The sequence below is a fragment of the Ixodes scapularis genome, unplaced genomic scaffold, assembly GCF_016920785.2.
Source record: "Ixodes scapularis isolate PalLabHiFi unplaced genomic scaffold, ASM1692078v2 PGA_scaffold11__112_contigs__length_91849675, whole genome shotgun sequence".
In the NCBI taxonomy this organism is placed as follows: Eukaryota; Metazoa; Arthropoda; class Arachnida; order Ixodida; family Ixodidae; genus Ixodes; species Ixodes scapularis.
The window spans coordinates 69,180,305-69,324,483 of NW_024609837.1; the positions used below are offsets into that span (position 1 = coordinate 69,180,305).

The 144,179-nt window shown below is 45.1% G+C and overlaps 1 protein-coding gene across 1 annotated transcript; it reads left to right on the forward strand.

The window, feature by feature from the left end:
- Positions 1-14,420: 14,420 nt before the first annotated feature.
- Positions 14,421-84,982, forward strand: LOC115332220 (A disintegrin and metalloproteinase with thrombospondin motifs 7-like). The gene is made up of 14 exons (XM_040208886.1): positions 14,421-14,472; positions 16,548-16,723; positions 16,842-16,934; positions 27,816-27,936; positions 28,009-28,050; positions 31,998-32,116; positions 32,600-32,671; positions 32,759-32,898; positions 33,957-33,997; positions 54,692-54,800; positions 58,320-58,490; positions 62,134-62,281; positions 78,134-78,244; positions 84,917-84,982. Exons 1-14 carry the CDS (start codon positions 14,421-14,423, stop codon positions 84,980-84,982), a joined length of 1,461 nt encoding a protein of 486 aa, XP_040064820.1.
- Positions 84,983-144,179: the final 59,197 nt, after the last annotated feature.

Genomic DNA, 144,179 nt, shown 5'->3' on the forward strand with positions numbered 1-144,179 from the left:
TTCTGTCAAAATAAATCCTCTCCTTCGGGGTCTGGCGGCTGCCGTGGACGAGCTGAACTGAAATCGATGTGGGACCACTTTTCTGGTAAGAAGCCGCTACAGACTGCCGTCGCAAAGCGGCGTGAACGGGTGGACTGGGTAGGTGACACGCGCGATGAAATGTCCATACAGCTTGCAATTCGCGTAACGAGTGTTGATGAAACTTTCGTGTCGACGAAACGTGCGACAGACCAGCGGAATCAATACCAACTGCAACACCTGTGCTCCGTGAAAGTGCACGTTTACGCCGGAACCATTTGGGAAGCAGCACAGCATCACCTAAAGCATGGCATAGGAACTACCAGCTTGAAGGCAGCTCTTCGGTACGTCGCACACCTGTGCTCCTTGAAAGTGCACGTCTACGCCGGAACAGTTAGGGAAGCAGCACAGTATCATTTAGCACGGCACGGGAACTACAAGCGGCAAGGCAGCTTTCCGGTGCACCGCACAACCAAAGTGAGCCTTCGGTCATTTGAACGAAGCGGCACCACGATTGCACACTGCCAAGCACGACTCACGCAATTTCCGTCGCTAAACTGTGTATCCAAATATATTGCACACGCTTCACTGCAGATCTTGAAGGTTCCGATGGTCAACGAGAGCACAGAAACTTCGCCTTAAAATTTACCCTAGCGGTGTCTGAATCAATCCGAGGTCCGAACAACGTAAGGCCGATTGTCTCCTTCGTGGCAATATCCCCGTCGGTCACTAGCGAAATGCACACCGTTCCTCCGTATTTTCACGTTATACCTACGTCAGGCACCACGCTGAACTCTGAAGTCGCTTTCGATCGGCCTCATATGACGGCTTTCGTGTCTGAAATCAGCTCACCGAGACGAACGACAACCAACAAAGCATCCGACAAGCTCCGGCCCAGCTGGGGCCAGCCGCTGCATGGGCGCTGCCATCTTTCCTGTGACGTCACGTCTTTGGTTTGGTCATGTGACGAGTGGTCAAATTTGCGTACAATGGCAGCCGCCTTATGGGGGTCACTTAGTGCAGAGGGGAACCCCACTGATCTCTATGACAATTGCTGGATCGCGTTTGCCCGCTCCGCGAATGCGGTGACTGGCGGCCATCTTTAGGTAGAGTTATATCACCTCTAGCCAATGTAAGCTGCTGCAGCCGCTATCATCCATCCATGGCAGATAGCGTTTTGGCAGGTGGGTTGGCAGGGTGCGGTCAAAATAGCGTGGGTGATATTGCGTGCTTGATTAAAATTATTTGACGAAACATGTTTTTGAAACCCGGCGTGAACAGTAGTCTGGTTTTTGAGGACCTGGTAAACGTTTCACGAAATCGCAGCACCGGGAGAAAAGCAGCACAGCACGTATCGAAAGTCGCATCGAAAGAAGCATCGAAAGCAGACGACGGTACGGAGTCTGCTTTTGATGCGAGCTGCGCTGCTTTCCCCTAGAGCACTATATAGCTCCTACGGAGCAGAGTAGCGCAATCCTTTGAACCCCGTGTTTTGCCGACAACATGGCCGACAGATCGGCTCGGCGTGAGTCACGTGGTACTCAGGGTTCCAAGAGGCGGCCCGCCCTATGGGAGAATACATGGAGATCGATACAACACGGCTGATTAAAAAATGAACGGCGAGTTCACACTTTTCAAAACTAGTCTGCCGTGAAGTTAGTAAAGCACTAAACACTTTATCAAAGTTTTAATAATATCGGATGCGTGTGCAAATTTTGAGAAGGGAAATTTCCAAGGCAATGGCGTTTGAAGCAGACGATTTTTGTTCGCGGCGGAGATGGGCTTTTTGGGTTGGCCGGAGCGGGTCACGTGAATGATGTGACGTCGCCGTGTCATCTGCTGCATGATGCCGTTCAAGCAATTTTTTAAAAAAAGTCAGGTCCTTGCGGGGCACAAAACTTAGCGCAAATTATTCTAAAGTGTTCCATTATTATGTCAAAAATGATTGCGATTCCGTACATTTCCACAATACTGGAGAAACAACGATTTTCTCACGTTCTCCATGCATTTCTGACCGCAGTTGGAACCTCCGGGCGTTCGCCGCTAGTCGCCGAGAGGCGGCGTTCTAGATTGCGCTACTCTGCTCCGAAGGAGCTATATAGTGCTCTACTTTCCCCCGGTGCTGCGCTTTCGTAGAACTTTTGCCGGGTCCTCAAAGATGGGGCTACCGTTCACGCCGGGTTTCAAGAATCTGCTTCGTCGAACAACTTCAATCAAGCACGAAATGTCACCCACGGTACAGTGTACTAGATCTACGGCTATTTTTATGGCAGCCTGCCGCCATTGCGCTGTCCGCCATATTACTATGATGGCTAGAGATGATATAACTCTACCTAAAGATGGCCGCCAGTGACCGCATTCCGGTCCATAGGAGGAGCTGGTCAAACGCGATCCAGCAAATAGACATAGAGATCAGTGGGGAACCCCGGTTTATCGCTCTAAGCCCCTCTACCTCGTTGACAAGGTGCGTCGAACTTTCCATTAAAAGTTCGAAAAAGTCGAACCTGGTCGAACTCGAACCGCGGCCGGTTCGCGACACCCCTAATCATGACAGGAATAAGGTGTTCACATTGATATTGCAAACAAAATGGTGTTCCACGATTTTTTTCTCTCTGTAAGTTTTTGTTAATTTATAACTCAATATTTTCCGTGGAAATGTTTTTATTACTTTTCTGCCCCAATCTGGAAAAATGCGATGAATGAAGTTTTTTTTTTCAGGCTTTACAATTTAAACTTTCTTTTTTTTTTCGTTTTAACACCTCCCCTCATTGCTCACTCCGGGAGTGAATTAAATGGAAGTAAATTGAATTAAATTATTGCTTTATTCACAGTATATATTTTCACTGGAAAACTTTTCCAAGACGGGGAGAACTTTTCATGCAAGGCGAGGATGGGGCAACAAAAGACAAAAGAGCGTTGGAGTACGAGGTTTTGGCGCCATCTGCGAATCGTGTTTGCAACTATATGTTTTGCGCCATCTCTGATTCGTTTCATCTACTAACCCCACTGTTCTATTTTGATCACAAACTCGATACGTTGGTTTCATGAACTTTATTTCTTTTGTGGGACACTGAAACATTTTTCAAATAAATTATTAAACATATTTTGCTGACGAATTCAACATTGGCATTTTAACAGAAACTCAGACTGAAAATAAAAGCGGTTCGGTTACGGTTACCGCTCTGTCTATTAAATAAGTTTCGTTTTGGGTTTCCGGGGTTTTTGGCAATTGCCCTCCGGGAAACCGTGTTTTTTTTATTTCCATATTATAGCTTGAGAGAGATAGATATTGAAATGTTTGCTGTGTGCCAAAATTTATGTTCCTTTCTAACAGTGAACGCTCTTTCTTTTTATTTAGGGCTAGAAACTTCATTTTTAATAAATGACAGTGGTCTTATACAATGATCCGGGGATTAGAGTTAAATTGGAGCGACTCGCAATTACAAAAATCCTAGAAGGTTTTTTTTTACTTCTCCTGAATGGTGAGATCTCTTTCGAACAAAGGCAAGAGGCTGCAGAAGATACAAAATTCTAGAAGCCCCGTCTTTCATGGGAAAATGATTATCTCGGTGCTGCTGCGGTCCTTCTAAATAATCCCGTAACCAGATTGCTGTTTCTAGACTCTCTTTTCTTTTTTATTTGCTATCATTAGTCTAGAAGTAGCATAACTAAAACTTTCTGTGGCAAAAAAGAGAAAAAAAGGAAAAAAAAACTAAAGTTGAGGCTTGGGCGAGTTGGTACATACTTCGGAAATTAAAAACAGCGCGGAAAGACGAGGACCAGACAAAGAAGTGACACGGACGTAGCGCTGACTTACAACTGAGTTTATTGAACGCAAACTCGCAATATTTATTTGCGGTGTCACGAACAAAAGAACATAAAAAATTCAGCCCATGACCAACAAAAAAAAACGTTACGTACCATAAGACAATGTGAGCGATTATTGGCAAAGCAGAATTTCCGGCTTGGTGTTCATGCCACCGCCAACAACGTGAGCCGGCTTTGTTCCTCACCTCTAAAATTATTGTTCCACTAAAATAACCAAAATGAACCCTCTGCAGTCTCCAGTCGTTCCGGCCACTCCGTCTAATTTTGTTTAAGATCTTTGTTAGTCTGACATCAAAGCGGCCTCGACGGCGACTATTTTTGCATGAATTCAAATGTGGGACTTAATTTGGAATTGTTTACGGTTGAGCCTCGAAGTCGTCGAAGCCGACTTGAAATTTCTCCAACTACACGTCCTTGGCAGGTTCAGAAACGAAAGGCGTGGCCCTATGATGATGGCACTTTTTTGCTCGGTCGTGATTGGTAATTCGGCGATCTTATCCACCGATGCCGCCCCCTCATTGGCTGTGGGGCGAAGACGATAGTCTTGCCACACGTCACGGCTCGGGTTTGTTAAACGCCCATCGACGTTTTGGTCACCCTTCCGAGAGTGACCAAAGGGTGACCAGAGCAGCTGTTCGGTGGTTCGAGGCAAAGTGAAGGTAGCGCCCGGTGTGAGTAGAATTCCGGTTCACTGTGAACTGTAGTCCTTCCCCTTGCCCTACCGCGAGCACGCCGAGAAACGGCAAGGTGTTATCTCTCTCGTACTATACTGTGTACTTTTTGGTCGGCTCGATAGGGTTGAAATGCGCAAGGAAATCGCTCACATCAGCTTTCTTGTAGCGCATAAAAACTGTGGGTCTGCTGATAATAGATCGTAGCGCTAGCTGTTCTATTGTTTCCATTGTTATGTTTTGTCGTGGTGACCGATATAGAAGCACGCATCGCCGTTCCGCTGACCTGCTTCAAAAGCTCACTTTTGAAGCTACGTGTGTGCTGCTGAGGCAAAACGCAGAGGCGGCACCACTTGTCTACAGTGAGGTTGGTCCTAAAGCTCAAGTTTTCGTCTTTCTCAAGGGCGTCTTTGTGACACCACATGAAAAGACAAAATGCTTTTACCTCACCGAGTGTTACTGGCAAGGCGAGCTCTACAAAGTGGCTGGCGTTTTGTACATGCGGCGACCTGTTACCAACGAGGGGCGCCAGCGTACCGTGCAGGTAGCTCGAATGTTCCCGGAGTGGCGAGGTCGTAACGTCAACGATAGGTCCTAGGACGACTTTAGGCTTGTGGATCTTGGGGAGCTCGTAGATGCTTGAAGCAGAGCCGTTTCTGCAGATAAGCCTCAGGTTAAGGTTTCTTGATTCCGGGTATACATTAAAATTTTCTGCCAGCATCTTGTTCAAGTTCCTCTGAAGTTGTGCCGTAGGGTTTTTCCTGAGTTTTTCGTACGCGGGACTGTCAAGAAAGCCCCCGTACATTGCAATCGTACGCCTCCGGCTTAGTACGACGGTCAATTTTACTTTGTGGGCCGGTAGGATCACGATCGCTGCATTCTCGCGAAGTCTACCAAACGTGCAGTCTCATCTCTTGATAGATTGTGTCGCTGAGGTTGCGGGAGCTTTGAAAGCAGGCCGAACGCTAGGATCCAGGTGGGCGATGATTTCTTCCACAGCCACGACCATTCTTGGCAGTGGTGGGCGCGAAGTAGTCATGAAAAACTGTGTATTTTTCTTTTTTTTTTCTTTCGCCGAGACCCCAATCTTGCACAGAAATAGCTGCTTCGAGGAGAGGTTCTGGACGAAACCGGCGGTGTCTGTGCCTCGCGGTGCTTCTCTTTTCCGCAGCCTCAAAAGCTTCCCTTCCTGAGATGCCCGTCGTTTGTTCATGTTAGTGAAGGAGTCGCTTGCGGTGAAAGGCTCCAAAGACGGGAACACGTTTGGGACCAGGTGTTCAAGCTGTCGACGTGCGAAGAAGAAGTTGAGTTCCTTTCTCCTGAGGGTGGTCTGTCAGTCGTGAATGCGGACACTTTACATATGGTGCTCCGCATGCGCTAGGACCCTGTGTCCTTGCGATTTGGACTAGGCACTTGAGACGGAGGCTTACGAGTGCCCTGCAGGCCCTCGTAAACTCGACGTAAGACTCGTACATAGAATTATCCGAGTGATGCTTAGATACCGTTTCGCCAACTGCTCTCTCCTGTCCAAAGTCATTGGGGAAGCCTGGAACGTAAACATATTTGGCAAGCATTTGTCTGATTGGGAAACGCTATATAGTTAAAACGAATGAACTCCAACCAAAGCCCCCAAAAAGTACGGCCTAACGTTTCGAAACGCATTCCGTTTCTTTTTCAGGGGTGACGACTAGCACGGGGACGCGACAGCTTTTTTTCTCCTTTTTGCCCATCAATATACCTTTTTTGTCTTCGTTTCCCGGTGTAATAATTTGGCAGATTTGCTCGCCAGGTGATCTAGAAGAAGAAAGTTGTTGCGTCCCTGTGCTATTAGGTCACCCCTGATAAAAAAGGGAATGCGTTTCGAAACGTTAGGCTGTACTTTTTCTGGACTTTGGTTAGAGTTTATTCCTTTTAACTACTCAGTAGCTTGACTGGAAATGATAGCAGTGCAAAGAAACAACGTGCATGTAGAAGATACAAACAAGCCGACCAAGCGCAATATGTGCTGTGCTGTAAGCGGTACCGGAAAAAAATGACCGAAATATTGTCACGGGTGGTGAGTCGTGACCAATAAACAAGAAATAAACAGAAATACAAATGAACGTTTAATGTGGCGAACTTGTGCCAAAAATAAAGAAGGAAACAGAAGAAAGCAGAGCGTCGCGGGCGTCGAAGTCGGCGTGTCAGCAGAATCGAGCGCTAGGGCGAGACTGACTCGACAAGGTCGCGGGCGGCCTCTTATCTAGAGTGCGTCGCTATCTCGAAGATTCGGCGAAAGCGGCTCGAGCGTCGAGTGATCGGGCGAGAATGAACACGCACTTTCTAGAAAACAAAAGCAGGAATAAATGATAGAAGTTACATGCGGTACATGAATAAACGAGAACTTTCTGGAGGTCCGTGACCGAGCGTTGCTTTCTCAGCCCTGGGCGCGGCATTATCCCCCCCTTTAAAAGTGCATCGTCCCGATGCAGCACAAAAACGGAAAACAAAAAACAAAAGGACAGCAGAATTGCTAGCCGGAGTTCACAGTCCACAGTTCACTCGTCGACGAGAGTGGAGAGTCCTATCGTTCGTAATACGGCTTCAGCCGGACGACATGCACCACCTCGGGTCGCGGCTGACGTCTTGCAGATGGGCGGGTTCCGTCGGGTAGAACTTCGTAGTTCAGATCGCCGAGGCGTCGGATGATCTTGTAGGGCCCAAAGTAGCGCTTCAGGAGTTTTTCGCTGAGACCGCGACGACGAATCGGCGTTAACACCCAAACTCTGTCTCCGGGCTGGAAGTGGACGTCGCGGCGGCGAAGATTATACCGGCGAGCGTCGACATGTTGCTGGTCTTGAATTCGTAGTCTGACTAGCTGGCGGACCTCTTCTGCCCGTTGAGCAACCACCTGGGCGTCATCGCTCCCGTCGTTGACTGACTCGTGCGGCAACATAGAGTCTAGCATAGTCGTCACCGCCCGGCCATACACCAGCTGGAAGGGCGTCACTCCTGTGGTCTCTTGCACTGCTGTGTTGTAGGCGAACGTGACGTAGGGCAGCACTTCGTCCCAGGTCTTGTGCTCCACGTCGACGTACATAGAGACCATGTCGGCGATTGTTTTGTTGAGCCGCTCCGTCAACCCGTTTGTCTGCGGATGGTATGCCGTTGTTCGACGGTGTTCCGTGTGGCTTAGACGCAGGATCTCTTGGGTCAACTGAGCCATAAACGATGACCCTCGGTCTGTGATCAGTACTTCGGGGGCGTCATGGCGGAGGACGATGGACTTGATGAAGAACTTGGCGACTTCAACAGCAGTCCCCGAAGGAAGGGCTTTCGTCTCGGCGTAACGAGTAAGATAATCGGTGGCGACGATTATCCAGCGGTTCCCCATCGTCGACGGTGGAAAAGGACCCAGCAAATCCATTCCAATTTGCTGGAAGGGCTTGGTTGGCGGGGTAATCGGCTGAAGGAGACCTGCTGGCTTTGACGGTGGTTTCTTGCGTCGCTGGCACTCATGGCACGATCGTGTGTAGAGATGGACGGTCTTCGGAAGCTTTGGCCAGTAGTACTTGTCACGAATCCGGGCAAGGGTCCTGCTGTAGCCGAGATGTCCGGCCGTTGGGTCGTCGTGGCACGCTTGAAAAATTTCTTCTCGGAGGCTGGCGGGGACAACCAGTAGCCAGGGGGTTTCGCTGGTTCCGAAATTCTTTCTGAAGAGCACGCCTCGCCGCAGGACAAAGCTCGGTAGGTCCCGAGAAAAGACCCGTGGGACAGAGCCTCCTCGACCTTCGAGGCTGTCGATCACGGAGCTAAGTTCCGCGTCGTCGCGTTGCAGTGCCCTCATGTCGGTAGCGTCAACTGCGCCTAGAAAACGGGCGTCGTCATCGTCGTCCGCGCCGGAGATTGGAGGTTCGACTGGAGCCCTAGACAAACAGTGAGCGTCATTATGCTTGCGGCCGGACTTATGCACAATGGTTACGTCGAATTCCTGCAGTCGAAGGCTCCAGCGGGCGAGGCGTCCGGACGGATCCTTGAGGTTTGCGAGCCAGCAGAGGGCGTGGTGGTCTGTGACGACGCGAAGCGGGATCCCGTACAAGTACGGGCAGAACTTGGTTATCGCCCAGACCACAGCAAGACATTCTTTGTCGGTCGTTGAATAATTTTGTTCTGCCTTAGACAGCGCCCGGCTTGCGTAAGCGATTACTCTCTCTGCCCCTTCTTGTCGCTGAACGAGTACCGCACCGAGACCGGTATTGCTGGCGTCCGTGTGGATTTCAGTCTCCGCCGACTGGTCAAAATGTCCGAGGATAGGGGGGGGGGGGGGGGGGCCGGAGCCTTCGCTTGAGTTCGTCGAACGCTTGCTCTTGCTCCTCTCCCCACTGGAACTGCACGTCGTCTTTCGTCAGATGCGTCAGCGGTGCAGAAATTTGCGCAAAATCACGAACGAAACGTCTGTAATAGGCGCACAGCCCAAGGAATCTTCGAACGGTCTTCTTGTCCGATGGCTTCGGGAACTCGGCGACAGCGGACGTCTTGGCGGGATCAGGGCTTACACCCTGAGCACTCACGACGTGGCCCAAGAATTTGAGCTCACCATAGGCGAACCGACACTTGGAAGGCTTGAGGGTCAGCCCAGCAGCTTTGAAGGCCTGTAGAACGGCTCGCAGTCGTCTCAGGTGCTCGTCGAATTCGCTTGCGAAGACCACAACATCGTCGAGGTAGACGAGACAGCTTTGCCATTTCAAGCCGGCAAGGACGGTGTCCATAACGCGCTGGAAGGTTGCCGGCGCTGTGCACAGCCCGAATGGCATTACTTTAAACTCATACAGTCCGTCCGGCGTGACGAAGGCCGTCTTCTCACGATCTCGTTCGTCGACCTCAATCTGCCAGTACCCGCTCTTTAAGTCCATCGACGAAAAGTATCCGGCGTGGCGTAGTCGGTCCAGGGTGTCGTCGATGCGTGGCAGTGGGTAGACGTCCTTTTTTGTTACGGCGTTCAGTCGGCGATAGTCCACGCAGAACCGAAGAGTCCCGTCTTTCTTTTTCACCAGGACTACCGGTGAAGCCCACGGACTGCTTGAGGGCTTGATAATGTCGTCGTCAAGCATTTCTTGTACCTGCTGCTGGATGGCTTCCCTTTCTTTCACGGAGACCCTGTACGGCGGCCGATGCACAGGGAGTGCGTCGTCATCAGTAATTATCCGATGTTTCGCAACCGTCGTTTGGCGCACTTTCGACGACGTGGAGAAGCACTCACTGAACTCGGCGAGAAGGTCACGAAGTTGTCGTCGTTGTGGGGCTGGGAGGGATGGGTCGATGTCGAGCTCTGAGGACGTGATGGTCTTGTTCTGCGTCGGAGAGGCGTCTTCTGAGATCACGGCGATCGCGGCTGAGTCTTCAATTTCCTCGACGTAGCCCACAGTTGTACCCTTTGTAAGGTGCTGCGACTCTTGCCGGAAATTGGTGACAAGGGCTACTGTACGCCCGTCCTGGAGCTCGGTTACGGCTCTTGCAATGCCAATCCCTCGTCCGAGGAGAAGTTGGACGCTTCCTTCCAGCAGTGCTACACCGCAGGTGGCTCCTTCGGTCCCGACGGGCACAAAGACACTCGACAGCGGCGGCAGGTTTACGTGGCTGGCGAGGACTCGCACTGCAGCTAACGTCGGTTTGGTATTTTCCACTGATGGGGCAGGCTTCCGAAGCGTCAGCTTGTTCTCCGCAAGGTCGATGATGGCGCCGTATTCACACAGGAAGTACATTCCGAGAATGACGTCCCTCGAACAGTCTTGCAGAACGACGAACTTCACAGGGCATGTTTCGCCGTGAATCTCGACGCGAGCGGTGCATCTCCCGACTGGTGTAATGAGGTGTCCTCCGGCGGTTCGTATTTGGGGTCCATCCCACGGCGTCATGACTTTTCGCAGGCGGCGAGAGAGCCTCCCACTCAAGACCGAGTAGTCTGCTCCGGTGTCCACGAGTGCCGATGAGTCGAGGCCGTCGATAACAACGTTTAAGTTGTTGGACACCGAAGCAGGAGCGTCGTTCTGATGCGTAGCGTCGGGAGAGTGGGAGCGCTCCGCCGTTCGTGGAGGCTCTTTACGTCGGTCGTCTTCGGCAACTCCACCTCCAGGGGTTGCCGCGCCTAGTTTCCCCGGTGTGGAGCGAGGGGCGACAGGCTTTCACGTCGGGGTCGGTGCATCGGCGAGGCTGGACGTCGTGGCGAGGGCGATCGGAACTCTCGGCGGGACGCAGGCTCGGGAGACTGAGGTCGTCGCAGGTACTCGTCGATCTCCCGAGGGCGTTCACCATACCGGGGGCGCGGGTCGTTTGGGTGGAACCCGCGTAGACCGAGTCGACGGTATGGGCATCGGCGGTAGGTGTGGTCGGCTTCCCCGCAGTGGAAGCACAGAGGGCGTCGGTCGGGCGTTCGCCACACGTCGGTCTTCCGGGGTGCACGGGGCTCCTGGCTGGCGTACTGGAGCTGGTCGTCGCGGCGTCGGTCGTGCTGCGGCGCAGGAGACTGACGTCGGGGCGGCGTGACATCGGTGCGGCGAGGAGGCGGTGGCCGTCGGGCCACTGCGGCGTAGGTCAGGGCGGGCTCTTCGGGTGGTGCTACGCAGGCAGGAGCCTCCGGTTGAATTGCCCGCTGGACTTCTTCGCGCACCACTTCGGCGATCGACAGCTCAGCCGGCTGGTTGGCAGCAGGCAGCAGCTTGCGGAGCTCCTCCCGGACGATGTCCCGGACGATTTCCCGAAGGCCGAGGACACCGGTGGCGTTCAGGTCTAGTCGGCAAGATGCGGCGGTTCGAGGAGCAGGCACGCCGGCGAGTCGATGGTAATGGCTTGCTCGGGCCGACAGCGCTCGCTCGATGTTAGTGGCTTCAGCCACAAAACCGTCGACGGTTGTCGGGGGATGGCGGACAAGGCCCCCAAAAATTTCAGCCTTCACGCCACGCATGAGGACGCGGAGCTTCTTCTCATCGGCTGCCTCCGGATCGGCTCGGGCACATAGGCGCATGACATCCTCTACGAAGCTGGTCACGCTTTCGTTGGGGCCCTGCACCCTTGTTTTGAGAAGGTCCTCCGCTCGCTGCCGGCGGTGGTGGTTGTATAACGTTCGCTTCAACTCCGCGGCGCAGGACTCCCACGTAGTGAAGGACGCTTCGTGGTTTTCAAACCAATGCCTCGCAGTTCCTTCAAGCGCGAAGTAGAGATTGTGGAGGTATTGTTCAGTCGTCCATCCGTTGTGGCGGGCTACACGTTCGTAGTGTTGCAGCCAGTCTTCAACGTCCTCGTGGACGTCTCCGTGGAAAGGCGTTGGAGTCCTGGGTGCGATCGGCAGGTACACAACGGCAGAAGCGGCCGGGGTCTGCGCCTGGTTGGCCATCGTCGTCTTCGGCTTGGTCGTGGGTGGCAGAAGTCCGTGTTCCGGGGGTAGACCTCGGATGCGGCGACTTGACCGGGTCTCGATCTGGTCTTCGTCGGGTCCTCCGGAGCTGGGGTTTGGACTTGTACTGCGGGAACTAGGAGGGCTGCGCTGCACGGACATGCGGTACCCAGCACCTCCACCAGAATGTCACGGGTGGTGAGTCGTGACCAATAAACAAGAAATAAACAGAAATAAATGAACGTTTAATGTGGCGAACTTGTGCCAAAAATAAAGAAGGAAACAGAAGAAAGCAGAGCGTCGCGGGCGTCGAAGTCGGCGTGTCAGCAGAATCGAGCGCTAGGGCGAGACTGACTCGACAAGGTCGCGGGCGGCCTCTTATCTAGAGTGCGTCGCTATCTCGAAGATTCGGCGAAAGCGGCTCGAGTGTCGCGTGATCGGGCGAGAATGAACACGCACTTTCTAGAAAACAAAAGCAGGAATAAATGATAGAAGTTACATGCGGTACATGAATAAATGAGAACTTTCTGGAGGTCCGTGACCGAGCGTTGCTTTCTCAGCCCTGGGCGCGGCAATATGTTACTCGTTAGTGGCAAATAAATGGAACGGTTTATAGACCTACGTTATTCAAAATAAAAGAAACGCGTTACCGTTGCCAGTAACGATAAAATGCAGAACACATTACGTTTGCTTTACTTTTTTAATAAATTAACTATTCTACTGTTTTTACGACACAAATATGCGTAAGTGCAATATAAAATATATATATATATATATATATATATATATATCTGCATTCGAAGTTTTAATGTTTATAAGCTTAGCATTTGTAAGGTTTCAGCCAGATTTTGTTAATCTTGGTTCCACTCAAAGTGGAAAAATTTGATGGTATCTAAGATGAATACAAAAACCAAATGACTTGGCGCACGAAAAAAATAAAGTGTAACTTTTGAAGTCTTGCGAACAAGTAGTAATGCGTATCATATCTACGTTCCCAATTACTCGAAATAAGTAACATAAGTACCGAGTACGTTACTTCGTTGTGGGAAAAAGTAGTAACGCCGGTACTTGTAACGTGTTGCCGCCAACACCGGTTGCTTCTGCTGTTTGTGGCGTGTCGGTAATCTAATTTCGTTAAGTTATCCTCGTCACGCCAATTATAGTACGTTGCAGTATAAGGAAAGCGGAACACGCGAAACGTTCTTCGCCACTGTTACCAGCGAAAGTACGCAATACTTGCGCCATAATTTGTTGCTGGTAACGAAACCAGTACCAGCGTCTCTCACAACTTCCTCCGCTCTTTCCACTTCAGCAGTGCGAACGGTGGAGGGGAGGAGGAAAGTGGAAAGATGGAAACCAGCATATCCTGGCGAGTGGACAACTTTCTGGGAGGTATACGCCTAACGGTTTTCAACAATGATAAAACGTGCTTATGGTATATTGTCAAGAGCGCCCTCAAACTTTAATAACATTGCACCGATAACTTTTGTGTTTTTTAATCTTATTGTAAGGTGTAAATTTTCGTCATCGAATGCCAGATTTTAATGTTCGCAAGAACCCCAAGAATGTAAGTTTACTTCGATTTTTTACACTTCGCGTCGATAACAGTGGTAATTGAGAGTTCAAGGTTGGCTTATCATCTCTGTGTTATAACTTGCAATTCATACCCTGAAAAATAATGCAAACTAAACAGGTATGGAACACAATTAGCAAACAAAGACCTACTGTGTCTATTGCAAGCCCACCAAATGTGAATGTTAAATTTAGCTGGCCGTTAAAATCTACATTTTTCTTGAATTTACAAAAAGAAGTTTCACTCGCCGATGCCATGTGCAAATTGCGTCAATGGCCGTTGAAAATCCCACCTCGAGACTACAATTTCTTTTTGGTAATATTTTTGCCGAACCAATATAAAATATCGGGTACCGGTTATCTTCATAGGTTTAGAGATACGGTTTCGAAGAGTGTTTTTTCTGCGCAATGGTTAGGTTCTAGGATGTTTCTTAGAAGACAAAGAGGTTTTGAAGCAACTATTTAGATCGTAACGTGCCTCCCGGAGCGTGCTGCTGGGCTCCAGAGGCGAATTATAGCTTCTCTGATATCCCTTGCTACTACCCGCCTCGGAGAAGGACACAATGAAGTAATTTAACAACACGTAGTCGTGTATTGACATTTAACGTCACGCGCCGCGATCCCAAAAAAACCCTTGCGGACTTGCTGCGCCGGCCTTTTATCAGCGGTGGAAGGCCGCTTGCATGGCCGATTGCATTTCGCCCCCTCGCGGTGGAAGTGACCACAGGCGATTTAACATGCGTTCGACCTGCACTGTCGAACGCTTTGGATAACCAGGTGGCCCACAAGCTGCAGTGAGTTTGGAAGCCCATGTTGGAATAAGCACTATTGTGTAGGAAAACTCATGTTATGTGACCTTTCCAATCGCATTTCACGGCAACCACACATTGGCCTTTGACTGCGCGATGTGTTGTGTCCTTCATATTTTAGCTCTTTCTTTAGGAGCGATATCCACGAGATCTATGAGAAGCCTGACTCTTCTTATCTGTTCGGTGGTGGAATGGACACAGTGCGGTAAGTTAACGGAAAGATTCCACGGCTTTTTATCATTCGGGTAGTTTTACAACTACCGAATTGTTTTCACGTAAGCCTCAGACTTCTAACCAACGCATTTCAAGAGAATCTGTTACATCACATTTTGTACTTTTTTGGTAACCAGGCAACTGCTGCGATATTTTTGCTTTTAACACGGTACCGCGTAACGTGCTTTGATTACTTGCGTTATAAAATGCACCTTGCGTTAGATAATGACGGTATGACAGCGTTATCTGCCAGATTCCTACCGCTTATGATCACCCTCTAGAATATTTGTCAAGGTTGCTGTTATCATTTACCTATTACTGCTAGATGAAGAACGTGCTTTTGTAAACACATTGTTTGATATCAATCGTCGTTTAGTGCGAGTCAGCCTATATATGCCATCTTTATGTAAGATTTCGTTTCACAAAACATTTTTATATATCCAACATTTTACATGCTGGTTAAATTGTTTGCTATATAACTTTCTACCTGGCACCAGGTGCCTTTGAACGTCTGTCTAAAATTAGGATAAATAAATTACCAATAAAACCAGTACTTAAGGAAATCAAAAACATGTTTTTCAAACACTCAATTGAACTTGTTAGGCTTCGAAGCAGGGTAGTAACTGTGAAGGTATTCACACCAACCTAAATGTACCTGATTTGTAGAGCCAGCGCCTTCACGGCCTTCTGCAGTCTACCAAATACCACGATTGTACTTAACTAGTTACAAATAACTCATTACTTGTAATCCATTACCTTTTATTGACAATTTTTAACGCTTCAATTACTTTTTTGTGCAGTGACTTTCGCTGCGATATAATTAGTACTTACTGTAACTCTTTAAAAAATTTCCGAAAATTGAAAAATTATTGAGTTAAGTTTTTTTTTGCGTACAAAATCGCTCTGTCTGCCCGTTCGTCACTCGTCTATGCTCCAGCCACGCTGGAAATTTTTCTTAACAGTAAACATCTACAAAAAATACCAACATACCACAAGGATCTGAATGTCAACGCGCTCGGCGAGGTTTTGAATGTCGAGCTCGGCAGTCAAAATGTTGTTTGTTTTGCGTCGAGACGTGGGGGAACTTTTAACGACAACTGCGTTGTGTTTGGGATGCCTGATAATGGAATCTTTATGTTTGAAATGCCCGAAAACCTAACATGATGGACGTGAGCAAACAAAAACTCACCAAAGTAAGGGTGAAGGCGCAGGTGAGTTGTTGGACAATTATAATTAAAAACCTTGAGAAAAGGTAACAAAAAGGGCATACGCACTAGCGACTTATAACCAACACAGCATTAATACAGTTGTTGCTTACTTATTTCTTTCTTTCTTTATTTACTTACTTACAAAGAAGACTGTTGCGGAAGTAAATGACAGCTGTATGCTATGCGCGTTTTAAGACGGTGGTGTCTATGTACTTTGTTTTATTTCTCAAGTACCTTAATAATAATGGACCTTTTCCGAGAAGCATTCTGCGCACGCGCGAGCGCCCGATGCCAAGCGGCGGAAGTCGGAACGAAAAATCGAGGAAATTTGGAAAGTGGCTGTATATCAGCGAGTAGAACACGTAAATGCAGCAAATATATAATTGTGTTACACAAAAAAAGAACGTCGACGGAAAGGAAAAGACGACGTTTGGGTGGACGCCACGGATACCCCTCTTTAAAGTCGCGTTGGGCAGGCGCCGCTGCTCAGAGAGCGAAGAAACTGGTAGCGTAGCTCCCATTATCCATAAGTAGCGCAGGTAAGTCACTTCCTTGATTTTGTAGTTCGTGCAGCCACCGCCTGGTGCCGTCGGTATGTGGGAAAGGTTCATTATAGAAACCTCAATCTTTGAAAGTGGCACATCACATCTATTTGTTAACTATTCTGCTTTCAATTAGTTTAACATCTGAAAACAAACATGTGAAAATGTTTGTTCTATTAGTTCGACGTGTGAGAATGTTAAAAATAGTTCAATATATAACGACGAAATTTGAATATAATCAATGAGCTATTTCTCACGGGTGTCCAACTACAATCAATGTATAGCTGTTTTGTATTTCCTTTGTTTTGTACCTGCAGTATGGGCTAGAGAACAAATTGTTTACCCTCAGTTCTTAGAAGCCAGGGGGCTCGGAACCCAAGAAAAATTGATACAAATTTCTTCGACACATACCTTACCTTTGGAGAAGAGCTCAATTTTTGGAGACGAAGTTATAGTGGACGTGATGGACGGTACCCAAAGAATAAGAAAGGCTGTAAGCAATCTTAGTTTTCTTTTCTGTCATTTCGTTCTTTCTGCACCAAAACATGGAGTGCGTAGTGATGCAGAACAAAATTGCGTATTCAAGACGGTAAAAAAAATTGCATCTTCAGGTTGACAGTGGATTCATCCGGGACAGACTGTACCAAAACCATCAGCACAAGGCTACTCTTCTTATTCATGAAACAACGCACGGTGTTGTTATGGTAAGCGCGCCGAACTCCAACGTACAGTACGTAAACCAACACTTTTAAGGCATCTAATACCCGTGTCAGACGGCGTTCTAAAGTTCCTTTTCACTAAATGGCCTTTTCACTAAAGGACCCTCTATTAAAGGGGAAGTAGCTACACGACCAGTAAAAGGAATGCACGAGTGATGTTTATTGCTTTGGTGCTGACAACCGATAGGTGGAACCGAAACTAAAAAAAATATTACGGTGTTTTTTTTTTCTTTTTATGTCGTTCTCAGTTGATTATATTAATAGTAGTAACAAGTTTTAAAGTGTATATAAAGGCAAACCAGATATTTTATACCAGTATTCTATGTGTTAACAGATTTACGTCTGCATTTGGTAGAAATCTTTATGTCCGTCTGGCAACCGCGTTTCCACTGCTGCTTGTTTTTTCTCTTGCTCCTCCGCTGATTTCTTCCTCGTTTCGCCTACCCGTTTCGCCTCCTTCCGTGCTTTCGCGTGAGTTTTAATTTATTTACGTGTATATTGGACGAAAAAACAAAACAAAAACACCGCGCAGAATTCAGGATGGAGTTTGATTGTGCCGAGGCCATGCGCCTCGTGCAGGCACGTTTGAGCCAGTATCTGGCACTAGAAATAGAGCTTGACTCTACGAGAAGCGAGAGGGAAGTTGTAGAGATGGCACTCTTCGCCAACTCTTTTACGATTGCCGCTTTTGCCGTGCAAAGCGCAGAGCGGATTGAACGCAGGCTCTGGTCCTACCAGAGGGGCGAGAGCTGGTTTGAGACGACCTTGCCGCACCTTGGCGTCCAGAACTTCAAGGCGTGCTTCCGAGTTATGCCCTGTACATTTCGCTATCTCGTCGACGTGTGCCGCCCGACCATGGAAAGAGAAACGACGAACATGCGGACCCCGATCAGTGTCGAGAAGCGCGTGGCGATTGCATTGTATAAACTATGCTCAACAGCCGAGGACAGAACGATAGGCCATCTTTTTGGCGTAGGTCGCGCAACAGTGAATATCGTGTACCGCGAGCTCTGCGGTACGATCGTGGCCAAGCTAGAGGAGTCGACAGTGGCGATGGTGCGGCAAACCGAACTCTACAACCACATGTTGGAGTTCGAGGCCGTCTGCGGCTCCCCAACCGCCATCGGAGCCTTGGACGGCTGCCACCTTGCAGTGTCACCGCCGAAACATCAGGATTGCGACTACCGGAACTACAAGGTATGGTAAGTTACCAGTCAGCCCATTTATTTATTCAATATTTTGTCACCTAGGATGCGTACAAGTTAATTCCATTCAACTCTTCAAAACAAGCATGTTTAATGCCCAACCGCGAGGGTTGCTCATTAAACTTTTCTTTTTTTGTTTGAGGTGGAAGGCAGGCAGGTGCAGTGAAGTTGACCCTGGAGTTTTGGGTCTCTTTGCTGTAATGGTGCTGCTGTTTTATGTTGCACAATTTCTTCGTTGACGTCGAAACTTGAGGACGGGCACTAAAAGCGTGCTGTGCAATTATGTAGGCGAGCAGTGGTAAAGACATTTCTCCGCTGAAGAATTTTGTTAGTAATCAGCCCAAAATCACCCCAAATATCAGCCCAACAAGGGGTTTAAGGTCAGCCAGAATCCATGCAGGGCTCTGTGCCACGGGCACGGGTCGCAGTGGGCAGCAACATTAACAATGATAACGCCACGAGCAGGAAATCGAGGGTACAAAAATGAAGACCAGGTAAACGCACCAGTCGATTATGCGTTCCAGGCACCAGTACATCGCCTCCATCACAATCGTCACTGTTGAACCCCATGCTCTCACTTGCATCCACTCCCTTCACATCCCGTGAAGCAAGTGATCACGCATAACAAAGAAAGATGTTCTCCGCATGCACTTTCCTACCAAGCAACTAAACATGTGCCACAATCCACCATGCAACTCAAAGCTTAACTCACTATGCATGGTTTTCCACAAACTACTCACCACATACAACTCAATAACCCCACAATGCAAGATTATTCATGCCAGCCATTTTTTTTTTATTTACGAAATACTGGAAATGGTTTTCCACCATCCAAGCGGGAAAGGGTTACATAAGGTTTCACACAGAACAGTCAATTTCACTGTAAGCTACCCACCGTAAGCAACTCACCACCCGCTACTATACTCCGTTTCACCTTCAGTCCGAGCGCGGCAGACACTAGGAGCTATGCCAGCCAATCCAGCGTTGAGAGAGTGTCTTGTGACCTTGAGCTCCCTGCGTCGGTCTGGCCAACCGAAAGGTCACGCGATTTTCTCCCGACGCTGGATCGGCTGGGATAGCTCGTGGGCGCCCAGTGCGCTCGGACTGAAGGTGGAACGGAGTATATATAAGAGTGTCTCCATGCACTTATGCTATTGCTGGCAACTCCTTGTAGCATCCCTGACTGACCTGGCTCACAGAAACATCTAAGTATCCAACAAACCTTGTCGTGTGCAACTCCTACCTTGTCCTTACCTAAACAAACGTAAACACTGTCGCCATGTTAACCTTTCCTAGGTTAACATTGTAGCTCGTCTTTCGTGAAGTACTCTAGGGCAGACCCCACCTTGTGGTGTAGCATAAGCAACCAATGCCGTTCATCCCACCACAAGTGGAAACCCGACAAGCGACCCACCCCGGCCAATCACCACAATTGTCTTGCTACCTATTCACTGCGAGTACCTCCACGCAGCTGACCGAAGGTGGAGTTTAAATACAAACTCACTACTGCACTCCATTGTTTGTTTCTTCATTGAGTGCTAGCATTGTGTATCCTCACACTGATTATTTCTTGTTTTTTCCTTTAAGGTACAGCATCATCCTTCTGGCCATTGTGGACCATCGGTACACATTTCGGTACGTTAACGTCGGTTCACCTGGAAAGTGCCACGACGCCCACGTGTACCGCAATTCAAGGCTGCCAGCGCTGCTCAGCAGTCTTCGGGCAGAGACACCCCTGGTGGTCAATGGGACTGCCGTACCACCCATCGTGCTCTGCGACCAGGCATTTCCATTGACACCAAACCTCATGAAGCCATTCCCGCATGGCACACAGTTATCAGTGCCCCAAGGAGACTACAACTACTGCCTTTCAAAGTCCAGACGGATCGTAGAAAATGCCTTTGGCCGGTTGAAGGCGAGATTTAGGATCATCATGAAGAGGACTGAGACAAGAATAGAAAATGTGAACTCTGTCGTTCGTGCATGCTGCATTTTGCACAATGTCTGCGAGCGATTTAATGACCCTGTGGACCCCCAAAGGCTGAAGGACACAATGAAGGACATTGAAGAAATGCGTGCTAACCAGCCAGTCTGCACCACAGAAGCTGAGGACAGTGGCCCAAGCGTGCGTGCAGCTCTGGTCAACTACTTCGCAGCACATCCGGAGCTTGGATTGCGTGACGATTAGCTGGTAGCCATCTATCATGGTAAGCTACTAAGTTCCAGCAAAACAAATCATGTATATGGTTTAACTCCCTAACTGAGGGGTTTCAATGTTAGTACTCGTGTTTCCTTAAGAACTGTTATGATAAGTTCATAAAACTCCTGCATGTGCAGCAAAAACGAGGACGAAAGAAGGCCAGGACACAAACTGAACGTCCTGTCCGCCCTTGTCTTTGCTGCGCACGCTCAATCAAATGACCAACCAACTAGCCCTAACAGTCACCCCTCTTGTAATGAGAAGGTTTATCTCCTTGGTGGAGCATCACTTTTTCCAGCTACTTTATCAATAGTGCATGTTTCAAACAAAAGTATGTTTTGAAGACAATGTTATTAAACAAGTGAGCTGGTTGACATATAATGTCTTACAAAATCTGGGGACAATGGACGATTAAACGGGGCACACACAAACCCCTTTGCCTGAGGTCCTTGTCCTAACTACTTCCCATCATCCGTCTGTTTCAAATAGGTAAAAAAGTTTATTGCTTTCAGGTTTTGGTAAGTTTATACATTTTGGTATCCCTTTACTTTTCCATCCTGCGGCGCATGCTTGCAAAATCTTGCTGCATGTTCTCAAGGAGGTTCAGCTGTCTCTCTCTGAGGGCGAGTTCCGAGCTCCTGGAGTTCTCCCAGCAGAGCCGGAGGGCACGTTGCTCGTCCAGCAGTCCTTTCATGAACTCTAACTGCTTTTCAGCCACTTTTTTTCTTTTTGCAGGCTGCTGAGGACCTGCATTTTTGGAGCCTGTCTTGTTCTTGGCTCCAACGCTCATGAGCTTTGCGCTGGTGCCGGGCAGGTCAAGGTCCTGGTTTTGAGTGTCTTCGTCGGGGTCTGCAGCGACAGCATCCTCCTTGGTCGTAACCTCTATGATGTTTTCCTATGGTGATAACTTGTGTTAAGCAAGGTCACGAAAGTGTGAAAATGATTGCTGCTTCAAATATTTTACATACCTCTGCTACGTCTGAAAAGTCGATGCATTCCTCAACCAGGCTGGAGTCATTTATGGGCAGAGCACCTAAAAACCGATGCAGCTCGCAGAAGTATATCCACGAAATTCCTTCTGATCCGGTCGTACACCCCTTGAGCAGCGTCCTGAAGAAACATAGAAATTGTAATTAGCGTCCCGGAGAAATATATAAATTGAAAGGTTTTGTAGTTGCTAAGTAAACAAATTTGGAATGGACAACTTAGCGCAACATTTTCAGCGGTGTTAAAATGATAATTCCTCTTGTTGTTGAAGGTGTGCTATCTCCAAAAAAATGTAGCACTACAACAAAAAGACATTTATTTTGTTTTTTAATTTTTTCTTGAAGCTGCAAAACTTTTTTGATGTTGCTTGTGAGCATATCCTCGAAAAACTTCTTAACAGTATTTGTTCTCCCCAAACATGTTACCTTACCAACAATAAAAGCAGTGTGCAAATTTTAAATATTCTTTCTGATGCCTTTGTTCCTTCATCTGGTGTCCTTCAGGGGTCCAACCTTGACCCACCATTGTTCCTTATTTTTATTAGTGACATCGAATTGTGCGTAAAAGGTTTTGGGTTGTTGCTTTTCGCCAATGATTTAAAGCTATTGTTTAATATTCAGTCACTCAATGACTGGACTTGATTTCTCGTTTGATCAAGGAATGTTCAAGTTATCTGTGTATTATTCGCTTATTTTGCAGTCTAATTTGTTCTCGCCGAGTTTGCAAGTGTTGTGTGGCACCCCACAGCAACCGATGCTTTGCCAATTGAAAAAAAAAGTATAGCAGAAGTAGATTTGAGTAGTGTATGATCGCTATTTTCAACGAAGGTGTTTTTATGACCACGAGTACATAGTCGAGGCTCTCGGCTTACAACTGCTATCAAGCCAAAGAGTTGCGCGTGACGTACTACTGTTGCGCAGAATGTGATCGACTGATGCCCTAAGGCTGTGCTTGAGTTTTGATCATGCTGCTCAACATCTCGGCCGCCGACAGTTCACGAGACTACACCGTTTCCCACATAGGCTTGACATCGCACATTTTCACGCGTTCTCGTGCATAACATGCCCTAAGATCGCGCTCGCACCTCTAACTTTTGTTCACTCGTGTATGAAGCAGAGTACAGTGATTTCAAGCAGCGCACTCGCACAACAGGTGAGTTAACAAAGTAGATGCTGAGGTAAAATTGGCGTCCCTCAATGTTTGATATTGGTATATTATTTATTGCACTTGGGAGGTAGAAATGTACAGGCGTGCTGGAGTTAAAACAGCGCTATGCCTGCCATCCCGAGGGCCGACACGTCTTTACGTTAAAGATGAATTTAGCCTCTGCAGTAAGAATGCTACACTGAAGGGCACAATGCTTATCCAATTCGAAAACTGGCAGGGGCGGCCTGGGTTTAGCAGAGCCAGCTTGCGCTCCACGCACTCCGAGCTGGTGTGCGCAAGCATAAAGATCCTTTACAACTTAATATAAATAGCGTAAGGTCGGTCGATGCACGAGGCAGGTGCCTCGTGTTGTTCTGGGGAAAAGCAGTAGCACAGCGCAGCACTGAGTTGAGCTATATGAAGACGGCATTTTCTTCCCGGAAGTAGCGCGTTTCACGTGCTCGAGTATTTCTACAATGAATAGCAGCCCTTTTTCACTTATCAAGGGGCTTTACGCTAGCCCACTTGGCCACTAATTTCCCCTCCTGCCTGAGAAAAGAGGTTGAAGGGAAGGGAAACTTGCCTATACATATGCGTCAGGTTGTCGATCTTGGCAACCACCTGCTTTCGGGTCCTGTGTATCTCCAGGCGTCCAAGATGAAGGACCATTGTGTCATAGACGCCGGCATTCCTTTTTTGACGGCGGAGGTCTTGCAGGTTATCCTCCCACACTTGAATGAGGGCTCGGGTCTCGGACTCGGTCCAATGCACCCGACTACCTTTGGCTAGCGAGCTCCGCTTCACCCCCACTACACTTGCGTCCGCCATCTTGGGAAATGAAAACCGACCGCATGTGCTGCGAGAGTATACCGAATTACCACTCGCTCGCAGTCACCGCAAACACAGAAAAATTGTGCTTTCTCGTAATCGCACTTCGCATACTATTTATATTAAAGTTTTAATGGCTCTAAGCCAGAGATTCAATTACTATGTTACGGGTGCCTACTGCCGAGAGTACTCCTTTTCGTGCTAAAGTCCATTACGGAGCTCCTTTCCCGAAAATGCCATTTTCGGGAAAGGGCGTTTACTGCGCCGTCTAGCACGATCTCCTTCTCCTTTTGAGAGAAGGTCCTTTCTACTAAAGGAGCTTAACGCGTCCGTCTGACAGGGGTATTAGATGGCACGCGAAAATCGGTTTTCAGCGTATCGCGTTGCAATTTACTACACAGGTGCGAGCAAGTGCTGGAAGTTTACAGTTAAAGAATCAAGGAATAAATTTAACTTGTCCAAAAAAAGAAAACAAAATCTCTGCTGCGGCTACTGTGGCCATCGAAGAAATCCGTTAGCATTTCGCGCAGCGGTTATATGTAACAAACCATGCTGAATGGGGCCTCTGATCAGCATTTTCTTGCGGGGTGAACATTCCCGAAATTTCTCTTTTGCTCAACGGATTTGCAGATTCCAAGTGTGTGGCAGAAAACTTCTAGTTGATAGCGGGTAAAAGATTCGCACCAGCCGCATCAGCAGCAGCAACACGGCGGCCTAGGAGCGTTTTTTTTTTTTTTTAATATGTATACAGGGACTCCAGTGCACCCCAGAGCCATATATAAAGGAGAGCTTGGTCGGCTGGCGTTGCCTCGTTGACAGCTCGTCAACCACGTCACTGACACGCCACGCGAACGCCAAGGCCGCGGCCATTTCGCCATTTCAGACGTCAGGGACCCGAGCCCGAAGGTTTTTCTTTCGGTTTCCTCCTACGTATGAATATTTTACTGTGTTTTAAGTGATCTGCTAGCAGTATTTAGGACGTGTTGTGTTTATTTAAGAGCCATGTAAGTTAGTTTCCGGTCTGTCCTCCCTCTAGACGCGCCGCGTGAACAGTCCGTTCATGCGCTTCGCTGACGTTCGGCGAGTAGCGCAAAATACGCTCGTGTGAATTTCGCAATCTTCAATTCTAGTTGATGCCTCTTGGTATTTTAGCGGTGTGCAAAGATAAGAACTTCTAATTGGCAAGTGAGGGACTTTCCGTAAAGTGCTAGCGTATACGAAGATGACATTGTTGCCCATGTTTTCGAAGCAAATATCTGTTAGATTGTAATGCGAGCTGAAGCACTTTGTTCGAAAGTTCCCCAGAGTTTTGTTTCTTTCTAGTTGCATATTCTCTTGACTATGCGTCAGCGTGCCAAACGACATAATTTGATCGAAACGGTCGCTATCTCTGATTTGGGATTTCTACGCCGTGCATGCTTATCGCGTGACTCCCTCTAACTGCCTCTGCAATGAAACAGCGATCTAGTTCTCCGAACATCTAGGAAGCCCCCCAAAAGGTTCCATAAAAATAAATAAAATATATGAAGGCTGTGAAAGTTTGCTGGCATTTGGAACGGCGCCGGCACTAACCTTTTTCGTAACGTGAGAGCCGCCTATTTTATAACGAAAGGTTACGAAATAAACATCGAGCGACTCAGCGCCAGGCGGCTCTTTGCGAACGTTAAGCTTGCTCGTTTTCATAGATTGATTCAACGTAATTCAATAGAATGACCTTTGATAAAGGTTCTGAGATCACAGCATCCATGGTCATGTCATTAGATAGAAATAAATAGAAGAAAGAAATACAACAAAATTAGCCTTTTCTACAAAAATAACATTTCGTGGAAGGCATAAAATAAAACAAATTCATTCTCTTCGAGGTTTGAGAAAGTAGACCGGAAAAAAACGCGACACATATGGAACGTCTCCGTCCCGTGCTGCAACAGTTCATATTACGCATTAGATGCGAGCTTTCTGTAGCAACGAGTTCGCTAGTTTTCGTCGCTACTGGGATGAAAACTCCATTTTATAAAACGTTTTAGGTTAAAACAAGCATTCTTAATTTACGAAGAAGCGAAACTTCCGTGGGCGTCCACAATTATTGCTCTTCATTTTACTCAACCACATTTTGCGACAGTGTTTTTTTATTCTTTTAAAATTATGATATATAAAACGAAAACCATGACAGCTGTAAGTGAAATATCCAACCGCACAACAACCGACCATTTTCTCACAAAAAAACCTAAAAATGAGGGTCTGTACGCCGGATACCATGCGGCCCTGTATGCACGCGGGTTACGCGGGTTGACCTGGGATTGGTAATGGTGGACAGGCCCGCGCTGTTCTCCGCCGTTTTCCGTTGCTAGGTGGTTGCTAGGTGTGACGTCAGTTTTATGGGAGGAGTCTGGGAGTAGCGAAGGTACGGCGAGGGGTCAGCAATGGCCCAATTGATGTCCAGACTCTTCTATACATAGCTCTCCCGCACCCGCACTATGCCCTCTATCAGTCGGCGCTTTCAGAAGGTGTTCCCGAGGCACACTTCATAGCCAGTGCGTCTGTTCCGCCATCCCGTGGCCGCGTTGAGAACATTGGTTTGACAAAAGGGTATAAACCAGTCCAAGGTCAGCACGTGTACCAGGGCACTAATGCTAACACATTAGATACAGAAACCTCTTCTGGGCAAGCTACGCCGTTACTTGGCAGACGATACACACTTGGTGAGACGTGCTTCCAACAGGTGGCGTACGCCGCGTCGAGGGAGCATCGGCCGATTCGGGTTCTTTTAGCGGGGTCGTCTGCTGTCACAACCCGAAACGGCTGGCGGTCTCAAGAAGCGGCATGCGCCATCTGTCGGGATGCACTTTTCACTGCGCGTGCATCATCCGCGAAGTTGTGGCGTAGATTGGCCAGAACAGGTTTCTGATCCTTTTAACGTGAAACTTTTTTCTTCGGCTAGTTGCTCCGGGATTCTTGGAAACGGATTAAGTGAAGCCAGATTCAGAGAAGCCGGATTAAGCGAAGGATCGTTTCGTGAAGCCGGATTTTGTTAAGCTGGAGCCTGAGACTTCACATGACTTCATTTTACGTGGCGTCAATTTTTCTGCTAAATTTAGCTAGAAAAGTGAATTTGTTTATAGGCCACGTGACATGAAGTCTTGCCATAGTGATGTGACCTGTACAGAAATTCAGTTTCCCCGCTAGATTAGCCGGAAAATTGACTTCATGTAACGTCAACGTCAATTCAACTTCCCCGCTAGATCAAGCGGGAAAATCGACGTCACGTGACCTCAACATCAACTTAGTTTCTCCGCTAAATTTGCAGAAAAAATGAGGTGACATTACTCCGTGTCACGTGACTTATAAACAAATTCAGATAGCCCGCTAGATTTTGCGGAAAAATTGACTACACGTAACGTCGACGCCAATTCAGTTTTAGCGCTAAATTTAGAGAAAAAGTGATGTCACGTGACCTGCTGTCACGTGGCCTTTACACGAATTTAGCCTCCCCGTCAAATTTAGCGGGAACTTACATTGCGTGACACCGATTGCATATTGGTGGTACATGCACGATGTGCAGCTGTTCTCAACAGACAAATTCGGACAGCAAAGTCTGGGACGGATTCGTGAACCTCGGAGGACAACTATCAAGTGTACACATAGCACGCGTTAAACTATCTGATGAAGAGCTTTCTTAGAGTATCGCTAATCATTTGTGGCCATGGAACGTTTCACCGTATCTGGTATATATATACATGCAACACGATTGCGCAGCAAATTTGACTTGCGATATTTTTCTTCTGTTGAACGAGGTAAAGCTCATTCTGTTTTATATTTATTTACTGTAAACTTTCACCACCTGTTTGTGATTCTGATGGTAAATCGCAGAGCGACAATTTGATGTACCGATTTTCGTGGGCCGCCTCAAGTGCCTTAAAAGCGTTGGCTTACATAAACGCTGAAAAAACAAAAGCCGCCGGGAATTAGTTTGCGACCGCAAAAATATTACCATTTGCGATTTATTTGACTGCACGATGACCAGTCACCTATGTAAACGTCGTTTTCCTATTCTTGCTGCTTCCTTGGGCCTTAATGCGGCTTCGTGTTGAATCTTTGGCAAGCTCGACTAGAGGCCTTTAGCCGTTGACAACCAGAACTCTCAAAACGAGCGCAACATATTTTTTTCTTGTCGAACGCGTATTATGTTTCTACGGTTACATGTAGATGCTTTTTAGCGTTCAAAAGTCGGGGTAACTCTGTATCTGGCCGTTAGAAGAATGCTGCGCCTTAGCCGCAGACAAAAGTTTTGTACTCGCTCAAAAACCTGGGCAGTACCGGAGTGAACTCTTTGCTCGTTAAAAGAGAAGGGCACGCGAGGTTAATTTGCCACATGCTCTCCTTCAAACAAACCGCGAAAAAAAAGAAAGAAAACATTTGAATTTGTTTTGGCCGTTTTATATTTTTTGTGCTAACTCAGCAGTCGCGCTCATCGATTAATTTTTGTTTTGTTTTCCGTTTTAGAAGGGAATTTTAAACGCATCTCACTGTATTCAGCCTGACAAGATGCTGAAACAAATTGGCAGCGGCCGTGTGGCTCACCGCATTCGGGAAATACCAAGGGCGGCTCATCGACATGCTTCGAGTAAATATAACTATAATCTAAACTCTTTAATTTAAAATTATGAATCAGATTGACGCAGCTTTGTTTACGCAGGAAAGATAGCAGCTCAAAAACAAGCCATCTTGGAAGAAAGGAGTAAGTAGAATTAACATTTTTTTTTTAAATATGAGGGAGCTTTAGAAAATTAGTTAATTGCGAATACCAAATATGGAAAAACAAAAACTCTAATGTGTCTAATATTTCGCCAAAAACGCGTTCACCCGTTCACTGTAATTTACTGAACATATTCAGCGATGCACGATGTCTTTATAGCTTATTTGAACCTTAGAGGGACTGTGCAAGGTTTGTTTATACTTTTCTTTAAATGTTAGTAAGAAATAAGTCTCAATGATTATAACGTACGAAGCACGCGGAGCTTGTTATCTCCACAAAACATCACTAACGCAAAAACAAAACTAAGCAGCTTTTATTTTTTTAGTTTTTTGAAAGAGGAAGTGGCCACGTGCTGGGGCTGACAAAGCTCGGCGCACGTGCCAAGCTCCAGACAATGTTAGGAAGACTTCTACATAATTGGGTAATCTAACTCAGGGTTCCAATGTTGCGTGACGCGACCGTAATTGCAGTTCAGAGGAGGCAAGCGCCAGTGCACGAGACAGCTCGTGCCGCCTCGCACTCTGCCGCAAAAATCTGTCAGCGTGGTTGTCGCGTGTGCAGAATGAGTACAGACCACGGTACAGACATAGGCTCCTCTCTACCGACAAAGCCTGGCAGATCGCCACGAGAAGCGGCCGCTGAAATTGTAAAGGCAGAGCGGCAGACAACGGATGAGAGGAGAGCCACGCGACGGGCACTCCGCTACAAAAGCTGTGAGCTGACGACCAGGTTCCTCGAGAAATGCTCTGTGCTACCAGATCCCTGCGCTCCAAATCTGCGGCCGGGCACTCTATGGCTCCGCCGTCGAACTTCCAGGCTTTGTGTGTATAGAGGAGGCTACACTACAGATCTCACCATAGCCTCCTCTATACTCACCAAGCCTGGCAGTTCTACGACGGAGCTATAGAGTGTGCGGACGCAGATTTGGAGCGCGAGGATCTAGTAGCACAGAGCAGTTCTGGCTGAACCTGTGCGTTAGCGCACAGCTTTTGCAACGGCTAGGACCCGAAACATGGTTTTTAAACCCGAAAAGAAAAGAAACGGTGGCGCGAAGAACGCGAGGAGCATGAGCGGACATTACTTCGCTCGGAAGAAGGGTGTTTCGGCGTCTCGCCGCAGCGGAGCGCCCGTCACGTGGCTCTTCTCTCATTCGTTGTCTGCCCCTCTACCTTTTAAATTTCGGCGGGCCCTTCTCCTGGCGATCTGCCACGCTCTGTTAGCACAGAGGAGGTTATAATTCCACCAAGCATGGCGGCAGTGGTGCCGAAATGAAACTGGCGGTAAGATCGGGCTCTTCCTTACAGGTAACAAAGTGATCTGTAATCCTTTCAATTTATCCGTAATTTTGTAAGGAAATATTTACTTGTTTTGCGAAGTAATTGTCAGGTAATTTCCTTACTTCTTTAGGTAAGGAAAGTGCGATCCGTTACGTTTTCGCTTTCAATCACGAAAGAAAAATAGGGGAAATTCAAAACACCAAGCGAAACTTCTAGAAATGTTTTTTTTTTTTTTGTGTGTGTATAAGAGTAGCGTTTTTGGATTCATACTGTCACCTGTACTTACAAACACAGGGCCTGACAGTTTTTAGATGCTCAAAAACTTTCTAAACGTTGCATAACACCTCTATTCATTATTTATTTGCAATTTGGGAGTTTCCCATCATGAGGATTTTGACTAGGTAGATTTAGAAGCTTTAAGGAAAAAAATATGTATATCCTTAGAGAAAACACCTAAACTAGTAACCGCAGCCACAAAACCTCTGTCTTACACAAGTGTAGTTAGGCTTACACTAGAATACGCTAATATAGTCTGGTTTCCTCACACAAAAACTCGTTACTTAACTTGAAAGTATACAACTTAAAACGATAAAATTTATCTAGAGTGGATACATCCGCACGCGATTTCTACCAAGCTTCCAAAAAAGAGCTGGGTGTTAACCCTAGCTAACACACCTAAACGATTAAGGCTTAAGTTCTCCTACCTCCCACTTCAAGATTATTTCAATATTGATAGGTCTAGTTATATATAATTTTCTGATACTAGGCTGACTAGACATAAACACGGAAAAACATTCTCTGAATATTCCTTCAAAAATGACTGTTTTCTGCACTCTTGCTTTCCATTATGCATCACAGAATGGATCCAGCTCTATCATAGAGTTGCTAACAGCACCACCGTCACTTCATTTTACTAGATTCTCTTACATTACAAATTATAATTTAGGGTGTCCTAGTTATGCCTAAATTGTTATCCTTGTGCATTTCAAATAAGTGTTTTATTTACGATGTTTTACTTTTCATGTCTAATTAGTTCCACCAATAAGCATATTGATATGAATGATCTACCATGACGGTGTACGCAAGATGCCTGCACTTGTTTGTATATCTGTGTTCAGCCCTGTGCAAATCCATTTACAGTATCTTTAGGTCATAAATTAATCCTTTTAATGGCTTGGGTGTTTGCAAATTCCAGCTTGCTCGCCCACAACGAAGTGGGATGCACACGGATATAAAGAATCGAACTCTGGGTGCAAAATACATGAGACAAGACTCTCATAGTTCAAATAAGTACATTAAAAAGAACTGTCCAAATGTACGCGAGTTGGCACAGCGGTTCTGTGCGCGCCTGTTAGTTTTGTGACTTCATTCTTTCTTTACTTTCGAAAACACAAAGTGGAGGACACCAAACTATTGCGTGCGTTCCAAAAGCACAAGACAATTAACGATGTCATCTTAGGTTTCAGTTACTACGACAGTTAGTGTAATGTTGCAACAGGAGCTAGCGTTCCGTTTTCGGCTGAAATGGAGTTCAACTCTGAAATTGACTGGAAACGATGTGACAGTAACAGCATGTTACTCAAATTATATTTGAACACATCTCATCTATTTGAATTACCAATGTTTATTTGATTTTTTCTGTTATTCTCCTATTGATCTGAAAGTTCCAGGCTATTCACCTTCCTGACACCCTTTTCGTTCGTCAGCTTTGTGCGACCTGTACGAAATTTTTTTATGTTTTTCTACGTTATTGGGGCACGTTGTCGGTACACTCTGTTTTCTGACGAGGATCTTTTTTTGTTATTTTAGGTGTCCTGAAATCAATTAATAATAAAAAGTGATACCCGACGTTAGCTTTTTTTATTTCTTAGTAATAATTTTGAGTAGTGGATTCCCGACTTGACGGCCATTGGCTCTCGCAATGGAGGAAAGCTGCGTTTCGGTTAACTTACATAACATTTAGCTAAAAAAAAAAACAAAAAAAACACTGAGTTGTGCTGCGTACGGTCGACCCTAGCCATATGTGTTCTGGACTGCATATTAGCATTCTACTTTTAATTTACCCTAGGGCGTAAATTTAATACAATGCAGCGAAAGTAACGAATATTTTTTTAAGTAGCGGTCACTTACTTTTATGAAAGAGTAATAGTGACAATTTTAGTTAGAATGTAGTCTTGGGAAACAGTAAATGTAGTTCCTTACTTTTTCACAACGTGTACAATTCTGATGTTAGGGTTTCGCTGTTTACGCCAACGCAGCGGATGATCGCCGAGGCGTTGACTTTCGTAAGCCCCAGGCGAGTGCTCGCAAAGTGCCCGTATCCAACCATTAAGACGCATACGACTTTCGGCTCTAAGAAGTAATCATCGTGACTTCACAGGTTTTGCGAAAAATAGACCGAAATGAACAGGCGTCGTGAATCCTTGAAATTACGCAGCAGCAAATAATGATCAAGTATGGTTGGGTCACGCAAGTACCAGTAGGCAGGCATAAAGTAGAAAACATTCCAACCTATTATCATTAGACATCGCCTTTAATTTAGAGTCCTCACTTTGTCACTCCTTATGGTGTTCGCCCCCTAAAACACGATTTTCTTTCAAACGATTTCCAATACAAGATATACTAATCGGTTTCCCTTTTGTTCCTCAACAGCCTTGCCCCACGCCAACGAAATTACTCTACCAGTGTCAATAATTGTGGACACTGTTCACCGTGCATCCTGTGCGAGCGACACGGAATCCCTAGAATATGCCGCAATAATGATGAATGCGGTGTGTATTATACTCGAATATTTTGAAATTAACATGACACCCAAACGTTGAAAAATATAAAACCCAATAAGCAAAACTGTAATGAATGCATAGCGACATTTATCCGATCTCAAATAACTGTACTGACAAGCACTAACGGTGCTTTTGTATAATATTAACTTGTCTACCAGTAGAAAACATAGTGTGTACCAGAGTGTTTAGTACCGCAGACGAACCATTGCACAAAAGCGTTGTTCTGCAAATGAACAAATATTTCAACGCGAACGAAGGATGGTATTGAAATGTTTGGTCATGGCTGTTTTTCGCATTCCTCAACTTATTGCGATTCTTTCTAAAACATTGTTTCTTCTGAAAAAAAAAACTGTTTTGAGGCAGTTTCATTAGCGCTCAGTGCAAATAGCCGTTTTTGAGTTTAATCATGAAAGGTTTGGCGTTATAAAATAATTGTGATCAAACCCACGTTTTCACCAAATCTTTGTGCAGGTGAACTTGAGGCTTGAGCAAATTCCAGAAGTGAATGTGAAACTTATGCTAAGAGAAGTAAAAATTTTGGTGGTAAGAATTTAGGTTTATTTCTCAGATGTTTTCGGGTGGCTGGTATAATATTCATATATCCTTTTTTTATTTTTAACAATATTATAGAGCCAGAACGAGGACGATTGGGTTAAAGTGGCAATGGGCAATACTTTAGACACAAGCGTGACCCTGGACAAATTAGAGGAAAGAGCCGCTGAAGGAGACCCCTTAGCAAGGGGAGCTGCGATCGTGTTACTTCTAACAGGGTTCGTAAGTATTTTGTTTTTACCTTTTAAATTGAAGTAAGATTTTTAATAAAATCCTTTATGAGAGACGTTCGCCCTTGCGTTCGTCTGTCTGTGCAGTTTTCCGCCTAAAAAGGAGTGGTAAATAGAATTTACATATAGCGTCATGGTATTATAAGACGCCAGGAATTGACACCGTGGCGTCATTTCATATGAACATTTCGTGTAGTGTGAGATCACGTGACTTCATTTTTCCATCTACATTCAGCAGCGATCTAACGGAAAATTATGTCAGGTAGTATAGAGGTATCACGTAAAGCAGCTGTGACATCAGATCAAGCTACTTCAAATCCCGTGACGTGACTTTCTTGGCCGAATTTAGCGGAGAAATTGATACGACATGATCTCATATCACGTAACGTTGAGCAGGTAACCACGTCAAAAGATGTCAGTGACGTGGCTGTTCCTCACCAAATTTGATATGAAAATTATTAGGCCTTGCGTTCTCCAATTCTTTAAACAATGGTTTAATACCTTCCGTACATATTTAAACGATCGCTCATTAAAAACTTCATACTATGCATTATAGGACTTTGGAGATAAGTTTGCTGATAATTTCTTACTTTCTAGAAACCAGGATACACTTTAAACGCAGCAATAATAAGAAAAGGTTGAGGAGATTATGACGTGTTTTTTAAAAACAAAATATGAGACACCTTTTAGTGTCACATGTAATATATTTTTTTTGTTGAATTCGCTCTGTGTTTGTTAAGAAACTTGTACCGTATCTAGCCTGAAGCATTTTATAGCATAAATCATGACGATTACTCGGGGTTTCTGTTAAAGTCGCTGTCACGGTTTTAAGGAAAATATATGGCCGTCAAGCTCCTAGTGGTGAAGTTGCGAATTGCTAAGCCGATGAGAGAACGAAATATCTGATTGTGTTTCTGACTGAACGCTTGACTGACGACGTCGCTCGCTGATATTTTGTAGGGTGCATTTTTTTCTAGGATCGTAATGCCCGGATTCCTTTTGATCATTCAAAATATGACCATTTCCACACTGCAATTTATTTACAGGAGGAACTGCTTCGCCTCATCAAGTGGTTTTCCAGTGGAAGGTGAAAATAATAATTGTTACATATATGTATAAATATAAACAAATCCGGGTTAATAGAACTTTTGAAAATATTATTACCATCAAACGAGCGCCCATAGTCTTATTATAGTGCGGCGCGCGTTGCTGAGCGAGCGCGTAACCGAATGGCTACCGCGCTTGGCTATCAAGCGGAGGCTCCAGGTTTGATTCCAGTGAACCAGACTAATCGTTTATTTAATCTCTCAACTTGCCATTCTCGTAATTTCGAGAACCTTATCGTCTGATCGACTTACGAATGTACTATGCGCCAAACGTTCTACGCCGAATGTTCCAAAAACCCACGCGGGTACAAAAGGTGCTCCGCGTGGCGCTCCGGGGTCAGTCTCGTCCCAACGTTCGATCCTGCCGTCACGCAGACTTCAACGACCGCGACGCTCTGTTCTTATATTCAGTTTCCTTTTTGTTTTGGGCACAGGATCGCCCCCCCCCCCCCCCCCCCGTTAAACGTTTCAGTTTCCTCAGCTATTCTGTGTTTCGTTACCTCGTCATTCCTCACATTTTGGTGGAGGTGAGTGGTAACGCCTGTCCGTGCAGCGTACCACTTCAAGGGCCCGCAGTGCAAGTCCGATTTCAAGCCCGGTGAGAAGACCATTTTACGAGGAACCTAAAACTCGGACTAGCCGCCGCACCCAGGAACAAGATCCTGAATTTGGTTTGCTGCTGGACAAGCCCAAGCCGTAGAAGACGACGACGGCCAGCCAGTCGCAGACCCCGGCCGCTTCTGCCGTTATATATCTGCCCGTTGCACGAAGGGCTCCGACGCCTTTCCCCGGTAACGTCCACGAGCACACCAAGGAGTCACTGCAACACTATGAACGTGTGGCCCACCATAACGGGTGGATGGCTGAGCAGTGCTTGTAGAACATCTACTTCTCGCTGGAAGGGACTGCGAGGTACTGGCTGGAGAGCCACGAGGCTTCTTTAACTTCGTGGGAGGTGGGTAAGCAATCTCTGACCTCTTTCAAGTATCTCGCTGTTCACGTCACTTCTAATCTATCATGGAAAACTCATTCTGATCATATAATCGCTAACGCAAAATTCAATGCCTGGATATTTAAAAAGAAACGTTTCCTTAACCCCTATGTCCCTAAAGCTTCTCTTGTATAAGACTTTAAAACGTTCAACGTTGGAATATGCCGCAGCATGTGGGATCCAGGTCACTCAAAGCTTATAACAAAGATGGAAGCCCTGCTAAATCGCGCCGCACGATTCATAGTCTGCAACTATCATCGCACCGCAGGTGTCTCATCTATTAAAACTACCCTAGCCGTGCCTCTTCTTTTCTCACGTCGGAAAATATCTCGTCTATGCCTCTTCCATAAAATCTATCATTCCAAAGCTTAACTAAAAAACAAACTATTCATTAACCCCCCACCCCCCTCCCTTGATTTCTCCCCGCATGGATCACAAAATTAAAGTTGGCATACCTCATTGCGAAACTTTAGCTTGCATCAACTCTTTCATCCCTAGAACGTCATCTGAGTGGAACCACCTTCCCGCATAATTAGTAACTATTCCATCAATAGATTTGTTTAGAAAAGCTCTAACTATTCAGTTTTGCTAGGATTATGCCGTACTAACATTTATAAACAAGTAACCTTGCTGTTTGAATTTTATACAGAGCCAATATTTTACGTCCACCCCCTCTGTAATGCCCCTGGGCCCTGAGGGTATTGAAATAAATGCATAAATAAATACACTGAAGACGTTTACCAGCGAATTTGACGCGAGAGAGCCGAAGACATCCTTCGAACAAGGACCCAATGGCCAAATGAGAGAATCACCAGGTTCGTCGAGGCTGTTTTTCACCTGAGCACACGCGCCGACCCTAAGGCTACAGAGGAGAAGAATCTGCGCCGCCTGATGAGGCGTGTAAAGAGCTAACTATTTGGCGGTCTTATGCGCGATCCAACGAACCGTCAACGAGTTCTTCACGGAGGTGACAAATATGTAATGGGCCTTACAAGCACGCGTTAGACACTACCAGCGACACCCTGGCGAAATTACTCTGGCGACATTCGGATTCGACCTTGGTACCAACCTCCCCGGCATCCGTGACATCATCCGTGAAGTCCAGGAGGAGCTGAAGAAGCTTCTGCCCGCTGCCGCACGCCCTGCCTCGCTCTCCATCGCCGAGCTGGTGCGGGAAGAATTCCAGAGAGCCATCCAGCCAGAGGCTTTCATCAGCGTGACAGCCCCCGAGGAACCGACGCTAACCTATGCCGCAATGGTCCGACAAGCACCGCCAGCCCCGCGTCCGTACATGGTGCCTAACGGACGTGAACCTCCAGCGTCGCAGTATACCCGACGCCATGAGTATCGGACGCACATCCGCCCAGAACAAACTGCGCCAAGAAAAACCGACGTGTGGAAGACAGCCGATCGACGTCCATTGTGCTACCACCGCGGGGAGCCGTGCATATCTACCGCCGTTGCTCCTACTGGCAAATAGGGCTGCGCGGCTTCCACCCGAGCGAACCACGCGCACGCTAAGGTGAGCGTCCACTGGAGATAGAAGAAAATATTCGAAGACCTCGGTCTCCCCAGCCTGCACATCGCCGCTGGTCCCGATCGCCCTCCCCACGAGGTCCAGCTTCGTCGATGCACCGACCCTGTCGTGAGAGCCTGTCGCCCATTTCTCGCCGGGAAAATTAAGCGCGGCAACTCCCGGAGGTGAAGTTATTGTGGACAGACGACAAAAAGAGCCTCCACGAATGCCGGAACGCTGCCACTCTCCCGACGCCACGCATCCCAACAACGCCTATGCAAGGGTGCCTAACAACTTAAACTTGTTATCGACAACCACAACGCATCGGCTCTCGAGGACACCGGAGCAGACTACTCAGTCTAGAGTGGGAGGCTCCCTAGCCGCCCTCAAAAAGTAACGGCGCCGAGGGATGGGCCGCAGATACGAACCGCAGAAGGACACCTCATAACGCCTGTCGGAAGGTGCACTGCTTGCATCGAAATTCACGGCAAGCCGCGTCCTGTGAAATTCTTCTTTCTACATGACTGTGCCAGAGACGTTATTCTCAGCATGGACATTTTGTGTGAATACGACGCCATCATCGACCTTGGAGAGAACACATTGACTCTGCGGGCACCTCTTTCGCCTTCAGAAAAGCCCCAAACAGCGTCTGCCGCCGTCCGAATCGCTCCGGACCACGTGAACCTGCCGCCGCAATTAAGTGTTGTCGTAACCGTCGTAACCGATGCAGCTACCCGAGGTGAAATTGTTCTGGAAGGAAACCTTCCATTGTTCCAGGGAAGAGGAACAAGCGTCGAGAGATTAGTAACTGAATTTCAGCGTGGCCGCACTTTTTTCTCGTCATGAACGTTCGAAACGAAACGCAACACCTCATGAAAGGTGCAGCCGTGGACCACGTCGAGGAACTCCGGAACTCCCCCCAAATCGCCGAGATTACTAAAAAATCCTCACCACCTCAGCAAGACAGTGCGTCGCCAGCGGAGCTCGACAATGACCCTAAGCTTCCGGGCCCGAAACAATGGCAGCTGATTAACCTCCTCGCCGAATACCGCCACTGCTTTGCGACGTGGTCGAAGGTGCGCCAAACCGCCATTGCAAAGCACCGCATCATCACCGAGGACAACGCGCGCCCTGTGCATCAATCGCCGTTCAAAGACTCCGTAAAGAAAAGGGAAGTAATTCCGGAGAAAGTTCAAGAGATGCTGAACGACGACATTACTCAACCTCCAAGCAGTCCATGGGTCTTTCCAACAGTACTGGTTAAGAAGAAGGACGGAACGCTTACGTTATTCGTGGACTACCGGCAGCTGAACACGGTGACGAAAAAAGACGCATATCCACTCCCCTCAATCGACGACACCTTAGACCGGCTGTGACACTCTTGATACTTTTCATCGATGGTCCTGAAGAGTTGCTACTGGAAGATGGAAGTCGACGGACGTGACCGAGAGAAGACAGCTTTCGTCACGCCAGATTGACTGTAAGAGTTCAAGATGATGCCAATCGGACTATGCACCGCACTATTAACTTTCCAGTGTGTCATGGACACCGTACTGGCAAGACTGAAGTTGCAGAGCTGTCTCGTCTACGTCGACGACACCATAGTGTTTTCTGGCGACTTCGACCAGCACTTGCTACAATTCCGAGCAGTTATCCAAGCCATACAAACCGCCGAACTCACCCTCAAGCCGTCAAAGTGTCAGTTCGTCTATGACAAACTGAAGTTCCTACGTCACGTGGTTAGTAACCAAGGCGTTCGCCCAGTCCTTGAGAAGACTTGCGCCGTCGCAGCATTTCCAGTGACGACAGACAAGAAGGCAGTACGAAGGTTGCTTGGACTACGTGCCTACTATCGGCGCTTCGCTCGGGATTTCGCAAGGATTTCCGCACCGCTCGCAACCCCCCCCCCCCGCCCCCCCCCCCCCCCCCCTTGAAGGATGCTGAGAAGTTCAAAAGGGCTGAGGAGCAGCAGCAGTCATTCGACGAACTGAATCGGCGACTCCAGATTTTTCCTGTTCTTGGACATTTCGATCACGGTGCGGAAACCGAGATTCAAACGGACGCAAGTCACGCAAGACTTGGCGCGGTATTGGTTCAAGTGCAAAAAGGCACCGAGCGAGTTATCGTCTACGCAAGTCTGACACTGTCTAAAGCGAAGAGAAATTACTCCACGTCCACGACTGAAAAAAAAATGTCTTCCTGCCGTGTGGGCAATCACGAAGTTTTGCCCGTACTTGTACGGGAGCCCGTTCCGCGTAGCCACGGATTACCACTCGCGCTGCTGGCTTGCGCACCTCAAGGATTCGTCAGGACGCCTCATTCGATGGAGACTCCGAGTACAAGAGTTCAACATGATTGTGGTCTGCAAGTCAAGCCGCAAGCACAGCGACGCCGACTGCCTATCCTGAGCCCATTGGAAACACCTTCCGGCAGCAGCTACGGCGATGACGACGAGTGCTTCAAGGGCGCAGTGAACACCGACGATATGGCGCAGCGTCAACGACACGATCCTTAGCTGCGCACACTAATAGAGCGCGTGGAAGGACCCGGGAGTACCATGCCACGTGTTTCCTCACAAGCCTTGCCAGCCCTCGCCATTCGACAAGGGGTACTCTACAAAAAGAACTTCGGGGACAACAACTCGCCATGGCTCCTGGTAATGCCGACCAAACTTTGAGAGGAGTTTTGTCAAGCCTGCCACAACAACCCGACGTCCGGACACCTTGGCTACCGCCCAACCCCGGCCCATATTATCGAAAAGTATTACTGGCCCAAGGTCCCCAAAACCGTCCACTTATACACACGATCATTCCACGATTGCCAGCGACGCAAGAAACATCCGACGAGGCCGGTTGGTGTCCTGCAGGCAATTCCTCCTTCAACCGCACTTTTTTTCCAGCAGATCGGGATGCATCGACTTAGCCCTTTTCTGCTGTCAACGTCGGGAAGCCGCTGGATAATCGTCGCCAGATATTATCTCACGCAGTATGCCGAAACGAAAGCTCCTCCTGCAGGGACTGTTATGGAAGTCGCCAAGTGTTTCATCGAGTCCATCGTCCCTTGGCACGGCGCTCCCGAAATTGTGATTACAAATTGTGGATCATCGTTCCTTTCCCAGCTGACGCAAGAAATCCTTCATCTCAGCCACACCAGCTATCGCCGCACCACGGCGTACCATCCCAGACTAACGGGCTGACGGAGAGACTCAACAAGACCATCGCCGACATGATCTCCATGTACGTCGACGTAGAGCAGAAGACAAGGGACGAGGTGTTGCCGTACGTCACATTGCCTACAACACGGCCGTGAAAGAGACCACCGGGAGGACACCCTTTCTACTGGTTCATGATCGCAAAGTAACGACAATGCTGGACGCAATGTTACCCCACGAACCGGCTGTTGGCGGAAGCGGCGACGCCTAGGTGGTTGCCCAACGGACAGAAGTCTGTCAGCTCGTCACAATCCGGATTAAAACCCAAGAGCGTTTCGACACTGGCCGCTACAACCTTCGTCGTCTAGACGTCCACCAACTTTTCAGTCAATCCGGAGAGCCTGGTTTCTGTTCCAAGCCAAATGAAACGTTCCTCGTTGGAGACTTGACAAGGCAGACCGGGGGTTTATTCAACCCAAATGCAGAGCTTAAGCTTTGCATCTTCTTGTCCTTAACATACGATCAAGCCACCACCTGCATTACACAACTGATCAGTAATGCTGCTTTTCGCTATATCCCTCAGACCTTTTCTGGCATCCCCAAAATGTGTAAACCATGGTGGAATTTTGATAGTTCCACTACTAAGAATAACAGGACAGGGCTTGGGTTATATTTGGCAGATATCCAAAATTTATGAATTTGATAGAGTTTCAGCGAAATAGAGACCAAGCTCGCTCGACCAGGAATCATGCCAAGAGGAATTCTCGGAGAGGCTATCTGTCTTCTACCAGCTGTTACGTCCCAGCAAAGGAAGTGTGGGACCGACTGTACAAGGTCGAAGACAAATACCACTGCTTTGCAGTCCCTCTTTTTCCTTCTCTAAGCTCGCTACAAGACCAGGCAAATGTGTTGGGCACACATTTTGCAGCCGTTTCAAACTCCTCTCACTACTCACCAGCGTTTCTGAAGTTTAAAGCAGATGCAGAAACAACAGAAGGCAGTTTGGCAGGATGAGCCACTGCACCATAAAATCAGCCGTTTACAATGGTTGAGCTTCAAATGGCTCTCACAATCCTGAAGCGTTCATCCTCGGTCCTGATGAAATTAATTACGAGATGATCCGGCATTTATCAGAAGAGCCACTCACAGCCCTTCTGAGATATTTTAATAAACTATGAAACGATGGACGCTTCCCAGCTGACTGGAAGCAGGCAGGAGTATTTCCGCTGCTGAAGTCTAGAAAAGAGCCTTCACTTCCTACATGTTACAGGCCGATTACACTGACTAGTTGCTTAGGAAAAACGTTTGAAAGGATGATTAATATCCGTCTTGTTTATTTCCTGCAGCAACACAATATTTCGAATCTAAATCAATGTGGGTGTCGAGGTTCAACCATAGACCCTTTAGTCCGGCTGGAGACTGTTGTATTTGAGGCGTTTGTGAATAGGCGGCATTGCGTATCTGTCATTTTTGATTTAGAAAGGGCTTACGATACCACTTGGGGACATGGCATCCTGCGTTACTTGTTCACGTATGGAGTACGCGGCAGATTGCTTCATTGTATAATAAAATATCTTAGTGGACGTTTCTTCCGTGTGCTGTTGGGCGCGACAGTATCCATATGTGGATACCTGCGCTCTCGTGACGCGCGCTCTGATGGCGCAAGCTCTCGTGTCGCGGCGCTCTCCAGTCGCGCGCCCTCCTGTCGGCGCTCTCGTGTCGTGCGCTCTCGTGGCGCCCTTCCCTTCTTACGTCACCTGGGCCATGAACGATGATCCACGGTCTAAGATCAGGACGTCGGGAGCGCCATGCTGGAGGACGATGGATTCGAAAAAAAAACTTGGCAACTTCCAAAGCAGTCCCTGCAGGAAGGTCTTTCGTTTCGACGTGCCGCGTGAAATAGTCTCTGGCGACAATTGTCCAGCGGTTTCCCGACTTCGACGGCGGAAAAGGGCCAATTAATTTCATTCCGATCTGCTGGAAGAATGCAGTTGATTGCAGGAGACCGGCCTGCCTCGTCAGAGGTTTCTTGCGTTGCTGGCACTCGTGGCATGATCGTGTGTATAGGTGGACGGTATTTGGGAGTTTGGACCAGTAATACCTTTCACGAATACGGGCCAGTGTCCGGCTGTGACCAAGGCGTCTGGACGTCGGGTCGTCGTGGCTTGCTTGAAAAATCTCCTCTCGAAGGTCGGTCGGATTTACCAGCAGCCACTATGAGTTGCTATCCCCGAACGTTTCTTTGTAGAGTACACCTTGTCGAATGGCGAAAGTCGGCAGGGCTCGGGAGAAAACACATGGCATGGTACTCCCGCGCCCTTCTAGTTGTTCTATAAATGGATCGTCTCGTTGACGTCGTGCCATGTCGGCGGCGTTCACTGCGCTTAGGGAACACTCGTCAGCACCGTTGTCGCTGCTGCCGGAAGGTGTTTCGACGGCGGCTCTGGACAGGCAGTCGGCGTCGCTGTTCTTGCGGACAAAAGCAAGCAGAGCAAGTGGTGGTACGTGGCTACGCGGAACAGGCTCCCTTACAATTGCGGAAGAAACTTCGTGATTGCCCAGATGACCGGAAGGCGATTTCTTCCGTCGTGGAGTACGTTTTGTCCACCTTCGACAGTTTGCGACTTGCGACTCGCGCGGAGCCTTATTGCACTTCAATCAGAACCGCGCCAAGTCCTGAGTTGTTTGCGTCCATGTGAATCACGGTTTTCGCATCCTGATCGTAATGTCCACGAGCTGGAAAATTCTGGACTCCTCGCTTCAACTTGTCGAATGCCTACTGCTGCTCCTCGGCCCACTCGAACTTTTCGTCGTCCTTCGTGAAGTTTGTGAGTGGTGCTGAAATCCTTGCGAAATTCCGAACGAAGTTCCGATACTAGGCACATAGCCGAAGGAACCTGTGCACGGTCTTCTTGTCTGTTCGCGCTGGAATCACTGCTACGGCGCGAGTCTTCTGTGGGTCTGGGTGAACGCCTTTTTTACTAACCACATGACCTAGGAACTTTAGTTCGTCAAAGGTGAACCAAAACTTGGACGGCTTGAGGGTAAGGCCGGCGGTCCGTATGGCTTGAAGTACAGCTCGGAGTCGTCGCAAATGCTCGTCGAAGTCGCCAAAAACTCTACGACGTTGTCGAGGTAGACGAGGCAGCTCTGCCACTTCAGTCCTGCCAGTGCGGTGTCTATGACCCGCTGTAAAGATGCTGGCACCACGCATAGTCCGAAGGGCACCATCGTGAATTCCTACAGACCACCCGGCGTGACGAAGTTTGTCTTCTCTCGGAACTCTTTGCCAGTAGCCGATCTTCAGGCCCATCTATGAAAAGTATCGAAAGTGGCGCAGCCGGTCTAACGTGTCGTCGATGCTGGGGAGAAGATAGACGTCTTTTTTTCGTGACCGCGTTCAGCTGCCGGTAATCCCCGCAGAACCTAAGCGTTCCGTCCTTCTTAACCAGTACGACTGGAGAGAGCCACAGACTGCTTGAAGGCTTGATTATGTCGTCCTTCAGGAGCTCTTGAACTTACTCCTGAATGACCTTCCTTACTTTCATGGAGACTTGGTATGGCGATCGATGTACAGGGAGCGGGTCGTCCTCGGTAATGATGCGATGATTTGCAACGGGGGTTTGTCGCACCTTCGGCGACGTCGCGAAGCAGTCCCTGTAATCGGAGAGGAGGTCACTCAGCTGCCGTCATTTTGGTCCCGGAAGCTTAGCGTCGATGTCGAGCAGCACTCGTGGCGTACTTCCTTGCTCAGGTGGCGAGGATTCTTCAGTAGTCGATTCGATTTCGGCTGAGTTTCGGAATTTCTCGACGTGGCCCACAGCTGGACCTTTCGTTAGGTGTTTCGTTTCTTGTCGGAAGTTCGTCACGAGTACCACGGTGCGCCCATCCTGAGGTTCGGCCACCCCTTTTGTGACACATATTCCTCTTTCTATGAGAAATTGAAGGTTTTCTTTCAGAACTTCGCCGCAGGTAGCTGCATCAACCACGACAGTAACGACAACACTTAAAAGCGGCGGCAGGTTCACGTGGTGGGCATAAACTCGGACGGCGGCTGACCCTGTTTGGGGCTTCCCTGAAGGCGGAACAGGCGTCCGCAGTGTCAATCTGCTCTCACTAAGGTTGATGACGGCGCCGTACTCACACAGAAAGTTCATGCCAAGAATGACGTCTCTGGCACAGTCTTGTAGTACGACGAATTTCACAGGGCACGTCTCGCCGTGAAATTCGACGCGAGCAGTGCACCTTCCGACGGGTGTGAGCAGGTGCACTCGGGCGGTTCGTTCCTACGGTGCATCCCACGGCGTTGTCCCTTTTCTAGGGAGCGATACAGCCTCACACTCAAAACAGAGCAGTCTGCTCCGGTGTCCACAAGTGTCGATGCGTCGTAGCCGTCGATAACAACGTTTAGGTTGCTGGGCACCTTTGCAGTGGCGTCGTTGGGATGCGTGGCGTCGGGAGAGTGGCAGCGCTCCAGTGATCTTGGAAACTCTTCACTCCGGTCGTCTTCGGCAACACTACCTCTAGGCGTTGCCGCACTCAGTTTATCCGACAACTTAGGGAAGAGAGGTTGTGACGGCGCGACCGACGGAAAGGCGATGCGGAACGTCGGGGGGATGGAGAACGGGAACCTCGTGGTGCTGTCGGAAATGGTGACGGAGAGCAACAGAGGCAATCCTCGATGTCACTTGGTCGTTCTACAAAGCGAGGTTGACGGTCGTTTACGGTAGGGACATCTTCCGTAAACGCGGTCATCCTCCCCGCCGTGGAAGCACACCGGGCGTCCGTCATCTTTGCTCCAGAAGTCGTTCTTTCGAGGTCAATGCTGCTCTTGGCGCTAAGAGTACTGCGGCGAAGAGACCTTTGGTCGAGGTGTGGCTGAATACTACCGCGTGACAGAAGGCTGCGGACGACGGACAACTGCGGTTTAGGTTAAAGCCGGTGGTTCCGGTGCGGCGTCGGCGAGAACGTGTGGTTGGGGCGCTTGCTGGACCTCCTATCGAAACAATCTCGGCAATCGAGTAAGCTGGACGTTCGGTTGACAGGTACCAGTTTAATCAGTTCTTCACGATGCCCCGAAGGAATTGGCGGATTCCCGGGATATTAGGGCTGAGGGCGCAGCTGAACGGCATGGCTGCAGCGACGCCGGGCACTCGATGGTTGCGGGTGGCTCGTGCTTGCAGGGCCCGTTCGATGTTGGTCGCCTGCGTTACAAACGTTTCGACGTTGGTAGGAGGACATCGCACCAGGCCCTCGAAGATGTTCTCCTTGACACCCGGCATCAAGATTCTCAGGTTGTTTGCTTCGGAGGCTTGAGGTTCGGCGTGGTTGCTAATTTGAAGAACATATTCAACAAAGCTAACGACGCTCTCGTTAATGCCTTGGGTCCTCGCTTGAAGAAGCTTTCGGCGCGTTCTCTCCGCTGTTGGTTGGTGAATGGACTCCTGAGCTCAGCCTTCAGTTGCTACGAGGAAGTGATCCAGGATTTGTGGTTTTCAAAACAGTTCCGTGCTCTGGCCTCCAAAGCGAAGGAAACGTTTTGAGGACACTGCTCAGGTGTCCATCCGTTATGGCGGGCCACTCGTTGGCAGTGTTCCAGCGAATCTTAAATGGCCTCGTGGACTTCAACGTGGAAAGGCGTCGGAGTGCGGGTTGCGGCGGGCAGGTATACGACGGCAACGCTGGCCGGGGTCTGCGACGAGTGGTTGTCCATCGTCAGCCTTGTCGATTGCTTGGTCTTGAGTGCCAAGTGTCGAAATTCCGGGGTTAGGTGTCAGTTTTTGCGACTTGATCGGGTCTCGGTCCTCTCTTCGTTAAGTCTTGGGGGCTTGGGGTTGGACATGCACTGCGGGACCTCAGAGGCCTCCCCTGCACGGACATGCGTCTACCTTGCACATCCACCAAAATTTCTCGAATGACAAAGGATGAGGCGTTCAGTTAACGGGAGAAAAAAAAAACGTTTAATAAGGTGAAGTTGCGCCGAAAATAAAATAGAAGAACGTTAGCGTCGCAGGCGTCGATGTCGCCGAAACAGCAGGATCGAGTGCTGAGGAAAAACTGACTTTGGCTCGCCATGCGAAACCCCTTATGTACGCGCGTAGGCTTCTGGAATATTCAGCGTAGAAGGTTCGACGCATGCAACAATTGGACCTAAAATGATTATTGGGGTTGTGTGGATATTTATACAACCGTGTAATTGGTCAGCCATTTCAAATTTGCTTCGAGTACGTTGCTGTGGATGAGCTAGAATAAGCAACAATGTTCTAGAATTCACCAGACCAGTAAACGGAAAGAACAAATAAAAGACGCGTAACTCCCAGAAATTGAACCCTTAACCTCCGCATGAAATTCAAGCGGGGTAACCACTCGGCCTCGCACGCACTAGCTTGCCGAGGCGCGTGGTAATATATTTACAGTTCGGAATTTTAGTAATAAAGCGCAATTCCGCTTCATTTTGTTCTTGAAAAAAGGAGAATGCACTCCTCTTTAGCATCACCTTGAAAGACCACACGTCGAATTTCGTGACCAAGTTTTGTCGAAATCTTGCTTAAATGTTGCGGAAAACTTCGCGTGGGCTGACTCTAGCATGCGAAAAGAACCGACACCAACAGCGCAGTCTAGGCTACGGTGTTGACGTGGCCAACATTGAGTAAAACGTCATCATCCTAGCCCCTTTCTGTTTATTTTACTTCTCCGGGCAAGCGTAACGTGGGATGTCGGCAACATTTCCTCTCGGCGCTGAACGGTGTCCACGCAATCGGTGTAACGCGCCTGCGCAGTGCGCTTCTTGGGAGCCGTGGTGCCGTCCGGCCGTCCGGCCGTCCCGCCGTAGCTGCCGTCGTTGCCTCACCGTTTGTGATTATTGTTATCTGAGTTTCGTTCACACTACGTGCACAGACTGATATCGCAGTTGTGCAGATGTAGTGGAATGTCATAAACTTTAAAAGGTGAACAGTGTAGTGCAGACGACACTTGCGCCTGGCACACGTCCGCCCCAACGATGACCACCCCATCCGTCGTTGCGTAGTGGATCACGTGACATCACTTACTACGTGATAGCCATTTTTTTTGCGGCCCGAGGCCATTGTTGCCTGACGGATGCGAAGTTTATGGTCTTGATATTTCTTCATGTTTAAAGAAAGATTTAGCAATATATATATATATATATATATATATATATATATATATATATATATATATATATATATATATATATATATATATATATATATATATATATATATTCTATTTTTCGCGAAGCAAATGACGTAGTGCTTTATATTAATGCTTTTTAAAGTGAAATCACTCATGCCGAAATTTCTGGAATTGAGTGAAGTTAGGTAGAACCGACGAACAAAGATAGCCTTTACTGTTCTGTTTCATAAATTACTGTTCCTGGAAACATCTGCCCTCCAAGTGACGCCCTGGGATAGCGCTAGAAGCTTTCGAGCTCCCCTCGGCGAAGCTTTGTATATTTTACACCTTGAGGATGTCGTGGTTTTGACTGCATTCGTATTGATCGAGAAGCGATTTTTTTGTGCTTCAACCATCGCTTTTAGCAGAGTGAATAACTTCTCTACAGAAATTAATTAAAAACGACATTTGCAGTCGCACGCGTGCAGCACAAATGGAAAAACAAATACTTCGGTAGAAAAACTGGCTACGGCCTGCTGTGCGGGGAAGCAAACACATATTTTGGAACCGCAGTGAAGCTGCTTGTCTTATTTCCTTTTAAATAATTACGACATGAGTGTTTACTTCTTGCAAAAAATTCATCCCGTGAGCCGTTCAAATATTTTCAAAGGTGTGACCTTACCACAAAAATATCAGCATGCTGGGAATATCATCCTCTGCTTAAGTGCTCACCGAGAAAATCCTTACCTGCAAAACGCCGGATATAAAGGTCTGCAGCACAAAGCTCGGAAATAGTAATCGGGTTAGTGTGCTGTTGAATTTATCTTTTAAGAAATAATAGCTCCGAAAACATAGACAAGAGCGAAGAAGTGAACGAACAAAAGTCGCTGTCAAAACTGTTGTTTATTGGGAAAAAATATTCTTACATTCACAGAGGCATATTTACCTTTAAAGGACAAGGTTACCAACGAAACATTTTGTATCCTTGACGAGGAATTGGAAATTAACTGCCGACTCCTCACTTTTTTTACCTTGCCTGTGTGTTCGGTGCTATTACTTTTTAAAGACTATTAATAACCAACCAGCCCACCTAACCCCTTTGCTCTCGAATTGATTTTTGCATGTGCTGCGTTTGTGTATACTTTCGTTGTATATGTTCACCTGATGCTTGTGGTACGCGTAGTGTACCTTCATGTGTTTATCATAAAAGTGCAGAATCGCAATCAACGAGGTAGATCGCCTTAGAGCGATAAATTGGCAGCTGAAAGTGACCCCCATTGACCACCGCCATGATGCACATTTTTGACCACTAGATACGTGACCTTATAGTTTTACCTCTAGATTCTAACGAAGTGCCATGCACTTTTAGTTGTTTATTGATTTTTGATAGCAATACCGACGAGATAAGTTATGTTTTGTTTGTTTTAAGTGCAAATGCGCATTTACAACAAAAACTCATACAGCTTCGCAATGTCTCCGATAGATGCCGTCAGACCCTGTGCTGTATTTTGGGTTTCTATCGCAGTTAGACAATGATCTCTGGAGCTAGGAGTATTGAGAGAAAAAAGACAGTTTATCGTGTTCTTTACAGTGATCGCCATACGAATCTTGGCTTAGTTTGGCGTGCAAGTCTCAGGAATTGGTACAGTCACGAGTCTAGTGGTCAAATTGCACAACATGGCGGCAGGAAAGTGGGGGTCACGTTTATCGCCCTAAGCACCTCTACCTCGTTCATCGCATTGGTGACGCGAACAAACAAGTCTTTTTGTAGCACATGATTTGGGCGGTAACCGGCGCCACCTAGCCTAGCCACTTGCAATTACTCTGCTGAAAGCTGTTATCTGCTGGCGAAAGATTTAATCTTCTTTGCCGCTTCGGGACGCGAGATTTTCTAGTTACTGTACAACAATCGTTCAAGTAGGCTGCTTCGAATTTGTTCTTTTGAAAGCGGCTCTTGGTTTGGCGAATGGTTTATTACTCCTCCGTGACGTGCAGTGCTGAGGAAGGAATTGTGGCTCGCGGAATATCAAATCTAAGGCGTAAATTGCGTGAAGTAACTAGGTATCGTACTAAACTACAAATAGCGCTAAGACAAGGAGAGACGAAGAAGTGGACAGGACAGGCGCTATATCACAACTGACGGTTTTATATCCAGCGACATCGTTGTATATATTCCAACATAATACAGGAATAGTATTGTATATAAAGCCGTCAGTTGTGAGTTAGCGAATGTCCTGTACACTTCTTCGTCTGTCCTTGTCTCGGCGCTATTTGTAATTTAGTATGTATTACGAACTAGCCCGCCAGAATAATTTTATAACAGGGTATCGGCTGCCTCCGTTTAACATCACAGTGCTGACGACGAGAAAACTGGGTGACAGCTCTTGAAGTGCACCAACGGAGCCAACTTCAAGCCAAGCTGGCTTCGGCTTGAAGCCAGCTTGGCTTAATATATTCTTAATATATTCTTAATGTTCCAAGGGAACATTAAGAAAATTAAGAAGAATATTGTTGAAATCTTCAAGGAAGATGAGATGGATAATTTGGCAAAACAAGTAGTTAACCAAACAAGGTCTTCGTTAAGTCTAAAATTTGTTTTGAAAGATCACAAACCGGATATGCCTTTTCGCACAGTAATCAACGAACTCGGAACGTGGCAGTGTAGCGTCTCGAAATTTTTGCAAAGAGGGTTGAATGTAATTCAACTGGAGGGGAGTCTTTCACTGAGAAATTCAAAGGCACTAATTGATGTTCTAGAGGGCTTTCATGGAAGACAATGCACTGTAATGTCAATGGACATTAAGGATCTATACTATTCGCTTGAGAAAGTGCGCTTGATGCAAAGAGTTCGGCAAGTGCTAGAGTTAAACCTGGTAAACTTTCAGTCCAGGACGGGCATCGCCGTCGACAGTTTCCTTTCACTTCTTGATTTGTACCTTCAAGCAAAAGTTGTTGAATATAATGGGCAGAAATATGTTCAAAGAGATGGTGTATGCATTGGATCTTCGGTGGCTCCGATGTTAGCAGAAATCTATCTTAACACCTTAGATAGTTGCGTAAGTGAAACACTTAAAGAAAATAACTTGAATGGTTGCATTGTTAAAATGTACGTGGATGATATTTTTATTTGCGCTTTTCGAAAGAATGATGCTCAGGGTTTGGAATCGATTATAAAAGCAGCAGCTCCGGAGCTTAGGTTTACAACTGAAAAAACTGAAAATGGGATCCTGCAGTTTCTAGATTTACGCGTACATGTCGAACAAGGTCTTTGTTGAGAATACGGGAAAAAAGCCGGAAAACCTGTGTTAAGTAGAAAGAGTTGCCACGCCAAGTCGGTTAAAGCAGGGGTAGTTAAGTCCTTAGTAACAAACGCGTTGGGTAAATCATGCGCTCATTTTATGAGTAGTGCTGTGAAAGAACAGTGGAGGAGGCTAGAATCTGCAGGTTATGAAGAAGAATTCATTAAAAGACAATTAGAACTGAAATTTAACAACAAACCACGGGAAAAGGAAGCAAGAAAGAAGATAGCAGTAATCCCGTATTTCCACGGGATTTCCCACAACCTAAAGGCTCTCGCAAAAAAGTTCGGCGTGGACGTAGTGTTTTCTTCAGATTTAAAAATGAGCAGGTTGACGCCCTTTCTGTCGGACCACAAGGGCTGTCAGAAGGCCCATCGGGAACCTTCAGTTCCTTGCAGAGAGAGTGTAGTATATGAGATTCCGTTGACATGTGGATTTAGGGACGTGGGACAAACTTCAAGATGCATCAATGACAGGTTACTAGAACACAAGAGAAATGTACGCACGCATGCGCCGAACTCCGAAATAGCAAAGCACATAGAGGAATGCAATAATTGTAATGCGCATTGGTCAGACACAGAAGTTCTGCATAAAGAGCGAAATGACATTAAGAGGGTCGTTAACGAAACAATAAGAATAAGTTCTATTGGAAACTGCATAAGCCAAGCATCGATGCAACTTGGACGTAACTCCAAAAAGTTTCTCAGACTTTGAACGAACGCATTTGGTTTACGAGAAAAGGGGGGGGGGGGGGGGGGGGGGAGACAATGTATATGTGTATATACGTCTATAATTTTTTTTTTTTTAATGTGCTTGTGATCGCGGTTTTGAGATCACTTGGGTGTGTTTTCCCAAGGAAAAGAAAAAAGGAAAAAAAGGTGTTCTCTTTGTGGTCTCTTTATGTCTGCGTGCGTCGCCACAGTTTAGAGGCTACCTGTGTGTTTTTTTGTTTTTTTTTTTGTGTGTGCGCGTTCTGACGCGACTGTTAGGATAATTCGGGACATATCTCTCTCAAGGTCACTGCGATGATCCGCAGTGTCCCATTGTTAAGTCCTCGTCTCATGTGTGGGTTGTTTTGCATCTTTTGCGCGTGTTCCATCCGGTTGGAAATGTCTGCAACAAAGGAGTTTGTCTGTAGAGTGTGGTTGGCAAAAGTTCCGTGGGTACTTAAAGGCTGTTTGAGAAATAAACCAGTTAGCTGAGTTTGAGACGTTCTCTGTGTCTGTTCCTTCTGCTGAAAGTTCTTCTGATTTCTTCCACCGCAGTCTTAGGTGTAATACGACATGATGATCTCTATGTACGTCGACGTAGAGCACAAAACGTGGGACGAGGTGTTGCCCTACGTCACGTTCGCCTACAATACGGCGGTTCAGGAGACCACTGGATTCACCCCTTTCCAGCTGGTACATGGTCGGAAGGTAACGACCATGCTGGACGCAATGCTGCGCCATGAGCCATCTGACAATGAGAGCGACGACGCCCAGGCGGTTGCTCAACGCGCCGCAGAAGCCCGCCAGCTCGCCCGACTCATGATTCAAGACCAGCAACGCGTCGAAGCGGGCCGCTACAACCTTCGTCGCAGGGACGTTCACTTCCAGCCCGGAGACAGGGTGTGGGTGTGGACGCCCATCCGTCGCCGCGGCCTCAGTGAGAAACTGCCGAAACGGTACTTTGGACAATACAAGGTACTTCGTTGCCTAGGCGAGCTTAACTACGAGGTGATGCCCGACGGAACAAGAACATCATCACGCCGCCCACCACGACCTGAAGTCGTCCACGTCGTGCGCCAGAAGCCGTACTACGCTCGATAAGACTGTAGATCTTATGTGTTTCAAATGACTCTTTAGTTTGCCGTTCTTTTTATGTGCTTTGTTTTGTTTTGTGTTGCATTGGGGCGATGCACTTTTTAAGGGGGGAGTAATGCCGCGCGCCAAGTAGACAGCGCGGCCGTAGCCTAACGGTTATCGCGCTTGCCTCTCACGCGAATGGCCAGGGTTCGATTCCTGGCCGCAGCTACGCATTTTTGTTTACACTGTAATGTGATGTTCTGGTGAATTCGAGAACCGTCTAGCTGATTCGAGGTTAGAATGTCCTACGCGTCGAAGCTTCTACATCGAATGCTCCAGAAGCCAACGCGTGTACAAAAGCGGGCCTGGCAAGCAGGAGTCAGTTTTCGCCCCAGCGTTCGACTCTGCTGCTACGCCGGCTTCGACGCCCGCGACGCTCTGTTATTATCTTTTGTACCCGTTTATTTTTGGCACAAGTTCGCCACATTAAACGTTTTGTTTCTTTCTGTTTATTTATTGTTCTTTTGGTCACCACCCGTGACAATATGTCGACTGAGATTGCGCTCATAAAGCAGAAAGAGATAATTATTGAAGCTTTTGAAAAAAAACTGATTTCACTCAGCATTTTTATAGATCTTTCTAAAGCGTTTGACCACTTGAATCATAACATCTTAATTGCTAAGCTTGACATGTATGGTGTTCGTGGAACAATGTTATCACTAATTAAATCGTATCTCCTAAACCGTAAGCAGTGCGTATCTCATAATTCATTCCTACCATCTATCAGGCCTCCCACACGGCAGCATCTTGGGGCCCCTATTATTTATTATTTATATGAATGACCTTTTCAATATCAATACCGAAGTACAGTCAATAGCATATCCTGATGATATAACCTTGTTTTTTAGTGGCACTGGCCCCGACAAACTTATAGTTTCTGCTAACAATTTTCTCTCTTCCTTAAAAATATGGGCTGACTTAAACTGCTTAAAAATTAACGCCAATAAAACAAAGGCCTTATTGTTTAGACCCAGAAATAAAATAGCACGTGCGTCTACAAATTTTTGCTTGGGCGGAAATAATATTGAATTCTTTCAGGAAATTAAAGCTCTGGGTGTTTTCTTCTCGGAAGATCTCACGTGGGACCAACATATAAACCACGTTGGCATGAAATTAAACAAACTTAATTGCTTGATGAATAAACAGACATATTTTGCCACAAAACACAAAAAAAAAAAAACTTCTATATAATTCTTTGTTTCTGCCGACTCTCACTTACTGTCATGTCATATGGGGAACAACTACAAATCAAAACATGTTAAAGTTACTCGTTGCACAAAAAAGGGTTCTACGTATTATAACTAACGTTCCATGGTTTACATCAACTCGTAAGTATTTTAATGAATTAAATATTATAAATGTGTTAAAAATGCATGATTTCAGACTAGTTTCTCTTTACAAAAATGCAGTAACAATAAGCAACGCACCACTGCTACAATTATGTAATCTAATCAAACACATACCATCGTATACTAAAGACAGCCCGAAATATGGAAAATACCAACCGTCAGAACCTCGTATGGACATCAATCTATACTTCATACCTTGCCTGTTCTCCTTAACAACCTCGCAAAACAAAACGTTACACCCTAAACATCAACGAAACAGTCCCTGAAGTCCCATTTCATATTTTACTGATGCGACGTTTTCGAATTTTTCTTTATGCTTATATGGTTTCTCGCTGTAGTATTTTTTCTTATGTGACCTTGTTGTATAATATGTACGTATGTTTTTTTGTGCATCATGATGCCTGCAATTTCATCACCTTATGTTTACTTGACTAGGTATGTAGGCATGTATGTGATGTGTGTATGTGTGTATGTATGGCGTGTTGCATGTACAGTGTGTTATTTATGCAGGTTTACCAGTTATAATATTTCAGTTATCATTACTTGATTATTACTTGACCCGGTATATGTTTTGTGAGTTTATGTCTGTATTATTGTGACTCAACCTCTTCGTCGGTTAGACTTTAAATGTTCTGCTATGCTTTGAGTGATTATTTAGTTTGAATTTTATTGTGTACTCTATGTCAAGTGCTGGGGGGCAGGGGCCTGTCAAGCTGCAGCTGGAGCTTTTTTCCCTGCTCTCCACACTCCTTTGGAGTGAAAATAAACGATTTTATTATTATTATTATTATGAATAAATTACACGGCCTGTCGCGGCCGTCGATTACAACCTCTCATTTTCACTAATGAATCTGCCCATTATTCTTGAATCAAGTATGCGCGCGTCTGACTCTTCCGGGGATCTAAGGAACTAAAAATTAAAGACTTATTAAGAGAGTAACTATTATTCGCCCCTTTTGGAAGGTTGGAAGTCGAAACATATAAAGAAATTAACATTTTTAGTGAAGTATGGTGCCATACCTCAAGGGATTCCGTCTCAATTATTACATCCCCAGCTTCCATGGCACAAACCAACTTGGTACTGCATAAAATATTTAGAAGTAAAACATATAAGTTTTTCTCCGTCTAAGAAAATAAACATGCGTCAATAATATTAAGAAATCAGTAAAACGCAACGATACCCATCTAAATAGTGGACTGTGATTTTTTTCCTGTTTTTCGTTCACTTCAAACAGAGAAAATCACGAACAGATTCCTGGACAAAAAGAGTCCCAGTGTTAATGTTTTGCTTAGTTGCTATGCGCCGTAGTATGTACATCGAAATAAGTGCTTGTTTCGTTTTTGTTCACTCACAATGCCCGTAGTCTTAACACAATTATTGTTTTTAGGTGAATCCTACACTGGCCACGCCTGCAGGTATTACAGGTTTGGTGTGGGTCGAGACGTTCCAGGTACCTTTTCAGGGGTCAAGACTCTGTGTCACGAACTGGGTCATTCGTAAGTGTGCCCTTGCTGGGTCAAATTGGCATAGGGAGTTCTGAAATTCATGAGCAGGTACTAAGGCTTGAAGGCGGGTCTTAAAAATAGGAGCTAAAATTTTTATATAATTTGAAACATACAGAAAAATCATATAATCTCAAACCAACCTTCACTCAACAGAAGTTGTGCTTTGTGCGTAAGTTTATAGACGCTGAACTTAGTCTTCCTCAACGGGGGACTTGTCTATGACCTATGGATGAGCAATTTCGCCGGTGTAGTACGAACCGCTAGCCAGGGCCGGTTTGCTCATCTTGCGGCTGCGGCCGCGGCCGCGGCCAAGAGGGATTTTTACGTCACGTGACCAGCTCCATGGGGACAAGGAAGTACCTAGCGTCCCTGCCTAATAGCGGAGAGATCCGCATCGCTTCAAGCACAAAAGCCTATTGTCGCTCGCAGAAACTAATTGCAGGGACTTTCAACTGGAGTCCAATTGACCGCCCCGTTATACTGTAGGAGCGGCAGGTAAAGTTACGGCCAGGGAGGGTAAATAGGAGCCAAATTAAAGAAGAAACCACACGAGATAAAAGCGGTAGCAGTATATTTATCTAACTCCGCCTGCGCCGGCGCTTTGCGCGTTCTGCTATGGTCGGGAGGTTAAAGCGCCGGTACTTGTCGTCGCGGCGTGAAAGTCTCTGGTTCAAATCGTACCAGGGACTCCTTTTTTCTTTTTTTTTCTTCTTTTTTTTGTATTTTGTGTGTCTTACTTTTTAACTGTGATCCTTTTTAGGAAATCATCCACTTGCACTACTGTGCCTTACACGGTTTTTACTGTTAGTCCCACCTGTTCAATCGAAACACCGGGAAGAAGAAAGACGGATCAACGCAAGTTAACGCGCTAATACAATCATTTCATAATGTTCATTAAAAGGAAACCAAGATAACAGCATCGCTATGGCTTTCACACAAACGGAGCCGAAACAAGCATCCTTTCCCCAGCATTTACAGTTTTATGTTTTTAAATAACGCTCTTGCTACGATTCCTTTCAATAACAAGAGACGCCTATTTAGGACTAATAAAAACTGCAGTTGTGAGAATTAAAAAAAAAGCAAAAAAAAAAAACAAAAAAAAAACTAGCAACTGTGGTTACACCGATTGAGCGAAATCCTACAGGCAAGGCAGCAAGTCAAACGTCTGAGCAAGTAGTAAAACCGAAATAAAAGAGATCATACTTTTACTTGCATGGAATGTGATAAAAAGTATATTTATACTCTTTACATTTTGTTGTGGCAATCGTTTTATAATATGAACACATTACTTGTTAAATTTTAGTTAGATTAGCGGACGATCACGACCGAATGCAAAAATGAATCAGGCGTCGACATCGCAAACCCTCTCTCTAATGCAAACACCTAAAATGACTTTGGAACAGCAAATGGAATTCATTATAATTAATTGCATTTATGATCCAAAGTCATTTTAGGTCCCTCTCTCTAATGCAAACACCTAAAATGACTTTGGATCAACAAATGGAATAAAATGATTGTATTAGCGCGTTAACTTGCGTTGATCCTTTTTTTTTTTTTCTTCCCGGTGTGTCGATTGAACAGGTGGGACTAACAGTAAAAACCGTGTAAGGCGCATTAGTGCAAGTGGATGATTTCCGAAAAAGGATCACAGCTAAAAAATAAGACACGCGCAAAATACAAAAAAAAAAAAACGAAAAAAAAATAACTCCCAAGCGCGATTTGAACCCGGAACTTTCACGCCGCGACGACAAATACCGGCGCTTTAACGTCTCGAATAGCAGAACGCGCGAGGCGCCGGCGCCAGCGGACGTATATAAATATACTGCTACCGCTTTTATCTCGTGTGGTTTCTTCTTTATTTTGGCTCCTATTTATTCTCCCTGGCCATAACTTTACCTGCCGCTCCTACAGTATAGAGGGACGGTCAATTGGACTTCTGTTGAAAGTCCCTGCAATCAGTTCCTGCGAGCGAAATTAGGCTTTTGTGCTTGAAGCGATGCGGGTCTCTCCGGCATTAGGCAGGGACGCTAGGTACTTCCTTGTCCCCATGGAGTTGGTCACGTGACGTAAAAATCCCTCTTGGCCACAGCCGCGACCGCAGCCGCAAGATGAGCAAACCGGCCCTGGGGTATTTAATGTGCACCACGCAGTTGCGATACACGACCGCGCGCCAGTGCAACGTTCATCCAGATTGAAATGGGCGGGGGTGGGATTGAACCCAGGATGTCAGGGTTTTGCAGCACGAGCTTTCGTTGCACGTACACCGACCTGGTGTGCGCTGGCCCACTTGGCCACCGATTCCCCACTCAAGGGAAGTAACAGCTTGAAAAACACAATATGCTGTTCTTGTCGAAGGCACAGCGCTTTACTGCCAAATTAACGGAACGTCCCATTTGCTCGAGCGACATTTAAATGTACGAAACCTTTTTATCCTACTAGTTTTTGTGTTTATTTAGCCTCGTTAATTGGCGTTGAAATTTTGTGATTAGCGTGTCTATATTTTAGTGTCATTGTTATTCGCTACATTGCTTTGATTAGGAAGATCAATTTTTTCCTCTTTTCATCTCCGGTGCTTGTCATCGACTCTTAATGTATTCGAGTCGTTTTTCTTTTCACTTTGATTATATATTTTAAATGGGAGAGGTGGGGAGGGGGTTGGCAGGTGGTGATAACCGTCACACAGACAAAATCTTTATGGCGTGCATTTTAGAACGTGGGAAAATGTCTGTCTACCTCTCTTCGTCTTCATCGATGATATTCATTCCGCACGATTCGCTACTTTTTCACATAAGATTGCCGAATCATGCAAAGATGTCTGTTTTAGATTTGCTGAGTTTGACGCATAATCAATATTTGCTCTCGCACTGCTTTTGTTTACTGTGAAATCGCCAATGTGCTTGTGCAAGTGATCACAAGAACTTATGTAGTGCAACTCTAAATGTTCAATGAACACCGCCCTTTTGGCATAATAAGACAATAAGCTACCGCCAGATATAAGAAAAGGGTATAGCCAACTGTCCACGGTCGAACCATTCATTCGTCCTGTAATAGAGAATATACGTTTGGTGGAAGTGCTCGTGCCGTCTTCATAACGGCTCGTATGAAAGAAGCGGACTGGAAAGGACATCGCTGAACAGAGGCGGCTGCCCACTGAGGCTGCACTCTGCGTCTATCAGACGCCGGAAACCAGACAACAGCCTTTCAGCAACAGAGTAGCAAAGTGGACTCATTCTCTTATGGCCGAGGCCCCAGTGAGGGAACGAGGTTCGTCACACTTTAATCTGCGGAATGGAGCTTTTCCAGAAGAAAGCTTGCAATGATGTCTCATTTCGATGTATTTCTGCAGCGAAGCACAGCAGAAACATAGCCATTTTTTTTTCTTCATCACACCCGTGCACAAATGTCTACTGTATACCATAGGAAACGTCATCTCTAATGTATATTCTTATTACTTAGTGTCTTTTTTATTATTTGTCTGTTTGCACGAATGATATGTGTAATCTACTGCAGGTTAGGCCTCATTCATGATGGGGAGTCGGCTCCGGTAGAAGAACAAGGTCATCCCGGAGCCGAGGCGTGTCCGTCAAGCAAACCTTATATCATGTGTGGACTGCGAGACTGCGGCGTTGAGCACGACCGTTTTTCTGATTGCGCTGCCTCTCAGATCAAGTGGTTTCTGGCGTACGCATGTTTTACATTTGCTTTATGTTACATATATTGCCTTCATTCTAGAATGCTATGGTGTACGTAGCTGGCAATAGCATACGGCAACCGCTGTGGCCTTGTCTGCTTCGCGACTAGCACACGACCGACTGGCGGTGTAATCACTGACAAAAAAAAATTAATCTCCGAGAATTATCTTGAAATTTAATTCCTCCGAGAGAACACGTGGCGTTGTGAGTACGAACGGCCACCTTTCGTGTGTTCTAAACTTTGCTTCACTCCAAGTCCGGCTCCAGCTAACGCGACGAACCGATTGATCGTAAAAGCATTCGTAATTTTTAAAAGTTTACTGTCGTCGGCTAGACCAGTCACGCCTCAAAAGCAAAGCACAGAATCACAGCGCATTCGCTGTGCTTGATTGGAGAGACCAAACGTGAAAAGGCGACGACCGCAGTCACGATGCTGTTTAGGCGGCGACAAACAGAAGCCGAAATTACTTTGGATATAAATTCATTAGGCCCGTGTGGAGCGGCAGAACGTAAAGTAAAAAAAGGCGGCGTCGTTATGAAGTTTCTACGAAGGTTTTGATATTCCGGAAATATTTGAAGGCTTGGTTTTGAGCACATATGTGGGAAGTAACCCTGGCCGATATTTTTATTGACCAAGCATGCTCTTCAGATTTAAACTAAAGTCACCATTTTCGAACCCACTTGTCGACTCGCGAATCCCTCAATCTTGTCAGATACTTCGTGCTTCCATCCTGCAGCGCCCTCCAGAAGCCGGCGATGTGCTACGCCGCACGCCGTCGTTCAATAGATAGCACGTCAATTTGTATTCAGGCGGGATGCATGAACATGATTTTTCGGCATTCCAATCGAAGTACCGGATTAGTTGTGCTAAACATTCTTAAATGGGCAACGGTCCGACTGCCTTCTCGACAACATTTCTGTCGCCGAGCGATCCGCACGATCCTTCGATAGATCGATTCGTCTTGAAGAAGGACGCATGAGAAAACCCTTTCTTCCACGCTAATTAATATTTCGGCTTTTCACTCGAAGTATCGTTTTTCGCTGAGCTAAGCATTAAAAAAGGGGCAGCGGTCTGAATGTCTCCTCATCTCGACAGCTTTCCTGTCGCTGTGCCATCGGCACACGATCGTTTGATAGATGAATTCGTTTTCAGGCGATATGCACGAACAAACCTTTTCCGGAACGCTACTTGCTGTCTTGGCTTTCAAATGAAATCGTTTTTACTTGCTGGAACAAGCACTAATCAACTGAAAAGGAGAAGCGGTTCGACAACGCCTTTCGTCTCGACGGTCTCAACAACAGCTCAGCCATCTTGTTTGTTTACGTGACGTCATGGAGTGCGAGGAAGTCACTCGCACTGTGATAAATACTCGGTGCACGAAGAGCGTGCTCGAGTGTCAGTCTACGGCGGCACTCCTGGCCGTTTAGTGAAAGAAGCGCCCAATTCTCCCGCTCCGGCGCACAGAATTAACGCGCCCAGAGACCGTACTTTGCGTCCATCCAATGGACTTACTTGTGTGAGCGCCCTGATGTGATGCCTGTAAAGGCTGCATCGAGTAAAGTACGCCTCTAGGCATTATGGTGTTCTGGACGCCTTCAGAAGTCGTATCAAGTACTTCACGAAACAAATTGCTCGGGAAGTTCTCGCTCTCTGCAGTAGATCCCACGCACGCAGAAAAAAAAAATGTCCCGCCTTAATTGACAATTTAGCGTTAAATGTTAAGACAAAAAAGAAAATTAATGACTTTTAAAAATATCTGTAATGCGAAATTAGAGCGTAGTTCTCGAGGAGGAGGGTAGGGTACGGAAGGGAGGATATCCCTTCCTCCTTCTTCCGTACTCTCTCCTCCTCCTCCTGTTCCAATCCTCCTCCTCTTCAGTTTCGACTCAAAATTTAACGGGTAAAATGATGTCACACGACTTGGTGTCACCTCACCCATGAATAAATTCACTTTCTCCGCTAGATTTAGCAAGAAAATTGAGGTAACGTGAGGTCGAATTTCCCGCTAAATCTAGCGGAGATTCTGAATTTGTCCACTAAATCTAGAAGAGAAACTGAATTTCCCTGCTAAAATTAGTGGGAAATTGAATTGGAATTGAGGTCAAGCAGCGGGTAATTATGTTGGTGTTGAGGTCACGTGACGTCAATTTTAAAGCTAAATCTAATGAAGAAACTGAATTTGTCCTCTAAATATAGCGGATAAATAAAATTCGCCGCTAAATTTCGAAGGGAATTTAATTGCTGTTGCGGTCACTCAGCGGGGCACTGAATTGGTGTTGAGGTCACGTGATGTCAATTTCCCGCTAAATTTTGGTGCGGTTACGCAGATGCCGACACCGACGCCGCGAAACACGAAAACGGGCGCCTAAGAGCTGCGCTCCAAAATAGAACGAGAAAGCTTAGCTCCTAGGAAGCCATATGCCCCATCGTTTCCGTCTAACCTGATCCCCCACCCGGGATATCAACCGTTGTGGCGATCGACCAAATGAAGTTCTGTGAAGTCCTTTCGTTGGTTTTAAATCGACGCAGCCAGGAAGATGAGATCTTTATTGACTTCTCGAAGGTTTTTGTTAACGTTTCGTACCCAAAATATCAACAAAACTGAAATCAATTCAAAGAAATAATATGCTAATAAACTGGATTAGCAACTACCCAACGTTTTGCCAACAAGCCGTTACTATCGGTGATTTAACTTACGAACCTGCTTTTGTTGACTCTGGAGTGCCGCAGAAACTGTTCTTGGACCATTCATTTTTTTTTTAATTTTTATTAACAATATTTTAGATGACATTCCCCTTTAGAATAATCGTTTTGCCGATGATTGTGTTATTTACAGCGAAATCCCTAGCCAATACGAATATTTTCTCAGTGAAAAAATACGGTAGAGAAAATGGCAAACGACTTTTAATCCTAAGAATTCTGTATCTACGAGTACCACGTGAAAAAAAAAAGCTTTTCACAATTCTCCTATTTTATAAATGGTGCGTCATCGCAAAATGTTGAATCTTTCAAATACCTGGAAGTCGCCATCTGATCTGATCTGCGATGGAACGAACACATTGAGTATATATGGCAACGCGCTTTTCAAAAACTCGGCCTTCTAGGACTGTCCCTGGAGTGCTCCAGTCCATCAGCAAATTTTCTTGCTTATAAGCCGTACGTAAGACCTATTCTTGAATATGCAGCAGCAGCTTGGGATCCCCACTCTAAAAAAAAAAAAAAGAATAAATTTGAGAAAACACAAAGAGAGGTGGTTCGATTTATTTATAACTTATACAGTTGGGCTATATCTCCCAGCCAGCTCTTCCAGAATGCCTACCTTGAGTTCCTGGACTCTAGACGTCTGCGAATATCGCATTTCACCAGTTATTTTTTCCGCGAAATATTCGAGGATGAAATTCCTTGACAAAAGACGTTGTCACGAGTGCGTCTTTCTTTTTAGTCTTATCTAGGATACCCATTTCGGAAATTCCAATATTTGGAATAATCAGTTTTCTATTTGCCACCCTCGAAATGCTTTGTGGTGCACTTTGGGATATAAATGCTCCATTTCGCGCTACTTGTACTGAGCCTTTCAGGATCGTTTTCTCTTGATGCGGCAGTGTGTTGCAATTGCTCGTTTCTTGTACAGGACTTATGGTGGCAACTGTCAAATCTACACGGCTTCTATACCACCACTTACCACCCCATTACCCAGTAAGTTTCCCGGTCGGTCGATTTTTGCAAGCCAGTTCTGCAAGCTCATGCACCCCGAGACTAAAGGCATCTGGGCCTATACGGTAAGAGATAGACCTCGTACAATCTGTATTATTTATGAATTCTAGAGACGTAGTACGTTCCTTGAATTTAAATTGAAGCCAATTCCGGGCTTACTTGATGCTACAGTCGGTTGGAGACGATCAGGCCGCGCCAGAAATAATTCTTCAGGGGTCTCGTCGTCTTTCTGTGTCTGCAGTTACCGGCTAAGCCAGTCACGCGCAGATAAAGCGTAGGACGACGGAACATTCACTCTGCGCCATTGGTTTCGCCGGTGAGAGAGCAAACGCTCGAGGATGACGAGCAACTTGACGATACATTTCTGACGTTGCTTGATGGACGCCATCAGATCGTAGCTTTGGCTGTGCCCGAACTTAGTGTTAAACGGTTGGCGTAAACAAGGCCTCTTCTGTTGGACTGGTGACCTTGTTCTTACATTGACCACAGATAGCCGCCGTGGTAACGCGACTTACACCGTTTTCGAAAGGGACGTGCCGACTATCAGAAGGCAGTGGCGGCCCTAAGGGGAGAGAGGGCCGAAGGGGAGCGGTCAGCCTCTCTTCAAAAATCGCAGCTTTTTTTGTTTGTTTTAAAACTACACTCTAAAAACAATGTGTAAAAGGTTGTATCGTTACACCCTTTGTCTCATGTAATACACGCCAAAACTTTATTTCGACGTACTGAGCCCTATAGTCGAACAGACGGCCCCAAATATTACGAGCGGCTTGATAACGGTGCGATATAACTTTTAAATAGCTAAAGTAGGTATCGAAGACCACAGAAAGAAAACACTGAGTTTTTACAGTGGGGCGAAGAAAACCCGGATTATTTTTTTTTAGTCAGTAAAACGTACATAAGCTATTTAAATAGGTTGTACCACACGACTATCAAGCCCCTCGTAAAATTTCGGGCCGTTTGTTCAAATGTAGGGCGCTGTACGTCGAATTGATGTTTTGGGGTGCATTATACACGGTGCCCGAAATTTTTCGAAGTTCTGGACTTTCTCAGGTAGCACGTCAGCCGTCGCTATAAGATTGTTATGAGTTTTTGAAAACCTGTACTGCTAAAATGAGGGACACCTTGCGGTCTACCGCAAAGGCAGGCTTTCTTTGGTCATGAATTCACGAGATCCCTTCGTTTTGATCACATCATAAGACCGCGTCAGGTGGCATCATGGTTTAGGATGACTATCTCGTATTGGTCTACGCTCACGTGGTCAGACAGAGTAACCTTATATTTCAATAGACAAGCATGTCAAAATAGCTTATGGGATGTAATTTGCTTTAAATCCACGAGAGAAAAAAAAGCGAAAGCTCAGGCACATTCATATCGAAATAGAACGGAGGTATGTGAGGTGAAATGTAATGCCCTTTGGGATGGCTGTCTTTGTGAGTTCTGGCGACAAGCGTGCGACCTTAAGAGTTTCAAGTGTAAAAGTGAACGGGCTCTCAGATATGCAAATTAGTCATCGGGGGCCTTCTGGACAAACCACACACAACAAAGCGTTATTTGACCGTTCGAGTTCACGGGCACATCACGGCACTCGCCCAGTAGATTAAGCGGAGGCGTTTTCGTTAAGTAACATGGCGTTGCCTACAGACACACACGTAGGTCGTTCCCAGAAGGCATCAAACGGATCGTATAGTATTTTACGGAAACGGTAATCTGCGAGGATAAGCCCTAGCCGTTTGGAAGGATCCTCGGAGGGGCGGGTGTAGAGGGGAAACAAAGTTAATGCTGTCGCGGAGCTGATAATGATTGCCGGTGCTACTGGCTGCCTAATTGTCGGATCTCGAGTTTGGTGGCTCACTCTCCCCCTCTCCCCTCCCCGCCCCCTATAGGTTAATTTGTGCGGTTGGGGTCGGTCACGATACCTCTTCTTGAATCGATGGCAGCGGGGTAGCTGACGATGAGCATGTGACAGAGTTTTAGGTATATTTGTCTGTGTGTGTGGTGGTAAAAGAATATCGATGCAGAGCGTGAGTGTTTTCGGAACTGCTAATCTGCAATTCTTGGCAACCAATCCTGGTGCACGAATTTCCCTCCCTGGGACTAGAGAAAGGAGATCCTTTATATTGAGCAGACTCACTCGGGAACGCGTGTTCTTCTAAATATAACCTCACAAGTCACCGCAGTGAATATGGTGTAAATGAGCATTATTTCTTTAAGAGACGCTTGAAACCTGACTTCCTGCCGCAGTCCGATCCCTTGCGTAGCCCAAGCCGCCCATCCCCCACCACAGACAACCACCAGGTTTGAAGCTCCAAACAAGAAATCAAGACTGACCACATTACGGGTGGACGGCAGGTCTTCGCGAATAATAATGGCAAGCAATTTTTTTTTCTGAATTGAAAAAAAAACAGATAAAAAACAATAGCTACGTGTAATGCAAGCTAGTGTACATTATAAGTAGGAAAATAAATTTTAAGAAAAGTTCAATGTGCATTTTTAGGTGGCAGATTCGTCTGGCCAAAGCAGCAAGCGTTCCATAATTGACCTTTCCTTCCTACCGCCGAGGAAAGAAGGCTTAACACCCAGCGCAGATATGTCGCCAACAGTGTCGGGTTCTCCATTTTCGAGTTCCCTGCTCGTGTCATGCGTAGCATCATCGTGTTAACACCTTTCGTCTCTCAGGGCTATCAGCTCCTCTCAAAAGGATGCGTCCGAGCTGTCCAACTCATTGAGCGGATACGAACATGTGTGGCACAAACATGCGGAAAAATATGCACAAAAATATCAACTTTACTACACTGAACTAAGCGTTAAACAGGACTTGGTAACTAAAAAGTGCCTGTCACTTTGCAGGTAGAAGATTCATCTGGATGAAGAAATAAGCGCTCGAGAATCGAACTTGCTTTGGTACCTATTCACAAAGAAGCTCCAGCTTCGTCGAGTTTGTTGGCGGCGTCAGTTGCGTCTTCTCTGGTTTTTCATCCACTCTGAGCCAGTGTGCCTCAAGCGACTCCGCGTGCGTGCCCTCTGTCGCAGCCTCACCGCCATTTTCCCTTTCTCCACGCGGATCTGTCTTCTGCCCGAATGAAGGAAGTGTGTGAATCTACTATTCGTATGAGTACATTTGATGTAGAGAATTTTGCTGGCCAAGGCAGATTAGGCGACTTCAGGCTTCCCAATTACTGGAAAACCACTGACAAGCGTCAAAGGGCTATGTTTAGCCCTCGTCGCAGCATAAAAAGAAAGGAAAAGCCGAGAATTGTTTCTTCGGGGAAGAACACTTGTCGAAATATCACTGGCTAGTTGTCTCTGACGGAAAGAGAGTACTTTCCTGCAAGTACTGTCCATTTTTTGTAGTCGGAAGTGTTGTAGGGTATTAGAAAAGCGTTACTTTGGATAATCTCATTACACAACCTCTCACTTGTTTCGCGTAGCTGCTCGGGAAAGATTTGGCTCTAGAGCTGCATAACAACAACAAATAGTACCGGGACGCCGTCTAATTTGGAAAATATTCCTCGCACTCTTCCAATCTTCGCCAAAAGACGTTGCTAGTCAACTGAAGACTCAAAGACTGTAGAAGATTGCTGAAAATCATAAACGAATAGGCCGTACTACTGAGTGCATCATCTTCCTCGGCGGACAAAACATACCACTGCGTAAACAAAAAGACTTTGGCGCCCTCGATCAGAATTATCACTCTTAAGTATCTGAGAGCCCCGTTAAGCAAGAGAACTTCCGGCATTTGCGGCGTTTCCTAGTTTAATCCGGAGATAAGGCTTTTCAAAACCGCCTAGAAACATCGTCTTCGAGAGCTACCTTTACTAGCTAGTAGCATTAAAAATTAATTGATCGCATACTGCGAAGAAGAAGTTCTTGCTCAAACTTTAAAATATGTTAATCAGCGCTATACTGCAGCATTATTTTCGACAAAAATACCGACATCCGACATGTGTCCTAGATGAGCCTTGTTTCAAGCTATTTCAACAAATCTCGAGTTGGAACTCACACCGTAAGAGGAGACTTCACAAGATTTCTAGATTGTCTCCCTTCTATTTTCGAGGGCGACTCGTGGGAAACGAAGGTGGAGGCTGCAACTCGGCATAGGAGCCGTCGTTGACTAATGAAGTTCTGGCGGAAAAGTGTAAAAAAAAGTAATCACTCGATGCGATTGCTTCGTGTGCATTGCGTTGATATCGGAACAGATGGCCGCATTGTTATGATTTCTGAAACCTTTGGGGCAATCTAATAAATTCAAAAAGAACCTGCTCATGCCGTGAGTTGTATCTGCTTAAGCCATGCTATAGATTTGTCCCTTTCAAAATCATCATCTGAACCGAAGTTGCGCAATTTCATGGGTATTGTTACGACAACTACGTTTTTCTTCAGGTCGCCGTCAAAACAAAATGCAGTGCTCTACAGGTCCTGAAAGGTCAACGACCGGTGCTTTATAGATCCCGACGAGTAGAGCGGTACAGTGCCGTGCGAAAATTTACATCTTTATTGGCGGATATTCTTGAAGTAGTGGACACTATTGCGAACCAGAAGAATGGCCTGGTCAAGGTTCCCAACCACTCTTCGGTGGTTGGGAACCCTCACCAGGCCATGGAACTAGGATATGCAGAATCCTACGAGCTGAGTATCAACGACAGATATGGCTGTACAGAGATTGCCTGCATCTTCGGCTACTTGATGGAGCTGATTTGTCTGGCAGAGGGGCAAGGTGGCGGTAGTTCTCCCGCACAATCGACCGAACTGTTGAATTCTTGTAGCGTCAAACCTTGATGCACCTTCGAGCCAGCATCCCAAAGACGACGGCGGCTGCGGGAAACCTGGTTCACAAGTTGGGGGACGTTGAACTCCCAGTGAAAGTGAAACAAGTTCTGAGCCAAGGCCCGAAGTTTGCAGTCGAACCAAGAAAATCGCTTCCCAAGCTGCTAACGATGGTGAGACAAGTTTCCGGACGAGCTCCGGAGTCTGAAGTTGACAGATGTATATCTGAGGGCGTGGACGCGTTGTTATTTGCAAACCCTCAGGGTCCAAGGTTCCGCTGAAAACCACTGTCGCCTACTTAAAAGAAAATTCAATGTCCTTATTACCAGCAGATAAAGAGGGGGCCTTCGTAGTGGTGCCTAAGGAGATATTTATGTCTAAAGCGTCAGACGCCATAACGGCCACGTTTAAGCGCAGGCATGACATGTCATTTTCGAAGGTGAGAACTGAAGCACGTAGGCTTTGCAAACGCCTAAACCTAGATAAACTGGGCCAAGCGATCGATCAGGGCAAAGGCTTAGGTTTAGATTAATTTTTTTTAAACGCATAAGATTGACTGTCCGTTACACGTGATTGTGTCGGAGAAAGGGACATGGCAAAAATCTCTGTCTTCATTTTTGCAAACAACACTGAATATGTTGAAGATTGATGATCCGTTTCGGTTGAAGAATCAGATAATAGATTTTGGTAAAGACCACCCAAACCGTAGCTTGTTGGCTTGCTCTATTGACATTAAAGATTTATATTATTCGATTCCCCATAAAGAGCTGTTAGTATCTGTTGAAGACTGTATTGACAATCATGGTACTGTGGCATTTCAGAATGAATCTGGACTTAGTGTGGGTCACTTTCTAGAACTTTTATCTTTTTATCTCAAGTCGACGTTCGCGGCGTGGAATGACGGTGTTCTTATTCAAAGAAATGGCGTTTGAATAGGATCGTGCATAGCCCCAGTACTTAGCGATATATTTCTTTCGTTCCACGATAGAGTCCTGTCAAGCAAACTGGAAGGAACCAAGGTGGCAAATTTTGTAGATTCGTAGATGACTATTTGGTGCTCCTAGATTGTGACAACGAAGATATAAATTCTGCTGTGTCGTTTGTCCTGTCAACGTTTAAGGAGTGTCTGGAACCGCTAGTGCTGACGCATGAAGCCTTCAACTTGGTCATGGCCATGCGTGCTGGGTATATGAGCCGAGGGTTTAAAAACCCATCTTGCTTTTTTCCTCAGCGCATTCCAAACTAGTAAAAAGGGGAATTGTTAACCTCTTTTTTAAAAATGCCTTGGTCAAGTCTTGCCCCCACAGGGTGAAAGAGAGCTTCGACGCACAAGCATCAAGGCTCAGATATGCGGGAAATCCGTTTTACCTGTTGACGTCAGTTACTGGGAGCCTACTTCAGAAAGCACGTGAGGAAACGACCCAGCAGGCTCATAGGATCAACAAAAAAGTAACCGTTTTAAGATACCTGCACAAAATCTCGCACAACCTAAAGAACGTTGGCCGAAGGGTTGGTGTTGATGTGTTTTTTTCGGCTCCGGAAAAGCTGTCTGGGCTGTGCAAAAGAGTGAACCCCTGTTCGAAAGAAAAGCAGGGTTGCACCAAAAACCTCCACGACCGATTCGTGAACTGTGTGGAGAGAGTGGTGTACTCTATTCCCCTCTCGTGCGGCAGGAGATACGTCGGGCAAACGGGACGCTGCCTCAATGATCGCTTGTGAGAACACATTTATAACGTTTTGGCCTGCATTGTCGTGACTGCTGCTGCACTCCCGTCTTCGAAAAGTGTGAAGTGATTAGAAAGAATAAGGACAAGTTCACTCGAGAAATCGTTGAGGCGCAGGAAATTGGAAAATTGGGGGAAAACTGCGTCAGCACTCTTTCTATATGTTTATCCGAAAAGGAATGTTGCTTTCTCGACCCAAAGTGACAGCGCATAATGGTGGCTAGGGAGCACGTGGCGTCCATTACATGTTTGTTATCTTTTTTATCTCTGTTTGTTTGTCATGACGTTCAGTATTTATACTTGATGTTAGCAGAAATTAACTTTAGTTGTAAGTCAGCGCCTTGTTCGTCTACCTTCTTGTTCTTCTCCGTGTCCTTGCGCTGTTTTAATTTTTAATAAAAAAACAGACGTCGTCTGCAGCTAAGGCAAGCACGTTCATTGCAGCCCTTCACACTGGCAATTTCCGTGTTGTGCTGCTCACAATGAGTGACATTTTTGCCCTCACACAGCCATTGAGCCGGCTTTTCCAGAAAGAGACCCTTGATCTGGAAACTGCGGTCGAGTTATTGCACAACACTCTCTTTCAACAGAAGTCTAAAAGAGGGATGTGTGAAACCGAGTTTAACCAACTGTTTGCCAAAGTTAAAGCTACCGCAAGCGAAATAGCTGTCTACGTTAATCTTCCCCGGACCGCAACCATACATATGTACAGCCAGGACATGCAGGTAGAGGAGCTTCGAACCTTCTCCTGGCAGATAGTTTTTATTACGATTTTGGAGTCAATGATGGAAATCTCTCCACGTTTTTCCAAAGAAACCTTTTCGGTTTACGATTTGAATGTATGTGTACCCCGTATTCTCGTAACATACTTAATTGAAGGCAACGACGCACAAATAGAGAGACTGGCAGGTCGGTATCATTGCATCCTAGGGTAAAATAGCCGAACTGCGATGGCGAAAACTCTTACGTCGGAACTGCTCATGTGAAAGACAAATTGACTGCGACAAACCTGAGACATTCCCGTTCTGCGTACAGTCGTTGAGTCCCTTCACGCTTGCGATTGGGATGTGTGTATGAATGTGCGAACGTTAACTGCAGATTCTTACCTCACTGCTAGTCAGCATCGCCACGGCGGAGCTCACATTTTCAAAACTATGTCGCTTGATGACGTGGTTCCGATTCAAGATGACCGGGGAGTGTCTAAAGGAACTGGATATTTTGAACATTCACCGGGATATTCATGTTGACACGTCCAGTGTGACAGACCGCTTCGTAAGGGCAAGGAGGCGTAGGACCGATTTTTGGTCTCTGAAGGGTGTATAAGCGCATTAGAAAAGTCACGCTTTTTTATTCTACGATGCGCGAGAAGCAGAAGCTATCATTGTTTATTACTGCCAGAACAAAGGTAATACACACTCTGCTTTAAAATTTCACTTAATTTCTTTAACTGCTAAAGGTTGGAACAGATGTCTTTTTGACATTGTATTTGTTCCATTTCCACACTCACTTAAAGAATCGTTTTGTTCATTGTTTTTACCACCTTTACTTTCCTTGTCATCAATCATCGATGTCGCAGAATCTTGTCTTTGTTTTCGGCTGCGAGTACTCCGCTACACTTTCACATAATTGATTTTCTTTTGTTGTACGAAAATTTGGTGTGCGTATAAACTATGTTTTTTTTTTTTTTTTGTCATTCGTTCGCTACTCTAATTTGATTTTCTAGCATATAGGTATGAAGTGTAAATAGGGCACCACGGCCCCTGCAGTTCTTGTTCTTCGGATCCGAGCAAACGTCCATTCGGTGCCCAAGTCTTCCACATTCATAAAAAATGTCGACTTGCTTTCTATATATCGAGCAGTGTAGCAGCGTAGGACCGTATTTCACTGTGAAGGGGACCTTTTCCCCTTCGAAGAGTACGATTACACTTGTGGTCTTACCCAGTCCTTTTGCCGCTATCGCTCTTGGGTTTCTGTCGTTGACCACCTTTGTGTGTATCGTTCCAGCGTCTTCCTCCAGTGGAATGCCTCATATGACGCCCTTGGCTCTTCCGCAAAGAGCCGCTGGCAGCTGTGTAATCCCTTCACAATGAAGCTCTAAAGCCAAAATATCGAGCACATTTTATGCGTTTGTTTGGAGTAGAAAAAAAGCACCTACAAAAAAGATGACGAGCGCAGTGACATTGCACTTTCGACACTGTTTGATTGGCTCGTCGGCTCCTGGCACTGGCCGCGCTCCGCCGTTGGCTATCTCATAAAATTACTTGCATCCCTCCGCGATGTCGGTCGTTCCGCCGTTGTGCTGTGGTTCCGACCTTCTAAAAATGGCACGCGAATTCTGAAAAGGTTTCATAATCTTCGGTCAGTTTTTAGACACCTCGGCCGGGATTTAAACCCGCCAACTGGGGATTCCTATGCCGGTGCTTTGCCTCTGAACAACCAAGACGGCAGCACATAGCTGTCAATGGAGGCCAGTCTTTTGGAAGGAGTCTATAGGCCTTTTCCGAAGCGTGCAGCGCCATCTGCGTCCCCAAAAGGATGCCAAAAACTGGCTGTGTATATCCGGATGTAGCAGGCAACGCGAGCGACAATGGAGGCGATTGAGGACACGCACGCGAGTGGGCGATTCACACAACGCCATAATATTATTCAATGATTCCTGTACTCTATGGAGAATGACACTTCAGTCCTGATGTGTTATGGGACCCTCTCAGCCTTTCAAACTCCTTCAGCACATCAAACCCCTTAGCCCTTCAAACCCTTTCAGACCCCTCAGTTTTTCAACACTTTGAACACCCAAATGACACTAACCCTCTACCAAAACCGGAGTATAAAACGTCATTAAAAGTTTATTTTAGGCATCCAGTTTTACGCGCATCTTGTAACGCAAATAGACGAAGAACCAAACTGTACTCAAACCCGAGAGCAAGCAGCTGTAGACAAAGCGATCAAAAGAAATTGAAACAACCGAGTTCTTCGTTGCGAAACATTTTTTCGAGGTAGTCACAGTGCCACTGGAAAAATTCCTGAGATATACAGTCGCAATAAAGCCTAGCTAAAACGATCGAAGAAGTGTTCTCTTATCCGTGGGGCGCAAAGCTGGTAGCAGCCATATCAGTTGATCACGTTGAATACGGCCTTTTACATAGCGTGGGAGGGAGGTGGGAGCGCGGTAAACTCAGAGCTCGGGTGCGTATCGCATCAGATGATATTAAACAAGCTGCATGAGAAATACATAATTCTCAATATGGTTTTATTTTACCTTGATTTTTTTTGTTTTTTTTTTCTGTCGAGAAATGAGTTGTCTTATACAAAGCGGTTCATTGTCTTTTTTAGCATTCTCTCTCAGAACCTACCGCGCCTCCCCCCCCCCTCCCCCCCCTCCCCCCTTTCTCTCTCCAAGATGCGCCCTCCGACACCTGACGAATTGGAACCACAGGCTGCCTCCAGGGTAGCGCCCTGTGGAATAAAGACGGGTGTTTGAGTATTCCAGTTAAGTTTGATTGCGACTGTACGGCAGTTAAACTAATAAAATTGAGAAGGTTCGCCACATACATACATACGAGCTATCAGTAGCACGTTTAGCAAGAACTACAAACTCGAAACCGTATCTAAAGGGTGATATTAAGCAGATTGACCCAATACAATCAAAGGCAGCTAGATTTGTTTCTAATAGATATGACCGCAATTTTTCTCCTACATCTACTATGACTGGCATAGGACTTACGCCTCTTTAATCTAGTCGCGCTGTAGAACGGCTCAAGCTCCTACACATAATAGTGAATAATAACTGTGCACTTAATCGGGAAAAATATGTTGGTTTTGTTACTGAATCACGCACTCGAAGCTTCCATCCATTAAATCTTGTACCGTACAGAGCCCACCTTAACTGTTTTAAATATTATTTTTTTTCCTGGAACGATAGATAACTGGAATAACATAAATGGATCAGTTCGTTGTCTCGATTTTGATAGGTTTGTATTATAAATACAGTAGGTGTTCTGGTATAGTGCCTGGAATCTGTAATTGAAGTGTATGTGTTTGTTTTTGAACTCTTTTCTATATTACATTTTTCACGGTTTTCTAAGTTTTGTTTCGTAGGGTGTGTACATCTTTAATCGATGGCCTTTTTGAATGCATACGAAGGCGGTCCGATAAGTACTTAGCCTCACCGCCCAATGGCGCCACTATCACAAGAGAAATGTACTATCGTGTAGTACATTCTCGTAGACAGCTGCTATCGAAATTTCAACCAAATCGGACTCATAGTTTTGTTTTTACCGCATCTGGAAGCGGGCGTGTCCGCGAATTTTAGAAAAATGAAAAAAGAGCAATATCGGCCGGTGATTCGATCCTTTTTTTTTTTTTTGGAAAGGAAATCGTGCAGTGAAATCAAATAGCGCTTGAATGCTGTGTAGGGTGACTCTTCTACTTCGATGGCGACAGTCAAAAATTGGTTTAACAAGGTTCAACATGGTCGCACGTCGGTTTTTTGTGAGTCACGCCCAGCTGCCCCGAAAACGGCTACCATGGAGGATAATGTGACAAAAATCCACGATCTCGTATTGGCAGACCACCGATTGAAGGTGCGTGAGATAGCTGAGACAATAGGCACCACAAAAAACCGCGTGGGTCATATCCTGCATGAAATTGTGGGCATGAGAAAGCTGTCGGCGCGATGGGTGCCGCGTTTGCTCACTCCGGACAACAAGCGCCACCATGAGACCACTTCAGAGCAGTTTTTTACGCTGTTTAAGCGCAATCCGAAGGAGTTTCTGCGTCGTTTCGTGACCGTCGACAAAACATGAATTCACTGGTACACACCAGAGACCAAAGAACAGTCGCAACGATGAACTTCACCCGGCGAACGTGCTCCGAAGAAGGCGAAGACTGTCCTATCGGCTGGAAAGGTGATGGCCACCGTTTTCTGGGATTCACAAGGTGTAATCTACATCAACTACCTGGAGAAGGGCAGAACGGTCACAGGGCTATACTATGCCGAATTATTGGGCCGATTCGACACCGAATTGCAGAAAAAACGGCCCCATTTGGCGAAGAAAAAAGTGCTCTTCCACCATGACAACGCACCGGCTCACACCTCCGCCCTCGCCACGGCCAAATTGTTCGAATTGGGTTTCGAACTGCTGCCCCATCCACCGTATTCTCTAGATTTGGCACCGTGCGACTTCTTTTTGTTTCCAAACTTGAAAAAAATCACTCGGTGGGAAGAAATATGAGTCGAATGAGGAGGTCATCGCCGCCACGGAAGAATACTTGCAGATATCGAGAAAACCTATTTTTCAGATGGGTTAAAAAAGTTGGAGCATCGCTGGGTCAAGTGTATCGAACTAAACGGAGACTACATTAAAAAATAAATCGCCACTTTTCCAAAATTTTTGTTTTTCTTTTGTAGGCTAAGTACTTATCGGACCACCCTCGTATGTATGTTTTCTCTCCACTCCTGCGATGACCTCATCGAGGTCCCAGTATTTTGAAATAAATAAATAAATAAATAAATGTACGCCGCCGTTGAGAAATCCTCATGGTGGCGTCGCTGGTGCCTTCGCGGTTGAACCTCCGGCGACGTTGTTTTTTTTTCACTGGATGAGTTTCTGAGGACAAAGAATCGGAAGAAACAGGGAACTGAGTAACTTTCATTTTGATCCGCACACTGAGATGCTCTCGAAGGTGGTAAACGCATGGTACAGGTCGACGACGCTGAGCGTTCGCTCGTTGCGGCCGCCGAATACAAAATTACCAACGGGCTTCCCCGACAAACATATATAATGCAGATTCACGTGATGTGTACCACAGACACGATAAAACAATTTCAATGAAGTCCGTGGCTTCACAAAAAAGAAATTGGTACAGTCCTTACAGGCCTGTAAAGAAAACCATTACGGGTTTCTTACGCACTTTTTGAAATTCTTGAAATATACGTCAGGTCTCTTACAAATTTTCGGCTAGTTACCAACCCCTGAGAAAGTTTTGGAGAGAACCTCTCTAACATTTACAATACCCTGGAGTGAAGTAGAGATTTTCGTTTTTCAATGGGGTAGAATATGGTGTATAGTAAACGCATATTCCTTCAACGCCAAATTATGCTTTTGTATGGACGAAAGATCAGAGATAGCTTATATTTTTTTACTACTAAAAGTGACGTACTCGAATGGGTGCATGCAGCATGGAACATGCGTAAACCTAAATTACACTCAAAGAGGATGTCGTCTTCAACAGAAAACAAACGTGAGCCAGTTCTCAGCGTGTGCTCTGAAAAAAAAATTATGAATATAGCGTTCAGTGAACGCGTCCTATAGACTTCTGCGAGTGCGGCCTCTGGGCGCCGCCATCTTGCTGCTGGTGTGGGCAGATCGTCTGACTGGCAAGTATTGCCGATGTTTCGGGTATGCCTCAGCAATGCTTGACTACCAGACGACCTGCCCACACCAGCAGCGAGATGGCGGCGTCCAGAGGCCGCACTCGCAAAAGTCTATACCCGAACATGCTGTGTTTAGGCACTCCTCATTATAAAATAATGTGAACCCTACGTTTTGTTTTTAGCTTGCAAAAGGACGCAATGATCATATATATTTAGAAATTACACAGATCAGTTCTAATCTCGGCTCCTCAGTACTGTTTAAACAATATGCACCGTAAAACAGACAAAATGAGAAGGACAGAACGCGAAGTGCGACTTTCAGCTCTATATTAATGCACGGAGAAATTGAGAGAGAGAGAAGTATGCGAAAGCGCGGGTGCAGTGACGTCAGAACGCCGAGCTTTGATTGTAAGGATTTGTGGGTAAGCCTAAAGCTAGCTGCCTTTGTCTCCACTGCACTCATCAAACGCGGAAAGCCTGGGTTTGGCTTTTGGCTCTCGCGTTCGAACGTATACTCGACGAATGCAGTGGAGACAAAGGCGGCTAGCTTTAGGTCTACCCACTAATCCTTCCAATAAGAGCTCGGCGTTCTGAAGTAACTGCACGCGCTCTCACTTGTCCTTCTCTCTCCCGTTTTCTCCGTGCATTAAAATGAAAAAAAAAAAAAAAAACTATTTATAAACCCTCCCATGTTGCTCGCGTAGGAATTCAATTTTCTTATAGAATCGGCGAAATGACAAAGCATTTATGAATATGCTCCTTCCCCGTTGCATGATTCATACACGTCTTGCGGTAATTTACTTCTTAAAGTCCTAATATTTTTTTTTTCTGGAACAAGGGCGCGTGGGAAGTTTCCACAATAAATTCCAAATTTGCCAGAGGGAAAATATTTTACTACGAGTGAGCGCTCGAGTGCCCTGGCGTTCATGCGTCTTCCTGTTCGGCCGACGTATGCTTTTCCGTAGCTCATCGGGATTTTATAGACGACTGAAGTGATACCTTCTACGTACTGCTTGGGTCATATCATTTAACGTAAGACGTTATTTTGCTAGGTGTTGGGCATTTCGTGAAACCCAGATAAGAAAGCAGCAGGGATAAACGCATGGCCGCGGGAATTGACAATGATTGGTTGACTGTTGTGAGAGGATGAGTGAGGTGATCGACGCTCATTGGTTAGTGGGAAGGTAATGTAACGAGAGGAGAAGGTGTGGAGTAGCTCCATCTCCTGTGCGCACTGTGAGAGAGGAGCTCTAGAGTATGGAAGGTTGTTAAAGATCGCCAGGATCCTCTGCCCGATTAGCGGTAGCGTCGCTGCATTCCAGGAACAACTACCGAGCCTACACATGGAACGTGTTAAATTATCTGATAAAGAGTGCCGTTAACGTTTTTACGGTACTCTGTTTTCAGTGTCGAGAAATCTGATGGAGTGCCTTGAATGATGCTAAATCTGGACGGTGCTTTGGATGTCACGAGATGTGTGGGAATAAGTTTGTTCTCGCAAGGTTTTAAAAATGTTGAAGATGATTTGATAATAATTACTTCTTTTTTTTGTGTGTGTGTTTATCCCTCGCCTTCCCTCCCTCCCTCCCCCTCCCCCTCCCCCCCCCCCCCCCCCCCCCGTCCCTCTCGCTATAATGCCTGAAGGCGCTGCGGGTACTGAATAATAAGCTGCAGAAGTGTATGTGGGCCAAAAGGGAGGCCGTTTAAACGATAGGGGACGCCAGCACGCACTATATAAAAACATTCGCCCTCGGGCTACTGGGCTAATCATTGTCATAGATGTCATTGCGCCCCAGTTCCAGAAAAAAGTACTATCCAGTAAGGGAAGTTGCTGGGCTAGGTGGTTTATCCTAGTTAGAGATTTAATATAGCGCAAAAAAGACAAACACATTAAGTAGACAGGGCAAGCGCTAATTTTCAACCATTTTTACTTTTGAAGAATCAAAGCAAGTATACACACGTAAAGCGGCAACAGATAAAGCAATCAAGCGTTATCTGTTCATGCAAAAACTGAAGTTGACATGTAACTAACACCATGCCGTCCCATTTTTTTACCAAAAAATGGGACTTCATGTGTCAGCGACACGTCAATTGTGCCACATGAAAATGAATTTTAGTTTTTGCAGGATCAGATAACGTCTTGATATCTCTATTTGTTGCCACTTTGCGTATTTATATATGCCTTGCTTCCTCCTGAGTAAAATAGAGTAAAGTTAGCGCTTGTCCCGTTTAAATCGCGTCTTTATATTTTGGGCTCTTTTGTGCGTTTAACTAAAATAAATGTTCTTGGGACATTCAACATTTTAAAACCCGAGACGGAGAACAAAATGGAGAACAAAAAATGGACCACACAGACCTGTGTTTGTGTTGTCCCCTTTTTTCTTCTCGTTTACCTTCTACGTCTCGGGTTTTACAATGTTGAAAATTCCCCAGCTCGCTTGGATCTTGTCTGTAAATTCTGTTCTTGGGCGTTACGAAGCAAGTTATCATAAGAAGTGCATGAATCATACAACATTCATTGCAGGGGGATAGCATATGTATAACTTATAAGTTCACCTTCAGTTCAGATATCCGATAAGAATTTTGAATTTTTACGGAGCAACCTGATAGGGTTTATTAAAAGTCTCGTTTACTTCAGAAATATTCAATGGAAAGTAGAGCGTAGAGCTTTGTGTTGTGTTCCTCTCATTCTGTTTATGTTTTATGCACATATTGCCTTACAAAATCGCGTACCAATTATACTTTTTTTCAGTTTAATTCAAGACATTGCCGACGCCAAAAGAAAAAGGGACTAATCAAGCATTTTCAAAAGCGCAAGTCACTGAGCCTTTTTAGTTTATGATTGGTTCATTGATAATATAACATGTACAGAAATACTAAGAACATCATGACTGTGCGCTTTTGACGCATTTGTATTGATCCAATTAGCCCGTATTTTCGGCTGCATCTGGTCTGGGGGTGAGACGAAGTGTAGTTCATCCCACCATTTTAATTCCCATTATTCTTGCACTTTTTAACTAATTGGTTGCGTAAATTTACCGATATTTTTCTAGGGATTCGAGGACTGTAGATTTTACTGCTGTACACCCCGTGTTTGGGGTCTCTTCTACACCTACACAACATACACTGCACTGGACGGATGGAGATGTGATGCTAAAGGAAAGGCAAGTTCATCCTTGCTTATAACTTCTACAGACGCCGTGATCACAATATATATATATATATATATATATATATATATATATATATATATATATATATATATATATATTGTTAGGAAGAAGATGAAGCGCCCCCGGCTGGAGAGTTCGTGCTGGGTGCTCGATGACTAGGCAGTTGGCGATCGAACCGTTCTGTAGAGCAGTCTGTTACCAACCTACTTCGATTAAATCATCCCTACTAAAAAAAAACCTTCAGGAGGTGGAGGTCTTTCCGTTCCCCAACCTCTCAATCGCATCGACCAACCTCAAGTCCTCGGTCTGGAACTCCGCAGTGGCCGCACTACAGCCACTATACCTGAAGAAGGAGACAATGCCCACGGCTCTCTGACTCCGGCAACAGCTGTGACCACAACCTCAGCGGCACCGCCGCTACACACTCAAGCTGTTAAGAACCGACAACGCGACCCACCACTCTTCGCTGGTTTTCTGATTCCGACGTCCACGACTGGCTTAAGAGCTACGACCGGGCAAGTCAATACAACCGGTGGGACGACTCATTCAAACTACTAGCGAATGTAGTGTTCTTTCTGAAAGAAACAGCTCTTCAATGGTTTGACAACCATGAAAAGGAATTTAACTCCTGGCACGCCTTCAAGACACGCTTTGCCGACGCCTTTGGTAAGCCGGAACAGTGCCGGCAACAGGCGAAGGAAACATTGGCTCGCCGCTACCAGGTTAACACCGAATCATCCCTTGCCTACATTGAAGATGTTCTCCGGCTGTGTCGCCGCGTTGATGCTCACATGCCAGAGGAGAACCGCATCCGACACCTATTCGAGGGCCTTTCGCAGGAACTTTTTACCATCGTCGCTCCCAAATCCCCTCCAACGGTCCAAAACCTTATCGGCGAATGCAAGAAATACGAGGAACTCCAAAGTGCCCGCATCAACAAGCAACTGTTTCAGCGGCTCCCTGAGGTATGCCTCGCACCTGCATTTAACATTGACATTAATACAATGATCCCGAACATTATCCGAGATGAAGTGCGGCCTTACCTGGCTCACTTACAACCCTGTGTCGGCGTTGCCCCCCAAGATCCACATGTGGAATCAATTCAAAAGGTTGTGCAACACGAAATTCGCTCTGCGTTAGGACACCTGTCTCCGCCAACACCCCCGCCTATACCAGCAGCGCCGGTGGCTCCACTTGTTTGCTCCATGGCGCCATGAACCTCAGCCCCGCTACACCAGGGGTCCCGTTTACCAGGTCTATCCTCCAACAGGGTCCTATGGCCCACGTCGACGAACTGACATCTGGCGCACAGACGACAACCGCCCAATTTGTTACAACTGTCAAACGCCGGGACATATTGCACGCTACTGCCGCCGATCAGCGGATGCTGCCGTCTATCGACACACTCCCCAAGGCCCGTTCCCCCCCTACCACAAGGAGAGCATCCCTTCTGGAGACCGACGCGCTCGAGTTCCCCCTTCGTCGCTCACCACTCGCCGGGGCCGGTCGCCATCGCCTTACCCTTGCCGTTCGCGCTCTGTGTCGCCCCTCAACGCCGTCGCCGCACCTACTGAGACATCAAACTAAGCCCAGCAGCCTGTGCTAACACCGGAGGTCAGGCTGCATTCTTCAAACTCGACAAAAACCCTCCTTGTAATGGACCGACGACCGTTCAGATTGTAATCGACGGACAAACATTTACGGCTTTAGTGGATACCGGTGCCGCCAAATCATGCATTGCCGAAAGCATTCGCCGCAGTTTGCGTAAGGTGCTCACACCCCCTCATGGACGCTTACTATGCATCGGCAATGGAGAACTGGTGCGACCCCTCGGCCACTCAACCGTGTCCATGCTTCTCGGAGGAAGCCGTTACGTTGTCATTTTCACAGTACTACAAAACTGCGTCGCCGACGTCATCCTCGGGTGCCACTTTTTGACTTCAAACGAGGCCTTTATTGACTGTAGCAGCGGCGAGCTCCATCTCAACATCTGCGATACAGAAGGCACTCTTCCCGATTCGCCTCCGGTTGTTCTTCGTACTGCAGACGACATATGCCTGCCCGCGTTTTCAGCAGTTTCCGTAGAGCTGGTACCCGAATCCCGCTTTAACAGTGCTTGCGGTCTCGTGGAGCCTATCGCGACTACTTTTGCAAAGAAGGGCGTTCTAGTTCCCCACACCATTGCCATGGTGAAAACACGACGAGTTCACTTATACATCACAAACCCTTCTGCAAAACCACTCATGCTACCTCGTGGATAGCGTATCGCCACAATCCAAACGTGTGGCGAGCATGCTATCGCCTCTTTATCTTCAGCAACTACTACGACAAAGCTACAAGCTGCTTCGGCTGACACTGCCAGCGAGTGTACTGCCCAAATGATATTCCCTAACAAATACTGAGCGTACATCTCTCCAACGTCTACTAACTACGTACAGCGACTTGTTTGACTTCAGTCGCCACGCCCTTACTCAGACGACCACGGTGACACATCAAATTGACACCGGCTCCGCCACTCCCCTGAAAAGCCGGCCATACAGAATATCACCTGCCGAGCGGAAGACCATAAAAGAAAATGTCGCTGACATGTTAGACAAGAAAATAATCACACCTTCGTCAAGTCCGTGGTCATCTCCTGTAATGCTCGTGAAAAAAGATGATGGCTCCTGGCGGTTAGGTGTCGATTACCGCCGCCTTAACAAAGTCACCAGGAAAGACGTGTACGCGCTACCTCGAATCGACGACACGCTAGACGCTCTTCAGGGCTCATCTTTTTTCTCCTCATTAGACCTACGCAGTGGGTATTGGCAAATTCACGTTTCTGAGGAAGACAACCAAAAACAGCGTTCGTTACTCCTGACGGCCTATACCAATTCAATGTCATGCCGTTTGGACTGTGCAATGCCCCAGCAACGTTGGAACGCATGATGGACACTTTCCTCCGGGGCCTCACATGGAATATCTGTTTATGCTATCTCGACGACGTTGCGGTTTCTTCAACAACGTTTGACGACCATCTACACCGACTTCGGCAAGTACTAGATTGCATTCGTAACGCAAACCTCCAGCTGAACTTTAAAAAGTGTAAATTCGGAGCTCGAGAAATCAAGGTACTTGGTCATCTGGTCAGTATCGACGGAATTCGTCCTGATCCAAGCAAGATTCAAGCAGTCTCGGAATTTCCAGTTCCTAGAAACTTGAAAGATATCCGCGCGTTTCTTGGTCTTTGCACATACTTTCGAAAATTCATACCGGCTTTTTCCAACATCGCCGAACCGCTCAAAAAGTTACTTTGTCTTGGCCAACTCTTCCACTGGGACCAAGATCAAATGGAAGCGTTCACCTCTCTGAAAGCGGCTCTGGTCTCCGTCCCGATTCTTGGACATTTCTTACAAGGTGCAGATACAGAAATTCGCGCAGACGCTAGCGGTCATGGCCTGGGCGCTCTCCTTGCGCAAAGCATTCGTAACACCCTGGGTGTGATCGCATATGCTAGCCGCACACCAACCAAATGTGAACGCAAATACACCATCACCGAACGCGAATGCTTTGCGGTCATATGGGCAATTTCAAAGTTCCGTCCATACCTTTACGGAATTCACTTTCGCATAGTAACAGAACATCATGCCCTTTGCTGGCTGACCGGGCTCAAGGATCCATCTAGTCGCCTGGCACGCTGGTCGCTCAAGATTCAGCAATACGACTTTACGATTGTTTACCAATCCGGAAAACGCCACGTAGACGCAGACGCCTTGTCGCGGTGTCCACTCTCGGCTGATTCTTCCCCTCATGAACCACATACCGAGATTGAACTTTCTGCAGTTTTTGACACTATTGACGTCGCGGATGCTCAACTTTCGGACCAAGAATTACAACCCATTGTTCGCCACCTCCTCCGACCCACCACGCCCTCATCATGGCGCATCCAACGGCGTGCACGCCTTTTCACGCTGCATGATGGGGTTCTTTACCGAAAAAACTACGAACCCCATGGACGCCCTTGGCTTCTGGTCGTGCCTCGGCTGCTTTGAAAAGATATCATCCGCGCCCATCATGATGACCCGACGGCCGGACATCTTGGCTTTAGCAAAACGTATCTCCGCATCCGGGATCGCTATTTTTGGAACGGCATGTCACGCACAATTAACAAATACATTCGAAGTTGCCTTCTTTGCCAAACACAGAAAGGTCGCACGACCAAGACACCCGGTCCTCTTCAATCCATCACCACCACCCAAGTCCCCGTTCCAAGAAATTGGCATCGATTTTTTGGGTCCTTTTTCGATTTCCACCAACAACAACCGCTGAGTTATTGTTGCCGTCGATTACCTTACACGCTATGCAGAAACTACGTGTGTACGCACGGCTACTGCCCGAGACGCCGCAGATTTATTTCTCCACAGCATTTTACTGCGGAACGGAGCACCTCAAATCATCATCAGTGATCGGGGAACCCCGCTTATTGCCAAGCTAATTGAAGAAGTATTGCGCCTCACCAACACAATCCACAAAGTAACCAGTGTTTACCACCCACAATCAAATGGACTCACCGAACGCCTCAACCGAACATTATCACAAATGATATCCATGTATGTCGTCGATCACCACACCAACTGGGACGCCATCATTCCATACATCACTTACGCCTACAACACTGCGCATCAAGCAACTACAGGATTCTCGCCTTACTATCTTCTATACGCTCGCGAGCCTCTTACGCCTCTGGACACGATCTTGCCCTCTCTAAATGACCAGCCGTTGAGCCCCTATGCCAACGACATCGTTGGCCGAGCGGAGGACGTCCGTCGCCTTGCCCGTCTGCACACCGTACGGTCACAGCAAGAGCAGCAACTTCACGATTCGGAAACCCATGGTCTCGCCTCCTACAAAGTTGGAGACAGGGTTCTTCTAGCCACGCCTCTACGCCAGCCGGAAAAGTCAGAAAAACTCCTTCAGAAATACGTCGGACCCTGTGTTGTTCTGCGCCGCCTATCGCCCACAGATTATCAAGTTTCAGCACTATCACCCCCCCCCCCCCCCCCCCCCCGAGATCATCGATCTAAATCCACCGACATCGTTCACGTTGCAAGGATGAAACCCTTCCATAGTCCCGATGACGCTACATCAAACTGACTGACACCCAGCCCTCCACCCGACCGGCGGGAAATATTAGAAAGAAGACGAAGCGCCCCGGCTGGGGAGTTCGTGCTGGGTGCTCGAGGACAAGGCAGTTGGCGATCGAACCGTTCTGTAGAGCAGTCTGTTACCAACCTACTTCTATTAAATCATCGCCCATTAAAAAACCCTTCAATATATATATATATGTATATGTTAAACGTGAAGTTATTATAGTATAAATTAACTACATTAAACGTCGATATGAGTTTCTGACTTCTGAGCTTTAAAAAAAATGTGTCTCACAAAACAAAACAAAAAGTCTAGGACATTTCAGTATTTTTTATGAGTTGTGAATGTGAAAGCATGAATGTCGTTCTTCCGCTCTCTTAGTTCGTCTGCGGTGGACTGGTGTGGACTGCCACGTTTCGCTACTGCCGAGATTGCGGCCCCCGGCGATATACTGGGTTAATCAAGGAGCGGCCAGGCTCTTTAAATCGACCGCAAAATTCGGTTTCTTAACCTATTGTGGTACGACTTTGTGCAGCGTTGCCCACAGAGGATGCATTCTTTTTTGTAAATTTTGCAAAGAGCGAACTTACCTGAGGAAAAAGTAAAGAAGGAAAATGGCTTGTTACGACTTCCAACTTCCAACTTAAAGAACAGCGCACACGAGCATGGCTCTATCTTTAGGTCTTCTGGGTCACCAGGCCTTCAAATGCAAATTTGACTGATTTCGCTAACACTTTCGGCCTTCATTATTTATACATAAAATATCAAGATCTCAATATAATAAACTACTCTAAAACACAAAATCACAATAGATTGCAAAATATCGCCAATTTTCGAGCCGCATCTCTCTTAAAATGTAGGAAAGAATTTTTTACACATTTCTTCTGAAAAACATAGAAACAAATTCATTTCTTAAATTTACATTGAGAGGTAGTTATTTTATTGACGTTCCCGACTTCAGCAGAATCATCTACAAAAACAACCAAGTCATTTCTGCAATTTGTAGAGGTGCCAGCTGATAATCATTCTAGGAATGTAGTCATTTCGTTTTCTTAAATACAGAAATTGTAAGACGACAACGGAGTTTAATCCAGGAATAAACTTTTGAGTGTGTGTGTTTCGTTTTTAACCTGTGGTTTGGGGGGATTAAGTAATGTTTATATTATAGCTGGTTGTCTTTCTACGGCGTTCCACATATCTTGCAGTAAACTGCCGCGCATGTCTGGACCTATATATTTATCCGCTTGTTTATTGTGCCTACTAACAGCCATGGTGATCAAAAAAACTGCTCCGACTTTACTCAACAAGATTAACAATTGTTAATCTTGTTGAGTAAAGTCGGAGCAGTTTTTTTGATCATTATGATTCCCGGCTTTTGGAATATTTTTGCATAACAGCCATGGGCCTACGACTTCAAAGCGTTAAGAAACTTTTGCAAATAAACAAAATAACAAATAGGGTAAAAGATGTCGGACATTACGAAATTCCAGGTGAGTACAGATATTGTCGGAGTAACCCGTTTTTTTTTTATTGCAGAAGGAGTGTTGGCATGGTGTATGCCGAGATTTCTTGGCTGACAAGAAAAAACAGCAAAAGAACTAAAAAAAAAAACTTAGTGCCATTCCACTCTGTGAAGAAGGCTAACCATGCGAAGCTGTATTGGGATGACTATATTGACAACTATATTGATGTATATGGATATTGCTATATTGATTGAATAAAGACGCATACACGTAACTTCGTGGTTGGTATAGCCTTTATTTTGTCGTATTCATCACCACAGTAACCACAACTTTGTGATCACTGTGGTACACCGCGATCGGTTGTACTGCTATGCTAGACGCGTTCTTGCCAAAGGTTAAATTTATACACGACGGGTGACGCGTGATCGGCACATTGACGTCCCTGTAGCACTCAGTTGCAAACCGTTTCAACTGGAAGGACCCAATCTACTTGCCGTCGAGGCATGCTAGGTCGACGCTATAGTCTCTCATTATTACGATCGACTTGTCTTCGACGGATGAGATCCAACCAAAACTGACGGGTGCATCGCATACGCTTGGCGATGGCGGCCCACACCTCATCGGTCGTTTTCGCCATAGAGTTATTATAATGTACGCTAGAGGTTCAAGTGGCGCTAGTGTGCTGACGCAAATTGAAGCAGACAGCAACCAGTCGAAAATTGACTTCCGGTAATGCATTTCTATGGGAAAAAGTGAGTGCATTTTCTGTCACCGCTCGATCATAAGAGCAAATATCCCAAATAATTCGTACGTACTAGGTAGCTTGGAACATTTCTCAGTCAGGCTGACGAAATAATTGGTCAGTTACGGCGTTTTTCTTTCAAATTCAACGCATTAAAAACGGTGCTAAAACGGCATCGTACGTGTATTTATGTGCACTGTCGGACACTGTTAGCGCGAACACGACGTCGACGCTTTTCAGCCTGGGGGATATACGTGCCAAACGAACGAAGAACATCTGGAAATAAAGAAAGACGGCAAGAACTACGCAGTAACACCGGATCAGTAACTACACGTGCATATACGATCAAAATTAATTGAAGGTCACGTAATCTATTCCTATCATAAATAAATAAGTACCGTTTTATTCCTTCTGCTCTGAGCGAAGCTGCTTGTTCTACGTTCAAAATATCACTCGCACGCTCGAAATCTTTGAGAACAAGTGCCCGATAAAAGCTGTCCGGCAGAGAAAACAATACGAAGACAACTTTTATAGCCCACGGACTTTATTCTCTACGTTTTGAATGTTTTTATCCGCTCATGCACGACGGAGTCATTTTTATATAGTGACAGGACTGGCATATTATCAATATATAAGCGTCACCGGATTGCTGGCGAGCCTTGAACACACTCTACATTCTTTTCGATTGTAATTTTCCTTCGAATCGTCGCTTGTTTTTACACACCTGCTGCGGAACACACGTTTGGGACGGAAATGTAGCGAAGTTAAACATCGGTCACAGATGAAGAAAAATGCGCTAACTAAAGCAATTACACTTTTACGGTGTTAATCAAGGTACATACTATTCGGTACGACCCAAATAACCAAAGTGTTCCGTGTTATTTTCCGGTGAAGAGACAAAATGCACGCGCGTTTTCCCATAAGAATACACAGGAAGAATGGAAAAGTAGACTGGTTGCTGTCTGCTTGAATTTGCGTCACGGAAGTCGTATAGACACTAGCGCCACTTGAACCTCTAGCGTACATTATAATAACTCTATGGTTTTCGCTCGACGACGTCGATCACACTCAGGCTTCCGCTACCGTCGACGCTCTGTAGTCCGTTGCAACACAAGAACGAAGGGCGAGCGTAAAATGGGCCGGGGAGGAAGAAGCAGACGAAACGCTAAAGAGAGAAGGAGATTTCCCCTTCTCTTCTCCAGGGTTCCGTCTGCTTCCTCCTCCCCGGCCCATTTTACCCTCGCCCTTCGTTCTTGAGTTTCAATATTAGCTCCGAGAAGTTCGCGTGGCGCCCCCTTACGGCGAACCGGGGTGACGTCACGGCGAGGAGAGAATTTTTCTACGACTCGCCCCGCTCGCCCTGTGGAGGCTGTGACGACGCTAGCTATCGGCGCGCTCGTTTCTATTTAATTTTTTTTGCGTGTTTTTCCTAGGGAGTGTAAATTTTTATATGTGCCTTTATTGAGGTATGGCCTTTAGCTACAGGCGAAACTTCAAGCAACATTTTAAGCAGAGTTGACAGGGCAGGCAACGCATGAATCACAACTGGTGTATGAAAATAAAGAAGTATGGCCACAATTGCAGGAGCATCACTATAGATTTACATCTCGCGCAATAAATGCTGCTGATGGTCGGAATAAATTGGCAGGTTATGTATACTATTTTTTTTTGTATCTCTGTTTTTAAACAAGATCGCCGAAACAGAAAAGCTGCATGCTGCTCGAGCAACATGCTAAATATAGTCTCGGCCATGGGGAGAGAATCACAAGTAAGAAAGCCCAAGTGCAGGGGCAAAGTAAAAAAAAAACAAGCACCATTTCTTATATACATTGCTCGCATTTGACCTTTGCTGGATACGGATAGTATTTCAATGGACTACACGGGTGGTATGTGTGGACTTGTTTATATCAACCCTCAACTAATGTATAACAAACGTAAGCGAAGGTGTCTAGCTCGTTATTAGTCCCTTTTAAGCTCTAAAATTGAGATTTTACTTCAATCGAACTGTCCTGAAGCTAAAATACCAGAAGCTTTTCTCACACAGACTGTCGCCCTTCACAGGTTCCACATTTTCTGCTACTAGAGCTGCATCTACCACTGGACAGGCGTTCGAATGCTTGCTTTTACTAATGTTTTCCTCTGTTGTCAGAAAGTCCAGCTTTAGGGAATTCGGATTCTGAGGAAGCTTTCGGGGACCTGCAGTAGTGTCTCCTTTTTTTAAACTAAACGGTGTATTTTCCGAATACCCAACACTGGAATAAAGAATGCCAAGAGAAACGTATAAACATTCCAAATTATGGCACTATTGCGGCACATATTTTGGGCATTTTAATACATATCATACAGGCAACTGGGGGCAATTCGGCCGTTTTTGCTGGTACCATACAAACTAATATCCGGTAATTGTGCATCTTTTAAAAAATATGCCTGCATACGTGTATAAACTTTATAATTAATTCACGAAGAAACTACATTTATGGAAAACAACCCTGTTCCACGAGCACTTCAAAGGTAATCAGACACAGGGCCTTTCAAACATCTGCGAATCAGCGCATGCAGAGTGGCAGCGCAGAGTCGGGGTCGCGAGCTAATTTGCCGACCACCCAAAGGCCCATGATATAAATGCCGCTTCAAATGCCTTGAAAGCGGGATGTAATATCGTCCTAAATCATGAACATGCAGGAACAGAATTCCAGCGTCTGAAACACTTGCGCCACCGCTTCACCGACCCCTCGCAAGATTGTCTTGTGTCGTGTGGACGGACGGGGAGGTTCATCGGCGGAATTGCCTCCGCCGATTGCTTTCGGTATTTGTAACCCAATTTTAAAAGTAAAAGGGACAAGCAAACTTATAAAATGTAAGGATGCACGTCAATATCGGCCTAACTCAACGTCTTGTACACCGGGTAAACGAAGTCCAGCTCCTCGAAGAGCTTGCGGCACACAGCGCCAAACCAGGAAACCGGTACTGGGAAGCGAGCTGATGCGAGATCGCGAAGCGGAGTCCTCCCCCTGACGTCACGGTACACCTCACCCTATCAGGGCGCGGCGACCGCAGCGACGCTTGTGTTCGCTTTCGGGGCTAATAGACTGGTACGCTGTTTTTCGTCAGTCAGAAACCGGGTACTCGATGGTCTCGATCGACTCGTCGGCCGCTGCGTGTTCGGCGGCAGCGGCCTCTCGTCGCTTTCGCGCCCATTGGCACTTTTGCTCTCGTTGTCGCTTTTTGAAGGTACGTTCTTCTTCCTCAGAGCGAACTACGGGCGTCCTGCCCATAGCAAGCCTAAAGGGCACCTGCTGATAACGTCGCTAGGGTGATGACCACGTCAGAGAAGAACGAGGCACTACAATTGGTGGGTAGACTATGACGTTTCATTATTCTTTTCAGCCACTCTAATCGGGAGCGAAGGAGCGCCAACGGCGCACAAGTGGTGTGAGGAGCGGCGGCCGCGCAGGGAATTCTCGATCTGCACGCTCTGAACGCGCAGGCAAAGATTTGCAGAACATTGCCATAGACAGCTTCGCTGTAAAAAGCCCTGGTAAGACCGTCCAAGGGTTAGGTACTCCAGCTGAAGACATGATGCCTGTGCAAGTTGGGCAGGAATAAACTGATTACATGTAAGAGACCAAGTAGTAATGGCTGAACCTATCTTGCAAAAAAATTGCGGTGGCTTAGCTTGGCTATGCCAGGATATGCGTAGTGTGAGCTTATACGCACAAAATGAGAGGCGCTCTCAAGCGGCTCCGGTGCAGCGTCAGACTTGGCTACTGCGCAACGGAGGCGCACAGCTGGGCACGTGGCGGCGCTAGTGCGTCTGCCGCGGCTATGACGTCACTCCTCTGGAATGCTCAGACCGGCCAGGCGCGCGCGGCGGTGGCGGAGCGCGCGGCGGTGGCGGCTCCGGCGCGCCAGCTGTGCGCCGTGTCACGTCCCTGGTCCTCGCGCTTGCGCAGCATGGCTGTTTGCGAGCCACGAGAAACTGCTCAACCTCAACCAGTGTAGCTCACGCCACACAAACGGCAAACCAGTCACAGCGGCAACTGCGTGGTATCCCCAGCAAAGTATTTCATGCAAGCTTATCTACTTGGTAAGGGAACCTTATATTGGACAAGGGGTTTAATTTTGAATATATATCTTCTGCGCAATAGGAAAATATTTAAATAAAAATGGTGTTCTGTTTAGAATCGAGGTACTCACAGTTATTGACGTCCCCATATTTTAGGTCAGTCATCACACAAAGCCACCAATCTATTCCTGCAATTTCTTGAGGAGCTCGTTATTCAATTCTAGAATTCGTGTCATTTTTCCTCATAGAAATCCAACGAGAAAACAATTGAGTTTAATCCGGGAAGAAAGTCACCTCCTGCAGTGTTCACGAGGGTAAGCTTTTGTTTCAATTTTAGTCCAAACCGAAGCCATATCAAAACATATGTTTTTTTTTTCCTCAGAGAGAGAGGGATGATTGTAAACTAAACTGCAGAATACACGGCATTAGCGGGTCAGAAATGTCATTTATTTGCAAGTCGATAATTTAACAAATAAGCCATATATGGGCAAATAACTTATGTGAATATATAACTTTATTTGGATGATTCTTGACATTTATTTATATGGCATTTTCACACGGGCACCTTAGAGGACGTTATGTCCAGCCACAGTAAGCGCTTCTTATTCAAGCCGGGCCCATAATAACTCTCCGCATATGCAAATCCGACACCATTACGGCACGAGACTCTCACTCACGCGGTTTTATATAGTTACATTACGCCGCCCCCGGTGTATTTCGAAAACGTTGTATCCTTCCGATCCAGGAAACTGGAACATAGAGCGAACCTCGCACTTGGCTCTAACCTCGTTCGTTTCCACCATGTTCACGCAGACACACACTACAGTCTGAACAAAATAGACTGATCGCACCAAGCGAGCTGCTCTGGCGCACGCATTCGGGAGGTGGTGCCGCCGCTTCCCAAATACGATTGTGTTTTTGTGTGTTCATACTATCCTGTTGTTTGTGATACCTTTGATTGTTATCAGCCGCAGAAAGAAGTTGCAGTCGTCATTTCGCATTAGAATCGCTTCGTCGCCTGTTGCCATGTTCAGCCGCCTCGGTGGCTCGGCCAATAAAGAAAAAAAAAAAAAGAAGCCTCGGTGGCTCGGGGGCGAGAGCGGCGGCCTACGATCCCCATGTGGCGGGTTCGAATCCCGACCGAGGCGCCCGCAATCTGACGGAGGCTTATTGCGGCGAAGGCACCGTTTAACCGAGCTTTCGGTTGCACGTCGGAAGATCCCTAGGTGGTCAAAATTAATCCTCAGTCCTCCGCTGGGGCGTGCCAGATGCTCGTCATTGGTTTGGCACGTAAAACCCCAATTGAAAATTTTTATTTGCATGAGAAATGTTTGTGTACAATAAACACATTTGAATCACACAAGATATATAAGAACATACAACCATCATATAACAAACTTATGGGAAGTTTCTTATATGGTTCTTATATATCTTATATAATTCTTATATGTTCTTACATGTTCTTATATATCTTGCATGATTCATATATGTTTATTGGACATAATGAATTTCTCATCCAAATGACTTTTTTCACTAGGGACCCCCCAATTTGTTTAAGTTGCCATGTTCGAATTGTTCACGCAATGATCCCACTGCTTTTGCGGGACAAACAACGTCGCCTCTGATCGAGCATTCCGCGTGCCCAGAAGTCTCAACGAACTTGGAAGCAAGTGAACATTTAATTCATTAGTAAAGGACACGAACATGTGAGACCTTCGACTCGGTGTAGCACCGCGGAATAACATCGAGCATCCAGTGTGTCGGTGGGAACGGGAGCTTCGTAGTGCTTAAGCTTCTGCATAACGTTTGACTGACAATGAAGTAGAAAAAAAAAAAAAAACTAGATAGGCTTTATCGGGGAGCGAGGGTTCTCTAAGACTTGTTTTATTCTGTTTAACAACCGAGGTACAAACAGAACGGCGGCGACAAGCCTGCACACTAGCAGGAAACCATCTACGGAAAGATCATGCTTAACGCGCTGTAACAACTAGCACCTTTTAAAAAGCAGCAACCATGCCAGAAACCTAAAAACGTTGGGTGAAAATAAGTTTTCGTACAAAATTTCTATCCAATGTTTTTTTTTTTTTTTTCTTTGAACAAAGCTTTGAACGCCTAACGTCGCCCGACGGTGGAAGCCTTTATCCGCGGTCCCGAATGGTGTTAGTGCAGGAAGAATCTGTTATGGCAGACAAAATCAAGGGGCGGCATAATACACCATCACAAGGTAGGTCTGGTTCACCGCCTTTTTGGCGTAACTGTTAGCACTTCAAAAATGCAGAATGCTGCGTTTCACGCTTTGTTGGAAAAAGCAACAATAGACCCCTTTCGGAGTAGAGCGCCACCTGTTGCACGCAACTGCAACTAGGTCCGCCGCCATCACGCAGGGGTCCCGCCAGAACCGCCTGCATCTTACCGCCTACAACGGTGCTGCTTACACTTTGAGTCCCAGTCTGCGCGCGCCGCATCAATATGCCATCGCATTGCTGCGTACCTTTGTGTACGCAGGATAAATACGTTGACGGAGACGGAAAAAAAGTACGTGTCAGACAACTTCTAAAGTGTTAAAAAAAACACGAGTCCTCGTGTTGTTCACAAAACTTTCACGGGTACGTTAGACAAGAAAACGCTCTTATCATCCGTAAGCGGAAGCATCCCAAACGATTATATGTTGTAGTAGTGTGGCCGTGTGTCGAGCCGCGTCTTTAACTAGGGAGGTACGGCCGCGGTTCAGTGCGCGGCTCGCATGCGCGAGCGGCTCCCTCCTTCAGTGCTTCTTCACTGCAAGCGAGGCCATTTTACGTACTTGTTCGGCGTGTAGATGCATGATTACTTCTTCCGCAAGTTCGTTTCCTTTACTCACGCCGGTAATGAGTTTTCCAGAAAACAGACGTCGGGTGGAGGGGGTGTACAGACTAAATGCAGTGTACACCGAATCTGAAGATCACTCGAACCCGCCTTGCGATCGTGGGAACTTTTGGGGTGGTGGCCTGAACAGAGTGCCAAGGTCTTACCGCTGGACGTTTAGGGACGTTACGCTACTAATCAGTTTGGAAATTTGTGAGCATGCAGCCAAAGAGTTGGTGTTTAGAGCATGTTCAACAATTGTTATTCTGTTCAACGGTTTTTATTCCTGAACACATTGTATGTTGTTCTTGGGTTTTCTTCTTGCTTCGGTAGCAGGAACCCTTGATAAAAAGCTTCCTGCACTGAATGGGATAAAAAATATATATATATACACCGGTTTGACACTCAAACAGCTGTGCATATTTTCTGTGCAAATAAAGATCAGTTCCAGCACACATTTTTTTTTTTTTTTTTGCAATGTCGCATTTCGGGTGGGTTCAAACAAACGTGATACGTTTACAAACGCCGTGAAATAGACCCAATAGATCAGTGGTTCTGGAAAGTTTACTTTGTGAGCAATGCCATAAACCGTTTAATTTCTTAGTCTTTAAAAGGTGACCGAGGAAGGAATTTAAAATGCTGCTCCACCCACCCGTACAACCTTTCATACTGTTCTGTACGATTTGCGGTTGCGATTTCTCGAACGCTCAAGGTTGTGACTCGTGAGGCACCTTTTGCAGTTACTGGTATGCGGTCGTAAGTTTATTGGAGGAGTACGAAAAACAAAACGAGCGAGTTCTCGGCTGTCACCGAACGACAAGCTCACGACGGGGGCAGCGTACCGGGTCGTTCGGAGTGGGCACGCTAAAAGCGCGATCACTATGATTAACTGTATTAAAATTATGGAATGTTACTAAAAAAAAATCTCTACAAAACAAAAAAAGAACTTGCCTGTTTCGTGAGTAGTTAGCCCTTATCGATGCGGGGACCACGTATGCTTCGACAAAGAAGTTGTAGCTTCTTTCCATGCACCGGTTTGTGCCTGACCGGCTCCTGTAGAGCTGCTCCACCTCTCTGTCACTTATATGTAGCAGTATCGATAGATCATTAGACGAACAGGTGATCGGGAAAACACCCGCACAAGTCATATCTCAAAACGCTACGGCGGCTACGCTACACGTCGACCGGTCGAACCCTGCGTAATGGCGGCGATCACCCAATGTTGCTAGATGTTTTACTATTCCCGCTAAATTTTTTTCAGTGTTGCCAAAATTCCGAAAGGGGTCTATAACTGCTCTCGAAAAAAGTTTGTTTCATTTCAAGCGACGTATATCTGAAATCACTGCTTTATAAGTGTTTGTTCTGATCTTTCGAAGCAGAGTTGGGCATGAAACATATAGCGAAAATGACAGTTATAACGGCCAAAATACACCGAGCAAAAAGAAAATAAAAACTTGGTGGGCCGTTTGCTTTTTATGAGTACTACGCAATAGCAATATCGGGCCACGATATCGATATTGAGCCACGATATCAGGTCACAATAGCGATCCCGGGCCTTCTCATTCGCCCCACAATCGCACTTTGCTTGCTCTAGTCAATAGTGTGTCTGGCTCGCAACCGAAGGTTCGTGAATTCGAATACCACCTTAAATTCAGCAAGTTTTCTCTTATAACGCGAATTAATTATTTTATAAAGTACAATCATTCGAGACATAAGGCAAACTTTAATTCCAGTGCACGTCATGTTTTAATCAATTTCAATTTACGCGTGACGTCACGCTTCACGTGAGCCTTGTGGGTTCTTTGAATTTCCCCCGCGAAGCATGTGGCTGTGACATCATGACTCTATCGACCAATGAGGATTTTCGCGTCACGCCACTGACGCCGGCTTTTTTGCGATACGAGCTTGTTACCACTATCGTGTTAAAACGACCGTCGCAAAGCAGTGCGGAGGTTTCGTTACGGAGCGATTGCTCATGGAGTTTCTAACATACGGATTTGGCACGCCCTACCAAGTCTTGTGCGCTGTAATCTTAAACTCTTTATCTTACGTTCAATGCAGGGGATATACATTCTGAGTCAGATTCTAAACATATCGTTAAACGCTCTTTTATCTGCTGCTCTGTCTGCTTCAGTTTATCTTTCTTAGACACTTAATTGGGAGGCTGCTTTCTTCGGTGAAGAAAAAAAAAATCCGATTGGCATTCTGCCAGGTGCTATTATTGTGGAACCCTGGCACACAAAGAGTAAAGCCACCCGTTAAGAACTGTGAGTCAACACTCGATTAATAGTATCGTTATAACTAAAAAATTCCAGAATATCGGGATTAAAACACTCACAGACATTGTCATAAAACAGGGGAGAACTTCAGGTACGTACCAGAATGCACCGCGGCAGCAGTGGCGTCGTGCTACTCCTGTTAAGTTCCGTCTATTAATGGCAGTGTTGTGCCAAATACTCAACAATTGTATTTAAAATAAGATACTAAATACCCATCTGAAAATGTCTTTAGAGTAGTATTCAAGTTACTTTTAGTACAAACTCTCTTGAGGAGGGTCCAAACATTGTGAAAACGTAATTGAATTACAATCCGAAAAACTTGGAAATTTTCGCACGCTGATAATGTAACAATGAAATGTCAGAAAGGGGTGCTCTATTTGCGATGACTTCTCTGAAAATCACATTTTGCTGTGATTTTTATGACCTTCAAGAATCGCCGTGACTGCTGCAAATGAAGTTCATTCGGAAATAATTCTGGTTGCGCAAAATAGTGCGTGTCAAAATATTTTAGGAACAAAAAGGGCTCATATATTGTAGACATGACACCTGCCGTGCTTTAGTTGCACGGCAGGCTCGGCTCATGACGCAATCCACAATAAGTTCGTAATATGCCTCGCTGCGACTATGGGGACTTGTTGTGGAGTCCTGCATTGCATATTCATAACAGCCGAAGTAGAAGTTGATCAGGCAGCCAGACTTGTAGATCAGAACGCGAGTCAAAGACACACGTGCACGCTCAGGAGAAACATTGACTCGAGGATAGCTGCTTCTGCCGCTGATTAAAATCAGGAGCGAGTACTTTGTCCCTCAAATCAAAAGCGAGAAGGAGCACCCCAACCTTCAAACTGTCATAAAAGAACGAAGGTTGAGAGGGAAACACAGGAAAGCGTCCACATACCTGCTTCTAATCCCCTTCCCCTGCCCCCTCTGCACCTATTAAAACTATTCCTGACGCAGCGACGTCGAGATGGTCAAGATTCAAATAATCAAAATCCACTAGTTCATAAATGGACAGTTTTCGCATAGCGTCGCTGGCTTTTACGCACGAAATACGCAATACTATAGATTACGCTAAAAACTACCTGTTCAGACCGAGTTTAGTTGTGCGTTCCGTAAGCTAGGCCAAGTGACCATCTTTGTGATCTTGCTGGTTCGCCAGACATAGACTTTTGCGTGCATAAAAATGAAAATGAAAACGCTACCAATAATTTTATTTAAAATTAAGCCATGCAGCAGCTTACAGTTTAAGGGCACTTTCTACGGGCTGGGGCGGCTAAGGTTGCGGGTACGTAGCAAACTTCGATAGGAGAGCGTCAGTCATTCGTCCAGTGGCAGCGGCATCTTTTATCAATGCTATCGCGGGGAGAGATCTAAGACCTACTGATGTCCAGTGTACTGCAGCAACTTAGGTGATTTTCTGAAGAGCGTTCGTTCGTCGGCGATGAACTATGTGAAGAGGCTTAGCATTGAGCCGGTCGCTGCGTTCGCGCACATCGTGAGCTGTGAACATTTTCACTATGCACTCCTTCAGTTGCACGGCGATCACGGTCGACTGCCGTAACTTTCGGAAAAAAATTGCCGAGCTTAACACCACGTTATTTCACGTAACACTGAACTTCGCGAACGCCGCGTCGCTCATGCTGCACCAGTCCTGGTAAGCACCATTTTGAAACTGAAAGCCACGCTGGGCCCGAGTCTCAAGACCTCCCGCGCGCTCCCCGCAAATCCCACTAACCCGCAGCGCAAATCCACAGTGTTGAGGTGCGCACGTACTACCGACTTGCAATGCTGGATAGACATTTAACAGGAATTCGCCTATGCCCTAAAGTGCACTTTGACTACCCCATAGAATTCCGCTCCATGATTTCAAGAGCTTGCGGGCTTTACTCATGTCCTAATCATTTCACCATCCTCCTACTCAGCCGATAGTTTCAGTCCACCTTTGTCTGCAGCTGCATACTACTGACTCGCCGTCGACAAGGGGCACATATTTTCTCCCATAACATAACCGATCTCATTCACTTGCCTGTAAATCACGTCCAGCTAGAATGAATTCACTGGTTGGGGAGACAGTTTCTTTCCTAAAGAAATAAACAAACCAAGTATGTAAGGCTCTCATATCAAGTATACAAGATGTAACCACAGAGTGAATATTATCTAAGCTGCTCGCTGACATCATCTTTAGGCAGGAGACTTCTGAAGAAACTTATAAAATATTTGACTTCAATTCATGAATATCACAAACAAAGAAGTTACAGCTTCAAGTTTATTAACATCAGCCGAAATAATCAAAGATTAATTTATAAAAATTAAAATTTCAGTGAGAGCTCTCTTGATGACAGAGGGTGACGAAACTGCCTCTCTCCGTCAACCATATGTGACAATTCCAGTGCATAATGCGCAACATGATCTGGACGTGTTAGCGCTCGTAAAAGTTTGAGGAGGTAAATATAGCTGCAAAAACTAGGATGCCTGGTGGGTGGATCCTGGTTGCGATGACCGTAAGCATGGGCACCGTACCCAACGCCCCATCAGCTAGTGGTGCCCATTAACACACCCTTTATAGAAACATGTAAGCGACACAAAATAACGTCTTACACAGCCAAAAAAGTGCTCAGGCCAGGCCGCATAGTTTACAGTTTACATTTTAGGGGGAGCACTTAGCCAACGCCCCATAGTTTGCAATAAGGAAATGTTGCTGATCACTTACGTAATTTGACCACCGCTTCAATTTGCTGTTTTTTGTGTTTTTTTTTTTTGTTTTTTTTTTGCACTTTTGGATTAGCAAGTGTTCGTTTTGTGATTAGTGTCCCGTGAAAAGATTTTATGAGGATTTTAAACTTGCACTTTGGAGGTGGACGCTACACCGGACTCGGAATCTCACTCGAATACCTGTTCATGCTTGTTGAATCTCGATAAGCGTATGTCTCACGTCTTCTTTGAATTGAAATTCAAGCTTCCCAAGAGTTTTTATACTGAAGGGGACGTTGAAGCACACATGGCGCGATATGTGGTCAAAACCGTAAAACGCAAATAAACAAAACAAAAACAAAAACAACAAAAAAAAAAACAAGCGCCATGAGCCACCGCTCAAATCAGCCGATTTCACCAGACGGAAAAGCGAATTTGTCTAGAAAACGCGTAGAACGTTAGTTTCGAGACCTGTGCATCAGTATCTTTACCGATTTGCCTTTCGGAAAAAGAAAACCTGGCATAAAGAAAACTCAAAGAGGCAAATTCCTTTTCAAATGGGAAACACTTTTTGAGAGCACACGTGTCGCCTAATCTCGCTCCCAGGTGAGGAGCACCGCGATTGCTCGCGACTTGAATGGGACTTGAAGAAGGAAGTTTACGGGAGCATGTCTCAAACGTAAAAGCCAGCTTGGACGTTTTCAAGTCGAACTTCGGTATGAGGCGAACTTCAGCAAGTCAAAGTTCGGCTTCAGATGAAATAACATCTGCGAGTTCGGGGGTAAGACTGAAGATACTTGCGCAGCAACGGTTTTAAATGTTTTTTCGTATATTATTAGAAACGTGCTTCATAGTGGAAAAAAACAACAACATTAAATATTACTTTAAAAACTACCTCGACGCTCACGAAAAAAAAGTTCGGAGTGAATAAAAAAAATATTGATTCATAAAAAGTCGATTTTAATGTAAACAATATAGCTAAGGCACTATTAGGCACCAAACCCTTAATTAGCCCCATCAGCTGAAAATATCCCCACCACAAACACAAAAAAGGAGCGCTACTTCCCTGTAAACTTGTTTCAGAGATCAGGTGTATAATAAGAATATTTAGATATGATCTCACTTCTAGCTTTCAGCGATAAAATGTTAACTTGTTCCGCGCAGGCCATAGAACATCTCGCATATGTTTACGCCCAATTTAAAATATTCAAACTGGCACAACTGTTCGTGCGCCCCAATGAGTCTATCCACGAAGAGATGGCGAGAGTAATTTTACTAGTGGAATAACTTCAAGCTTTCAGTAAATTGCTGCAATTACATTAAAACCCTAGGCGGAGAAAGTCGGCACACACCGACACAGCGGTAAATAAAGGCTTTCAACGAAACTACTCCCAGCGCGAATAAACGCGGTTGTTCTGATAGAGAAGATATACACGCAGGGTTTTGGTGCAACCTACAAGTGCGCTACATCGATGCAAAGACTAACCTTAAGAACAATCGTCGGAAAGTCTATGAGATAAACAAAACTCTGTTACTGCCGAGCTAGGAAAGTTATAATAGTGTCCCTGGTTGACTTATATGACCCACGGACTGCCAGAAATGTTGTCATTATTACAAGCAACGATGTTCCTGCTTCTTCTCTTGGAGGAACCTGGCTTCTCGGACAGTTGGAACTCTGAAGACAGTGTCATGAAGACCATCGAAGACATACCCAAGGATTTCCTTCTCGCATTTGAGTTGGGCAACGGCTTCATGGACCTCTTTGTTCCTATAGAGTGCCTCAAGGAAACTACTGCGATGTTCAAGGCTTTTCTTCACTCCCGCGCGAAACCAGTCACATTGTGGAGTGACGCCAGGATGCACATCAGTCAATGCAGATACAATATCTGCTACAGATTAAGGATGTCATTTTTTCAAATAGTTTACTTTATATGCGGCAAATATGATATTCGTCGAAGTCTTCATAACTTCCCAACAGATTACTTCATGTCTACTTTTGTCGTCGATGAATCCGTAAAACATCCCTGGAAAGCTCTTCGCAATGTTTTTAGAGTACCATTTCTACCACCGTACCCTAGAGCAAGTGGGAGATATGTAATCAGCAGCGAGAACGGCAGTGTCTTCTTGACTAGCGAGTTTGAAAGAAAACTAATCGAACACCTGACGCTTACTAGTGGTTTATTGTTAGAACGGCAAAGGACGCTAACTGGGAGCTTCATTCACCTGGTATGTGCAAGCATTTACGCCTGCCAGCACCCAAGCTTCAACGTTACATTAAAGCTGTTGATGCACCGCAACGCTTCAGTTAGAGTTGACCGTGATTATGACACTGATGAGCCGTGGTCCAGCTCATATATAAATAGTTTAAACAATCGGGCAGACAAGGACGCGCAGGCCCTTTTTCACGCACTTTATCATCACGTATCGGTCGGTTTTTCATCTTACGTTCGCAAGCGGGATCAGGTTTCCAAGGAGACAATCTTTATCTTGCCATTTTTAAACGAGGTATGGTTGGGACTTATCGCGTCCTGTTTGTTACTCGTCTTGACGTATGGCCTTATCGCGAAGGTTACGCTGAAGGCGAATGTTGATATTCTAGTCTTCGTAATCCCCATGGTGGCGGCCTTCTTTCAGCAGAGCACGCAGCTCCACAGATGCCTACTAAACACGTCTCCATCCCGAATGTTGTACGGCACAATGGCCTTAATGTTTTTCGTGATGTCGTTCAAAGGTCGTCTCACTTCACTTCTGAACGACCTTCCGCTCGATGGGGAACCTACTCAGTTCGTGTCATTTGAGCATCTTGCCCGAACAGGGCAACGTCTTTGCATCCTTGAAGATCCGGGCATCCTTGGTGCATATGGGTCTCTTTTGATCTTCAAGAGGAATGGCCCAATAAAGCAAGGATCTAAATGCTACCAAAGTTTGAGCTTGACTTTACGTAGTCCTCGCTCGATTAAAATTTCCGCAGACGGAAGGGATACGTTTTTTACCTACAACTCGCGAACAAATCCCAGCGAGTCTTTGAGGCGAGAGCTTCTCAGAAGAGGCTACGTTGAGACGGAAGGCATCGCGTTCTCGTACCCTGCTGGACCAGAAATGAGGCCATCGTCGGTCTACCGAAAAGACTTGACTGCAACACTGAGTCGGGCGTTTGAGGCTGGCCTATACGAAAGGTATGCTGCCCTTGCCGAGTACAAGAGTAGATTTTTTCTAGAGAGTAGTTTGGATTACAGACAAAAACTAGTTCTAAGCTTAGGTGATCTGAGACCGTTTTTTCTCGCTTGGTTTGTTGGTATGTCCTTCTCACTTCTAGCGTTTATTGGTGAGGTAATTCTATCACGTGCCAGAAGCCTAAATTCCTCGGATGACGTGAGGATTATTCCCAAACAACGTTCAAAATATCTGACACGATTCACGCGCCTCAAGAAAAAAGATCGTCATCGCGTTCTTGAAGGAAACTAAAGGAAAATGTCAAAAATATGATCCAGAGGAAAATTATATTTCGCACATGTTTTGGAAATTCAATACCCTTAGGAATTTTAAAATGAGTAGTGGATATGTTGTATTCTTTCGCTTTTTTGTAACTTTAAAGTTCACATATACTTTTATACTTGTATAGGGGATTTGTATTTGCGTCATAGTTCCAAAATAAGTTCACAATTTTTATCATTTGTCAAAGATGTCCGCAACATGAATTATCAGCCTTTAAAAGACCTGAACCCCGAATAGCTGGGTACAAGTATTTACCGATCTTGGGATGGACACTGTATTATATTTCTAGACAAAATTCCTGCCTCTAATTCTATCCAAAACTTGTGTTGAATTAGCATACGGTGTCAAGCTTCCTTTTTTTTTTAAAGCTCATATTTTTACGGAGTCACGTCAATCCACACTTTTTTCTTCTTTATTTTGAATTAAAAACGAATGTTCAACTACTGTGTACTGTCACCGTTATATTGTTTACCAGTCAGAGTTGATACTCAATTAGATTACACTGCGGACTCAGACACAGACTGCGAAACCGATACTTTATGAAAAAAACAAAACAAATGAAGATAACTGATTGTAAAACATATTCGACAGAGTTTGAGAAAATCCGCAGCGGCAGGATACAAAAGAAAGTTGAAATCTCAACAAGACCTGAGGTTTATTCGGCTTCTATACTTTATAAAAAAAAAAAACCCTTGCTTCTACCTCGTGTGTCACCCATAATTTGTTTTTCGAAGAGGGATTGATTTGCTTCTGTACGCTACTTTTTTTAGTCGAGCTCTTGTAGATGAAGTTAACAGAGCGTTTCTCAATGGAATCGAAAGCGTATTAGGCATTGAAGGAATGTAATCAATATATGAGCGTTAAATACATCTGGAAAGATGTACATGTTTTCTTCTCTAAATGTTTTTGTGTACAACGTTTTTACACTATTTTCCGAGCCGTTTTTCAGATTCAAGTTGGAAAGTTCCGGATGGTTAGCATCCCAGTGTCTTAAAACCGTTTTGACAGCCCGTCGTTTGGCGCCAGGTTAAATGCTGAGATTTTGTGACACACTAGTCTTACCATTCGACATTATGTACCACATACGCCGCAACTTCTTTGGGTGATTTTTGAAACACGCGTGTCAACTATGGAGCTCTTAAATGCCGACATTTTATCAACACACTGACTTGGAGTGCATTCAGTATTTGTTCGTGCAGTTTGCGTACTTATTTTAGGTTTCACACTGAACCTTTTTCAGGAATGCAGTAAAGTTTAATCTGTCTTCTCTCTGAAAAATTGGTTCCGGAACTTGAGTGAATTTATTATCATATAACTGTAAACAAATATTTTATGGGAATAAATATCGCGTTTCTGTGTTTGGCGTGTTTATGGTTCTTCTTCATACTTTTATTCAGTCGATTAAGGTTTTGATAGCGTTCGCACTAGCTAGCTCTTCTAATTTACGCTTTTAAGAGGAATATTCATTACCAGCTTATGCCATGCTTGCGGAATCGGTCTAGCCAGCGTCCAGCTTGAGCGCCAGCGACGGCTGCAGAAGAATTTGTCAACGTAGCGGCTGGATCACTACGAAAGAATGAATAGAGCGTAAGTGATGGCTCACGGCGGAAAATAAGCTAGAAGTGTGAGCATCCGGTGGTGTCATGACCACAGGAATTCAAGGCGTATGTAATGTAGGGCAGAGATGCGCCTCATTCTCGATTATTGGGTGAGACATAAATTTAAAACATGTCGGTGAGCGTGCGGGTAGGCGCTCTGTTAAAGTGTTTTTTTAAGTTGGTAAGCTGCAGTCACCATGTGAACTATTATAAAAAACATTTCTTAAATCACCCACGCGATGAACGGTTGTCCACGGTCGGTGAAAGGTTGACGGGTGCGCCATGTCTTAAAATAATTTGCTAAAAAGGGTAACTGGATCACTTCGTGGGCAGTCAAAGGAGAGCCTGTTTCAGCGTAGCAAGTTGCGCCAACAATGGCGACAAGAATTGAGCAGTTTCCGCAAGATAATTATGGGAAGGGGCCTGGTATGTTCCGTCAAACACGCCCAAATTCGTTTTATGAAGGACGTAAGGAATTAAATAGTCCTGCGGGTAGTGTGGAGGGTTTTTGTTTTTCTCCGTTGACAAATGTCATATCACTGGACGTATTTTTTTACCTCCGATACAGGTCAGGCTAGTAAAATTTCAGCTCCTCTCGTGTGTTTGTGCGCAGCGTCCTCGTATGTAAAGATGAAGGGGCGTCGTGGATTCGTCAGTATACACATCTCCAGGCTACGGGAAATGACGAGGACCCAGGGACGCTTATCATGGCGGAAATTCTGTCCGTATAGATAAACTCTCCATCTAAAAAGTAGAGCCCCAAAAAACGGTTTTTGGGCTCAACGTATATGGTGGGGATGATTGTTCCGAGAGCTGAACCCTGACGCTGTTCACAAGCGATGTTGAGGAGGTCCAAAATGTAAAAAGCGGAGAAGTGGACCTTGTGGATGGTAACATTTCGAGTGGGTATCAGGATGAACAATCTGCATCTTGGTGAAGGTTACTTTATTCATGTAAAATTGTAATGTCGTATCCTTAAACACGAAGAGCCCACGGCCCTAGACGACTGGCACGCTGTTTAAAATTTTATAACCAGCAGAGAAAGCGATCATCTGTGACGACAATGGTGGGGCACACAATAAAAGAACGTGTTAAGCACAGTCGTGGAAGTGGATGATTTGGATGATTTGTAAAAAGAATCACAATTAGAAACTAAGACACACGCGTCAAATATAAATTTATAAATACAAAAATTGTGACGCTCTTTGAACGCGTAATTTTCTTGCTGCGTCGACTAGTCCCGGCTCTATTACTTGTCGGCTAGAGCCTATAATGCAAGTTGCGTCGCTGGTGCAAATATTTAAATGTAACGCTACATCTTTTTTCGGCTGTGATTTTCATTTTACTTCGGCCTCTATTCACTTTCTCTGTCTGTAACTTTAACTGCTGGTCCTAAAGTATAAGAGCACGGTTAATTGGACTCCGGTCAAAAGCCTCTGCGGTGACTTATTCCGAGCGAGATTGAAATTTTCTGCTCGAAGCGACGAAGAATACTCTGCTATTAGGCAAGGATGATAGGTACTTCTGTCTCCATGGGGCTGGTAACGTGACACAAACATTTTTCTTGACCGCAACCGCCGCCGTGGCTGCGAGATGAACAAACCGGGTCAGACGTCTTAATGCAACACCGCGACATTTGGGCTTTGAGGTCTAAATGAAAGGGCTCCACATTTAGTTCGCGACGTTTAGTTTCACAAATCTAAATGGCAAGGGTGCAAAGATTGAGACTGGGGGTTCTTCTTTGAGGAGATAAGAAGAGGTGCGCAAAAGTTACACCCCTCCCCGTTACGCCCCCAGGAGTAAATAGAATAAAAAAGAAAAAAAGTTCAGACGCGAGAACAAGGTAAAAGATAACCAACAGGACACAACGCTGACAGTCAACTGGAGATTTATTTACCTTAGCATCCAATATAGATAACATACATGCCAAAAAGAAGTAAAAACACAAAATTGCACATCACGTGTTTAATACAACGCCCTCAGTGTTTGGAACTCCTCGCCCAAAGTACTGCCGCTCTTTATCTGAAAGAACGAGTGACGGGGCGCTAACGCAATTTAGTCCCAGCCACGCGATGTCGCGAGCTTCTATAACTTCACGCCCGACTCTGTCTTTAATTTTAGAAACGACTTGGGCATTTGTCAAAGACAGTCACGTGAAATTATAGAAGCTCGTGACATCACGAAATTGGGACCAGATTGTATTACCCCACCGTTGCTCTTGTTTTTAGATAAAGAGCGGCACTAGTTGGCGCGAGGAGGGCATACCAGGGACGCTGTTGTATTGAATACGTGATATGAATTGTTTTTGCGTTTTTTTATTTATTTTGTGTGGCATGTACGCTATTTATACCAGATGCAAACATAAATAAATCTTCAGCTGAGAGCCAGGGCTGTGTCCAATTAGTTGCCTTTCACGTTGTCCTCGTCTTTGTACTCTTTTGTTAATAATTATGTTTTCATATCAACTAGCCCAAACTTTTACGTAAATCCCACAGGGAACTAATGGTGGTTACAACGCATTCGGTCCCCGAATACACTAAATACGCTTCCCTTTTCCTCAGAGTGTAGTGTCGCTTCGGCAAGAGACAAAAGCGGTCTTAGTTCAATTTCTTCCGGCGACAATAGACTGGATGCTTTTCTTCTGCGTTTATTTGACGCAGAAGCGAATATAAAACGTACATGGACGCCACAAACTCGCGACTCTTCAGCCTCACGCCGCCGCCAGTCATTGTCGCCAGTTCGCCGCATTTACACGTCGCCGTCCTTTGTCCCCCGACCTTCGCAAGCTTAGTAGTGCAGCTTTAAGAGCTTAAGCTGAGCCATTGCTCTCAGCTACAAATCATCTGCGACACGAATTCATACGTAATCGAAAAAGAAGCAACATTTAAGGCATATGAACGCTAGCTTACGTCAACACTGGAGCCGCTGCTTCCAATATTGTAAAGGGTGGTGATGAAAGTAACAATACATAAGAAGGAAGAAATAAACCTTTGATGTGGCGAAGTTGTCCCCAAATAAAATGAAAAAAAAAAATAACAGCAAAGCGTTGCGAGTGTCGAAGTCGGCGTAACAGCGGGATCGAACGCTCGAGTGTGGCTGACCCCGCTCGCCACGCGGAGTCCCTTAAGCACCCCCGTGGACTTCTGGAACATCCGGCGCAGACATTTGGGCGTGTAGAACATTCAAACCACGATTGGACGAGAATGTTCTCGAAGTTACGAGAACGCCAAGTTGAAAGAATAAATAAAAGGACATTCTGCTGGTTGGAATCGAACCTAGACATTCCACGTGACAGTCAAGCGCGATACCATTGGGCCACGCACGCGCTCGCTCGTCGAGTCACGTGGCATTGCAAAAGAAGACCTCAGACGTCGCCAAGAGAAAGTCTTGACCCCAGCTGTATCAAACTCGTGGCGCTCACATCGCGGTTAACAACAGGAAAGTGTTTGTTCTATTCAGAGTGATTCCCTGTCCCTCTATAATCATTCTTGGATGGGACTTCCATTGATCCCAGGCGGCTCACAATTGAGTTTGACACTCCAAACTTAGGCCGGTCGCAAGACTCTGTCCCATCAAAGTTACGTTGTGTCATGACATCGAGAATCCCGCCATCAAGAGCTTGACGACCGTTGCGCGTGACTATGGAATCTCACCAAACGTGACAATATTCCCCGTGAAACAACTTGCGCTTCCACATTCTATTCTGGCAACATCAAACCGTGACACCTTTTGGGTCACAAATACTAGTTGACAACCTCAGGACCTAAAGGATGATCTTTCATGGCCTATGTTTTCCACTCTGCATGAGCACACTTTATCTTCCATTACTCTAGAAAACCCGCGGTTACCTAACAGCTCATGGCTGTCGTGCCCTGATATTCTGGAAATATCAGCAATGTTCGACCCGCGTTTTTGTCAACAACAGAAAGAGCTACATTTTGTAGTACTTTTCAAGTTCCACGATATTTTTACCTTTCCAATCGACCCTTACGTCACACAAAAGCTATAACAAATCGAATCTACACAGAAACAACCTTGCCAGAGCAACAACGACCATACAGTGCTTCCCTGACCCAGCGCAATGGCACACAGTAAGAATTGATAAAAATGATCTCCTGAGACATCGTTTAGAAATCCTTATGTCCGTGGTCATTGACCGTCATACTCGTCAAGACAAATTACAGGCACTGGCGCTTCTGCGTCGACTATCTGCCGCCTAAATAAGGTCATCAAGAAAAACGTGTCTCGCCTTCCTCGAATTGACCACACGCTCGAGTGATTACACCGTGCATAATTCTTCTCTAGCGCTGACCTCAACTCTGGGTACTGGCAAGAAACTGTCGATGAAGCCTACAAAGAGAACATATCATTTTTCATTTCCGACGGTTTATTCCAGTTGGAAGACATTCCCTTCGGTCTTCATAACGCGCCCGCTACCTTCGAGTGTATGAAGGACCGATGTTTAAAGAGGTTAGGGAGCTTTCGTAGACCGCGTTTAACCGTCAGTTAAGCTTTCCGCAACGAAGACACCGAAACTGCGCCCGCGCGCCTTTGGCCTTGACTATAGAGTTTGAGGTAACGTAGTGGGTTCCGGAGAGCTTTGCGAGACAGCGGAAACAATCTGCGAAAGCTCCCTGTTTAAATGGGTGACTTGTCTGTGCTTTTTCGACGGCATTATAGTTTTTCGGGATTTTTTTGTTCCATCTTGAACTTCTGGTCCAAGTTTTCATCTCTTTCAGCAAGGAGGATTGCAGCTGATTTCCTCTAAACGCCAGCTCTACAGAAAAAAAAAGTAAGGTATAATATGATTAAACCGACCCCGAGGGAGTCAAACGAGTCCCACACAAAATACAAGCTGTCCGTTGCTGTATGAAACCCCGTTCTTCGAAAGATATTCGGAGATTTCGTGGTCTTTGTTAATACTTTCGCGGATTTATACTGCGATTTACCCATATTACACTCCCAATACATATTCCCCACAAGAAAAATCAATCATTCTTGCGAGAGAAGGATCTTCGTTTGCAAACTAAAGGCTGCCCTCACACCTGCTCCGCTCTTGGCCATTTTGACAATTCTGCATCAACCGAATTGTCCACAGGCTGTGTTGTACGGAACGGCGTTCCAAGGAACGGCGATCCAAGGAACGGCGTTCCTGGAAAGCGTTCCTTGTAGAAGGAATGTAGCAACGCTGCCGTTTTATTTTTCATCGGTGGAACTGGAATAGGAACTCGTTATATTTTTACGGGAACGAAAAAGGGAACAGCGTTCCTTTTTGTCCTGTGAGGTAATTTTTACTACATTTTTTAGAGGAAAAATCTGAAAGTATGAAATACAATACCTTTACAAAGAGTACGATCCCGTTACCGTTTTGGTTACTTATCTCACAGTTTATTTTGTGTGATCCTCGCTTGGTAATAGTCGAGTACAGGAGATCTAGTGCACATTGATTCGTTTTTCATAGCGCGAGGCTGCGGTACACAAACGAAAAGCTTTAGTCAGATGAAAAAACAGAGAAAAAGGAACGTTTCAAACTCAGCTACTTTCCTTGCTTCCACAAATCCTCATACACCTAGAAAACTAAAGCCGCCATCTTTGAACTTCCACAAAGAGACCTACATTTACAACGAAGGAACAGTTTACAGACGTTGAACCCAACCTTGAGTTCCGAAGTTTCGTCACTTCAAATAGACATAAAACTTCACTTTTATTTTCTCTGCCCTTGTCCCCCACCTTCAAAGTGAGCAACGAATTCCTGGAGCTGAGCTGGTTAATATGAAATGCTTCTGCAGCCTGTCATACCAACAACGAATCCACCTCGCTGAAAAAAGACTTGTAGTTTTCAAGACTGACCTTCCAAAAGACCTACACTCTTCTTCACTTCCTCGTCTTCCGAAAAGCAACATCGAGAGGCAACTGTTCTTAAGTTCGAAAAAGGAACTTTGTTAGATTGAAACGTGTGACGTTGTTGTAAAACGCCCGTTCAATGTGAAGTAACAGTATATTTGGCTCGTCTGAATTGCCCAAAACAAACGTAGATATAGTTAAAAGCTGATATTTTTGAAGGTGAATACATCAAGAAGTGAAACTCTGGTTCCAATTATTTTCTACTCCTGGTGCTCTTCTGTCACGGCATTCAAATTCGCATGTTCACATTGCATGCAGTACAAAAAAAAATACTTTCCTCGATCTAACTAATTATGGTAATCGGCAAAATATAAATGTAACGTGTGTGTAACGATACGTTTTATTTTTTTAAGTGTGACGAGAACGAGTTTCTTTTTCAGATGCAGAAGTTAGAACAGGGGCGCGTTCCAAAAATTAGAAGGAACGAGGAACGATATTTCGTTTCTTTTCTTGACGAAAGTGTACAACACTGCCCACAAGTGCCACTAGTTACGGAATCGGTGCTATTCTCACACAAGACAAACTTTGTCCAGAAAGAGTCACAGCTTATGCTAGCTGTGTATTATCTAAAGGTGAGCGTCATTACACAAATCCGATAAAAAGTGTTTGGCTATTGTTTGTTCTATTGCCAATATGCGACCATACCTTTTTCGCTGCCCCTTCGTTGTCGTCACTGATGATCGCTCTCTCTGCTGGTTATAAACTTGAAAATAGTGTTCCAGTCGTCTAGGGCGATGGGCTCTCCGTATTTAGGAATATGACATTACAATTGTATAGACAAATCAAGTACGCATCACCGAGATGCAGATTGTTCATCCTGATACCCACTCGATATTTGACCGCCCACAAGATCGACTTCTCCGTTCTTTACATTTCGGACCTCTTCAATATCGCCAGTGAACAGCGTCAGGATCCAACTCTCTAAATAATCATCAGCACCTCATACGCTGAGCCCAATAACCATGTTTAGGGCTCTACCAATTACATGGAGAGATTATCTATACCGACAGAATTTCCGCCATGATAAACGTCCTTGGGTCCTCCTCATTCCCCGTAGCCTGGAGACGTCTATACTGACACAAATTCACGATGTTCTTCATCTGGAGATATGAGGACTCTGCGCACAAACAGACTAGAGGAGCTAACATTTTACAGGTCTGGCCTGTATCGGACGGTAAAAAAAATGCGTCCAGTGATATAACATTTGTCTACGGAGAAACAAAATACCCACATTACCCGCAGGACCATTTAATTCTTAAAGTCCTGCATAAAACAAATTTGACCGTGTTGGACTAAATCTCCCAGGCCTGTTTCTATACCTAACTTGAGAGAACTGCTGAATTCAAGTCGCCGTTGTCGGCGCAGCTTGCTACGCTGAAACAAGCTCTTCTTTGACAGCCCACGAAGTCATCCAGTTACCCTTTTGAGCAAATTATTTTAAGACATCGCGCACCCGTCAACCTTTCACTAACCGTGGACAACCGTTCATCTCGTGGGTGATTTAACAAATGTTTATATAACAGTTCACGTGCTGACGCTCACCGACATCTTCCCAATCTTCGAGAATGGGGCGCATCTCTGCCCTACATTACAGTCGCCTTGAATTCGTGTGGTCATTTCACCACCGGATACTCAAATTTCTACCTTATTTTCCGCTGTGAGCCACCACTTACACTCTACTCATTCCTTCCTGGTGATCCAGCCGCTACGTTGACAAATCCTTCTGGAGCCGTCGCTCGCGCTCAAGCTGCATGCTAACTAGCCCGGTTCCGCAAGCATGGCATAAGGTGGTAATAAATATTTTTCTTAAAAACGCAAATTAGAAGAGCTAGCTAGTGCGAACGATATCAAAAGCTTATTCGACTGAGTAAAAGCATGAAGAATAACCAGAAACACGCCAAACACAAAAACACGATATTTATTACCATAACATTTTTGTTTACAGTTGTATGATAATAAATCCACTCAAGTTCCGGAACCAAATTTTCAGAGCGAAGACAGATTAAACTTCACTGCGATCCTGAATAAAGGTTCAGTGTGAAACCTAAAATAAGTACGCAGACTGCACGAACAAATACTGAATGCACTCTAAGTCAGAGTGTTGATGAAATGTCGGCATTTATGAGCTCCATAGTTAACACGCGTGTTTCACAAAATTGCCCAAACGAAGTTGCTGCGTATATGGTACACATGTGCTAGTGTTGCACAAAATCTCAGCATTTCACCTGGCGGTAAGCGACGGGCTGTCAAAACGCTTTTCAAACACTGAGATTCTAACCATCCGGAGCTTTCCAACTTTAACCTAAAAAACGGCTCGGAACTAAGTGTAAAAACGTTGTGCACAAAAACATCTAGTGAAGGAAAAATGTAATTCTTGCCAGATGTATTTAACGCTCATATCTCTTTTACATTTCTTCAATGCCTAATAGGCTTTCGATTATTTCATTGAGGAACACTTTGTTAACTCCATCCACAAGAGCTCGAACAAAAAAGTAGGGAACGGAAGCAAAAACAACACCTCTTCGAAGAAAAAAAATTATGGGTCACACTCGAGGTAGAAGTAACGGTTGTCTTTTTATGAAGTATAGAAACCGATTAAACCTCAGATCTTGTTATGATTTCAACTTTCCCTTTTATTGTGCTGCTAAGGACGTTTTCAAACTTTGTCAAATAAGTTCTACAATAAGTTATCTTCTTTTGATTTCTTTTTATAAAATATCGGTTTCGCAGTCAATGTCTCAGTCCGCAGTGTAATCTAATTGAACATCAACTTGGACTGGTAAACAATATAACGTTGATAGGACACACTAATTGAACATCCGTTTTTAATTTAAAATAAAGAGGAAAAAGTGTGAATTGACGTGACTCCCTAAAAATTTGAGGTTGAAGAAAAAGGGAAGCTTGACACCTTATGCTAATTCAATACAAGTTTCTGATAGAATTAGGGACAGGAATTTTGTCTACAAATGTGATATAGTGTCCATCCCACGATCGGTAAATACGTGTGCCGAGCGAATGGGCGTTCAGATCTTTTATAGGCTGATAATTCATGTTCCGAAATATATTGCGAACATCTAAGAAACATGATAACAATTATGAATATATTTTGGAACTATGACGTAAATACAAATCACCAATAAATACCCTGTGACAAGTATAAATATATATGTGAACTTTAATGTTCTAAAAGTAAAGAAATAAAACATATCCACTACTTATCTTAAAATGCTTAAAGCATTGAATTTCCATAATTTCTGCAAAATATATTTTTGATCTGGATAATATTTTTGACATTTTCCTTTAGTTTCCTTTAAGAACGCGATGACGACCTTTTTTCTTAAAGTGCGCAAGTCGTGTCAGTTATTTTGAACGTTGTTTGGGAATAATCCTCGCGTGAACCAAGCAATTTAGGCATCTGGCACGAGATAGAATTGCCTCACCAATAAACACTAGAAGTGAGAAGGACATACCTACGAACCAAGCGAGAAAAAACGTTCTCAGATCATCTAAGCTTAGAACCAGTTTTTGGATGTAATCCAAACTACTCTCGAGAAAGAATCTGCTCTCGTACTCGGCAAGGGCAGCATACCTTTCGGATAGGCCCGCCTCAATCGCCCGACTCAATGTTGCAGTCAAGTCCTTTCGGTAGACCGATGATGGCCTCATTTCTGGTCCTGCAGGGTACGAGAACGCGATGCCTTCCGTCTCAACGTAGCCTCTTCCGAGAAGCTCTCGCCTCAAAGACTCACTGGGACCTGTTGGCGAGTTGTAGGTAAAGAACGCGTCCCTTCCGCCTGCGGAAATTTTAATCGAGCGAAGAGTACCTAAAGTGGAGCGTGAAGTTTGGTAGCATTTACGTCCTGCCCGAATTGGGCCGTTGCTCGTGAAGATGTTTAGCGACCCAACTGTACCCAGGATGCCTGGATTTTCAAGGAAGCAAAGACGATGCCCTGTTCGAACAAGATGCTGGAACGACACGAACTGAGTAGGTTCTCCCTCCAGAGGAAGGTCGTTCAGAAGTGAAGTGAGACGACCTTTGAATGCTGTCGACATCACGACAAACATTAAGGCCATTGTGCCATACATTATTCGAAGTGGAGAAGTGTTCAATAGGCGACTGTGGAGCTGAGTGCTCTGCTGAAAGAAGGCCGCCACCATGGGAATCAGGAAGATTAAGATATCAACATTCATTTTCAGCACAACCTTCACGATAAGGCCATACGTCAAGACGAGTAACAAACAAGACGCGAAAAGTCCCAACCCCGCTCCGCTTGAAAATGGCAAGATAAATATTTTCTCCTTGGAAACCCGATCCCGCTTGCGAACATAAAATGAAAAACCGACCGATACGGGATGATGAAGCGCGTGAAAAGGGTCTTCCATGTCTCTGTCTGGCCGATTATTTAAATTATGAATGTATGAGCTGAGCAGCACCTTATCAATGTTAATATGACTGGCAACGCTAACAGAAGCGTTGCGGTGCGTCAGAAGCTTTAATGTGACGTTGAAGCTTGGGTGCTGGCAGGCGTAAATGCTTGCACATACCAGGTGCATGAAGCTCCCAGTTAACGTCCTTTGCCGTTCTAACCATAAACCACTCGTAAGCGTCGGGTGGTCGATTAGTTTTCTTTCAAACTCGCTAGTCAAGAAGAGACTGCCGTTCTCGAAGCTCATTACATATCTTCCACTTGCTCTAGGGTACGGTGGTAGAAATGGTACACTATGATCATTCCGAAAAGGTTTCCAGGGATGTTTTTCGTATTTATCTACGACGAAAGCTGACATGAAGTAATCTGCCTGAAGGCTACGCCGTATTTGACGAATATCATATTTCCCGCATATAAAGTAAACTATTTGAAAAAATGACATCCTTAATCTGTAGCAGATATTCTTTCTGCATTGACTGACGTGCATCATGGCGTCAGTCCACAATGTGACCGGTTTCGCGTGGGAGTGAAGAAAAGCCTTGAACATCGCAGTGTTTTCCTTGAGGCACTCTGTAGGAACAAAGAGGTCCATGAAGCCCTTGCCCGACTCAATTGAGAGGAGGGAATCGTTGGGTATGTCCTCGACGGTCTTCAGCACACTGTCTTCAGATTTGCAACTGTCCGAGAAGCCCGGTTCCTTCAAGACACGAAGCAGGAACATTGTTGCCAAAAATTGACATTTTTGGCACTCCGTGGGTCATATAAGTAAACCAGGGACACTATTAAAACTTTCGTAGCTCTGCAGTAACGGAGTTTTGTTTATCTCATAGACTTTCCGACGATTGTTCTTGAGGTTCGTCTTTTCATTAAAGTAGCGCACTGGTAGGTTGCACCAAAATCCTACGTGTATGTCTTCTCTATCAGAACAACGGCGTTTATTCGCGCTGGGAGTAGTTTCGTTGAAAGCCTTCAGTTTACTCCTGTACCAGTGTGTGCCGACTTTCCCCACCTAGGGTTTTAATGTAATTGCAGCAATATACTGAAAGCTTGATGTTATACTATTAGTAAAATTACTCTCGCCATCTCTTTGTGGATAGACTCATTGGGGCGCACAAACAATAGTGCCAGTTTGAATATTTTAAATGGGGCGTAAACGTTTGCGGGATGTTCTATGGCCGGCACGAAACAAGATAACATTTTTATTGCTTAAAGCTAGAAGTGAGATCATATCTAATTATTCTTATTATACATATGGTGTTTGAAACAAGTTTACGAGGCAGTAGCGCTTCCTTTTTTCTTATTTGTGGGGAGATATTTTCAGCTGATGGGGCAGGGAGTTAAGGGCATGGTGCCTGACAGTGCCTTTGCTATATTGTTTATATTAAACTCGAGTTTTTATGAATCGATGCTTTTGTTTATTCAGTCCGAACTTTTTTTTTTCGTAAGCGTCGGGGTTGTTTTTTAGTCTACTGATTAATGTGTTTTTTCAATATGAAGTACGTTTTTGATAATATACGAAAGACCATTTAAAACGGTTGCTGCGCAAGTATCTTCAGTCTTACCGCCAAATTCGCAAATGTTATTTCATTAGAAGCCGTACTTCGACTTGCTCAAATCCGCCTCAACACGAAGTTCGACTTGAAAACGCCCAAGCTGGCTTTTACGTTTGAGACATGCTCTCGTAAACTTCCTTCTTCAAGTCCCATTCAAGTCGCGAGCAATCGCGGTTCTCCTCACCTGGGAGCGAGATTAGGTGACACGTGTTCTCTTAAAAAGTGTTTCCCATTTGAAAAAGAATTTGCCTCTGAGTTTTCTTCATACCATGTTTTCTTTTTACGAAAGGCAAATCGGGAAAGATGCTGATGCACAGGTTTCGAAACTAACGTTCGACGCGTTTTCTATACAAATTCGCTTTTCCGTCTGGCGAAATAGGCTCATTTGAGCGGTGGCCCATGGCACTTGTTTCTTTTTGTTTCGCTCATCGGCGTTCTACGGTTTTGGCCACATATCGCGCCATGTCTGCTTCAACGTCCCCTTCAGTATGAAAACTCTTGGGAAGCTTGAACAACAATTCAAAGAAGTGAAATTAAAGCTTATCGAGATTCAACAAGCATGAACAGGTATTCAAGTGAGACCCAGAGTCGGATGTAGCGTCGTCCTTCAACGAGCAAGTTTAAAACCCTCATAGGATATTCTCAGGAAACACTAATAACGAAAAGAGCACCTGGAAATCCCGCTGTGCAAGAAAAAAAAACAAAAAAAAAAAACAGCAAATTGAAGCGGTGGTTAAATCACGTAGGTGCTAAGCAACATTTCCTTATTGCAAACTATGCGGCGTTGGCTAAGTGCTCCCCCCAAAATGGAAACTGGAATCTATGCGGGCTGGCCTGACCGCTTTTTCCGCTGTTTAAAACGTTAGTTTGTGTCACTTACATGTTTCTACAAAGGCTTGTTTTAATGGGCACCACTACATAAAGCGTTGGGTAAGGTGCCCTTGCTTTCGGTGATCGCAACCAGGATCCAGCCACCAGGCATCCTAGTTTTTGCAGTTATGTTTACCTCCTCTAACTTTCACGGGCGCAAACACAAGTCTAGATCATGTTGTGCATGAGGCACTGAAGTTGTCGCATATGTTTGGCGGAGAGAGACAGGGTTGTAACCTTCAGTCATCAAGAGAGCTCTCATTGAAGTTTTAATTTTTCTAATTAGTCTTTGATCAATGTGGCTGATGTTAATAAACTTGACGCTGTAACTTTTTCGTTTGTGTTATTCATGGACCGAAATCAAATCATTTTATATGTTTCTTCGGAAGTCTCCTCCCTAAAGATGCTGTCAGGGAACACCTTAGATTATATTCACCTTGTGGTTACATTTTGTATATTTGATATGAGAGCCTTATAAATAGGTTTGTTTATTCTTTTAGGAAAGCAACTGCCTCCCCAACCAGTGAATTCCGTCTAGACGTACGTGATTAACAGGCAAGTAAATGAGAACGGTCATGTTATGGGAGAGAACATGTGCCCCCTGTCGACAGCGAGTCAGTAGTATGCAGATGCAGACAAAGGTGGACTGAAACTACCTGCTGGGTAGGAGGAAGGCGAAGTGACTAGGCCATGAGTAAAGCGAGCAAGCTCTTGAAATCATGGAGCGGAATTCTATGCTGTCGTTAAAGGGCACTTTAGTGCATAGACGAATACTTGCAAAATGTCTATCCAGCAGTGCAGGTCGGTACCCGACGTTTTCTTATAAATGCGTGACTATGATGCCTGGGAGCACCACATCAATCTCAGCAATGCTGCATATGATTGGACTGAAATCGGAAGGCATATCGCCCCGCTCATGTGACTGCAGAAACTTCCCCTTTTATGGCCTATCGGCGCCTGGGTGCGGATCGCCGCTCATCGCTTTTCCGCCTCTCCGACGATGTCAAAGCTCCCGTTGACTCACTCATTAAGAAACTGTGGCTGCCCTTTCCTGCAGTTGACACGCTGTTCCAGAGTCGGTATGACATGTTTTGAGTACGACCAGACGTAGCGCCTCATGAAAACATATCCCAGACTGTTTGAAAACAACTGTGGCAGCCTGATTTTTTGTTGAGTGAAGCGACGATCATTAATTGGTCGTTTTAGTTGACGAAGACCTTCAGTGACGTGTTCGTATGGCTAGTTGAACATCTTTGGCTTTGAGAGTAAAGGCTGGCACCACTGTACTCATTTAATAGGATCAATTATGACCCGAGTGTCCTTTTGTCGACCATGACCCTGCTCTTGTGTCGTCGTCACATTTTTTTTCTTCTAAGCCACACACCCATAAAACTTGTAACACCTTTGTTCACATTCACACGTCTACGACTCGCACAATGTCAAAACTTGCGAATATATAGGCGCCATGAAAACGGTTTTAGCGACTATAAAACTTGTGGGTTCACTCTATATTAATCGCCTCCTGATTGGTCTCTGCTTCGATCGTCTCCCGAAAAGTGCCACAACATAAAGTGAAGAAAGTGAATTTGTTTACTGTACGTCCAGGTTGCCTGTCCTCGAGTGCCGGCAGTCCGGATTGCCGACCCTGGTTGTCGCCCGTCGTTCAGAGCTGGCAGTCGTAGCTTGTGCACAGGCCTCCGGATTATCCTTCCCCTGCCTGAGCTGCGTATGCTAGCTTTTCTGGGCTATATTCGCACGAGTCTTGCTGTGGTAGCACTCCCGGATCGTCGTGGCCTAAGCCGGTATGGCCAGGGCTCGCTGTTTCCACCGGTCCTACTTGAAACGTCGCTGTTGGACTGTTGCGGGGATCGCCATGGGCCAGACCGGCGCCATCGTTCCTACCACACTCGGGTAGTAATTCAATTACAGGAATTAAATTACTGTGATTTAAATGCTTTTTGGTAATTTCCAATTGGAAATAATTACTTTCGGCTAAAAGGAATTGTAATTGTAATTTAATTACTTTCTAGCGTCAGTAATTGCATAATTTATGGCAATTACAGTTACCTTTGCCAGACTTTGCGGCGCCGACGGAACCTCTGAAAGCGTCAGCGCTCGCACAATTGTCCTAGAGTCTGTTGCAACATGAGATCAGCAGTAGATGGTCCGCCTCCGAAGCGAGCTTTCTAACTTCTGTAACGCTTCGGTGCACGTGAAGCAAAACACGCCTAACACATTTATTGTGCATCATTGTTTCAACACTGACTCTTTTAAAATATTTTTTTCTTTAAATCTATCGATCAATGGAACTGCCTATCCACGAATGTTGTTACCAGTGAACATGTGTGTGGTGGTCTTGCTAATATTCCTAATAAATTAGTGTTTTTCTAGCTTTCAAATGCCTACGAGTCTGTATTGGCCTCAAAACTAGCAGTATATTAAAATAAATAGAAAATTGGTGGAGGCAAATTATGGAAGTCACGGGGTGATTCTTTAATGAATAAGATAGCATTTATCGCCGCAGACAGGAGCAGGTGTTTGGTTCCCCGCTAAATTTAGCGGGTAGCATGAATTGGTGCATAGATCACGTGACGTAAATTTTCCGCCAAATTTAGCGGGCAAACTGAATTGGTGCATAGGTCGCCTGAAGTTTTCTGCAAAATGTAGCGGGAAACCTGATTCCGCTACGCTTAGCGGGGAACGTTTATTGGTGCCTAGGTCACGTAAAGTCAGTTTTACGCTAAAGTTTAGGGAAAATTTACCACATAAGAGGCGAAATACATACACAGAAATTTCCGATGAGTAGCTTAACAATGCTATTGCATTGAAAAAATGAATAAAATAAGACCAAATAGCGGGAAAATAAATTTTCATACAATGAACACATCCTTCACTTATGGTATCATAAAAAAGTTTTTAATAATTAAACAAGAAAAAAAAACGAGTCGCGACGCCTCTTTGTTTGTTTCCTCGTACGGAGACAGAAAAAGCCAATGCATTCCGCTCAGTTCGACTGCTAACGGACAACCCGGGCTCATGAAGAGCGTTGCGATCAGCTTTCGCCCGCGCACCGCGGGAGTTTCTAGGATTGGTCTCCATTGTGTTTCTGTCGAGCGCTTCCCTGTATGTATTCATTCGTTCCGCAGGGGTTGCACGAAGCTGCAGTGTTCAATTATGCCACTCGCGTTTGTAAGGGGTACTGAGGGCAACACACCCTCATACTTAACAGCGGTAGCTGCTGTGGATTCAAATGACGCGTATTTTTGATGCTGTAGTTGTAATTGTGCATGTTGTAATCGTTCATGTTAGAATTGTTCATGTTGTAACTGTTGAAATGAGTGATAAGGCGCAGGCCAGCTGGTTTACGTTCATGATTTAAATACATTTAGTTGGGTGTGTTAGATCATGAGGTTCATGCGCGAGTACAGTCAATGGCCGGAGCAAGTGCGATACTCAAACGTTATTTTGATGATTTCTTTATATGTGCACTTGAGGGCCCAAGTGTTGAAGAGGGGGTTGATTTCAGAAAACATCAGGCTTCTGAGTTGTCTTTCACGATTGATCTGTGTACTAGGCACATTCTTCAGTTTCTTGATTTGAAAGACTATGCGGAGGGCAAGTTTGTCTTCTTCTTGAGCAGGGTTTCCGGTGACGTCAGAACGCCGAGCTCTGATTGGCTCTGCTTGAAGGATAGTGGGTCGCCGCGACCCCCTATCTGAGCGTCGTCTGCTCCTTTGCAACGTCATCTGCTATTTAACAACTGTCTTACCTTGACGAGCGAGCTCGACTTTGCCTTTCAGCGAAGACACGAAATAACTCGAGCGGTGCGATGTGAGTTTGTCTAACAACTAGCAGAGACGTATCAAGGAGCGAATCCAAAGTTCTCACGGGCGAAATGGCCCACGCGCCGAAGTTTGTTTGCTAACAACCGAGAACGAGGGTGGTTCGCGTCCGCAAGTTCCCTCCTTTCGTGTGCGGCGTCGAGCGTATCGCGGAAGTTATGTCGTAGACTCGTTGACACCAAGAAGTAATTATTGTTTTTATTTTTGGCGGAATTGTATGGAAACTTATTTTTTATGCCCTGTTATTTAAACAGACGAACACTTGCCCGGGTGTGATCCGATGGGCTTCAATGAGCCCTCTGTATTCGCTCAAGTCACTTTTTTTCTAAGCTTATTGTCTTAACAGACAGGGATAAAAACACGCTGCTTCCTTCAGTGTAGCGCGCGTGCTGCCGCGGACATTTAAGGACATCACAGACCTGTTATTGCTATGCTTCGTGCGGCTAGGAACTGCTTGTCCTTCGAAGGATGGTACAAGGTGCAGAGAACCACGCACCTATTTAATAGGCTAGCGTCTCGTTCGTTATCGGAATTAACCAAACAAATCGCTCCACCAAGTAAGAACGGACATGCACCACCATTCACTGAATCACGAAAAAACTCTCAATCTGTCAATTCACTCAGAAATTTAAAATGCGACACACCATCGTGATTGCGTCCACCACATCCGAAGACGGAGCAAGTTTTCATTTCCCCCGGTAACACTGCCCCTTGGACAGCGCCCGGTCGGAGCAGACCTCTCAATCACACACAAAAAAGCGGAACGTTGTTTTTTTTCTTGACCAGCAATTACGCGAAGGACTTACGGCTACAACCACAGCTGCAACAGCCCGTCCTCCATTGCCGTCAAGCGAGGAGTGGCAAATTCCCTTGTTACAAGTGCGACGAAAAAAATCATGCTGTTATCACCTACAAAGTAAAGTGGTTGATAAAATCTCGAGGATAGCGCAATCAGGCTACTGTTCCAATGTATCGGTTAGTGCGGTAAGGAAACACCTGTTTAGCTTAGCGAAAAACAATCTGGAACGCAAAAAAAAAAGGAGGAAAACTGGGTGTGTATACCGTTCTATCATCAGTTTCCACAAAACCTGAAATCTTCGGCAGGAAAATACGGTGTCTCCATGGTGTTCAAAAATTATTTTAAGTTGAGTAGTTTGATGCCCTTCTCGGACCGTTTCGAAAGGTTGTCCGAAGAAACGTAGGGGTGCGTCAACTGGATGCGAAGAGGCTGTGGTTTGCGAAATACCGACGGCATCTGATTTTTCCTCTGTAGGGCATACGGGAAGGTGCATAAATGATGCGATCTTGGAACACAAACGGGCAGCACCGACGTACACGTCAAATTCGGAAACAGATTTAAAAAAAAAAAAATCTTGGGGAATATGGCAATGGATAACCCCACGTGGACTGAAACTGAAATTGTTAACAAAGAAAAGGATAATTGTAAAAGGTTGTTGAAGGAGACTGTTCGGATAACAAGTGCTTGTAGCTGCATAGATGTTCCGTCCATTGTGTTAGACAAGGAGTTGCTGACGTTTTTATCTTGGGAGGGTTCTCGGCGATCTTGAACTTTATGTGCCGTAATGTGAAGTGGTGTTTGTCTTTTCCGTTTCTTGGAATTGGTGTGCTAGGGTTGAATTCCGGCGCGTGTCGGGGGTGACGGTGGATGTTTTATTGTTCTATTGTTATGGAAGTTCGTTCGGTTTCTTCGCATTGGGGTCGTTGGGCCTGGGCTACGTGCCGTTCTTCGAAAGACAATTCGTAACAGGACGATTCGTAGCAGGGCTATTGATCACGTAGGGCAATTTGTCACAGGCCTATTCGTCGCTAGGGCATCTAGTCGAAAACTGGATTTTCTTTTTCTAGCTTATATTTTTTTTAGGAAAGTTTAGAGGAATTCAAAAAGGGGGAGGGGACGGAACGTGAATGCATAAAATATAAAGTTCAGAAGGCTTCCAAAAAAAGTTCGAATACCGCCTTGTTGTTTGAGGGGTTCCGCAAGCGTGAAACTTTTTGTTATTTCAATTTCGCTTATCTTTTTTTTTTTTTTTTTTTTTTTTTCGTAAACTCCAGAACAAACTTTCAAGACTTACAATATAAAGTTTATGAAACCTCTTTTAAACGGAGATGTATTTGCAGAGTTTCCGATGCAAATAAAACTGATCATGATGTAGAAAACCCGAGACTGTGGTAAAAGCAGGGAAACGGTGTCGAAGAAGAAAGACAGGGAAAAAGAACGTCTTAAACTGGGTTTATTTCCTTAATGCCTTATATACCCTCAACCTAACAACCGACCACCGACGTCACAAGGTCAAGCTTTGTTATCTATAGGATCCTACCCACACTGGTCTTCACCTCAACCGTAAACGGTGACCTCAATCCCAAACTGAAAGCTTAGGACCTTGAACAAAATAAAAGAAACAAAATCTCATGGTTGACAAAACCCCGAGACTGCGGGTAAACGACAAAACACTAAAAAGTCTCTAACATAGCTGAAATTTTTATTTTCTGAAATCTGGTTATATAGGCACTTCGATACAAAAGAAAAAAAAGGGGAGAGGGTGAGAACACCAAAGAATGCCACTTTCCACCAATGTAACCTTTGACTAAATATAAGGACAACGGACTCTGCGTCATGCACCTCTCTCATCTTTGACGATGTGCAACCATGTGCAATGTACACCAGCTCGTTTGCGCCCTTACTTTTTGTTCTGTAAACAAAATCTAAACGAGAACTGATATGACTTACAACTGAACCCCTGCCCGCAAAATGACTAATTCCACGTTCACTTACAACTATTACAAAAAAAAAAATTAGAATTTGAGAAACTTTTTGGAACTACTTCCGAGTTGCATCGAAGCATGGCTGATACATTTACCGTTTGATTTGATACGAACTGTTTCTCTTATGAGCCTCTTATTGTTGTTGCGTTCTCTGTGCACAATGTCAGTTTGCGACCAATGTGCCGTACAATCGTTACACTTACTACTGTGTTTAGCAATCTCTGAATTGGGTGCTTTTATTTTTACATTTCTTTTGTGCTCTACCAATCTATCCTTAATACACCTTGTCGTTTGTCCCACACACTTGAAAGCGCTTTCCAATGGTATTTCATAGACCACCCCATCCTTGCAATCAACCGACTTTTCACGGTGCGCTTTCTGACACACTTCCTGACTCGCCTGAAACGGTGTCAAACGGTTCAGCTTAAAGTTGGACTTAAACGCTACATCTATCCCAAATTTATTTGCGCATGCTTTAAGGTTATGAGAAATTGTGTGAAAATACGGAATAACCGCATAATGCCTTTTCGCTTCCTTTTCTGGTTGTTGCTTAGCCTTTTGCTGTAGTTCCAATTGCCTTTTTATGAACACACTGTCATAGCCTGCATCCTCTAACCTTGACCACTGCCTTTCTACCGCACAACCCATAAAATGGGCACACGACTTATCCAGTGCGCTGCTGATTAGAGATCTGACTACACCTGCTTTTACTGATTTAGCATGACAACTTTTCCTACTCAAAACGGATTTTACAGTCATTTTTTCGCACTCCCAACATGAGCCCTCCTCCACGTGAATGCCTAAGTCCAGAAATTGTAAAATACCATTGTCAGCCTTTTCTAAGGTGAACTTAAGTTCCGGCGCCGCCCCCCTCATTGTCCGTTCCAACTTGAGCATATCCTTTTCGCGAAATGAGCAGATAAAAATGTCATCGACATATCACCTTAAAAAACCCGTACTCGATGAAATATAATTAAATTTATTCGTTACGGCAGCATCCGTGTTGTTAAGGTATGTTTCTGCTAGCATCCCAAGCAGCACAGAGTTGGCCAGTCATCGGCAAATGGCTGGCAATGTTCCTTGGCCAAGTGGCCAGACAGTGGCCAGAGACTGGCCGGTGACTGGCCTTTATCTGGCCATTGGCCAATGGCCACTGGCCATCAGCCATCGGCCAAGCACTGGCCAATGAATGGCCACTCTCTGGCCACTGGCCAAAAGACCATCGCCAGACATTGGCCATTGCTTGGCCGAAATCCGTGCTGCTTGGGATTGGGAGCAATCGATGAACCGATACATACGCCATCTCTTTGTACGAATTTGCATTCACTGTACTCGACTGCCGCTGCCTGGAGATATAGATCCAGAATTGACAAAAAAAACTATCCACCGGTATTTCTAAGCTAAATTGAAAATGAACCAAATTCAATTCCAAAGCCTCACGCACCCTCTGCATTAGACGTGCTTTCACTAGCGAATAATATAAGTCCTTTATGTCCACGGAGACTACCTAACATCTCTTTCCATGAATTCCTTCCAGGATACTGATCAATTCATTCGAATTCTTAAGGGCCAGACATTTTTCAAGCTGCACAAGATTCAGCCCTTGTTGAAGAAATCGCGAGATGCTGTGCTGCTACGTTCCGTTCTGACACCTGTGTGGTTGTCATATCAAAAATTACTGAAACATATTTAGAACTCGGCTGTGGCGTATATACCGTTTTTTCGTATACTCTCGTCCAAGCCACCGGATAGGCGTATGCGGTATGAGCGACAAAAAATAATGAAACATTTCAACCTACAAAACTTAAAAAAAGAGACGGGAGGCAAAACGAAAATGGGAAGCGGTTACGCTTATATCCTAAAGGCATTCTATTGGCGTGGCGACGGAAAAACAATGTTTTCGCTGGGTGTAGGAAAAAATGTTCCCGGAAAAAATGTCTCCGGCAAAAATGTCCCAGGACAAAATGTCCCCGGACAAAATGTCCCCGAAAAAAAGACTCCAGGTGGGATGGAGGAAAAAAATGTTTTCATAGGATTGGCTATGTCTGGGTTTCCCTAATCCTCATGGCCTTCGGGTGGTCAGGCCATATGCCCTTGGGATGAAAGGCACCCTGCGGCAAATAGGAAAAAAAAAACGGCCCCAGCAAATAAGGAAATATTCGATTCCCCGAGGTACACATCGCGACACAGTTAGCGCGAACGCAACATCGGGGCATTTTCACATTTTACTTTAAACGAGTATAAGTGGGAAGGAAATTCTTACCGTCTTCATTATGTCGTCCAATGAGCACTTTCAGTACCTATGATAACTTTGATGACAACCTATTGTTTCTATGAAAAAAAAAACAGAAAAAAAACTAGCGATCTCATGTTTGTGCTAACAGTGTCACGCCTTTTACCTCTTTAGAAATGGTACACAAGTACCTCTCAAATTTCCTCAAACACAGCAATTTGGTTTTGGTTAGAAGTGTTATAAATGTTTATTTCACAATAAAAAAAAACAAAAAAACAATAATTTGGTTTTGGCAAACACAATAATTTGACTTACAAAATACCCCACAATAGATTATTTCGGTTGCTTTGTGTGACTTCCAGTCTCCCTTTCTACCTCTAGGTGGGTCAAGTCATTTGTGACCGGATAATGACTAGACCGCCCGAAGGTCATGAGAATCGGGGAAAACACAGCGTTAGAGAACCTTTTGGGAACATTTTTTCCTACTTTCCAAATGGTGCCTTTTTTTTTTCGGGGACGTTTCTTCCGGGGACATTATTTCCGGAACCCGTTTTCGCCCATACTGGAAGTGACAACAACTCAAGATGGCGGCGCCCTTGGGAAAGAGGTCTATACTCACATAAGTAGACAACGTCTACTGCGGAAGTAGAGCATTTAAGCCAAATCTTAAACATTATGCTACAAATCAACATACCAAATGAGGGAGAACCTACGTTTATAATTAATAATTTTGAAGCCATATACTCGATGAACTGTGAAAATTAAACACATAAGAAACTCTAAATAAGGTGACGAATTGCCTTTTTACACACTGCCCTATGACGAATTGCCTTATGCGACAAATTGCCCTGCTACGTGCTTCCGTGCCACGAATTGTCTTTCGACGAATAATCCTACAGCCGTTAGGCCTTTCCCATCCGACGGGTATCATGGGGTTAACGGTAGAAAGTTCTAGTGATAGTCGTTTTATCAAAAGGACGAGTAAGAAAAATGAATTCGCAGCTGTGTTATGAGACTTCGTCGTGTTTGCCCTTCTTGTTTCCCCCTCTTTCAGGACTGTCTTAAATCATGATGTTGTAATTGTTCATGTTTTAATTGTTAAAGTTGTAATTTTTTAGGTTGTTAGCGTTCATGTTGCAGGAGTTGGAATTGGCGATTCAGGGCGTCCATCGCCGATGTTCCAATCCTCGAAAAAGATCGCCCGCCGCCCTCAGGATTCGAACCTGGGTCCAGTGTGTGCTAAGCGGAGGCGTTACCACTAAGATACGCCACAGCGTTAAAACACGTACTATGAGCAGCGCAAGTTCGTCTGCTTCTTTTACAGGGGTTGTGATCAGTCTTGGGTAGTAACGCGTTACTAGTAACGCGTTACTGTAATTTCGTTAATTTTTTGGTAACTTGTAACTGTAACAAGTTACTTCTTTAAAATGTAACTTGTAACTGTAGTTCTATTGCCTTTTTTCTGAAGTAACGATTAAACTAACGACGTTACTTTTGTCGTTACTTTCCATAGTTTTATGAATAATAAATATACCACTGATCGAGAACCAATTTAGATTTTCTTTCTACTTTTTAAATCGTCTATTCCAACATTTTGAGTGCCCAGTTCGCCTTGCAAAAACCTGTGAATACGTTCTTTCTCACGAGTCACGACACGAATGTAGCGGCGTGTAGATTCATAAAAAAAAATTCTAGTTATCTTTACGCACGCGCTTGTACTTTGTGACTGAACACTTACATCTTAGTGTCTTGAAGCACATATCTATGTTGTGGTTTTGTTTTTTCTGTGAAAACGCTTTTTAATCGGGTGAATCAACCGTGAAACAACAATACACGCGGAGGGCACTGCGCATGTTTCGTATTTTGATTAGTGCCAGTACTCCGCACTGCGCATGTTTCGTATTTTGATTTCCGCCACTGCTCTGGCGTGACAATTTTCAAACACTAAACTCGAGAAGCCACTTCTGCTGAGTTACAACATGAAGTAAAAAGCGTACTGTTTAATTTTATGCAATAAAACTTGGTGAGGGGCGTTTTTTAGTTTTTCCTATTTTTTGCGTTATAGAAAATTAACTGAAGAGTAACCTCGTTACTTTTAAAAAGTAACTATAACTGTAACGAGTTACTCTTTTGTTGCGGTAACTGTAACGGTAACTTCAATACTTTTTCTCTGAAAGTAACTGTACCTGTATCGAATTACGTTTTAAAAGTAACTTACCAAAGACTGGTTGTGACGACGTCCAAACGACGAGCTCCGATTGGCTCTGATTGAAGGATAGCGTGTAGACCTCAAAGCGGCTTGATTTTAGGCGTACTCAGCATCCTTCAATCAGAGCCAATCAGAGCTCGGCGTGTTTCTGACGTCACCGCAACTCCTGCAAAAGAAGCAGACGACTTGCTCTCCGCATATTTAGGGTTTTTGTTGTACCCAACGCCCACTGCACGCGCTCCCTGAAAAAACAAAACGATAACCAAATGCGGTTGTAGCAAAGTACAGTACATGCCAAGAGCTCTTGAAGGAACACGTGCTTTCAAGCGCTCCGGAACAAAAAATAAACAAAAGCGTTCGGAACAAAATTCTGAGATGTCTATTGTGTTCTGAATGCTTTTCTTTTCACTCACCCCACGGTGCGTATACCAAGACACCTACGTCCAACAACCTCGACGTGACTTGTTGCAGCCATCGTCGTGACCAAACGGTACAGTAGCGCAGGACTGCTCAATTTTTGTTTATCGGCACTTGAACATGCCCCTGTGAAGCGCCTGTGTGTTCGATCATCTTGAAAATCACTACGGAACGATATTCACCTGTGCCTGTTTTTGATAAAGTCTATATGAGAAGTTTTCTTTTCTCCTCTTAGCAGATTTTTCTTTGCTTTTCGATGTATCGAATTGACGTACTGGGACCTTTCTTGCCAGCTCATGTCCAGCTCTTTTGTAAGAAAAGAATCTCCAGAACGTTTTGCATAGCCCTGTGCACAGATAAGCTGGCATTTACTAGAAACTAAGGTCGGCTGCTATGCACGATGTTTATGCGAAGGGCTTCTGTAAGGAGCCGCGCGGTGGCGCTTTTAGCGCGCGTTCAAGACTAATGCAATAGCAATTCAAGTTAGTATCTAGAAATCCTCTTTATTGTTTAAGGTGTCTTCTTCTGCTAGAAACGTTTATTTATCCAAAGTTGCGTCGGTATTGTTTTCTTTTTTTAGCTTTGGAGGGAGCACCTGCGGGGTCAGAGCGGCCGAGAGGTTGGAGCGGTACCCGCGCGGTCGTTAAGAAACGTCTCGGGTTTCGGGAGTCTGCTCGGACAGAGACTGGGAGAGCCCGGGGTTGGGGGTGCTTGTGCCTTTTAACCGAGTGTGCCTGTATATAGAGGGTTCCACCGCTTAGTGTCAGATTGTCGCTTTTTGCCCAGTGTAATAATTTAGCTTTTGACACGAACCAGACTGGGGAAAATGCAGGGAACGACTCTAGAAGGAATTTCATTTTGGCGGTTGGAGCGCCAGGCTGACAGCTCGACGACCATTGCGTAACAGTGTACCACGTGGGAGCGGCGGAATTCGAAGGGTATGGTCGGTCCCTAGTGGGAAAGGAGGACCCTGCGAGCGTACAAGAGGAGTGCCGAGAGGATTGGCAGGGAGTGATCTGGATTGGAGTTTGGATCCGAATGAGGGAGACCGGAGACTGGGGTCGAGACTCCAGACGAGGCAGATGGTCTCCCAAGTTGAGACTTGCAACTAGTGGAAATAAATGCACATAGTTCTCTAAAAGCAGTGCGTCGACCCGTCACTCAGCGACGTTCGTGCCACCACGCTCCAGACTATTGGAGCGGAACCTGCCTCCCACGCCACCGGGAGTACCAACAACTTAACTCATGATCTCAACGTTTTGTGAATATTTCTTCTGTTGTTCTCATTGTCGACATCATATGTTTCAAAATCATTTTGGATTGGGCACAATTCACCTTTTGGACCTCCTTCGAATAAGGATTATTTTTTTCTCTTGTTTCTCACTATTGACCCTATTGAAAATTCCATCAAGGTACGTAATTTGGGACACTGACTGCCAGTCAGCAGCCCTGGTGGAACGTGCCCTGATGGTCCATCAGATGACGTCTGACTGCCACTGATGGAATGTCCCAAATTACGTATGTGGTGGTCTTTGATGGAACGTACTGTGGTGGTCTTTGATTTAACGTACTGTGGTGGTCTTTGATGGAACGTACTGTGGTGGTCTTTGATGGAACGTATTGCGGTGGTCTTTGATGGAACGTATTGCGGTGGTCTTTGATGGAACATATTTGATGGAAGGTGTGATTGTGATCACTGCTGAGCTGATAGGATAGCCTAACCAAATTGCAGCGTTGCCAGAGAAACTATTACATACTTTCGACTGCCATAGGATCACTGCAAGTTAACTTCAAGGAGAACAGCCAATAAAATGACAAGTAAAATGCAAAATCAAACCTGTTGTATCTTTATTAGGTCACAGAAAACGCCTGCCTTGAGCGATGCTCAATCTGAAAAGGTAAAACAAACAGCACAGTTCGAATAAATTAAGTTAAAGCAAGTGGTAACTGCAATGGTGGAACTGACAAATGGTGATTTGGAGCTCTTGTAGCAGGCAAAAACTGGTTTTGGGGCAGACATTCTCACTTTTGGAGCAAACATTTTACCAATGTTATTGCGTCATTTCCAATGCAGAAGTTCAAAAATGCTATAACAACTTGGAACCTAATGCCGGAGCTGAGGGTTTCTCAGCAATGGTGACAGCTGCTCATATTGAATTCGAACAAGGGAATAAGTGTGTACCCGTCCTTATTTCTTGTTTTTTTCTTTCACTTTTGAAATTTGATTTTTTAGGCAACAGGGACATTCCTTCACAAACGGGCCCACGTGCACCCAAAGCATGTTTCAGAGAAACGCCCTCGATGTCTGAACCTTTCGGGACGACCGTATACTTTAATTCACAAAACGTATGCGACTCAGCTGAAGCTAGAGAGCAAGCATGCATGCTACGACAGGCAGTCCCTTGCTTCCACGGATGAACACGAGCAGCAGACATATCTGAACTATGCTCACGGATGCTTTTTGTCTGCGCTCTTCATGAAACAATAATAATGAGTTGCGACATAGCGGTAATGCCAATAGCCCATCTGTAAAAAAATTTGCCTCTTTTACGGAGAAATTCTCTGGCACCTATGCTGCCGGAAAGGTCATCCGTAATTCTAATAATGGAAAAATCCTTTTAAACATATACACAATCCGTAAATAAAAGGACATTCCGCAAAACAGATTACGGAAAGTGCTCTACTATCCTTAATGCTATTCAAGAGCTGTCCATAAAACAACGGACTGGAATATGCATTCCGTAAAACCTATTACAAAAATCGCTCTAGTATCCGTAAAAGTGCTTAAACGTTGTCGGTAAAAGGGCAAACAGAGTAGGCTTTCCGAAACTCATATTACGGAAAGCACTCTTGAGTATCCGTAATCCTATGCGGAGCACAAGTTTGTCTGCTTCTTGCACAGGGGTTGCGGTGATGTCAAAAGGCCAAGCTCTTATTGGCTGATTGAACAAAAAAAAATAGTGCGTAGACCTCATGGTGTCTAGAATTGTGGTCTCCCCACTATATCCTTCCAATCAAAGCCAATAAGAGATCGTCACCCTTCTGACATCACCGTAATGTCTGTGCAAGAAGCAGACGACTTACTCTCCGCATAGGGCGGTGGCAATAGAAAGGTAGGCTGTAAAATGAGCGAGAAGAATTAGTGCCTTCATCTAGCAAGCTGAACTTATCAAAGGTTTTCTTTTTGTGACACAGATTCCCATGAAAACTTTTAAGGTGCAACTCCAGTCTGTGAAAAATAGAACTACATTATTTAAATTTGACAATGGGCACCAATGTATACAATCGCGAGCTGCCACAACCTGTTGTGGAAAGCAGGCAACACAGCTGAGCAATGCACCTGCAGCAAGTTTTCTCAATGTCAGTTGTTTTTTCTTCTGTCAGTTCTGGCATTCAGATCAATGTGCAGAATTATAGAAGGTAGTGGGATTACAAAACATTATCTGTAGTCTGACTGACCACCACAGTCATTGCATTTTTAAACAGCGATATAAAGCACCTTCTCGGCAACACCAAACGTCACTCTCACTCATCTGCGTCGGCACTCATGCTTGAAAATAAAGAGAATGCTGTTTTCACATTCCACAGAGACGGAGCTGTGCCTTTACACGTCACAATGGTGTTCACTGCTAAAATAGACCTTTGGTAAGAAAATGAGCTCAATGCTTGTAGGTACAGATTTCTCCAGTTCATTTAACAGCCAGTCCCTTAGTGATGCTGCCCTATACATAAAGTAATGTTCATTATGACGCTGATACAACCAGGTTTTCTATAAAAAAAAAAGTTACAGAATTTTGAATTGGAAAAGGGTCTCTTTAAACGAATACTGAGTACTCTTTCTTATGCTGCTTGCAGCAATCATGCAATGTCACCTGAACCTCAAGCCTAAATTCGTTCGAAACTTAGAAAAAAATGCAAGGCCGAAATTGCAATAGTGATTTGGTTTATAATGTGAAGCATTTCTTGAGAACTGATGAACCAACCGGAAAACTCGATTCAGTTTGGGTAATGCTTTATTTCTAAGGTTCATGAGATGTTGCAGAAGAGTCTATGTAAAACTGGCTAAGCTCATATCCCAGACTTTCATAAGTTTGGGCAGCCACTCAAAATCTCCCATTAGAACGAAGGGCTAGTTGCACTCTTTCTCGTTGTCGAATCAGGTGGTCAGCCTCGAGTGCTTAGAGTGCGTGAACATAGAAACTTGATTTTCTCTTTAGATATCCCTGAAGGTTTTCACAGAACTGAGCGGGTGAAAGAGTGCATGTGTACTAAAACTGCTATCAAAAACTGGGGACTAAGCAGTAGCTTAGTCCCCAGACCCCAATCTTACAATTTGGGAGCTCCATCCTACCCACGTTTGAGCACACCTGTGCACACGCTTTTGAGTTGAGCGAGTGGTAAAAATTTAGAGTATTTATATATGGCATGCAAGTCTGTTTGCAAGCTCCACACTTAGTGCACCTGATTACCCCCAAAATGTGATCTAGCCACTCCCTTTACCCCAAGTGCCTACCACTCAAGGAGCTTGCTTGGCCACCTCGTCGGCGCATTCTGGCTGCGCATTTCTTTTGTTGCCCGTTGAAAGGCGGACCCTTCTTCATAATTTTCTCTGAGAGACTGTTCCGATGTGTGCGAACGATGCATTTTGGTGTACCTGCATGCCATATACTCCAATTTACAAGTTGGATTTGGAGCTGACAAAAGCATAGGGTCAGATGCACGATTTTAAAAAGCTTTCTCTCTGCGTGAGCCCTCATACAAACCAAGCTGTCATCATGTGCCTCTGCCGTTGCCTGTGCTAGAGTCAAATCGGTCAAACAAACCATAAAACAGACCAACCGACTGATGAAAAGTGACAAAAATGTTCGCCCACAAATGCTGTCGAATTTAAAGTGAAAATAGGTCAAGCCGAGACGAGCAACCCATTAAAAAAAGGGTACCATGAAACTTTCACTACACCAGTTATTTTATATCTACAAGAAATAAATATGTGAAGCCAACCGCATAAAATTAATTTATAGAGACCATATCGGATCTGCACAGATGAGGAAACAGCCAATCTTGTGGAAGGCCTTCTTAATAACTGTAACCTTTGATCTAGCAAAGCTGTACAAGTTAGGATAGAATAAATGTTAGACACAGATTTTTCTCCATACATTGTGGACAAATAGGCATCCGACTATGACTGTGGAGGGGAGGGGGACACAGGCAGCAGCTGCATCTTTCTTCTGCGTGCACCTCGACCAAGTCGTATTAATTTGGGTTGTGGGGACCTGTACCTGCATGTCTTGGCACAGAAGTCCGCCGAGCACAGCGATTTCTGTGCCAAGACATGAAGGCCACAAGACATTTTTCAAAGAATTGGGCAGCGAAATCGCTGCCACCCACTGTGAGAAAAACCCTGGTTGGATGTGATCAATATTGTTTAAACAGTTTTCAGAAGGGTGCTGTCAGTCACATCAAGTTTGCTTTTCTCTCAGACCATGCTAGATTTTAAAAACTGAACTATTTACTTGCCAGCAAAAAACATGTGCAGCCAACTCCACAAAATGACTTTTTCAAAGCGACCAATCGTCAAAAACTGCTCCACGTTGTACACTTCCAAATGTAGTTCCTGAAAAAAAAAAGACAAACACGAATGACAATCTATACAAATGAGAGTTGCTTAAATCGTAGCTGGCTATAACCATCCAAGGTAATCCTGCAGTACAATGGCCACAGGAGACTGCCAGAAATCAGCTGACTTGTGCTCCAAGAAATTCCTACAAACAAGACTTAAGAACCATGCAGTTCCCTTTACTTAAAGGTTACCTTATAATGTATTAGAATATACGAGAAAACAGATTTCAAATCTTAGAGCAAGACCTTGTAGGCATCGACATAAACTAAGCGAAAAAATTATGCGATTAGAGGACCCTTACAATATTTGTCGCCTTGGGCAAGATACTTTATATAAAAAGACTACCTAACTAAGCTAGTTAAGAAAAACGTAGCCTATATTGGTTACTCCTAAGAGGTAATTCCATTATCTTACTTTACTTCTTTTATTAAACAAATAAACAAGGAAAACTAGGAACCGGCTATGCTCAGGTTTTTTGCACAAAGTGCCTGTATCAGTGTTATTACATCTTATACTGAAGCAGCAGTTGCTTTTCTAAATTTTCATCCAAAAGTTTTACATTACTCAAGGCAAGCACATCCATTTCCATCGCTGAACAAGCTTTCAACTGGCACACTTGGTGGAATGGCTTGCATGCACAAGGATTTGTTCCTGGTTAAAACCTCAACAATATACAAAGCCATTGCCTCTGAGGTTACCTTTGTCCACCACTGCTCCTCACTGTAAGCACAACTTTTGGAGGGAGTTGAGAAAAAATATTCTCCTTGTTTATCTGTTGTCAGTGTTTTCTCTGCATTGCCAGCTGCGCTTTGTCATTGGCACTTGTCATCCATAATCCGAAGTGCATAATCTTTTTGGTCATTGTCTATCCATGACAATCTAGATATAAGGTATGCATCACATCATGCTCCTCAATGTAACCGTAATTAGAAAATTAACTCCAAAAGAACATTGCTACTTTTTTATTCAGTAAAAATAATGTAATACAGAACTTACTTCCCACAAACCTAGCGCGTGACAGTTAGTGTTACCAAGAAAACAATTGTTACATCAATATGTTGCTTGCAACGTGTCACTACTTAATACTACCTGCGATTCAAACGTGGCAAGTTCATCGGCTACAAAAAGCCAGCAGCAGGTGACCTAGTATGTTTGAATTTAGCTATAGTAACTAGATTCAAATGAATTTAGCATATTAGGTTTGAATCTAGCTATAGTGAATAGTAACACCAGTTGGGGTCAAAACAATATTACATGCGACGGACACTACTACAAAACTTGTCGGAAGTGACACCAGCTGGATCAGCATTGTCTCCCTCTCAGAGTCGTGCTCGATCTGTAATAACTCACTTTTTACTTACCATGAAAATACACCAGCGAAGTTGACTCCGTAACTCGACTTGTTCAAATAGTTAAATCATAAAATGTTGCTCGACATTTCGTATCTCCTGAAAAACAAGACATACACAAGACTGTCAGAATGCCAGTTAAAGCAAGTGAGAGTAGCTTAAACCGCAGTTGGCACTGGACATGCAAAGTAACCCTGCAGTCCAAGCATGGCTGCAGGAGGCTGCAAGAGATCAGCCAACTTGTGCCCTGAAAAACCTCTACAAAACAAGAATAAACCATGCAGTTCCATTTTGATGTTAACTCATAATCTGCTAAAACATGCATTAGAAAAAGGCTTGATACATGTTCAAACTGAGGCTTTAGGGGCAACATGTTAGATGTGGCTGATATTGCTACAACAGTTGTCGAAAAAGTGACATCAGCTACATCAGCGTTGCCTCCCCCTCAGGGACATGCTCATTCTGTAAGAACTCAGACTGGAGACTTACCATAAAAAAATACAAAAGCGAAGTTGACTCCGTAATTCAACTGGTTCAAATGGTTAAATCGTCAAACATAGCTCGACGTCTTGAGGTGCACACTGTATTTTCTAAAAAACAAGACACAAGATTGTCAGACTGTCAATTTAATCAGGTTAGAGCAGCTTAAATAGCAGTTGGCACTGGACATGCTAAGTAATCATGCAGTGCAAGCATGGCTGCAGGTGGCTGGCAGACCGGCCGACTTGTGCTTTGAAAAACCTCTATAAAACAAAAAGAAAGAACCATGAGGCTTCACTTAGTTCAAAGCTTAAAAGTTACTATTTAAAGGGGGGTGCAACGATTTCCGGACTTCGGTCAAAAATTTGTGGAGGTTGCTCTCTGACACTTCTGAAGTAAAGAACAGGAAACCGATTTCGCCTGCGCGTCCTAGTTGTTGCGTAAAAAAAAAGACAGCTATTGGCATTTCGGGCACCCCTCAACTCACTCCCAGTCTTCAGGGTCACACCTGGTCGCACTCCTAGTGACGTCATTCGGAGTGCCGTGTAGGTTCCCGTGTGCTATCTCGGAGGACGCTTCCTCTCCCTCTCTCTGCTGACATTAGCGGGCGTTATGCTGCAGCTTGGAGCCGAGCGAGGGCACGTAATCTTCTAGCCGTAGTTCCTTCGGCTGCCACTTGCGGCTGCAGGTGGGGGAAAAAGCTTGGCTTTTGTTTTGCGATTACGCAGCGGAATCGCAACATTCTTAATGAAGGAGATGTTTTCTGTATCCTCCGGGACGTGATAAACAACATAAAAATGACGAGATGCAAATTCTTTTAATCATAAAATTGTTGCACCCCCCCCCTAATAATAATACATTTAAATTTCAAACGAATAATTATTTTGTGCGAGAGCAAGGCGCAAAAACGTTGCAAGGAGATAATTTGTAAAGTGGCAGGATGCCGGTTGCTGTAATTAAACAGACGCAGACTCCTAATAACACGGGATATGAATACCATATCATGTCGCCCACATCTGCCTTGACACTGTAGCACTCGCACTGCATGCATGCATCACCGGTTCACAGCAGCATACCGCAGCAAATCATGTATTGGCTCTGGGGGCTCAAACATTTTACAGATCAACCATCTGTGGTTACAATTACAGGATGCCTTCCCGTTTTAAATAAACGAGTTGAAATAAGTTTTATTTGCATACAGTTCCCAGACTTCTGTGTGGGCTTTTGTGAGTCGTTTCAGTTGCTTCTTTACGATGGTGTGTCCTGGAGCATTCTCAGATTGAAAATTCGTACAACTGCCGAACCGTCCTATCCGATGAAAGTATAAATAAAATATGACATCATTCGCTTCAATATTTGAAAGTTCTGAATACTCACAAAGCCCTTTGTTACGCTTCTCAAAAGATTGACATCAGTCACATTAGAGTTGTCTTCCTCTTAGGTGCATGGTAAATGTGTAGGAATTCAAATTTGCACTTACCATAAAAAAACATACAGGTTCAAGGGATTTCTGTGGAGACTTCATTTGAAGCCCTTCAGCATCGCTAAAATCTTGAGCTGGGCCGTCGTTCACTTCACTGCTCCCATTCTCTTCAAGCCCTTCTCCAGGTTGATTTGGAAGATTGGTCTAGGAGGATATATTGCATCATCTAACATTAATGCCATGCCTGCTTCAAGCATACTCAGCCTGGTGAAGGTGAAGCCATTTATTTTCTACTATCAAGTCAGACTATGGTAGTGTTGGAACATGTTAAACCTGAATGACTGCTGAACAAGCACACATTCTATAGACCGACACCCTGTTTATAGGCAAGTCCGCGTTTGCCCACACAGGTGTGAGCACTGTGCGTGCGCAAAAACCAAATTCGCGTAAAGTGAAGCGTCTGCGCTGTGCCGCCGACAGCGCCACCGCAGCTGCGTGACGTCAGTGCCGCGTGCTGGTCTATACAAAATAACCATGCTTCCCTGCATTGAAAGTTACAGCCTAATGACAACCAGTGTTCCCACGTTATCAATTCATTATAAATATGCAGCAGCGTAATTCTTTGTAAAATCAGTACAGCTCAAATGTTTGTGCGAGTTGTGAAAAAGGGCGCTACGGCACGATAAATGATAAGGTAATCTAGATTATGTCATTCTATGACACATCCTGTGGACTTGACGCATTTCAAGATTTTCTCACATTTGCATAAACTCGAAAGTGGCCAAGGCTTCCGTTGAATAGGTAAATTCAACACGTAAAAAGCTCCAAACAAGACGCATACCGCCTTCAAGAATGGCATAGGCTCTTTAAACATTGGCCGATGCTCAGTGACAAGGAAGCAATTGTCGTTGAAGACGCCTCCTGAAAAAAATATGAGCTTGCATCTCAGACAATTTAAAACTGCAGGAACGGTGGCTATGTTCCTTACAAACAGTCTGACTGAGGAGCCAAGATTAATGCACACAATTTTGCAGTCCGTGGAACAGTGGTATTACGTGCCCTCCTGAGTGGCGCCGTGCAAGTATTGAGCGGAGGTATATTGCTTTAATATACACATAGAATATTATGAGCATAAAAATGAATATCAATACAATAATCTTAGACCATCTGGTTGGGGGGAATCAGCGTACAGTGACACAAGTGCATTCTGTGAAATGAGAAATTCATCGGCTGCATTATGACTGCTAACCAACCAGTGAACGTGAAGTACGCAGTGGTGATACACCAATGGGGAATCAGTTCATCGAACGACGTTTCATCGACAGCTCGAATTAACCTTCTTTTTTTTTTTCGGGGGGGGGGGGGGGGGGGGGGGTAAGCTGCATGAGACTGTCGCCGCGAAGCGACCTGTACGGGTCAGTTAGGTGGGTTAACATTTTTGGAACGAGCAGCCGCAGACTGTCGCCGCGAAGTGGTGTGAACGCAGGCGGGGGTGTGGGTTTAAGCGCACTTCAGTGATACACGAGTGGCGAAACTTCACTGCAGCATGAAATTCGCGTAACGAGTGTCGATGAAACGTTCGTGTCGACGAAACGTGTCCATAAAAAGTTGTCCACGAAACGTACTGCCGCGAAACGAATTTCGACGAAACGATATGGACCCCTCGGCGAAATGAGAAGGCTACAGGAAGCGCGAACAACGATGCGAAACTCGTAAAGCGCACTCACGCACTCACGCACTCAGACGATGGGTTGTCACGTGCTTTACTGCAACTCTTGCGAGCCAGCACGCGCGAATAGCCTCCCAATCGCTACAAACGACGAACCGCGCGTCCCATTGGTCCCAGCGAGCTCACGACATGACACAAGGTTCAAACGAGCACCCGACTTGAGCTTTCAACTCTGAGAAGAACGTCAAACACGAACTGAGATAGCAGCGACAGTCATTGAACCCGAAAGTTTCAAGCGACGCAAATCCGTGGTTTCGTTTCTTTCGAGAAAAGAAGTGTCAAAAATACGAACGTATATATGACAGTCCCCAATCAATGTTAATAAAAAGAGCAGAACAAACTCACCGTTTCGATAACAACAAGGAAAGCTCGCACAAAAACCACCAAGCACCTCTACCCCTCGACAAAACAAGCGCGGCAGTAACGGCCGTAACGGCAGCAAAACGACCGAGCAGAGATGGGTAGATGAAGAGATAGCGGCAGTGTGATTATACTAGACAAAAATCTTACCTCGTGCTTTTCAATTGAGCGGTAACTAGCGCCACCTCGTTTCGGAACGTTTATCATTAGTTGATTGAAAGTGCAATAAATGATTCTTTAAAATGTGAGAACCGTTGTCTATTGGTCTAAACCAAATAAAACAATTTTCAGCTTGTCGCAAACAATTTTAGTTGTTTAAAGAATCGTAACTTTAGATTTACGGACAAGTCAATCGTATTTCAGATTACGGATGCTTCTCCGTAGCTTTTAATGAGAAGCTCTATGTTTTTTTACGGAACGTTTTTACCGTGCACACCTGATAGAAAGATATAAACTTCCTTGCCTAAACCTCTCGGACCGAGTCAAGAGCATTTCAGTATTGCAGCGAGAGGTTCCGACAATGAGTGCATCGCTCTAAAAAGTGCTTCGGCTGCATATGCAGTTAAACCAAGCAATCGTACATCAATCGCCGTACTTCAGTTCTACTCACCTGCCAAGCACAGTAGTTTCGCGTCATAGAATCCTCCTTTCGTTGGAGCGTCTCCGGCCCAGTATTACACCTTGTCGTCTTCAACTACACCGCTAAAGTGCCTTACATTGTCGGAACTCACAACAGGCTGGGTCTTGTCGAGTAGAAATTCTACTAAACGTAAAACATTGTAGAGCCCGGGCAGGATCGACAGGTTGGAGCAAGCGGGCAAACAAAACGAGTCGAGGGCGATCGTTCATGGAAGCTCGGCGAAGCCCCCATGCGCGAAGCGAAGTGCGAAGTGTCGTGTTCGACGCTTCGGCAGCTTCGGCGGGCTTCTGATCAAGGTTGTCGGTCGGTTGCGTGTCACCCCTACTGAAAATTCCATCAAGGTACGTAATTTGGGACACTGACTGCCAGTCAGCAGCCCTGGTGGAACGTGCCCTGATGGTCCATCAGACGACGTCTGACTGCCGCTGATGGAATGTCCCAAATTACGTATGTGGTGGTCTTTGATGGAACGTACTGTGGTGGTCTTTGATGGAACGTATTGTGGTGGTCTTTGATGGAACGTATTGCGGTGGTCTTTGATGGAACATATTTGATGGAAGGTGTGATTGTGATCACTGCTGAGCTGATAGGATAGCCTAACCAAATTGCAGCGTTGCCAGAGAAACTATTACATACTTTCGACTGCCATAGGATCACTGTAAGTTAACTTCAAGGAGAACAGCCAATAAAATGACAAGTAAAATGCAAAATCAAACCTGTTGTATCTTTATTAGGTCACAGAAAACGCCTGCCTTGAGCGATGCTCAATCTGAAAAGGTAAAACAAACAGCACAGTTAGAATAAATTAAGTTAAAGCAAGTGGTAACTGCAATGGTGGAACTGACAAATGGTGATTTGGAGCTCTTGTAGCAGGCAAAAACTGGTTTTGGGGCAGACATTCTTACTTTTGGAGCAAACATTTTACCAATGTTATTGCGTCATTTCCAATGCAGAAGTTCAAAAATGCTATAACAACTTGGAACCTAATGCCGGAGCTGAGGGTTTCTCAGCAATGGTGACAGCTGCTCATATTGAATTCGAACAAGGGAATAAGTGTGTACCCGTCCTTATTTCTTGTTTTTTTTTCTTTCACTTTTGAAATTTGATTTTTTAGGCAACAGGGACATTCCTTCACAAACGGGCCCACGTGCACCCAAAGCATGTTTCAGAGAAACGCCCTCGATGTCTGAACCTTTCGGGACGACCGTATACTTTAATTCACAAAACGTATGCGACTCAGCTGAAGCTAGAGAGCAAGCATGCATGCTACGACAGGCAGTCCCTTGCTTCCACGGATGAACACGAGCAGCAGACATATCTGAACTATGCTCACGGATGCTTTTTGTCTGCGCTCTTCATGAAACAATAATAATGAGCTGCGACATAGCGGTAATGCCAATAGCCCATCTGTAAAAAAATTTGCCTCTTTTATGGAGAAATTCTCTGGCACCTATGCCGCCGGAAAGGTCATCCGTAATTCTAATAACGGGAAAATCCTTTGAAACATATACACTATCCGTAAATAAAAGGACATTCCGCAAAACAGATTACGGAAAGTGCTCTACTATCCTTAACGCTATTCAAGAGCTGTCCATAAAACAACGGACTGGAATATGCATTCCGTAAAACCTATTACGGAAATCGCTCCAGTATCCGTAAAAGTGCTTAAACGTTGTCGGTAAAAGGGCAAACAGAGTAGGCTTTCCGTAACTTATATTACGGAAAGCACTCTTGAGTATCCGTAATCCTATGCGGAGCACAAGTTTGTCTGCTTCTTGCACAGGGGTTGCGGTAATGTCAGAAGGCCAAGCTCTTATTGTCTGATTGAACAAAAAAAATAGTGCGTAGACCTCATGGTGTCTAGCATTCTGGTCTACCCACTATATCCTTCCAATCAAAGCCAATGAGAGATCGTCACCCTTCTCACATCACCGTAATGTCTGTGCAAAAGCAGACGACTTACTCTCCGCATAGGGCGGTGTCCATAGAAAGGTAGGCTGTAAAATGAGCAAGAATCAATGCCTTCATCTAGCAAGCTGAACTTATCAAAGGTTTTCTTTTTGAGACACAGATTCCCATGAAAACTTTTAAGGTGCAACTCCAGTCTGTGAAAAATAGAACTACATTATTTAAATTTGACAATGGGCACCAATGTATACAATCGCGAGCTGCCACAACCTGTTGTGGAAAGCAGGCAACACAGCTGAGCAATGCATCTGCAGCAAGTTTTCTCAATGTCAGTTGTTTTTTCTTCTGTCAGTTCTGGCATTCAGATCAATGTGCAGAATTATAGAAGGTAGTGGGATTACAAAACATTATCTGTAGTCTGACTGACCACCCCAGTCATTGCATTTTTAAACAGCGATATAAAGCACCTTCTCGGCAACACCAAACGTTACTCTCACTCATCTGCGTCGGCACTCATGCTTGAAAATAAAGAGAATGCTGTTTTCACATTCTACAGAGACGGAGCTGTGCCTTTACATGTCACAATGGTGTTCACTGCTAAAATAGACCTTTGGTAAGAAAATGAGCTCAATGCTTGTAGGTACAGATTTCTCCAGTTCATTTAACAGCCAGTCCCTTAGTGATGCTGCCCTATACATAAAGTAATGTTCATTATGACGCTGATACAACCAGGTTTTCTATTAAAAAAAAAGTTACAGAATTTTGAATTGGAAAAGGATCTCTTTAAACGAATACTGAGTACTCTTTCCTATGCTGCTTGCAGCAATCATGCAATGTCACCTGAATAATTAATGAGAAAATAAGAAAAGTACCTTCGAACACTTTATGTGGGTCCTTGAAGAGCCAAAGTAGAGCCCCCCGTGGTGTTTGGCCTTTGTTTTCAGATGCTGCATGTAGCATGATGTGCTAAAGAGAAAACAGAGAAAAAATAATTAAATATCTATATCAGATGCAAATTGAGCTTGTGCATAAAACACAGCCCCCTCAGTCCATTTAATTATTAGCCATGAATCTTATACAAAAGTCAAATGGACATTGCATCTAATTGTTCATCCTGTGACCCGATATCTAAAACCAATGTTTGACTTGAGGGTCTTGTTCTCCCGTTCCTTAGTCAAAACCGATACACTTAAAGCCTAAATTCGTTCGAAACTTAGAAAAAAATGCAAGGCCGGAATTGCAATAGTGATTTGGTTTATAATGTGAAGCATTTCTTGAGAACTGATGAACCAACCGGAAAACTCGATTCAGTTTGAGTAATGCTTTATTTCTAAGGTTCATGAGATGTTGCAGAAGAGTCTATGTAAAACTGGCTAAGCTCATATCCCAGACTTTCATAAGTTTGGGCAGCCACTCAAAATCTCCCATTAGGACGAAGGGCTAGTTGCACTCTTTCTCGTTGTCGAATCAGGTGGTCAGCCTCGAGTGCTTAGAGTGTGTGAACATAGAAACTTGATTTTCTCTTAAGATATCCCTGAAGGTTTTCACAGAACTGAGCGGGTGAAAGAGTGCATGTGTACTAAAACTGCTATAAAAAAACTGGGGACTAAGCAGTAGCTTAGTCCATAGTCTCCAATCTTACAATTTGGGAGCTCCATCCTACCCACGTTTGAGCACACCTGTGCACACGCTTTTGAGTTGAGCGAGTGGTAAAAATTTAGAGTATTTATATATGGCATGCAAGTCTGTTTGCAAGCTCCACACTTAGTGCACCTGATTACCCCCAAAATGTGATCTAGCCATTCCCTTTGCCCCGAGTGCCTACCACTCAAGGAGCTTGCTTGGCCACCTCGTCAGCGCATTCTGGCTGCGCATTTCTTTTGTTGCCCGTTGAAAGGCGGACCCTTCTTCATAATTTTCTCTGAGAGACTGTTCCGATGTGTGCGAACGATGCATTTTGGTGTACCTGCATGCCATATACTCCAATTTACAAGTTGGATTTGGAGCTGACAAAAGCATAGGGTCAGATGCACGATTTTAAAAAGCTTTCTCTCTGCGTGAGCGCTCATACAAACCAAGCTGTCATCATGTGCCTCTGCCGTTGCCTGTGCTAGAGTCAAATCGGTCACACAAACCATAAAACAGACCAACCGACTAATGAAAAGTGACAAAAATGTTCGCCCACAAATGCTGTCGAATTTAAAGTGAAAATAGGTCAAGCCGAGACGAGCAACCCATTAAAAAAAAGGTACCATGAAACTTTCATTACACCAGTTATTTTATATCTACAAGAAATAAATATGTGAAGCCAACCGCATAAAATTAATTTATAGAGACCATATCGGATCTGCACAGATGAGGAAAAAGCCAATCTTGTGGAAGGCCTTCTTAATAACTGGCCTTTGATCTAGCGAAGCTGTACAAGTTAGGATAGAATAAATGTTAGACACAGATTTTTCTCCATACATTGTGGACAAATAGGCATCCGACTATGACTGTGGAGGGGAGGGGGACAAAGGCAGCAGCTGCATCTTTCTTCTGCGTGCACCTCGACCAAGTCGTATTAATTTGGGTTGTGGGGACCTGTACCTGCACGTCTTGGCACAGAAGTCCGCCGAGCACAGCGATTTCTGTGCCAAGACATGAAGGCCACAAGACATTTTTTAAAGAATTGGGCAGCTAGCAGGACTAGTGGGCAGCGAAACCACTGCCACCCACTGTGAGAAAAACCCTGGTTAGATGTGATCAATATTGTTTAAACAGTTTTCAGAAGGGTGCTGTCAGTCACATCAAGTTTGCTTTTCTCTCAGACCATGCTAGATTTTAAAAACTGAACTATTTACTTGCCAGCAAAAAACATGTGCAGCCAACTCCACAAAATGACTTTTTCAAAGTGACCAATCGTCAAAAAACTGCTCCACGTTGTACAATTCCAAATGTAGTTCCTGAAAAAAAAAAAAAAAAAAAAGACAAACACGAATGACAATCAATACAAATGAGAGTTGCTAAAATCGTAGCTGGCTATAACCATCCAAGGTAATCCTGCAGTACAATGGCCACAGGAGACTGCCAGAAATCAGCTGACTTGTGCTCCAAGAAATTCCTACAAACAAGACTTAAGAACCATGCAGTTCCCTTTACTTAAAGGTTACCTTATAATGTGTTAGAATATACAAGAAAACAGATTTCAAATCTTAGAGCAAGACCTTGTAGGCATCGACATAAACTAAGCGAAAAAATTATGCGATTAGAGGACCCTTACAATATTTGTCGCCTTGGGCAAGATACTTTATATAAAAAGACTACCTAATTAAGCTAGTTAAGAAAAACGTAGCCTATATTGGTTACTCCTAAGAGGTAATTCCATTATCCTACTTTACTTCTTTTATTAAACAAATAAACAAGGAAAACTAGGAACTGGCTATGCTCAGGTTTTTTGCACAAAGTGCCTGTATCAGTGTTATTACATCTTATACTGAAGCTGCAGTTGCTTTTCTAAATTTTCATCCAAAAGTTTTACATTACTGAAGGCAAGCACATCCATTTCCATCGCTGAACAAGCTTTCAACTGGCACACTTGGTGGAATGGCTTGCATGCACAAGGATTTGTTCCTGGTTAAAACCTCAACAATATACAAAGCCATTGCCTCCGAGGTTACCTTTCTCCACCACTGCTCCTCACTGTAAGCACAACTTTTGGAGGGAGTTGAAAAAATATTCTCCTTGTTTATCTGTTGTCAGTGTTTTCTCTGCATTGCCAGCTGCGCTTTGTCATTGGCACTTGTCATCCATAATCCGAAGTGCATAATCTTTTTGGTCATTGTCTATCCATGACAATCTAGATATAAGGTATGCATCACATCATGCTCCTCA

Bases quoted from the DNA above. Each gene is read 5' to 3' on its own strand.
- LOC115332220 (XM_040208886.1), top strand. From the start codon at position 14,421: ATGAGAAGCCTGACTCTTCTTATCTGTTCGGTGGTGGAATGGACACAG. The intron at 16,935-27,815 runs GTAAGCGCGCCG...TTTCCGTTTTAG, and splicing joins CAACGCACGGTGTTGTTATG to AAGGGAATTTTAAACGCATC. The intron at 27,937-28,008 runs GTAAATATAACT...TTGTTTACGCAG, and splicing joins GGCTCATCGACATGCTTCGA to GAAAGATAGCAGCTCAAAAA.